This window comes from Cebidichthys violaceus, unplaced genomic scaffold (genome assembly GCF_023349555.1).
Source record: "Cebidichthys violaceus isolate CVI_PGR_0920_01 unplaced genomic scaffold, fCebVio1.0.p SCAF_2, whole genome shotgun sequence".
Classification (NCBI taxonomy): domain Eukaryota; kingdom Metazoa; phylum Chordata; class Actinopteri; order Perciformes; family Stichaeidae; genus Cebidichthys; species Cebidichthys violaceus.
Genome location: NW_027176372.1, coordinates 9564708 through 9703693, shown reverse-complemented (window position 1 = coordinate 9703693; position 138986 = coordinate 9564708). Strand labels below are relative to the sequence as shown.

The 138986-nt window shown below is 42.2% G+C and overlaps 14 protein-coding genes and 1 non-coding gene across 25 annotated transcripts in view; 9 read left to right on the top strand and 6 right to left on the bottom strand.

Annotated features, from left to right (window-relative positions):
• The window catches only part of gpc3 (glypican 3), a 95298-nt gene extending 88468 nt beyond the window's left edge, over positions 1–6830 (bottom strand). Inside the window, exon 1 of the mRNA XM_068714298.1 lies at positions 6408–6830. Coding sequence (XP_068570399.1) covers positions 6408–6564 — 157 coding nt within the window. The 5' untranslated portion in view covers positions 6565–6830. The remainder of the gene's footprint in view (positions 1–6407) is intronic.
• A 5531-nt stretch (positions 6831–12361) lies between these two features.
• Positions 12362–19161, bottom strand: cab39l1 (calcium binding protein 39, like 1). The gene is made up of 9 exons (XM_068714297.1): positions 18815–19161; positions 18099–18246; positions 17841–18005; positions 17529–17647; positions 16522–16690; positions 16373–16432; positions 16223–16288; positions 15948–16091; positions 12362–15714 (listed from the first exon to the last, which is right to left on the bottom strand). The coding sequence occupies exons 2-9, from the start codon at positions 18213–18215 to the stop codon at positions 15523–15525; spliced, it is 1032 nt and encodes a 343-aa protein (XP_068570398.1). The 5' UTR covers positions 18216–18246; positions 18815–19161; the 3' UTR covers positions 12362–15522.
• Positions 19162–20445: 1284 nt separating this feature from the next.
• Positions 20446–28043, top strand: phf6 (PHD finger protein 6). Of its 2 annotated transcripts, none has more exons than XM_068714296.1 (11): positions 20446–20581; positions 22549–22711; positions 23297–23364; positions 24557–24690; positions 24800–24846; positions 25076–25236; positions 25330–25473; positions 25568–25672; positions 25778–25911; positions 26627–26756; positions 27198–28043. In XM_068714296.1, the coding sequence occupies exons 2-10, from the start codon at positions 22621–22623 to the stop codon at positions 26754–26756; spliced, it is 1014 nt and encodes a 337-aa protein (XP_068570397.1). In that variant the 5' UTR covers positions 20446–20581; positions 22549–22620; the 3' UTR covers positions 27198–28043. The 2 variants fall into 2 exon arrangements, with proteins under 2 accessions (XP_068570397.1, XP_068570396.1); XM_068714295.1 differs by having other exon boundaries at positions 23263–23364.
• A 3622-nt stretch (positions 28044–31665) lies between these two features.
• hprt1 (hypoxanthine phosphoribosyltransferase 1) lies at positions 31666–37838 on the top strand. The gene is made up of 9 exons (XM_068714294.1): positions 31666–31879; positions 33546–33652; positions 34340–34523; positions 35316–35381; positions 35761–35778; positions 35862–35944; positions 36115–36161; positions 36326–36402; positions 36534–37838. Exons 1-9 carry the CDS (start codon positions 31853–31855, stop codon positions 36579–36581), a joined length of 657 nt encoding a protein of 218 aa, XP_068570395.1. The 5' UTR covers positions 31666–31852; the 3' UTR covers positions 36582–37838.
• A 685-nt stretch (positions 37839–38523) lies between these two features.
• On the top strand, positions 38524–44411 carry pabir2 (PABIR family member 2). Of its 2 annotated transcripts, none has more exons than XM_068714291.1 (10): positions 38524–39614; positions 39737–39815; positions 39910–39963; positions 40357–40400; positions 40519–40573; positions 40930–41031; positions 41443–41528; positions 41658–41722; positions 42290–42389; positions 42642–44411. In XM_068714291.1, exons 1-10 carry the CDS (start codon positions 39457–39459, stop codon positions 42778–42780), a joined length of 882 nt encoding a protein of 293 aa, XP_068570392.1. In that variant the 5' UTR covers positions 38524–39456; the 3' UTR covers positions 42781–44411. The 2 variants fall into 2 exon arrangements, with proteins under 2 accessions (XP_068570392.1, XP_068570393.1); XM_068714292.1 differs by having other exon boundaries at positions 41658–41727; positions 42298–42389.
• LOC137876045 (small nucleolar RNA U109) lies at positions 40669–40826 on the top strand. The gene has a single exon (XR_011103418.1). It is a non-coding gene; the product is annotated as a small nucleolar RNA U109 (small nucleolar RNA).
• A 150-nt stretch (positions 44412–44561) lies between the features above and the next one.
• Positions 44562–48979, bottom strand: mospd1 (motile sperm domain containing 1). Its single transcript, XM_068714293.1, has 6 exons — positions 48873–48979; positions 46653–46956; positions 46458–46533; positions 46091–46326; positions 45314–45475; positions 44562–45223 (listed from the first exon to the last, which is right to left on the bottom strand). Exons 2-6 carry the CDS (start codon positions 46807–46809, stop codon positions 45192–45194), a joined length of 663 nt encoding a protein of 220 aa, XP_068570394.1. The 5' UTR covers positions 46810–46956; positions 48873–48979; the 3' UTR covers positions 44562–45191.
• ints6l (integrator complex subunit 6 like) lies at positions 48922–64808 on the top strand. Of its 2 annotated transcripts, XM_068714289.1 has the most exons (19): positions 48922–49075; positions 50794–50879; positions 50999–51076; positions 53894–54043; positions 56342–56431; positions 56842–57025; positions 57145–57273; positions 57846–58009; positions 58594–58746; positions 58888–59020; positions 60842–60936; positions 61050–61160; positions 61393–61608; positions 61788–61914; positions 62305–62447; positions 62569–62800; positions 62918–63298; positions 63414–63507; positions 63694–64808. In XM_068714289.1, exons 1-19 carry the CDS (start codon positions 49012–49014, stop codon positions 63794–63796), a joined length of 2733 nt encoding a protein of 910 aa, XP_068570390.1. In that variant the 5' UTR covers positions 48922–49011; the 3' UTR covers positions 63797–64808. The 2 variants fall into 2 exon arrangements, with proteins under 2 accessions (XP_068570390.1, XP_068570391.1); XM_068714290.1 differs by lacking the exon at positions 48922–49075 and having other exon boundaries at positions 50610–50879.
• Positions 64809–65842: 1034 nt separating this feature from the next.
• Positions 65843–68137, bottom strand: mmgt1 (membrane magnesium transporter 1). Its single transcript, XM_068714288.1, has 4 exons — positions 68025–68137; positions 67619–67671; positions 67395–67498; positions 65843–66708 (listed from the first exon to the last, which is right to left on the bottom strand). The coding sequence occupies exons 1-4, from the start codon at positions 68101–68103 to the stop codon at positions 66552–66554; spliced, it is 393 nt and encodes a 130-aa protein (XP_068570389.1). The 5' UTR covers positions 68104–68137; the 3' UTR covers positions 65843–66551.
• A 228-nt stretch (positions 68138–68365) lies between these two features.
• pfdn6 (prefoldin subunit 6) lies at positions 68366–71676 on the top strand. The gene is made up of 4 exons (XM_068715362.1): positions 68366–68545; positions 68727–68797; positions 68927–69051; positions 71361–71676. Exons 1-4 carry the CDS (start codon positions 68482–68484, stop codon positions 71479–71481), a joined length of 381 nt encoding a protein of 126 aa, XP_068571463.1. The 5' UTR covers positions 68366–68481; the 3' UTR covers positions 71482–71676.
• A 2817-nt stretch (positions 71677–74493) lies between these two features.
• her5 (hairy-related 5) lies at positions 74494–75819 on the bottom strand. The gene is made up of 3 exons (XM_068715361.1): positions 75749–75819; positions 75546–75641; positions 74494–75434 (listed from the first exon to the last, which is right to left on the bottom strand). The coding sequence occupies exons 1-3, from the start codon at positions 75797–75799 to the stop codon at positions 74967–74969; spliced, it is 615 nt and encodes a 204-aa protein (XP_068571462.1). The 5' UTR covers positions 75800–75819; the 3' UTR covers positions 74494–74966.
• Positions 75820–78135: 2316 nt separating this feature from the next.
• Positions 78136–79537, top strand: LOC137875995 (transcription factor HES-7-like). The gene is made up of 4 exons (XM_068715520.1): positions 78136–78189; positions 78457–78552; positions 78663–78756; positions 78900–79537. The coding sequence occupies exons 1-4, from the start codon at positions 78136–78138 to the stop codon at positions 79535–79537; spliced, it is 882 nt and encodes a 293-aa protein (XP_068571621.1).
• Positions 79538–105547: 26010 nt separating this feature from the next.
• fgf20b (fibroblast growth factor 20b) lies at positions 105548–107111 on the bottom strand. The gene is made up of 3 exons (XM_068714286.1): positions 106829–107111; positions 106445–106548; positions 105548–106232 (listed from the first exon to the last, which is right to left on the bottom strand). Exons 1-3 carry the CDS (start codon positions 107109–107111, stop codon positions 105987–105989), a joined length of 633 nt encoding a protein of 210 aa, XP_068570387.1. The 3' UTR covers positions 105548–105986.
• micu3b (mitochondrial calcium uptake family, member 3b) lies at positions 107107–129525 on the top strand. 6 transcript variants are annotated; one of them, XM_068714274.1, is made up of 15 exons: positions 107107–107508; positions 109920–110067; positions 112259–112290; positions 112455–112533; positions 114707–114754; positions 114857–114939; positions 115022–115093; positions 116596–116637; positions 118714–118809; positions 119288–119373; positions 119572–119743; positions 121382–121490; positions 121693–121850; positions 122476–122544; positions 128433–129525. In XM_068714274.1, the coding sequence occupies exons 1-14, from the start codon at positions 107206–107208 to the stop codon at positions 122542–122544; spliced, it is 1497 nt and encodes a 498-aa protein (XP_068570375.1). In that variant the 5' UTR covers positions 107107–107205; the 3' UTR covers positions 128433–129525. The 6 variants fall into 6 exon arrangements, with proteins under 6 accessions (XP_068570375.1, XP_068570374.1, XP_068570380.1 ...); XM_068714273.1 differs by having other exon boundaries at positions 119285–119373; XM_068714276.1 differs by lacking the exon at positions 107107–107508 and adding an exon at positions 108003–108268.
• Positions 129526–131706: 2181 nt separating this feature from the next.
• Positions 131707–138986, top strand: part of zdhhc2 (zinc finger DHHC-type palmitoyltransferase 2) — a 9319-nt gene continuing 2039 nt past the window's right edge. For 2 of the 3 annotated variants that reach the window (XM_068714281.1, XM_068714280.1), the window contains exons 1-10: positions 131707–131864; positions 134630–134656; positions 134813–134907; positions 135576–135696; positions 135826–135895; positions 135994–136026; positions 136499–136619; positions 136757–136795; positions 136971–137103; positions 137704–137830. In XM_068714281.1, the coding sequence (XP_068570382.1) occupies positions 131738–131864; positions 134630–134656; positions 134813–134907; positions 135576–135696; positions 135826–135895; positions 135994–136026; positions 136499–136619; positions 136757–136795; positions 136971–137103; positions 137704–137830 (893 nt within the window). In that variant the 5' untranslated portion in view covers positions 131707–131737. The remainder of the gene's footprint in view (positions 131865–134629; positions 134657–134812; positions 134908–135575; positions 135697–135825; positions 135896–135993; positions 136027–136498; positions 136620–136756; positions 136796–136970; positions 137104–137703; positions 137831–138986) is intronic. The other variant, XM_068714283.1, reaches the window with a different exon arrangement.

Genomic DNA, 138986 nt, shown 5'->3' with positions numbered 1-138986 from the left:
CTCAGCAATATCAAACGACGAGTAGAGTTGTTTCAGCTCAGAGGAGGAAAAAAAGGGGGGAAAACTGTTCAGGATGTTGTTAGAATAAGTGACAGCTGGAGGTCCAGGGTTCGATTCCAGCCTTAGGGTTGTACGGATCTGAGGTTTTCACGGTACGATTAACCTTCTCAGAAAATATCACGGTTTCACGTTGTTATGGCCGTCCACACACTAAACGATAACTACAGTTAAGTTCTCTTTCTCTTCAACTCTGCGGTGATGTTTTCTTATTTATATCCATAATGTTATTAATATGCTTATCTTTATTTCTTCCTCTGGATGGCCCTTTACATTATTATTATAATTATTTTTAGTTTTTAAATTTAATTTTACATATATATCATAATTAAAGTATGATTAAAGATTAAAGATTATAGATTAAATTAAGAATTATAGCAACACTTTTGCATGGTAAATTAACAACTTAATGACAAATAAAAACACCAGCTTTTTAAAAAATGTCCCATGATTAATAAATTAACATATCATGTAGGTGCAGCCACACTGCTCCTGCCTACACCTTTAACTCTCCCGCACACTCACTTACTGTAGTTTCTTTTTTTTAAATACTGCACAGAAGCAAATGTACACGGTATGAACCCGCGGTATACCGTGATACCGTTACAACCCCTTGGAATCCTTCGTTACATGTCGTACTTCCCCTATTTCCAATCTCTACCTCTACAATGACCCTCCCCTCCAAAAAAAAAAGAAGTGGCAGCTGTCAACTCATACTTCTCTCCTATCTAGTGAGCCTGTGATGCTCCTCTCGTGAACCAGGTCAGCTGCTGCTGTCAGAGAGCCTCCACGTCCTCCGCTCACACGGCCGCTGACACTGACGGAGCCGCTCTCACACACTCACGTCCCGGGGTCAGCGCTCAAGCGCCTCTCGCTCATACACGACTATACCAGCCTCCATTCTACCTCCCGACACTCCAACCACCCACAGCAACAGCCGCAACAAAGACATGAGTGATACTCCTGCAGCACAATTGTGTTTTGAACATCTCCACCGTATAATGTTGTTGTTGTGTTTTTTTCCTGCCCTCGCTTCTTTTTGAATCATGTTGGCGGAAAGAAAAGAAACTTTAGTATTTTGGTGTTTTTGCCCCCTGGCACCACATGCAGCGTTATTAGAATTCTGCTCTGCCTTCCTGCGGACTTCTCTCTGAATCAGCCACCTCCACACCACACACACCATATCAATACAGGCTGCTGCACAGCTCCCCATCACACACACACACACACACACACACACACACACACAGATAAAACGTGATACTTCCACCAGCACAATCCCAGCAAGCCATCCTCAACATTGAAGTTCATCAATCTTCCATTGGCTGTTGGCCTCGACGAAGAACTTGTGTTTCGCATTTACTCGCCAAATCTTTTTCTCAGGCACAAAGTTCAGCAGATGTGACTGAAAACCCTTCAAGTTATTCTGTATCCATTAATGACAAAGATGCATTATGCATGACCGACAAAAAGGGGGACCAAAAAAAGTACCAAGTATGTGACAAGTGGCTGCATATTTCATGCTTTTGTAAAAAAAAAAAAAAAAAAAAAAGCTCATTAGGGCAAAAGTGGAAGAGCTGGGATTTATGAAAATGCAACCTAAAGTACAAGCCTGGCGCCATAACTCTGTCTCATTCAGGATGTTTGGTTTTAAATTATAAATATTGTTGAGAATGTTGAACGACGGGTTCAATGTCATCGCTGGATATAAAGGACGGCGTAAAATACTGGAAACACGCCTGGAAAGTTTAGTATGTGTCATATCTTTTTCTGGTGAAAAAACTAGGATGTAATTTATTCAGGAATAGAGTGCGATTTATCAGGTTTTAAGAGAATTAAGACACATTTTGCTACTTGCTAAGTGGATCTGCACACAGAAATCCTCTGAAAAACTGAACACATTAAGATGTGCAAGAATGAGTGAAAACAAGTGAATGTGATCATCGCTGATGATGTAATGTTTGGTAACGCAACTATTTCTGCATGCCCACTGAAAAACAATGCATCAATATTACATTATCCCAGTGGTTTAACAACCTATTCGGAAAGACCTTCATCTAATCTTTGATCATTTTCTTGCAAATTACTGGATAACTTTACCCTGAAAATGATACACAATTGATATACAAAAATTCACTTTTTGGTTAAACAGGTCACGACCGGTGACCGAGCACTGAAAAAAGGCTACAAAGGTTAAACCGTTGTTGTTCCACATTATTCCATCAATATGGGGCCAGTGTGAAGAGACTCCACTATTTTACTGTGCTAGGGCCCATTGGAAACATGCCTGTTCAGAACGGGCTAAATGTTTGTCCTGTGGTATTTCTGCTTGCAGCTTTCTGGAGAACCGCTCATACAAACAACCTCACGCTCAACACTGCTTCTTTGGGTCCTCAGCAAAAAACACCTGCTGTGACATAGTTGCATCACACACCCAAGAAAACACAGTCAGAAACACCAGAAAAATACAGTCTGGTTCACTGGAAAAAACACCAGAGGCAGACTTGAAAGTTCAGCAACGGAGACAACCTGGGCCTGTGGCCCCAACCAAAGGGCCTCAGATATAGATTCATTACGATGTATAGATATGAAAGATCTTGAATTATGTTATTATTCTACATCACTGTACGTCAAAATATCTTACAAAAGGCCCCCAAAAATATGTAACTCAACTGTACTTAGTTCAGAGTAAACATAGTAGTACATTTACCTGAGAGAGAAATGTTGCTGGTTACGTTGCAGATTCAGATTTGACCAACAAAATATAACAAATACAACTCATTATCATTCACTGAACTATCCAGCATCATGTTAGAATCAAAAGCTCCACCGTGAACAGGCTTTACATTCAAGTACATCGTGCTGATGATGCCCTCTTTCACTAGTGAAGTAAAAATGTGAATGCAATACTTTTACTGTGCACTATTCATAATTTTATTATTATTATATAATATACGAAATATACAATATACCAACATTCCCAGTCAGAGAAAAGGTAAATCACTAAATTCGCCCCTCAAAAACTCACCCAAGTAGCGGTTACTCGCGGTCAGAAAACAACGGTGAATACTTAGCAAGGAAGTTTCCAGAAGCCTGTATTGGTCGCTTGTTTTGACATAACCACATGCATATGAAGTAGAGCGTAGACTTCATTAGCAGAGGTATTGTACTGGAGGTAACCTTATTAGTGTTAGCATAAAAGTTCAAGTTAGCATCAAGTCATACACCCGGAAAATTAGCGTTACTCACAGGGAACAACACGCCCAAGTCCAGTGAAACACTCTGGTTCAATTCTGCTTCCTGATAGCTAACCGCTGCTGTCGACTGTGAAGAAGAGCTTTATCCAGCATCCATGTAATGTTATCTTCCTATATCCAGCAGCCATGTGACATTAGCAGGCTATACCTCCAGCACCCAGCAGCAAAAGGAAATGCTGTAAATGTAAGTCACGCTGCAGACGACACGCTGGACTTAAGGCTCCGAGCGTGACACCGTAATAGCTCGAGCCTCCGCAGGTGGCGCGCGAGCTACGAGTACGCACGAAGGTGTCAGTCTGCAGAGCGCTGAGGCTCCGCCCCCCGCTGTTAAGCTTGTTTATTCAAAGTTTAGTAATATCAAACGTCTTCGCGTGCGGAGATATGCGAAGGACACACCCACACGAGCCTACACAGACAGATGGCTTTATAGTGAGACGAAAAACTTCCTGTGGCACATTCAAGGCCACACTACGTCCTCTCTCGGGCCTCGCTTAATGTGCGATGTGGGGATGTTTTTTAAAAAGCCTAAACACTATCAAATTGATTTACATTTTAATGTCCAACCTATTTCTCCCTCACTGGCAGCACTTTGTTTTAGCATTAAGTCCTGAACTCACATCCCATTACATTTTACTACACTAGCTCCTATAAAGGGGGTCCTGTGAGGGTTTAGGAGGTCTGTATAATATAAGGAATTGTTGTATATCTGCACTATGTCAGCACATTGGGAATAAAAGGGAGAGGCAATTTATCTTCCTATATGTTTAAGTCTCCCTGTTCCTACACTGGTGCAGTAAGTCAACATCAATCATGTAACTACAGAACTTTGTGGCTCAATGGGACAAATGTTAAAACATCATATACGTTTGATTTCTTTTACATAAAGACAGTCTAATGGGCGTCCTATAATACCCCATGTGTTTTGTCGACATTGGCTTTCCTCCCTTTTTATTGCACTGCTGTTTGTGTCAAAATCAGCCATTTTTCCCCCTAAAATATTTTGTCCTTTTCTTCTAAATCCAGTAGTGTATCAAAGTGGTAACCACTCTTCTTCACTGCAAACTCCTTTGATGAAGAACGAAAAATGCAGAAAAAGATCCTAAAACATTTTAGCATAACAAATAAGGATATGTTACATGTTCTATATGTCATATGGGATATGCATGAACAAATATATATTCATCTTAATGAAGCTTTGAGACCCAGAACAGAAGTCATGCCTCATTTGTATTTCGCGGATTTAACACGTCATCCTTTCAAAATCACGTTTGTAAGCCAAGTTAGGAACAATCAGACAGTAAAATAAAGATTTATGTTTGTTGAGCTGGCTCTGCAGGATCCGAAACAGAAAAAAAGGGGCCAACGGGTTTTCGAATCAGTGTTCTACATCAATCTAAAAATCTGGCTCTGTGATTTGTTGCGTTACCATCGGACACTTGATAAAGCACTGTAGCAACCAGCTCACTTCATAAAACCAGCAATCACGCCGCAGCAGAGGAGCCGCGGGCATCTTGGGAACGTGTAAACCAAAGTAGCTCTTAAACCGGCGAGGATGAATTGTCCCTCGGCTGACTGGTGGATTGATTTCCAGTGTGAGTAATGGTTTGGAGCTGCCTGGTGCAGGCCGTCCAGCTCAGACTGAACCCCCAGTGAAGGTGCACAGCTGGGCTGCTGGGCCTCACATTTGTGTGTGTGTGTGTGTGTGTGGAGGGTAGGGGGGTTCAATATTTCTCCTGGCCTGCCACGATGACTCCGGCAAGATAAAACGTACGATGGTCTCGGCGGAGGGTGTGTGATTAAAGATTCATGCACGGAAAGATGTAGGGCGCAGTGGTTGGTGCCACGTGCACCCGCAGATAGGAGATTAGCACGGGATGGATTGAGCGTGACAAAACGCGCTGCAAAGTGCGTCGCACGTCTTTCCTTTTCCGTTCGATTTTAATCATGTTTGCGATTCATCACATCGCAGTGTTCACAGCGCACTTATTGCGTTATTTGGGCAAACCTCTTTGAAAATCAGGTGAGCGAGAATTGGATGCTTAGAAAAAAGAAAAGGCTGTTAACCTGGAGCCCTTGCACCCCGAGCGCTGACATGACACTACAAAACTCAATTAACATTTCCAGCTGGCTGATGATTCAGCCGCATGAGAGGGCTCTCTGGATCGGTATGCGTGCAACAGGCGGTGGTGTGCGGACGTGCTGTGTTCTGCAAAAAAAGGGGGTTCTATAGCTGTTAACCTTCATCCCGAAAAACACCTGAATTATTTCCCTTCCCCCGTCCTATCAGCTCAGTGTGTTTTTCCTCACGTCTTAAAAGTCAAGACACTTCCTTCCCTCCTCCGAGGCAGACTCGCTGACATTTGAGCTCCAGGGAACAGTAATTACCTCTTTGGATAACCGCTTATATTACAGATGTGTTTGCAGGGCGGTCACAATTCACATCACACTACTAATCTATAAATCCTGTGACAATGTGGATAAGGACCAGCTTGAGCACGGATTATTAATCAACTATCATAAAAGGAAGAGTGCTGATCATTTTTTTTAAATAGGTGCAGTCCATCCTCATCCTCATCTAAAGAACAGAAACCCTCAAACTTGGCAGAAGATTGATAACAAACAAACGCTGCCAACATCTGCTTCCAATTTCTAAAGCACCAAATCAAAGTTGGGTTACTTGGCTCCACGTTTGGATCGATACTGGAGCCAATCGATTCTGTAAGCTTGTTATTTAACAGTTAACTGGTGGTTTATATAATTCAACCTGCACTTTTAACAATATGCTTTACTGGCCAATAGATTTTCTTTCTTCTTTCTCTCTTTCGGGGCATGGTCGTTGAACGTTCAGCCGGCGGGATGGAGAGAGTGTGTGTATGGGTTGGCTCTCACTGAAGTCAGCAGTCGAGAGGACTGTGGTAACGGTGATGTCCTCCGAAACTCAACAGTGGAATTTAATTTGAGTAGAAAATCAATTTTTAACCTATAGAAGTGCACGCAATCTAAGGATGCAGTCACCACATATGCGCGCCGGCAAGTGCGTAAAAACACCCGCGGAGCCGCAACATGCACAAGCTTGAAGTTGATGACAGTTACCTGACACCGGGGTTTCGGGGACCCACTTGGAACCCGGATGCAGGGACTGGAACACCGTGCGCACCTCTTGGCAGGTCGGCACCTGTCCGCCGGGCAGGGGGAAGAGCTGGAGGAAGGCGCACAGGAAGAGCGCGCCGCGGACCGACGGACCGAGCATGGTACAGGATGAGCGGCGCTTCACGTGGAAACCGGGCGGAACGGAGCGACTAACGGTGTAGAGATTAAACTTCAACGCGCTCAAAAGTTACCGAAGCATCCCGCGTTGGCGCTGACGAGGTGAGGCTGCGGCTTCTGGCTCAGCATCCTCTCTCTCTCTCTCTCTCTCTCTCTCTCTCTCTCCACCGCCACCTCAACGGTCCGCGAGCTATACTCCGAAGCTGAGAACTTAAAGAGTCCCTCTTCACTCTCAGCTCTCTGCACAGATCGACGAGCCCCGGATACATGTGCGCGCTCCCACCCCCCACCCCCCATAAAGCGCGCGCCACAGCGTGAACCTGCGCGTATTGAGATCTCCCCTCTCGTGTAATAGTATAGTGATGCGAGCTGATACATTGGCTGCAGGAGTAGAGATAATAGGCGGGGGGGAGTAATGTGGTGCACGAGCTGTTAGATGAATGGCGGTGTGTGTGTGTGTGTGTGTGTGTGTGTGTGTGTGTGTGTGTGTGTGTGTGTGTGTGTGTGTGTGTGTGTGTTATAGGATGCATCCTGAGGCGCTTGAAGTGGAGAGGAGATTTTTTTCCAATAAATATGACACATAAGCGTCGGATATGATCTGAAAATTAGCTTTTATTGTTCAACCACATGGAGAAAAGGTGTACAGGAAGCACTCTGATATGTGTACAAACCGAGCAAAAGTGAACACCAACATCCTGCTCTTATCTTATATAATTACATAAATATCATTCAATCACATTACCTAATGGCATTCCATTTTACACCGCTTATTTCACCCTTCTCATCCTGAGTGGACATCTATACTTCCACTCAGCTCCTAAAAGAGCCAATACAGTTGAAATGGTGCCACCTAGTGTTCAGTCTGCACACGAGGCCAACATTTAGAGAGCTCATCCTCTCTGCGGATGGAACAGAGTTCACATTAAACCAGAGAAAAGCATATCCATCCTACACAACCTCCATGCTCCTTTACAGATTCTATCACATGTGTAGCTGTTCTCAACATCTGGCGGCTTGCAGATGGATACTGTGCAATTTCTTTTGATTTGGTCTAGTATTGAAATTGTGAAGTCATCCACCTGAAAACAACGAGACAAGCAGTAATGACAAAAAAAACAACAACCTTAATGTTAAGATGCCTGTAGAGTCGGACGTGACTGCAACAAGGAGGAGGAGGAGGAGGGGTAACAGCTGCTCTCTTGTGCCTGCAGTGAATACGATTTCTAGTCTTTCAAGTGGTCAAAGCTTGGAACAACAGAAAACAACAAGAACCTGCATCTCTTCCTTTTGGCTGTGGTTGTGAAAAACAGAGAGCTTTGCATGGATTTGCACAGCAGAGAGTGAAAGAAGCTGACAGCAAACCAGCAAAACTCGCCGTAAACCCACATGAGCTCCACCTGCAAGCGGGCTGATGTGTGCATGAGGGGAGGTGACCGGCAATACCTGAAGTGCACAAACTGCAGTAGATCCGTGTGCACTACCTGCACTGTGAGCACTTTGGGACTGCAAAGTCGTTCAGGGATCCTTCTACTGTGCTTTAAGCAGTGTATTAGAATGTAGTGTAAACACCTTATTTCTTATTCTTTGAGGTTTTTAAGATGAATCTGCTCCGTGCACCTTCCGTCTGTCCATGACCTGTGAAGGTTTATAGGATTAAAACTGCAAAAAAAACAAAAGAGGCTACCACATGTTGGCTCTAGTCCACCTCACAGAACTAAAACATATTAGACATAAAGCATTTCCACCCAGAGATACATTTGATTTCAGGGCAGTGGGGAATATCTGAGATCTTGAGAAAGAACGAACCCTCCAGCCAGAAGGAGCAACTAGGGCAGTAGATACTGAGCTACTTCACTAACTACACTAGATGCACCTTAGCTGGAGGACCATGAGCGTTAGAGGGGGGGTGGGGATTGATGTACTGGATTACTTCCAACTCCTCCAGGCAAGACGCTCCCAGTCTGGAGGCATCTGAAAACAGAACCAAAAATCAATTGATGGTGATGTAGACAAATATTGAACCCGATCCTACAGCTCAATGCAGCAGAATGAATACTTTGTTTGCAGCCATGTGATTACATTACAGTCATTTAGCTGTTATCCAAAGCGACTTACAATTCAGTATCTATCTACACACCGTAGGCACAGCTACGGGAGCAATTTTAGGGTTAAGTCTCAAGGACACATTGACATGAGACTAGGGGATCAAACCGCCGACCCTCTGATTGAAAGGCGGCCCTGCTCTCCACTTAGCCATGGTCACCCATGTGAGGCGGTTAGCTAAATTAAAACATGTACAAGCAGGGATGTTTTCTTCTACACACATCTTCAAGCATTACAAACCTTGAAAAGTCTTCAGTAAAATAATAAGATAAGAAATAATACATTGGTTTGCCCACAGACTGGATATGGGCACTTGATCCATCGCTACATCACTGAAAACTTCAGATATTAAAAATAAAAACGACAAATACCACCAAATATAAATAAGATTTAAAGGGGACACAAATTGGGAAGTCTAATTTAGATGTTGAATTATTTTAATGGTCTTAATCTGCAAAATAACCATTGACTTTAAATGTCAAATATATCTAGTGATGGAAATTTAGCATATTCCCTCTGAAATGTGGTAACTTTAAACTAAGCAGGCTATGTACAAGCACTTAAACCTTATACTTAAGTACTGGAGTAAATATATTTAGTTTACCTTCCACCATTAAAACAAATCTCACATCCCAGTTTAATAAGATCTTGAAACACTGTTGGAAATCACAGGCTGTTCAGACATAACGGTCAATGCAAAAGCACACACGTGGGGAGGGGGGGGGGGGGGGCATTTTAAAAAATAGGAGCAGAAAAAGTCACATTATAGCCCATAATGCAGCTTTTTCCCCCTAAGAGCTGCTATTGTCTTAAAGTGCAGACTGTGGGATGTAACCGAGCTACGGTGAGTTTTATACATGTGGTCCGAGCGCCTCTGTGTGCAGCTTTAACAAAGTGGCGCCAACAGCGCATTTGTGATGCGATGATGAAGCGCGTCAACTCAATTAAATAATGATCTCAAATCCGCATCCGCGTTTATTCAGTGACGTAACCGCTACACAAACAGCAGCTGGCGAGCGGCGGGTGGATGGATTTGTAACACTTTGCGGATTAATAAAACAGAGCCTTGATGAGCCCAACGTGCCAGAAGCGACGCCATAACAAAAGACTCGTGCGGAATCAACTTTTAGTCAACTAAAGTTATTGTGACTCCCAGAGAACACATTCAGTTTCAACATACGGGTTATTTAAAAGAAAAATGCATTATATACATTAAGAGTAGTGCACAACATTTTCTTTTCTTTAGCGAATCGGCAATCCGATATGGAGACATAGGCACAAAAAAAAAAATACTTTTCAGACTATTCAAACTTTTTTTAAACGAAAGCACCATAGAAGACCACGTGCGTTGATCTGTGTCGGAATAAAGAAACACAACTATTGACAGCCTACCTTTGCCTTGGAGGTTTATTCTATCGAGTGACTGCATTGCTGCCCATCCTGCAGGAAAACTCCCCCAATATTGCCACCACGTACCTTGCACCGCGCAGATGTTGTACCCTCCGCAGTCCTCTTTGCGCCAACAAAAAGTTCTGTCATGCATGAAATTGTGAGAGCATCTTTTCGTGTTGTTTTTCTCTTTGTGGGGGTGGAGAGAGGAACGCAGGAGACGCACTCGATGCGGATGTCGTCCTTATGAGAAAAAAAGAACCCCTCTCACAAACACGGTACCCTTCGGTTTTTTAGATATTTAAAAATGTAGACTTCATTTTTTTTTCTTCTGGCGCGCGGCGCCCCTCGGGAGAACTTTTCCCCCCCACACATGTTTGCAGACCGCACCGCGGAAAGTTTGTATTCACCCAGATCTAGCTCATCCATTCGGCGCTTTGCTGGTCAAAAGGAACCCGGGAGGCTTGTGACCCCGTAACCCCTGTAAAACCCTGCCCCCACGCAGTCTTCTGCTCCGTCTGCAGGAGCACGTCCCCTCCAACCATCCCGCCTCACGTGTACACAGATATCACTCAGTCATAATGTCTTTATTTGTGTGGTAGTTGCAACACAACAGTTTTAGATCGTTACGCTGAAAGATGCAGAGGCTTTCCAAAAAAAGAAGCATGGTGGCACTTCCTCCACTGTGGGAACATGGACGCAGCGTCGCCTCACTTGCCTTCTTCTCCGTTTGAACTTTAACCCACTTTCCCATACCGCGTGTTTCTCTGCGTCCATACGCTGTTATTGGCGCGGTTTAAAGGGGAAAGAAAAATAAACTGCAGCTGCCCATTTTTTGATCTTATTCTTTCCCCGAGTGTCTTCGATTCTCATGAAGAAGCGGTGATAGAAGAGGGGGGTTGATTACGGTCAGGACACTTTTGATCTGATTTGCAGGGAAATTCATTTTTAATTAATTTAAGGAAGATTTTTGCATTATGATTTTTAAATGTTACATTTAAAACAGAAACGTGTTCTGGTGGAGAAATAATGTTTTCTTTTGGTTTGAGTAAGGGATTATCATTGACCTCCACACAGACAATAGACTGGCTGCCCATTGAGCAGGCCTCATGTTGGAACCCTCCTGGTAGGGTGGAATGTGTCCCAGTGTTTTGAACTGGGCTTACAACTGGGAGGAGGGGTTATTTTTAGCAATATTCATTTGCATCACTGGATGAATACAAGATGTACGTGGTGACTGACTCAGTCCAGAGCGATATCCTGGAGATAAAAGCTACATTTCAATGGAAACAAACATCCCTCCGCTCATTGTTAATGTCATAGATCACAGAACATTTGAGTCTTGGTTTGAAACAAACTAAACCATATTGACGGACTTTGGAGATTCTTTTTAAGAATCGTCAACATCTTGCAGAGAAACTACAGGCCATAGTAGGTCCGCAGCTAACAATGATTTCCATCATCTGTTTATCTTTCGACTAGTGTTTGATTCATCATTTAAGTCTGTCTAAAATGCTGAAGAGAATTTCCAAGAGCTTGTTTGTTTTGTCCAACTAACTCAAAAGTGTTCATTAAGGGAACCTCTTATCTTAGACTGCTGTTACGTAGACTGTTTTTTTAAAAAAAGGTAAAGAATAACCTTCCACACTCAACAATATATAAAAACAGAAAACAGAAAAGCTGTATATATTGCTTTCAAAATGTTTTTGTTTTTTTTCTTTTGAAATCCTGTTGATCCACTAACCATTTCAGCACTACAGGCCATATATGTACCAAAGGAGTTTGAATAGCTTTCACAGTATCATTCCACTCAAAGCTGTGAGACGACATGCAGGAGACTCCAGTCAGTTTTACAGAGAGATTGCTTCCACTGTGTCTTGAGTGAAACTGCACAGAGATCAGCGACGGCATCTTCTACCTCGCTTCTCAAACATGAGGAATCTGCAGCAGGTACAGCAGGCCCGTCCCTGAAGAAATAAAATGGATTTCTCTGTAACTAACTTCTATTAAAATCTGGTTTTGTCAGCTCACTCCAAGCCGAATGGGTGATCTGGAAGATGAATAAAAACACAGCTTCTTCAATGTTAGAAATGTATACAGTTGTAAAAATGAACTGTAGAGTTGAATCCAATTAGAATGTGTCGCCCTAACAGAGGCAACACTGGGCACCATAATGAGAAGAGGCCTAATCAGGTACATTAAGTGAAAACACCTGTGTGGGTGGACCCAACCATGTTCAGGGTCTTCAAGCTGCCTGTGACCCCTAAACTGTTGACGCCACACACAAATAAATTTGCCATAAAGTTTTTATTTTTCATGAATGCTTTCACACTTTTATCCTTTATAAAGTTATGTACACATTATTCGCTCCCATGGTAAAATAAAGAGAATATCCAGAGTGTGGAAAGAGAAGGGTGGGGGAAAAGAAAGGAGAAAAAAAGAAGAAAAAAAGAAGGCAACAGAGTAAAAAAAGTAAAGCACAACAAATATTTAAACAGAGAACTCTAAATCATGAAAAATATATAGTACTGATCTTAAGGAATTTGTGTTGACGTCTACATAATATCGCCAGTGATTTATAAACTCATAATTAGAGGTAGGGTTATAGAAACATGAAATGCTCTGCTGGTACAACTAATACAACTGGGCCAATTGATGCCAACAGCGCCCCCTGATGGGACGACTGTGAACAGCACGGCATGACTGGGCTCAAGTTAAATCGTATGTGAAGGATATTAATATATAATTAATATATATATTAATTACTCTTGTGTAAATGGGGTGAGTCCGATGCATTGGTGTAGTTTTGAAAAAACTGGTTTTCACATTAAATAATTAAAGGAGTTGACTACAGACAGGATTTTTTTTTAAAGAAACTCAAACACACTTTCAGACAAACGTTCTCTCATAAACTGGTGACATGACGGTGCACTGTGTGCAGGACTTCAGTCTATTTGTGCATAATGTACCACATTCACAGCAGAGTCCCCAAATGTATGTATTGATCCGTAAAGGCCTGATGATAACCATGTGACTATCTGGTGCAGTGTACCAAATAGTGATAAAAAAAAAAGAAAGAAGCTAATAGCCACAACTGAGTGTACTCTACTATAACCTTAGAGCATAATGCGGTTGGTAACAGATGTGGATCTGAGAAATGAACTGGTGATGTGATGCGTGTGGGACTTGAAATGTACATCTTTACCCTTTTTCATATTGACTTTGGTTTTTTTTTTTTTAAAAAAAAAAAGAAAAAAAAGGTCCGGAATTTTCACATAATCATCATGATCCGTTAAATGTCTTTAAATAAGGCAACGTTCATTGCAAGGTAGCACACTGCAATTCATTATGAATTAACGTTTGTGTGGCACCACCCGATGAAATATTTCAGTTTAAAAATCTAGTTTTCCCATTGTGAAAACCAGTCCCCAGTCAGGTTTGAACATATACATATGTCAAGTTCCGGCATGCATTCAAACCACTGCTGTGTGTTTTAAACAGTCAAATAAAATAGATCTTGTCGAGGAAGGAAAGAGAAAGAGAACACAGCATTTGCAAACTCAAATTCCATGAGGTATATACTAGAAGACTGCGCGCGCGCACGCGCGCGCACGCGCGCGCACGCACGCGCACACACACACACACACACACACACACACACACACACACACACACACACACACACACACACACACACACACACACACACACACACACACACACACACACACACACACACACACACACACTATACCTTGAAATCCCTAATATGCCATTTCAGTGACAATGGCAGAAGTAAGGCAATTATTTATTTTTAAGAAATGTAGCTAATCAGCGATGCTTCAGTGCTTGTCAGCCAAAACAAACTGTTTTAAATAGGTGCGCGTGGATATTTAGACAACGCGTTGACATCTGATAGGATGTGCTTTCTGATGCATCAAAAGGAAATGTTAGTGTATTCTATTAAAATGCATTAGTATAATCAGACCAATATACTTTTTTTGTATTCTTTGGTGTTAAGAGTAAACAAATGCATGGATGAGAGTTATTGTTGACATGAGATCAAGGGGATCTTTAGTCAAATTAAATGTCCATTACCGACAGTCTGCCCAATTCAAATCCAGCGCAGCAGATGTTCAATACGAGTCCAATGAAAACCAAATGAGGGAACTTTATCAGGAAGAAGCACTTCCTGCTGACAGTTAGTATGGAGTCTCTTCGGCATGTCTGCTCCCTTTATATGACCCCTTGTGCTCTCATAATAGATTTACAGCGCAACATACTTTTTGATGCATCTTTGAAGGAAACACCTCCGCGTAAACTGCAATATCATTTCTAGCGTTATGCAGTGCTTATGCTGTTACGGAGAAATGCCTAATCTGGCATACGTTGAGTACTTTAAAACCCTGTTAATTCTTTGTTGGTTAAGTCATCGTTTCAAATGAATGCTTCCTATCTGTGCTCAGTGTGTGAGGATGCAATCAATTGGTATATCCTGGTTGTCCGTGTTAGCGGTGAGCGGATGGCTGGTACCCTGCAGCGTTATCTGATGCTTTGCTTCTATTTCAGTCACGTAAGCCTCGCTGAGCGTGGCCTAAAAAAAAAAAATAGAATCACAGCGCAACTAATTGATTCCTCTATGGTTTTGATTTCCCCTTCCTGTGCCAGCAAATGCATTGTCAAGTACAGCACTGCAGGATCATTTGTGACCTCTGTGACCTCACAACGCAACCAGAAGGCCGAACCGCCTATGCTTTAAATCACCAAAAATGACGATGTGCTGACCAGGCAAATATGATCCATGCGTCTCTCTGCCAAAGCTGTATTTCTGAAGATCATTTAAGTCCCTGTACAACACAACAGCTTTACAATAAGGCCATAAACCAAACCTATGCCATTAGTTAGACTAAACATTGTTCAGAGAGAAGAGTTACTGTTTTAAACTGTTTACCATGAAGATACATTAGAAAAATAATATATTCATATACTCCTCCTCAGCTTCTCTATCTCTAAAATATAGACACGTCTCTGAGAAAGACTTTCAAGAACACACGTTGGCTGTGAAGGTGGGGTGGGGGTGGGGGTGGGGGGGGTCATTTTAAGGGTCTCGGTCAGCAACAATGTATGTGGAAAGGTAACAGTTTAAGGTCCAACATTACAAGAACGGACTAAAATGCATTTCATCATCACCAAAGAAAAAGCACTATGGTTTAAATAACAGTTCTTGGCCCACTCAAGTTGCTGGATGGAAATCACCTCCACATCCAAACTAAAAAAAAACAAAAAAAAAACAGAAAGTGAAGGAAGTAATCTTTGCTTTTTTTCCTATATTTTGTAGTTAATATTAAATTTTAATGAAGCATGTCTTTTAGACTCTCTCTTAGCCCTCTGCAGCTCCGGCCACCACCTGCACGTCTACCACCTGATGGGAGCCGTCATCCCGGCCACCTTAAGCTTCCTCCGGTGCTGCGGGCCTCTTCAGGTCCCGGATCTGCTTTATCAGATAGTTCTTCTCATCGCAGAACTGCTCATCCTCCGATCTGTCGGTCTGAAAGTGGCCTAGGAACTCCACGAGCTTGGTCTGGTTCTTCAGCAGGATGTCCAGGACGGGCTGAGTCTTGTTGGGGTTTGCAACAAACACCTTTTTTTAATTTAAAAAAAAAAAAAAAAAGGGGGGGGGGGGGGGGGGGGGGAAGATGATTGGCAATTTGATAAATTTCATCCTGAAATGAGACCAAGACTCCTCTTAAATAAACACCGCTTTCAATATTTTACCAACTAATGTCGGCTGCATTTTTCAGGAGCATTTCACAGTACAACTGGACTGTTAAACAGGAAACAGTTACACTGATGATACGCGTTTTATGAGCAAACCTTGAACACATGGAACGCTTCAAACTGGATGTTTCGGCTGTTGTCTCTTAGCAAGTTCATCATCAGCTTCAGGTTCTCCGCCCGACTGATGTATTTTGTCATGACAGTGAAGTTGTGTCTGTCCAGCAGAAGTTCCCCGAGGAGCTGAAAAACAGTATGCAATTACAACAACGTCGCTTTTGTAAGACCTTGGGGTGAGCATGTCAGTAACACTTGAATCTGAAAGCTAAATTAAAAAAAGTGATTTGGATCGGCCAGAGCGGTGGAGCTTCTACCTTCAAAGACTGCCGCTTGGTGACGTAGTTCTCAGAATGCAGGAGCTTCTCGTATTCTGTAAACACCTGACGGACATTTTACAAGTGTATTAATAGGCACAGCAGAAGCATTCTTTTGATTAAAAGATCAAAACGACACAGGAGGCTCACCCTGTCATAATTGTTCTCCAGGAAGTCTGCACACATAATCTTGTGTCTTGTGAGGAGATCCTGAGAGGCAAAAGAAAAGACCGAAATATTAGAGACAAACTGTTGGTGTGAAGATGCTGGGAAAAGAAGAAGAAAACACGGCGCTGTACCTTGAACGAGGCGAACGCATCTGAGGCGATGTCAAAGGTCGACAGCTCCACGTAACCGAAGAAGCAGTAGAAGTCTTCAGAGAAGAGCACCGTTCGCGCCAAAGGCTCGTGACGCAGGCACTCTCTCAGCATCATTCCACAGTTCAGAGCCACTTCTGCACTCTCATATCTGCACAGGTTAACACATGGCATACCCAGGTCAAGCCATTAGCCTCATCAGAATTGAATATAGGCCACTTATAAAATAAATACTGTAGCTGTAACAAACAAAAACAGCAACAAAAAAAAATAAGTTTCTTTAAGGAAAATCCATGCTATTATGGCATTTAATTTGGATTTGTACTGATGAGCATTACACTTCCAGGTCTTATTTTCCATGGTGAGATAAGATAGCTGGCCAAATGGGGAAAATTAACCATGCAGCCAAAACGGGAACCTTTTAGCAGAAGAATCATCTTCAACATCAACGTTAAATGTCAGGTTTTGATGTCCATCTCCCACAATCAAAACTGGATGGTCTGCTTTAGAGACGTGACATTTTAGATCAAAGTTAAAAAAAAACAAGGCAAGTGGCAGAGATGGAATTTGATCCACCGACAGCGACTTCAACTGACCATAATGCAATGCAGCCGATAGACATGTTGCTCTTCGAGCAGGCAGGATGACTCGGTTTTTTTTCTTTCTTTTTTTTAGAGCTGTAAAACCAGCACTGCTATCACTCTCTTCATCAACATGCGCTACCCACAGGTGAATGCAACAAGTTCACGCTCGTTCCTCTGGGAGTTGTTGAAACACATAACGCGTAATGTGGAAACTCACGAGGCATGTTGAGGTAAAGGGATTTTTACCTACAAAGAAGAGGGTTTAAAAAGTGCCTTCAACTAAATTACAGTTTAAGAGTATCTACGGTTGGACTTGCCTTTAGTATATGTAATTGTACATATAAAGCACTCACATCAATCATGTGTCAAACACTGAGTTCCTGTAGCCTGAAAAGATGAACTTACCCTTTCAGCAGCATGAAGAGGATCCGTTGTTGTGTAGAGATGTATTCTACCGTGGGTGTGCGGCTGCCAATCTGACGTCTCACAATATTGCTGAACAAATGAACCACATCCTTCTTCCCCTGTAAAAGAAAAAAAGAAAAAAAAGGTGGTGAATGGCTGACTGGGTGCTGATGATGTGATGTTCGCTTTGGGCATCGATGTCCAAATCACGCATGTAGTGGGAGCGTCCCTGATCATTTGGTGTTGGCACAAAAAGGATCAATACTTTAAACACAAATTAAGTCATTGCAGAAATAAGTGCATGTTCCCCACCTCAAAATCAATCCTCTGCAGGTTCGCAATGAGAGCAACGAGGAGGTTGGTGTTGTACAGCTCTTGTGCAAGCTGGGCCACCGCTTCGGTTTGAGGCTCCTTGTCACCTGTTCCACTAAGCACCTCCTTCAGTGAGGCCAGGTTTTTGGACACCTCCTCTGCGACCTTTATTGTGGAAAAAGAGTTAATGACTGCGACTATCAGTTGGTGATGAGAATAAGAGGCACAAATTAAAGTATGAGACAGTCCAAAGCCGACCTTTTCACACTTTTTGCTGTCTGCAGCATCCATCTTTTCCATGTAGGCCACATTCTCCTTCAAACTCCTCACTATGTCACCTGGGCTCTTCTGAGACTTTCCAAAAGGAAAAGGCATGACTGGAGACTGGTAATCCGAGCCCAAATCTCTGGAGAAATAAAACACTGGTTTCAAATAACTATTATATGCAAGCAAGTCAACTTCCTGTACCTCTCTGCATCAGGAAATGGCTGAAAAAGCTCTCACCTGAAGGACGCAACGAAACAACTAACTTAATTTTACCGTCCGACTGAAAAAATCCACTCTCAACAGTGAAACTGTGGAGTTACAGTGTTAAAGACCATGACAGCACACGCAGCTAGCTAACCCTGCTAACCTTACATTAGTTTTCAAAGATAATGCGGGCAGAGTAGCGCTAAAGTAACTCTTTTACGATAGGTTTCCTCTTGGTTAGTAGTTTCTCAAAAGTTAGCATTAGCCTGCGCGAATAAAACGCGAACTTTCTAAACGAAACGAGGACATAACGGAGAACAAGACGGTAACAATGTCAACGTTACAGCAATGTTCAGCAGCGAAGTTGAGCTAGCTTGTGACCTAGTTAGCCGTAGCAAGAAACAAGAACAACTACCGTCCGTTGGTCAGTAGGCGGACAGTAACGTTACCGTGAAAAACATAACACACTGCTGAAACATTCAGTTAAAGCTGTCAAGACTCACCGAGTGAACTCTGGTTGTGAAGCTGAAGGAGGCTCGGTGGCTAAAGGTTAGCTATCGGGCTAGCAAGTTGTCCCCACTTTCTTTTCCACTGTAACGCTGTTACTTTGAATCGTCTGTAACGTTATCCGTGATCCGTGGCTGTAGCTGTCTAACGTATCCTAATTGTAGCTACAAGTTGCTCAAATGGACGACCTTCATAGCTGTGGTATTTCATATGAATCCCTCTACTCGTGACCGTCTGTCACCTCACTCGCTAGCTGCCTAGTAGTGAAGAGAGAGTTGCTGGGCTGGCCTGTCTGACAACTTCATTTCCCTGTTCTCTTCTGTTGAAACTCTCGTCCTCTCTTCATCCCGGGGACACTGGGCGGGTATGTTTTGCTTTACAAAATGACTGCCACTGCTGTTGTCCAATCACTTTAGCTGAGGCGAAGTCGTGGAAACTCCCTCTGCGTTGTAGGTACGTACGTTTCGGGGCTCACAAATGTCTCGTGGGATGGACAGATTAGAGAATACACCGGAAGCTCCTTCAGCCGGGCTGCCCTGTAACGATAAACAAGTGCACCTAAATTATCGTGAAAAGATAAGGTTTTCAGATTTTTTTTAAGTTTTGAGAGATACCATTTCATCTTATGTATGCATGGAATTTAACTTTTCTATTTTGTATTGTATCACCACTTTTAAAAGGCAAGACAATCTTTATACCTATTAGCATTAGGTTTATTAGTAGTCATTTTCTTATAAGGTCCTCAACATCATCCAGCATGTTTAGATCTTTTATACTCACAACTACGAGCATTTCTAGAAGGATAATGATGCTCTTCACTCAGAGCTGTCGATTTACACCTGGCCATATAGTGCAATGTCAAGTAAAATTGTGCTGCACTCTTTGTACAACTACCCGAGGCTTTTAAAACTGATCACAACCCTGTGAAATAAGCTGTTTTTAATGGTTCTTTTGATTGATCGTCTGGTTCAAATCATATCTCCATGGTAGAGTTAAAACTTTTGTTGCCAGTGGCTTCAGGGTGTTTCACAAGGATCAATCCTATGTCCTTATGAAATTACTCTTGATAATAACTATCACAATAAAATAATATTCATTATTAATTTTGGTACTGCAATATCTATATTCATGCTGTCACCATGCTGTCAATCCATGGCGGGATTTAACCTGCCAAGGGCCAAACCCATCTGCCTCATTAGGGGCAGATGGGCCCCTAATGACCACAACACCCACTCTGTATTGTGCACAAACATTCAAGTACAGATAACACAGAGAACTACATATATGGACTTTTTTTTAATGAATATGCAATAAATGAGCACAAAAATAAATAAGGACCATGAGATTAAATATTACATGGCAAGCACTTAACAATTTACAGTTTGTTTTGACAAACTTCAAATCGGACATAACACTTGTGTTTGTCAAAATCTCTGTTAAACCTGCATGAAACATGGCTATTGATACATCAATAATAAAGCCATTTCCACGAGGTATTTCTGTAAAGCACTTTCGTGTCCTTCACACTACGACCCCCTGCGTCTTTTCACGATTGAGACATCGCAACGTACGTTCGCCAACAATACTTTTATTTTGAAAGCCAAAGCCCGGAAGTGGCGCTGTCTCGAGCACCGTAGCTAGCTTGATGCTAGTGTGAAAAGCTCACGATCACTTCTGAAGGACGGAAAGAAACACACAGGCGCTGCTCGGAACACTTTTTCACCTTTCGCCACCGTCTCAGCGCTATAAGATTTAATTAGCAGGTAAGATGTGAGTGTGTATCAGCAGCAGGACGACAGCCGCGGTGTTTTGTGGCCTATTGTGGCTTCAGGCCGTATCGCTGGTACGAGCTGCTCTCTGTTCACAGGGATCCATCACGTATGGCGCTCTTTACTTCGAAACGGTTTGCGAAGACCCGCGCCTGTCATGACAATTTCCCCTCATTTAAAGGGCAATATTCGCTGTTTTTTTCGGGTTCCAGCGGAACATAATGTCGAAGTGTCATATTTTCCTACCAGCGACCTTTATTTCCCCACACGAGGAGGCCTTGGGGGAGATTTCGGGGCGTTGAGGTGTTTTGAAATGTGTTTTTCAGTTCTAGCTGAGTTAGTTTGGTGGAGAAAGCCACACACACACACACCCCCTTCGATTCAAAACTTTGCAGGAGAAATTTTGTGGCACTTTTCACGTTGCCCCTTGTTCTTGTCACAAATCGACCACGACACCGCCGTGTAATACAGGATCGTGTTACGAGAGTGTTTTCTGTGAAGAGCAGAGGTTGAAATAAGGGGTGTTTAGCTGTTATTTACGCGGACGGCATCGTGTGTTTGCGCGCTGGCTCCGCTGATGGAGCCGCCGCAGTGAAATCCCGGCCTTGCTATCGAGGCTGTAATGGCTCTATCAAGGCGTCGCAGCACACTGCTATTGTGCTTAAGAAGAAAAAAGAAACACCCACTTTCGTTTGTGGACTATTAAAGATTAAGTACACCTTCCTTTACTAATATTTAATACATCCGTAATACATTGTGGACACCATCAACACAGGCTATCTTTGCAAATGACAACACACATTCGGAGATTTGATCTCCTCGCCTACGTTCAACAATGCAGTGATGGATTTGCAATCGATCTTGCATCATTTTTAGAAAAATATTGTTTAACATACAATACAAAGGTTTAATAAAATGCAGCTGAATTGATGCAATACTAATATTCAAGTCATCCCAGCTCTTGGTGGTGTGTGTGTGTGTGTGTGTGTGTGTGTGTGTGTGTGTGTGTGTGTGTGTGTGTTACAACAGGCGTTACAGTCAAATATTGCATATTTCAACTGATTAATATTTCCTTAGCGAAGGGGATGTTTTCAGGTTGGGGCAGACGAGACAGACTAGAATATTGGAGCAGACTGTGCAGCAATAGAAGACGTGTTGCATCATTTGCAGAAAAACTACTCATTGGGGGGGTTTGCCTGTAATTAGAAGAAGCCCATATATGTGTACGGTAAACTGGTTTGTCTCTGATTTCCCTGAGCCTGTATCCTGTTTAGTCTGATTTATACTTGTTGGTAAAAACAAACACAGGATCTCACAGAATTCTGATATTGGTCAGTGGTTTCACCAGACACCAGCAGTAGTTTTAGTAGTCCCATTTACAGGCCATCAGAAACTCATCCTAGCGCAATGTAACCAAGATAAACTGGGATTTGACAAAAATCCCAGTTAATTTAAGTGTCGAGCTGTAGTCCTGTAACAAACGTGCGGTTCTCGTGTGCTGGGCAAGTGTTTGTGGGACAGAGGACTCGTCTTTGGTGACTCTCGTTGCTCTACTTTTGAGTTATTGGAGTAGTAGTTTAGCAGCTATAATGGCTCCCTACCATAGGGTTTTATTATTTCACAATACTCTCATTTAGTTTGTGAAAGAACTTGATTTTCCAGAATACAGGTCACTCTACAATAACTCAACCTACAAGGGATGTTTCTCCAATGTTAATCCCTAGTTATGAACACATTAATAACTGAATAATCAACTCAGAACTCTGTTGTCACGTTACCTACTGCTACCTCGTCATTCATTCTTATCTACGCTGCCGATGACTCCAATGACTGAGTGCATTTTACAATTGTTTTAACTGCTTTGATAATATCTATAAAAAAGGATCTACCAGCCCGTGTAATGTGAAGCTATCTTGTCATTCTCACTTTAACATATTTGTGTGTTTTTTTTCTTTCATCAGAGACTTGGTCAAACAAAGAAAGCCTTTCGTCATGTCGGGACAGAAGAAAGGAGCTGCAGCGCGGCTGCTTAAATGTGCCTTCTGCAGAACCAACCGGGACAAGGAGTGCGGGCAGCTGCTGCTGTCGGACAGCCAGAAGGTGGCAGCCCACCACAAGTGCATGGTGAGGAGAGCACGCCGCTCTCAACCTGTTGTAGCCTGTGCTCCTTCTAGACTAAGGCATGCTTACTTGCAACCATCACACTTAATGCAGCATAGTGAACAATTCAGCCCAAAAACTTTAGATTTTGTGTGTTTTTTTGCTGCTGTTTCACTTGTTTATAAGCCTGCTAAAGGTCTGCATTTCATAAAGCAAAAAAGGGAAACGGTTTAAAAACAGAAAGCTAAATTTGTCTAGCAGAAAGAAGTGATTTATTTCCTGTAAATTCTCTTGAAAGGCCCCAATGTGTCTTTTGTCCCCTGGGTGATCCTGACCTCCAGGTTGAGGAAACACTGCTCCACAGCCACATACCATTTTACATTTTTCGATAATTACATCACCGTGAAATCAGCTCAGATGCTGGTTGAAACACGTGACATCTATCGGTGTGGAAAATGGTTCATCAGCAGTGGTCATGGGGGAAATTAAAATGCAGATATTGCACTTCTCATCCTCCATAATAAAAGACTGCACAAACCAATTTACATTTTTCTGTTAATAAATGTCCCATGCAGCTTTTCTCCTCTGCCCTGGTCACATCTCACTCAGACAGCGAAAACATCGGAGGATTTTCCATTGAGGATGTGAAAAAGGAGATCAAGAGGGGAAATAAATTGGTAAGTGCCCGTCTCAGTTAGAATTTGTCATGTGGAAAGCATAAATGTATTTCAATTTAAATAATTTATGTTACTTGTTGATGTTAACAGCCCCACACATCCAAACCCTCTGCACATATGAGAATATGCAGTAGCTGCTTTATTGAATCTATAATAACTAATGATGATGATGATGCATGCGTGTTTTTATACACTTGAGCACATGGTACTCTAATGTGGATACCTGTCTGTCCTGTAAACACATAGTGTATGTGTGTGGATGTATACAGAACCTCTATTCACACAGAGGAGGTGTTGTTACTAGTTGGTAGCATTACAGCAGATCCCTCATGAATATCAGCGTTTTCCATCTAATGAAATCTAGAATTAGACATGTTTTGAAAGAACAGGTTGTGTCTCAATCTGACAAACTATGAGAAGATGACACGCTGCTCTTGAATGTGTTTTTTTTTTGTCTCTTTTTTTCATATATGTGAGTCTCATGCTGAAATGCAATTTAATCTAATTGGCAGCATGTCTAATTTAATTTGCATTTATATTGCAAATTAAATTAATATCACTGTCACACATTATTTTTGAGTTACTTTATTATAGTGGTTCTGGCTCTTGCTCATGCTATGATATTATATGAACACTATTCTGTCAAAGATTACCCATATATTGTAGTGGTAGTAGTGTTTATTTATACACGTATCTAAGCGTTATGTTTACGTTAATTCCAATTATGTATTTATTTTTATTTTCATCCACTACAACCTACATACACATGTTTTTTTTCTTATTGTAAAGTCTATCTTGAAGAGTGGTTTTTTTAGATGCTAACAAATGATAAATAATGATACATTTTGGTAATGTAGCAGTGTGTGAATTTAAGAATGTTCTAATTATATTTTACAGCCTTTTAATATGTAGCTTTCTCTGCCGTTTTATTCTATTTTTATATATATAAATTTTATGCCATCATTTTATCAAATTTACATATTTCCTTTCAGACATTGGTGTCTGAACATTGATGTCTGAAAGGAAATTGTTATTCAGACCTAAATCATCAAATCACGCTTCCCATCACTAATTGACAAAGCATATCACTAGTTGGCAGCCATTTTGAATGAATATCAAAGATTGTGGGAGTGCCTGTGCTTGGTTGTTTTTCTTTCTTAAAGATGTCGGTCTGTTTCCTTTTCCCCGTCAGATGTGTTCCTCGTGCCACCGGCCGGGTGCCACCATCGGCTGTGATGTGAAGACGTGCCGGAGGACGTATCACTATTACTGCGCTCTGAAAGACAAAGCCCAGATCAAAGAGAATCCATCGCAAGGGATTTACCTGTAAGTCGCTTCACCTTTGCTGCCGCACAAACCTACGGTAGACAAAAAAAGATGTTCCTCGTTCATTTTGGATTCAATTAAAATGCATTTGTTTTGCTCCCGAACATAGTGTTTACTGTCGCAAACACCGGGACGCCTCTCAGGAGGGCATTCAAGGTAAAGTATGAACATCTGTTTTATCATTAGGCTGCATGGGTGATTGGATTCATTTATCATTGTGTATCAAATTCTAATTCTACCGCAAAAGATGCTCACACAGCCATCGTCCCGACTGTCTGTTTAGTGCTTGACATTTAGTTTGATGAAGTCCTTGATGCGTTATTTGTCTCTAAACTTTAATGAACAGAAAAGTTTGTCCTAATCGTGACTGTCGGTTTGTCGTTAGATGAAGAGGGAGCGGTCGCCAGTGATTCAGACTCGTCTCCTCCACAAAGTAGGGGAAGAGGGCGGTTTGAGAAAGGCCGAGCCAAGGTTGGATCTCGTGGCCAATCGGAAGATGCCCGCTCCACTTCCTCTCAGGCTGCAGACGAGGAGAGCTCCTCCCACGTAAGGCGGCGGTGTCTGTTTGACTGGAACGGTGTGTTGTCTGTGTGCAACCTCTTGTCTTTATGAGCGCTGTTGTCTGTGTGTGTGTTCCAGCGGGACAGGTCACCTCTCCGGACCAGCGTGGGAGACGGCGGCCAGCGCTGCGGCTTCTGTCACGCTGGCGAGGAAGAGAACGAGACGAGGGGCATGCTTCACTCCGACAACTCCAAAAAAGTGGCTGCGCACTACAAGTGCATGGTAAGACTGTCGTGTGGGAGTGTCACTTTATACTGTGCGTGTGCATTCACAGTACCACCGCTTTTATCTCTCTGTCATCTGCGACCCCTCCCAGCTGTTTTCATCGGGGACGGTGCAGCTGACCACCACGTCACGGGCTGAATTTGGAAACTTTGACGTGAAAACGGTCATCCAGGAAATCAAGAGGGGGAAAAGAATGGTGGGAGGATTTGTGTGACTTCTAAACCGTCTAAAGATTTAAAAGAGTTTCAGAAAAACGGCTTATAATTTTTGACAAATTTTTTAAAAAAAATTGTTTTTCCAGAAATGCACGCTCTGCACTCAGCTGGGTGCCACCATTGGGTGTGAAATCAAGGCATGCGTGAAGACCTACCACTACCACTGCGGCCTGCAGGACAAAGCCAAGTACATTGAAAACATGGCGCGTGGCATCTACAAGTGAGCTCAACTAGCTTTCACTTCACAGCCAGATTTAGACTGTTTTATTGTATTACGTATTTTTTTACATGGAGATTTTCTCTGTATATTTACAGTAATTGCGACCACACGATAATTTGCACTCTGATGTTTTTCATATGATCATCGGGTTGCAAAAAGTCCTTGAAAGCCATTATTGTAAAGGTTGTTCACAAATGCCCTTCTGAATCTGATTCAAGCTTTTATTTTACACATGTGGAAATATGATAGATGTTTAACTTGTACACCTGAAGAAAACCGTAGACGTGTTCGTCCTCAACTGGATCACAACGCTGATTAATGCCATTTAGAGACTGCTTTTGTCAATTATATTTTCCTGTAAACAAAGTTTGTTTCGACACAGTGTTATTCAAGTGTATTGTGGAGGTCTGACAAACATGTTGGATGCATTATCTTCCTCATAAAACATTTGCAAAGCTAATTTTATTCATCATCAGAAGAATATTCTGAAACTAGCAGCAGGAATGTGTGTTGCCTTTAACTCTTAGTTCAAACCACATCAGACTTTCAAAGTGAGTGCTGGTTTTTGCATTTAACTAATCTTGGCTTGACTATCATTGTAATTTGATACTCACAAGCCCTAAAAGTGTGTGTGTGTGTGTGTGTGTGTGTGTGTGTGTGTGTGTGTGTGTGTGTGTGTGTGTGTGTGTGTGTGTGTGTGTGTGTGTGTAAAAAGACTATACTGCAAGAACCACAGTGGCAACGAGGAGAGGGATGAAGAAGACGAGGAACGAGAGAACCGCAGTAGACAGAGGGCAGCAAACAACCACGGAGAAACACCGTCAACACAAGTGAACGGCAACTAGGTGTGTTATTGGCGGTTGTTGCTGCTGCACACAAACTCTTTTTAACACATGAACGCACCTTTCATGTCAAACAGGAGGTGTCAGTGTTTTCCTACAGCAGCAATATCATGTGCCGTATGACCTTTTTATTATTTTTCAATATGATTCCCAATATCACTTTTCTATTTTAGTTTCTATCGGGCACTGGTGTCAGTATTACGTTTTATACACTTAATATTTGTAATACTTTTTTATTTTTATTGTCTTATTTTTAACCTTATTTTCTATTTTAGTAGAATTTGAGTTTTTACTATATTTACCTTACTCTCATTGCTATTCTATTTTGCACTGGTGTCAGTATTACTTATACTGACACCAGTATAGAACTCTCTTATTGTATTTTTACTCATTATCTTATTCTTTTTAACATTTCCTGTCATTTCATCGATGCCGTTCTTACAGGTCGGTCTGTTGGATGTGGCGTGGGGGCGAAACCAGAAGAACTCGAACACGAGGGACAGATATTTTTTTATACAAAATCATAGCCCGCACACAAAGTCGTGGTCTACGATCTCCCACGAGTCCTTTTTTTCTACACGGTTTCTCCCAGTAAACTGACACAATGTCCCAGAGTGCACCAGATGTCGTCTACACGTGAAACCCTGTTTGGACTCGACTGGAGGAGCCGCTTACAGACCGGTGGTGCTCTGCAGAGCACTGGACGGCTGCAGGACCACAAACAGCCTCGGCTACTCTTTTCCCAGGAGTCAGCGATGGGCTCAATTTCAAATACATGCGTTGTTTCCATGAGTAAAAGCTGATGGACTGATCTTCTGATTGTCACTCACTGCCAATGCCCCCCCTGCAGATTACATGACACACACTTGCTGAAACGGATGCATTCTGGCTCTTCCTTCGCTTCTAAAGGACTCACTTTTAAGAGGGGTCTGTTTGTTACTAGTCTCTCTAAGTTGTGCAGTTTGATTACCTTGTTTCTGTAATCACGTCTTAAGAATACTCTTTTCATGTTAGCCTTTCTTTCTTGATATGTAATATTTTGCTACTGTGTTATCATCATGAGTCATTTTTTTAATATCTGGATTTCAGACAGTCGCAATTACAAGTTTTGCCAGCATGCACTTGGATTTTCCCTCACTGTTCAAGGTGGCTTTTTTTTTAATTTAGCTACCAAAGGGCAATGTAGAGCTCTTTAGAGGTGTTGGCCTGACTTCGTTTTGATGTACTGTTACCTGTATCTCTACAAATGTACCCATGAATGATCGGAAATAGAAAAATATTTTTATTTTACACATTTACTGAGTGAGTCTTTTATTTTGAAAGTGCGTCTGCAGGGCACTCAAAACACAGAGCGGTACTCACGCCAGTGCCAGGATGTTAAAGGTGAAGACCTCTGGTGAGGTTTGAACAGTGAGGAATGTCACGCGAGCTGCAGTGTCGTAAAGTCAGAACTCTCCATTCACAGCAAGGCCTGACCTCCTGCTCCTGTTAAACTACTTTGTATGGAGGAATTTGAGCACTTAATTTATATAGATTGTCAAATGTAATGTAATAGGTCACCGTTAGGTCCACACTATATGTAGAAACCTTGATGTAGTATGCTGTTAGTAAAGGTGTTGACAGTGATTATAGGAAAGCCTCGATGTTGATGTAGTTTGTCAGAAGTCAAATCATGACAATGTCGGGCTGCTAAAACATTTATAGTCAAATCTGAGCTGAACCAGTTAGATTTTGAGGTAATTACATATATGGTAAACCTGCAGTTTTACCATTGTTACATTATTCTCTCTTAAAACACTGTCCATGTCTAGACTGTAATGACAGGCTCTGGTATTTAAAAGGAAAAAAATATACAGAATTTACCCTTTTTACTGTATTTTACAGCTCAGTTTTAATGCGTTATGCTCTGTTCCTATTCCATTCATACCAACTATAAAACTCAGAGACGTATGCACTGTTTTGTACTAAGGGTAATTATGTAATACATAAAACTCATCAGTTAAATTGCAAGTTTAGAGTGCCACTGCCCGTTATACTTAACTGTGAGAAAGTAAAAATGTATTTTCAAAGACATTCCAATTTCTCCAGCTAGACTAATTGATATTGTAATGAAAATCTCATTTCAACCCTCTTTTCTGCTCTCTGTCAAGAGGGTTATGTAACGCTATTGTTCAACCGCTTTTAAAAAGAATGTCTTTTGATTCCTCTGATCTGAACAATTAGACCCATTTCTTAGCTCCCATTTTAACTAAGGATTTAAAAAATAAAGCTTGTTGCAGATCTGCTGCTAGCTTTTACTCACGCAAACAATATCTTTGAGAAATTCCAATCAGGTTTTAGAAAAAAAACATTGTGCTGAAAATGTTCTTCTTCAGGTCCTGAATGACTTATTGCTGTCAGCTGATGTTGACCATACATCCATTCTTGTCCTCCTGGATCAGCGCTGCATTTGATGCTATACTGACCATAGTACCGTCTTGTGTGGGGTGGGTCTGATTCTCTTATCCATTTACATGCTCCACCGTATACCCAGAAATATCAGTTTCTGTTTTTATGCAGACAACACTCAGATCTAAGCTGTGACCCTGCAAAGAACCATCTGAACAACCAGCTTCATGACATACACAAGTGGATGTCACAGAACTTCCTGCAGCTGAATGCTGATAAGACATTTAAGACAATTAAGATATTAATCAACGGTCAAGATTGTGCAATCACCCATATATTAAACTATCTTGGATCACTGTCCCATTCAATAACTCAGCATTGCAGAAATCTCAGAATCTCAGTTTAGACAAACCTATTAAATCAGTGGTTTAATCCTGCTTTCATGATCTCAGAAGCATTTCAAGGATTAGACCATTTCTTTCTCCCAAAAATCTGGAAACCTCTGTCCACGTCCAGTATAGGCGATTATTAGATCATTGTAGCTCCTGTAATGGGAAAAATATATTCTTATATCATGAAATGTTTTAAAAGATGTACAACTGAGAGGGAAAGTGAGGAACACAAATACTGATAAAACACAGCAGTCCTATAGAAGTAGTTAATCAGTTTTATTGAACACAGTGTCTTGTTTCTCACGGCTGGTCACACACTCCCACTTCGGACAGAGGAAGTGAAGACACAGTGTCTGGCAAGTTGAAGACAGACCATAAAACCATCACTGATTCCCAGTAAACACACTTGGCATGTGTTTGGAAAAGAACAATAGCCAGGGCACGAGAACATCTACTCCTTGTCTATGTTTATCCCAGGGCGTGAACTCATGTGTGCATAAAATGGTTTGGTATCTTGTACGATGTTGAACTTTTCACCACAGACACTGACTGAGGTGGCTGTGGTGCATCTTTCCCTTGCAAGCAAAATAAAATAGAAGGGGACAACTTTGAATCATTTGAAGACTTTATTATTTTCTTTGAATTTGTAAACAAAACTCTTCTCCCGATTTATCATTAGAAGTTTTTCCAAAACACTCCTCACTCTCTGGCATCAGATTTTGTATACATGACGTAGGTGGATATGTACAGTATATGCATGTATACATGTCAGTTTACAATATGTTCACCAATATAAGAAGCAGCTTAGATTAATATTTCGCAGTAATATTACATGGAACAAAAAAGTGTGTGATCACAAGGTGACAGAGTCTTTGCAGCAGGGCTCCACCACTTTAGAATGACCTGCCTGATGAGATCAGGGCTCCAAACTGTCTCGTCTTTTAAAATTAAACTTTGTTTTAAAAGCATTTTCATTTATTTTATGTCCGTTTTACCCTCTGTGTTCACTGTATGTTCTTTGTGTTAAATGTTTTCTATTTTTTATTGTGAAGCACTTTCTAACTGTATTTTATAAGGTGCTATATAAATAAAGATTTGACTATAATCATTGTTATTAAAGTCTCAAAAAATACTTAGAGTTAGTGTATAGTATGGAACTGAGACTTAGCTAAGGACTGATCTCCTCTTCAGGTCGTGAGGGATTTATAGATCATATATATATCCTTAATATTAGAACAACTGGGGTAATACTGGCAGTAGTGGTACTCATATAAACATATGGTTTTGGTTCACAGCTTAGTTTTACAGTGTATGACTGCCCAAAGGTATAGTGGTCAGTGTATACCTGTATTATATGACGTTATAGGGAGTTACCATGACCAGGCAGCGCCAGAACAAGGACTATAGAAATAAGGATATCCAGATTTCCCCCTGTGCACACCCATCCTACTGCACTCACAGCATTCTAATCAGACACCCAAAAGACAAAGGTTTTTATATATGTTTTATCCAATCAATTGCTTGATCAGATTATGTTAACTAATCCCAACATGAAGGTCAAGATAGTATTTCAAAAGCAGTCTATATAATGCCAGCGATAAAATCGCTGATATATTTATTTTCTTGGCCCAAAAGTAATGAACTGTAAATACAGGCTACTAAATCTATACAGCTATCTTCCATCTAAATGCACGCCGCGTGCTCGTTTTTTGTAACAACAGAATGTTTCCTGTGTTGCATAAAAAGTAAATAATAAGGTAAACAGCAGTTTTATTCAGCAGTCCAAGGTTCATGACAATGAAGAGCCGAGTACACTTCACTTTTGTCAGGCTGGAGGCGGTTAATAAACTGCTTAATTAAACCCTCACCTGTACAACGACAGGAGAGACTGACAATAATGAGCAACATTTACTTAAAGCCTGTGTTGTTCCTTTTTAGCGGTTAGAATTTGGCAGCACGCTTCACAGCTCGAGCGCCTTTTACGCCAAACGCACGCACGCACACGCACACACACACACACACACACACACACACACACACACACACACACACACACACACACGCTACGGGGTGGGGGCTAACCCTGCGCATTCGATTTGCCCGCCGCGCGTCCGCGTCATCATGCACGCCGCAGCAGAGCTACAGTAGAGCCGCAGCCCGGAAAAGGACAGGAGCTTCTTGTTGCAGCGGAGCTAGCCACCTCCATGTGTGCGCTGTCACAAGGCTGAAGTGTCCGCGGAACTAACCTCAAGAGTACGTTTTGTGTCTCCTCTATTTGAAGACCACAGTAGACTACATACAGCGGGGACCGACGCGGATATGGCGACATCCAGCCCCTGTGTTGTGGTAAGTTACCCCCCCCCCCCAACCAGCAGAATGAAATGAGCGATAGAAGGTGGTCCCGGTAGGTTACAACCACTTTAAGCCCACCGGAATGAATAAACACGCTGTACGAGGGCAGCCACTGCGCTTGCTAAATATTGTACCCCGACCTTGTCGTTCGTTGTTAATTACCTAACTGTATGCCTCACCTTGGCAGCACGTTTTTAGCGTACGCTACATATCTGTATGTCCTATGTAGCGTCAGCGTGGCCTGCCCGCGGCCATGGAGACATCACAAACACGCGCTCCGTGCGCCCAGGCGTACGTGTCGCACGGGACGCGTTTGGACGCAATGTCCAAACTTGTGTTTGCGTTCAGGTTTTATTAGTATATTACACGATTGTACACAATTGTACCTAGAAAGCCAGAAACGCACGAGCTGCAAGCAAGGGGACGTGTCAACAGTTGGGAATGTAATATAATTTCCAATAAAACAATATGAATATTCACATACATAAATAAATATTGAAATTTGCAACAACAAAAAAAGAGGCACACTAAACACACAGTTTGGTGTCTTTTAAGCTTCAATAGGTGTGTAATAGGTGTGAAATCTAAAGTGCTCATCTGGAAAAGAGCGGTTTGGTTGTGTACACTGGTTGTTTTGTTTCTGTAAATGTATGTCATTTCAGTTTGAGTCGGAGCACAAGGTCCCCGGGAGATCCGTGTGCAATTTTGCAATACATAAGCTCACAAAAAGTGGACCAGCCACACCTGACCTGTATTGGAATTTAGAAAATAAGTAACCAATGCGCTCTACTTTCCAGCAATTTCCAGAGCCAGTGTGTTACTGTCATGGTGGCAGACCCACTCGCCGACACTGTAATGAAGCATTTTTGCTAAAGCGGCATCAAAAGGAAGTGGAAGATCCTGTTACAGTGGTGTCAAACATGTACTTTGCTTGCGCGAAGTTCAAGGAGGCCCCGTCCACTGACCTCAGATTAGTTCATAGGGTCGTTTTTAGTGTTTGACTTTACAACTTTCCTCACTGAATAACAGACAGCAAGTCCATGTCCAACAGTTGAAAACACTCCTTCAGATCATGTTTCCACGAGGACATCTGCTCGCTATCAGTCGTTATTTTGGAGGTGAAAGGCTGGAGCCCAAACAGATGGGCATGTTTTTTTTTCAAATGCTTTGCTCTAGTTAAACCACGTGTGATATGAGGACGGGCGCTTTGCGGTTCCAGTGTTTTAGTAAAGCGATGACAATTTGTCGACTTGGGAGAATCCAGACACCGGTATAGATACTGTGAGTGCGCTCTTGTCACTCCCATCAGTCCCACAGCACCTCCAGCTCTGCACCGGCTTCCCAGCTGTCACATGATACCAGTTATGTTGTCTGGGTTCATGTGGCATGCAGTTTGAGAATATTTGGTTAGTATTCACCACCGCTGACCACTGTCTGTTGCTCGCTAAGCTGTACAGAATCAAGCATTGTTCTCAGAGTGGGTGTTCAGTGGCAGAAAAAAGCATAGAGGTGGTAAAATGTACGAAGAGGGAGTCAGTGGGAAAGTAAGACCACCATTGACCTCACCCCCTTCCTCCCCCTGTATCAGATGAGTGTTTTCCATATTAGGTAATACCCCTGAGATTTTTTTTTAACCCCTTTGTCTCATGTTTTATTTCAGATCAGTGATGAGGAGCAGGGGTATGACCTGGACCTTTTCTGCATACCAAAGCACTACGCCACCGACCTGGAGAGGGTCTACATCCCACACGGACTCATCTTGGACAGGTGGGTCGCCATGTTTTTTAGCAGCTTGTAATAGGATAGTGAAAACAGGAGGAATTGTTCGGGGTCAACTAAAACTAGCGCGATATGCTCTAAATATGGTGATATGACACCAGATATCATCTTATATTTTGACTGTCGTCTTTCCCTGGTTGTAAACGTTGCATTACACTAAAGTGATGTAATGTTCTGAGCTCACCAGACTGTTCTAGCTGTTCTATTATCTGCCTTTACCCACTTAGTCATTATATCCACATTACAGATTATTGTAAATGACTCTTTTGTGAAAGCGCCAATTATATGGGGTTATCTAGTAAAAAATGTCTCCATATTGCCGAGCACTGACGTGGTGGGTTGTCTGAATGATTGGTTGACAACCCACTTAACACTAAACAAAGTCAGGCACCGTTTCATATTTTAAGGGATCATGTTTTTTCCAGTGGCTTGAAATCCTATTAATTTCCAAGACGTTTGCACTGCAGTGGAAGTATTTCATTGTTATACTTGGGAGTGCTGTAGAAATTATAACTATGCCTGCTGACACAAACAAAAAGGAAATGGGAACTACTGCTGAGTGTAGCAGAAAACTGAGCTGACCATCCTCTCTCTCTCTCTCTCTCTCTCTCTCTCTCTCTCTCTCTCTCTCTCTCTCCCCCTCTCTCTCCCTCCCTCCCTCCCACGTGACCCCAGGACAGAGAGACTGGCTAGAGAGATCATGAAGGAAATGGGGGGGCACCACATCGTGGCCCTCTGTGTGCTCAAAGGAGGCTACAAGTTCTTTGCAGACCTTCTGGACTACATCAAGGCCCTGAACAGGAACAGTGACCGCTCCATCCCAATGACAGTGGACTTCATCCGCCTCAAGAGCTACTGCGTAAATAAATCAGTCTTTCCTTTTTTGTATTTGTTTGGATCACTTTTGATGTTCTGTCTTTTTTTTATTGAAAAAAAAAAAAAGATACAATTTGTTTTGTTTTTAAAAGATCTACAAGTTTGTCCCGTATGTTTCACCACTGCCCCGCCGCTTTAGGAGACTAGCAGCAGGTCCTGAGTCTGAGACCACACCCACATAGGAGACAGGAAATGCTTACCGTTTCATACCATTGGCTCAGCTTGTTATGCGCCATCTTTTGTTTAGGAGCATCTCTGTGCTAGGTTACAACAACCAGGTTTCCCTCCAAATGTAGCGCAAATATGAACCGAATTGAACCGAGAGTGCAATGAGATGGCGTAATTGAGGAGGTGACTTTAGGAGGAGTCTCCTCATTGGTCCACACAGATCTGTTGTGTGTCCATATGAGTCACACACTTCATGTCTGTTTCCACTTTGTCACAGTTTATTTTCAGTGTCACTCCAACGTTTCCACCTCTGCCAAGCCTAAAAACTTCTTCCACTCAGGTTTTTGCACGCACAAATTGAAAATGTGTATAAAACAGGCCATTATAAAATGTCCTAGTGACATACAAAATGTGTTTTGGTGACAAACACTGAAACAATTTGTACATTTTGATGCATAACATAATATATAATAAGCAATACATTAAGCTTTTTTTCTTTTTCTTTTTCAATCAACCACCATGTTTGTTCCTTGATCCACTTTCTGCACCACTACAATATATACGTAATGTGAAGTCTAACATGTCCACTTCATTGTTGTCCTCTCAGAACGACCAGTCGACAGGAGAAATCAAAGTGATCGGTGGAGATGACCTGTCTACATTGACAGGCAAGGTAAGAAATATGGAGGGCAGCATGACTAAAACATTGTGATCAATATTTAAAATATTAATAATTATAACTTAAAATGAAATGAACTTGAAATGACAAACAAACTTTACTCCTCACTGTACGTTGCCACCATTTTAGACAAACTGAAATTTTATATTATCTGCTAATTATTAGCTGATTATTAGCTTTACAAACAAGTTAGTGGATTAGGATTTTGAAAAATTAAGGTGGTGATTAATAATGATGATTATTGTGCTACACTTGAGCAAACCCAATGCTTTCATGTAATGATTTAGAGACTAGTGTCCCGTGCACGCTGAGATGAAATGTATCCAGACCTCTGTTTCTCACTAATGTGATCCTTCTTTTCTTTTTTCCACAGAACGTCTTGATTGTGGAGGTACGTACCAATGTTGTCTTCTTTAGTAAAGTGGACGGCTTTGTATTCCGAGACTAATATGTTCTCTCATGCTGTGTTTTAAGGATATTATCGACACAGGGAAGACAATGAAGACGTTATTGCAACTCCTCAAACAGTACAATCCCAAAATGGTTAAAGTGGCAAGGTAATTTGAGCACACATACCTTGTGGAATCATGTGATGATGATAAACACAATGGTTTTCTGGCTGTTTCGTAACACATTGTGGTGGTTTTCACTGAAAGGCTGCCTCGGGCTGTTTCTTGTCGTAGCTTGCAGTGTTATGATTGATGATCAGCTTTGTTTCTGTCCCCAGTCTGCTGGTGAAGAGAACACCAAGAAGCGTCGGCTACCGACCCGACTGTGAGTTCAAGACAATGCATGTCTTTAGACTATTTGTGAAATGTATAGTTAGTGCAATCTACTGTATGTGTGCTTTTGAATGAGGCTCTGCATACCTTCATTTCAGAGTTGTGAGTTCCTCCCTACAAAGACAAGTAGTTGATTTATTCGCCCGTTTCTTTCAGTTGTTGGATTCGAGGTGCCCGACAAATTTGTGGTGGGATACGCTCTAGACTACAACGAGTACTTCAGAGATCTAAATGTAAGTATTTGAGATGGATGAAGAAACGTGATGAGTAAAGTAGCTCCTGACTCATGCCTATTAGAGTTTGTATAAACAGTTTGTACCTGTGTGTTAATACAATAGCACTCATTGGTCCTTTTCTGTTTCAGCATATCTGCGTCATCAGTGAGTCAGGGAAGGAGAAGTACAAGGCATGAAGAGCACTTCATCATGATTTTTAATGTTCGGTTATATCTCCCCCTTTCGCTGTCCATTTGATATTTTATCGCTTTATATTCGTGCCTGCTCGGGGTCCCTGAGGACACACTGCTGGAGTGATCACTCTGTTTTAGCAAACACACACACACACACACACACACACACACACACACACACACACACACACACACACACACACAGTAGATTCAACCTTTGAGAAAATTGATTGCCTTTTAGATGGAACCACATCTGGGTGAAACAGCATGGAGCCAAGCTTCACCTGAAATTCGTATAATGCTTCTATGCCCCCACACTGATTCATTCTTTTTTTTTTTTAAAGCAATGATATAATTTATTTAGAGCAACGCTGCTAGCGTTAAGGACAATATTGTGCCACATTGATTTGACAACCTCTCATGAAATGAAATATTTTTTTATTGTAATTCTACTTTTACCTTCAGCTATTAATAGCTGTTTAATGGGCACTCTTAAAGATGATTTTACATTTTCTTGACATCTGTTTGCGTATTTTGGGACAAAACACATTTCTGTGCTACCGTGGTGTGGCATAAGATGTTATTAAGATACATTGTGTTGAGAAGCAAAGCAAACGTTGGCTGCTGTCCCTAATTACACAGACAGACAATATGAAGAAGATGAAATATCCTCTTATTTATGAGTGTTAATGTAATCTTTGTCTTTTATGTTACACAAAGAAATTTGATGCATGAAGGCTTTGTTCACACAAAGATCTTACTTCCGCTGGAAAATATGTATAGTGTGCAGATGTGTAAATGTTCAATGGATACTTAAACTTAAGTTAAGTTATTCAATCATATTTAAAATACGTCATCTGTATTTACTTGTCATTGAATAAGAAACAATTTAAATAGCTGTTTTTGTTTCTACATTTCTAGATATAAAACATTCAATGATGCCATCACTGTAAACCAGTGTCAACTGAATTTGGCAATACCAGTCATTAAATGTTCACACGCCTCCTCTGACTACTGGATTTCCCTGCATGCTTTATGTACAATATAACATCACATACTTGTAACATTTAATCATCTGTGGCCAATCAATGTAGGGAATACTGTTGAATGCGGTGGTGATGCAGAAAAGATAAATTACTTTCCCCCAAAAACACTATTTAGTAATTTAGTATTTTTTATTTCTAGGAGCTAACAGAACTCCAGACTTTCTAAGATCAAAATGTTTTACAGTTGACTGAAATAAATACCTGCTGAACACCATTTTACTTTTTGAACAAATGGTGATTACAAAGCATATTTTCTCCCATTTTCATGTGTCTAACAATATGAGATTTGTTGAGAATGTTGTCAATTGTATTTTTTGACTATTTTATACTGATAGAGCATGGATGCTTTGCAAATCAAGAAAACTTGATTATGGAAATATCATTGTTTATTGATCATCTTATTTATGTTATTGATGAAAACACCAAACGTACTGGTCAATGCTTATTATATATGCTTTCATATGCTGGTTTTAATCAGATTCATATGCTTGTTGGCTGCTGGTTACACTAAACACTGGGTGTGTCAGTGCAGGCACTATACTTTTAATAGTCTGAGTAGAGTTAATGGGAAAAAATACATCTTGAAAAACTTCAAATGTGCCATGATAATAATTAGTATGAAGTTATTTGAGTCGGGTTGTCAATATGAACAGTTGTGTGATTGGCTGCTGTAAATAAACTATCTGCATCGGGCCTCCTGCGAGCGAAGCTGTGAGAAGACCAGGTAAAAACATTTGTTGGAGCTACATTTGTCAAGCTACTCGTGTGATGAAACATTGTACTACTGACAATTCAGATGGAGAGAATGTAAAAGTCTACTCGAGAACCAGATGCAGCTCTCCACATCCCGCCTGAGCATGCCGGCAAATGAAGCTGTTTCATTGGACGTCCTGCCAACGTTAAAAAGGGGCGTGAGGTCTGCTGCTAGCGGCTAACCTAGCTCCTGTGTGATCATCTGGAACCTGGTTCATTCTTGGCGGCGCCCTGCAGAAACGAAACAATGCTATTGTAGAGCAAGTCATATTCGCAATAGGCAAGATTTACTTATTTGAGCCCTAGAAGCTACCGGGCTGACGAACTGGAACATTTAGTTAGTAAAGCGTTGCCTCGGCCTCCTGTGGACATGGCATTATGGCTATCGGCGTTAATGCTAACTTAGCTAGTTAGCCTAGCAGGCTAGGTGGCTGGGTAGTTAGCTGCGAATGGAACAAGGTAGCGGGAAGCATAGCACAGCACTAGTTTACATTAGCTAGATGGTAGACTCGCGTTATGAGAATCTCTTTACTTACGTGGCTAGCCTCGTTAGACTAACGTTAACGTCATCCACGTTAGACTTGAGGCGAACATTGGCTTTGCATTTAAAGTAAGTAGCTCGTGAGTTTGGCTAACGATAGCTCATTTAACGCGCTAACATGCAGTGCTAGTTTAGCATAGTAGCGTCTCAGTCGTCACCCACTTCTGCCTTGCAACAGCAGGCTTAACAGGTCGGTAGCTAGCAGTTACCGGGCATTGTGCGGTATGTAGCCATGGCATGCTAACCATCCATCAGGAAAGTTTGTGACTGGTCATAACGTTACAGGCAACGTTTGCACAGACCAGTTCTGGCTGATGATATAGTCGTGGTATGAAACATTATAAAGATAGCGTTGTTCTGAGTACTAGCCAGAGTTAATTAGCTTCAACACAGGAGTCGTAGACCACAGGGCCTTGCCGATTGCAGTGAGTTAGCGACATTTCGTCGTATTGAGGATGTTTGTTCAAAACGTGTAAAGTTAGCAAAGTTTGGAGAGCAACAATGTAACGCCACTGAGCTGGTTAGCCATTTTGAGTTCATGAATTGGTGGCGGGCAGCTTTGGCTAGCAAAATGAACAATTCAGGAGTCTTGCCACAAGAAACGATGGAACTGGATCTGGAAATCCCATCTTCTCTAGTTCAGACCGACGGACACTTAAGACGATCCAACAGTGCACCCATGATAAATGGCTTGAGGTTTCTGCAACATTACTGCATAGTATTTCAGTGTTTGTCCTTATTCCACACACAATGAAGTAACTACAATTACAGTGACCTCTTACTGAGAAGACACATGGTTGGTCTGTTTGTCATTGCAGTGATAACTCCCAAGTGTTCCAGAGAGAAGTCCTGCGTAGCCGGAGAAATAGTACTACAGTTGTCAACAGGCCGAACATGGTACCAGACTTTTATCAAACACATGTTCACTCAAGTACTGCGTGTCTGAATCTGTATTGAATGTTCTCCTCTTCACGCGCGTCCTTCTTCGCAGGTCCCTTCATCACCTATTCGCGTCCCCAGCACCAGACTTCATCAGATAAAACAAGTAAGGAAGGGAGGCGTTTTGTTTTCAAAACGTTTTTGGAAGCGTTTCATGTTTAAAGGGAGCATGTCAGACCACTGTCTCCCTCTCGAGCCATAGGGAGTGATGGTGTCTTAAAAACATGCTAGAGGAACACTGTTTGGAGTCCACAGGGCCATCGATCTTAAAGAGTTGATCATTTGGTAGTATCGGACTCCTACAGATAAAATGGTGGCTCTGATGTAGTCCCCTGGCAGAACTAGGTTTCATGCAGCCCTGCTGCAATGGCGTGAGATAGAATAATGCCTAGTTCTTACATTTACTATCCGTTTGTAGAATATATATAATTCAGAAAAGCTCAGATGACTTGTTAAATCAAGACTGTGTAACCATTAAACCTCTCGTGTGCTCCTGCAGGAGGAGGGTGTAGACGTGATGAACAGGGAAACTGCTCATGAGCGGTAAGCTGTGTAGTGATGAATGAAGATTGCCGGATAAAGAGATTTTGTTTGAATTATTACTCGTGCTGTAGGGGAAATTCTAAGTCGCACCCACTTATTCCCTTTTGTTTTCACACAGGGAGGTCCAAGCCGCCATGCAAATGAGCCAGTCCTGGGAAGAAAGTCTCAGTCTGGTAAAGATTGACTCTTCATTACTCCCCCTCCCCCGACCAGTGTTGTTGCCGTGTTGTTGTGAAACCTTGAGAGTCGGTTCTGTTTTGCCTTCCCTCTGCATGTTTTTGGCCTCGAGCCATTGATGGCTGCCCCATCACAGTGGAGAGTGGACCAGTATAAACATGCTAGATTAACAGTGAAAACATTTGGAGTTAACAGGGCCACCAGTCTTTCAAGGTCAGGCTGAGTTGGTAGTATAATACTCCGACACTTTAATTTATTTTGTATGCGTTTCACGTCCTCACTATGTAGTACTGTAGAGATGTGACGTAAGATGACGTAGCCACCTGTTCGTTTGGTACTTGTGTGTTCTCAGAGTGACAATGATTTGGAGAAGTCTGCGTCTTCGTCTCCAAAGCGCATCGACTTTGTTCCTGTGTCTCCTGCACCGTCTCCGACCAGAGGGATTGGAAAAAAGGTACATCTGACCTCCGCATGGTTGCATGCACATAACCCGATTAGACTGAAGGACCAGATGAAGGAAGTGGTTGAAGCATTTTCATGGTTTGCGGTCACTTGATTCTCCTAACAACTTGCAATCAGAGCGATGAATGGGAGTCTGTGTGGCAGCCTGCAGGAAGCAATTTATCTGCAGCAGAAAAAACACAAATATTTCTTCCATTTGAGTTAAAAACTGTTCGTGCAAGCCACACCAGTGTTTTGTGCATAGTACCACTACATTGCATTTGATTTATTCGTTTTTTTTGCTGCGTATTTTTGTGGGAGGGAAAATATTTATAGAAGTTAATCAAAAGGTTGTCAAATAGGTTTTGCCTTTTTAGATATACGAACACAATAGGAACACTAATCTTTAATTTCTTGCAAGCAGCAGTGTTTCTCTCCGTCACTACAAATCCTAGTGAACAGCAATGGCCTAACACCCAGCCCAATCCCCAGCCCAACGCGACGCTTCAGGTGAGCAATGAGTCGTAACTCTAACGTACTGGTGTTACTTTAGTCTTGTTCTAAATAAATGTGTATACTGATTGGGGCTGAATTTCTAAATCTACTGGTTTGACAAAGTGTGTTTTCTGTGCTCTTTAGCCGACGGAGTCAAAGCCCGATCAACTGCATCAGAGCCAGCATACTTGGGCCAATGAAACGCAAAGGTGAGGTACCGCACAAAGCTTCACTGATGCTTTGAGAATGTTTTCTCTTAAATCATTTGATTGCCACCACAAGGGGCACTTCATTTATGGATAGAAGTGATCTGTTGTCGATTCAAGCTGTTATAATTCTGATTTAAGATTAAAGGCAATAGTCATATTGTAACTGGAGTTTTCTCTATGCAGAGAGTCACTACAGTATTGCAGCCAATTCTAAAGACAATAAAAATGTATACTTTTGTGTTCTTCATGAACTTCACTTGGCTTGATGTATGATGATGAAGTTCTTTTTAGGGATCTTCTTAAAACCTTAAACCCTAATATATAGTTATTCTGATATTGTATTCTAGCTAAGTGCTTTTCTTGGACCTAACTTGTAGTTTAATTGATTCTCTTTTGGGTCAAGTGATCACATTCAAAGTGTATTTAAAAAAAAAAAAAAATGTTTTAACTATTGGCGACTGCAGTGGCTCTCTGGTAATGAGCTGATATCTGTAATAAAACACTTTCATACTTTTTTTTTTTTTTTTGGGGAGCAAATCTCTAAATGTCAGAGTCCCTTTACCTCAGCAGGTGAGATGGAGACAGAGAGTCAGCCTAAGAGGCTCTTCCAGGGCACCACCACCATGCTGTCCTCTGACGTCTCCAACCTGTCAGAGCTCAGTTCCTGGTAAGACTCAGTGGATCATTCAAACGATGTCATGTTATGATGATCTGTACAAAAAATAAACACAACAAACTAACTTAAATATAGTTTTCAGGGCATTGACTCAAATTGGAGTGTGTTGCAGTTTAAAGTAATATTTAAATATCTAAAGGAAGAAAATGTTAAAATGAGATTTTCATTGGCTGTCTCCCCCACAGTGAAAGTATTGAAGTCTGAAGCCTTTAGTCTTACTGAACTTGCCTTTTTTCCTTTCAGCCACTCTCCAGATTTGCTGGACGGCAGCCTCAGCAGCATCGGATCCTCCACAGACTCGCCAGGCAAAATGGAGGGAGTGTCTCCTTCCTCGTCCAGCAATTCGCCCTTCGCTTCCCTCCAGGATCTGTCCCCAAAGTGAGCACGGCTTAGCGAGAGACACTGTAAAGGACTGGCTCCAAAAAAGCCTCTCTTTAGAGAACGTTTCCTACTCTGACCCTCCCCTCTCACCTCCGTGTTTGTGTCTGTGCGGCTGTTTTCATGGCTACATTTCGGAGGGTCTAGGTATGTTTGAATTGAGGGAACGAAAGCCATGGATGAGTTTGAGTGTGGAAGGCCTAGTGTTACTAGGAATCACTGAAGACACTGTGAGCACCAGCTGCTAGTAGAGGATCTTGGATGGTGCTTGGCTTCATAGTGATATTGCGTTCTATGCTTTTTGTCAGACCAGTTCCCCTCACTGGAGAGACATTGAGCACTGGACATAAAAAAGACAATTTGGATGTGTACATGTTCCCTGTTTTTGTGCAGGAGAATGTCAGTCCACAGGTCTTTTTGTACACAGTCTGCAGAGTTTGTAAGAAAATATTTAACTTATTGTTTTCCTGCTCTGTTTGTAATTATGTACATAATAACTGTGTCGGATGTCGTACATAGTTTTACGTTTGTGACCGGCTGTGAGGTGAATGTGTGCACAGGTCTTACACAGCAGAAGTTTTTTCTTTGTAAAGGAACAAACTACTTTGAGGTTACACCTGTGGGGATTTACTTACTGTTTAACTGTAAGAAGTGTGTTTTCAGAAGATTTTTCTTCATATTTTTACGATATAGGCGATTGACGGTGGGGATTTTTTTCCAGCTTGGCTTTCATGCCCCTTCTCCCTGTGACTCGCTGCAACTTCTAATGGCCTAGTATGAACGGCTCATGCACCTGCAGTTGAACGAGGATGAAAAGATGCTCATCGCTGTGCTCTCAACACTAAAGGTTCCTCTGTATCCTGTGTTTTTGTCAGGAGGTTTTTGTAGATAAGCAGAGTATACAAACTATTTTCTTTCTACTGGGGGAATGTTCTTATTTATGGAGGGGGAAAAAAAACAAGTTTATTATAAGAATCGGACAGCGATGATTTTCTAACCATTTCTGTTGTCGTTTACAACTCATCAGCTCAAGCAAAATGGCACCGTCGCATTGTGAGTGAAGAGACTGCTGTGGTTACTTTTATTCAAATGGCTTTTTGCACAGGATGCACAATCCTGTGATGTTTCAGCCCGTGTGTAAGCAGGGCAGAAGTGAAACTTGACTTTGTCGTAAAACATGATCCAAGAGTGCAGTATGTAGAGGTAAAGCCTGTACTGCTAATGTTGTGTTTTTGCACCTACATTTGCTTTCAGCTGTCAAGGCCCCAGTGTCCATATCCCCTGTGTAACTTATACATATGAACCTTTTCATGGCTCCGTAGCCTTTAATGTGTATGTAAAAAATGAAAGTGCGCCCTTTTAACTTAAAGAAAAGTGTGGCTGCAGTTATTTTTATTTTTTAACTGAATGTCTTTTTCCTCGATACAAATCAGAAAAAGCAGTCAGCCTGCCCTGCTGTAAAGATATTTGATATTTTCTGTCATCTTATGAAGTGTTCAGGGCATGAATTCAGCAAGTCTTCTACTGTGTGACTGCAATGGAAAGGCTGTAATCTGCCAAGCTGGCTCACAACTTGGCTGTGCTTGTCTTTTTGTGATTGCAGAAGTCAGGACTAAATAAATTATTTCTTTATTACGAGTGTGAAGCTGTTTTGAATGTTCCAAGGAGAATCTTTTCTTGTCCTTTTTTTTTTTTTAGCACTAAAACACACTACTGTACAATGTAGGATAGTGTCATTTCTAAACCTTAACCAACTTGTAAGGTACACAAAATAACTTGATCTCATTTTATACCAGACGGCTGTATTGGGCCTTTATTAAACGTTCGATGGAGCATTGATGTAGCGAACAAACCACTGTCTTCACAAGGTTTCTGCTTTGGTGACATGTGAAAGTATCTTAAAAACTCAACCAGATAAAGTGTCCACACATGCAAATAACTGCATTTAGTCCTCGGCGTCTACACTAAAAATGCTTTAAAGCATCAATATAATGATGGTTACAGGTCAATACCATAACAAAATGTTAATGGCTTTATATACACGTGTATAATGTTTGCATGTAGGTTCCTTCACACTCGAGTTAATTATAGTCTGGTACATAACTGCAATAGAAACACGGACACGGGGAGTATGAGCTCAAACAACATTGAATGGCCTCGTGTTTCCTCTCACCCTACCATTCTTTAGACCGACACACTGGAGGTCTCCTCCATTTGCGTCAGTTTAGTTTTGCGTCAAACACAAATACATGGATTTGAAAACAAGTATACTAAAATGTATTTTGCAGGGGGCGGTGCTAGCGGAGTAAGTACCACGTCCCTCCCGCCATCCGCTGTACTTGTTGAAGCGTAGCAGAGCCTCCGGTGTGAGGGTGTTCTCTCAGTCTTTAGATCATTTCCCGTCCTCTCAGCACTTCATGTGCGTAGGATGACCATCGTAAGAAGACCTAAAATTATAACGAGAAAACATTCTAGTTCACATCTCACTTATTTTTAAATAAACAAATTACGCAACCTCATTTCTTATTTTTGCTCACCGAGAACATAAGCAGCTACAAGTTTCTTGTTAATACTTAAGTGGAGGTAGACAGGCACAGTAAATTCTTGCTCCCCCAGGGTCGGGAGCATCAGGGCGGCCATACACACCAGCCCAAGCAGCACCGTCAGCAGGCTGGGGCCCCCAGCAGCAGGACGGCTCTCTGTTACACACACACACACACACACACACACACACACACACACACACACACACACACACACACACACACACACACACACACACACACACACACACACACACACACACACACACACACACACACACACACACACACACACACACACACACACACACACACACACACACACACACACACACGTTAACGAGCGGATTTAAAAAGGATGTAAACAAATCCCCTGAAAAGACCGGAATCATGAAGGCGTTAAGTTTGTAATATTTTGTGGCTCTGAGCCACGAAAGCACATTGGTTACTACTAGAGCTATGAATCTGTAATAATGGGACAGGAGTAAATGGTGTATTTGTTGGGACTATTTTCTGTCACAGATTTGGTTCACAAAATACATGGTAAACACCTACCTATCTTGCTGCAAGATCAAGTTTGATGGTGACCACAACCTGTGTTAGTCATACTATGTTTGTTTTTTTTAATACTACAGGAGAGTAGTCAGTTATGTTCACAGACCACAAAAAGCATTGTAAAGCACCATGTCCAGTAAAAAGTTCCTGAACTTGAGGTTTATAAGCATCTGGCTCCATCTAGTGGTAAAACCACACAACAGTCCTTCGCCCTACCTGTCGGACACGCAGCAGTCTGCTCGAAAAACTCGCTGACCGCAAACTGCTCTTTGAGTCGGCGCTCCTCATCTTGGGAGCGGGGGCTGGGCGGCTCCTGCGAGGCTGAGGGGCGGAGCGTGGCCGTCACCTCTTTGTGGCCCAGGGCTTTCCGCTGACTCTGCTCCGACACCTGCAGTCGGAACTTGTCGTACACCCCGTAGTGGCACGCGCGCACATCTCTGTGTCGGATTACTCTGTGTGGACATAAGAGAGTTAGATTGACACCTCGCACGGCCAGATGAGGAAAGTCGGCTGTACAAAACAAACCACCTGACTTCAAAACATCCGGTCAAATTTGCCCAAGAAACCTAAAAGTCAAACTCACATGTCGACACAGCACTGTGGCTTGACCGCTCCGGTGGCATCAACCACAGTGTATTTGTTTGGCGCTGTGCACAGCACTGATAAAGAGAAGGAAAAAAACAACACACTGGTTATCTACATTATCTGGTGTTTGGATCAAAAACAGTACAGCATACACAGAAACCCAAATGGCTTGTGTTTTACCCCGCACACTGACCTTTAAACTTGAGGGCGAACTCATAGGGGTTGTAGAGGGTGAGCACCTGCTTGTGAGACGTCTGCTCATCGGCGTAGAAGATGAGCTCAGTGGGGAACACGAACACGGGAAGACTTCCTTCCACCAGCTCAGGCTGTCGATGCTGCTGCTGCTGCATTGGCTCCAGCTGAGCTCTTCCCCTTCCCCGTCCACGGTCTGCCTGGGCCCCCCCACCCCTCTTGCCACGAGCTATCACGCTGTGTAAACTCCCTTCAGGTGGAAACGGCACTTCCCGCTCTCATCGCCTCAGGGCCATGACACGTTACTGTGAAGAGACACAGGTGAGGAATAATAAGAGGCCCTGGCATGCCACTTATTTACATTTTACATTTCATGAGGAAAGAATTTGTTATTCCATGTATGCATCCAGCAGTTACTTTGGAGTTTCTTTGCACCTGAATGTTTTGCATGTGACAAATACAATGAAGCTCATTTAATTCCAAGGATTCAACTACAGCCCAACTGATACTGAAGCCAATACTAACATTAATATTAAAGAGTTTAAAAAATGTAATCACTATAGGTTATATTAATGGTGCTAATGATGATTAACTATGTAATTCTGACACCGTTTTATAATCCACCTCAAATATGTAACCAATTCCACTGCCCTGGTAAAAAAAAAAAATAGGCTCAACAGCCCTTTAATTACCCAAGAACACTTAGCAAAACCAACATGTCAGTGAAGCAGCTTGTGCCCTTCTACCACTGATCTATGAAGTGTACTGACATGTTGTATTACAGTATGGTATGCCAACTGTTCAGGAGCAGACAAAAGAGCTCTCCAGAGAGTCATAAGCACAGCCCAGAAAATAATTGGACATCCCCCGCCCTCGCTTAAAGACATCTTCTGATCACGCTGCCTCCTCAGAGGCAGCAGCATTCTGGAGGATGCAACTCAACCCGATCTCTTCTCTCTGCTGCCATCTAGAAGGCGCTACAGGGGGTTTAAGGAACACACTTCCGGGCTCAAAAACTGTTTCTACCCAAGAGCCATCCTTGAACTGAACACCTCAAAAGTCTCCCACCACCACCAATATCAACACACACCCACACCACAGGACTAGAGCTGAAATAGCTAAAAATGAAGAAATGTACAATACCTGTATACCTGCTATGATATATCTATAAAGTGGAATAGTACTTGTATATGTCACTTTAAAATAAATTTACGTCACTTCCGTTATCTGTTGATAAAGCACTTCTACTGCATTTAAAAAAATATTTCATTGTTACTATGGCAGGTGCATGTGAGGAGTGCTAAATGTGTGTTGTACACTGTGTGCAATGACAATAAAGGCATTCAATTTATCTTCATCATTTATTGTTTCTTATTGAAGGGCATATACAGTGATAATTGTTACTAATAAATTTGTCAGAACTGTACACTTAATTGCTAACATATATTTCTTTAAACTAACTAAACTTTGAATGCAGGACCATTATGGGATATAGTCTATAAATTAAGTATTTGGATGTTCTTGTTGTTGTTTTCAGCCAAAGGAGTATAATTAAATAAGGGTTGAAGGCAGGCCGGATCAATTCATAGTTCATGGAACTTACTGAAGTTCAAAATGGCAAACATTAGAAAGTAAACTCCATGTGGCTGGTCACGTGCCCTGGTGTGTTTACATGGTTAGGGTAGAGCTCAAGGAACCAGTCTCGTGGTGTTGCAACACATGTTATACTCGATGTACACACTCAAAAAAAATCACGATTAATTAATTATATTTGTAGCAACATAGCTTTAACATCAGTCAGGTAGTTTTGTACCAACTATGCCGTCTTGGTATTCGTATTTGGATATGGTGTAAGCTAACATGTAAGCTACCTTAAACTGCAGTGTAATCATAGGTGACAACGTAATGAGGGCTTTTTTGCAAGTGTATTGGTTATATATTTAGCAACAGGGACATTTAGAAAAAAATCAACCATATCTTTGGTAACTCTCTAACATAATTCTACAGTTTGGCTGCATTTGTTTGCTCTGACACTGTAACAACACGTAGCTATGGTGTAATGCTAACGCTGTAACGTTACATAGCGTTAGCGTTAGCTAGCGTTAGCCGTTAGGAAACCCCCAGATGTTAGCTGATAGCCACTTAAACGTTGTTCGCTCGCAGTGTCATCGCAGAAAATAAAACACAGATGTTTCATGTCAAGACAGAACTGAGACTTTACCTTGTTGTCAGCACACGGGCTCGTATAACGCTAGTGCTACTACAGGGGCTGGTGCTTCTGTTCCCACCCTGTTGTTGTTTCTCTCCAGCTTTCTTTTCTTTGTCAATAATATACTGCAGACCTCGCAGTGCATGCTGGGATGGCGGAGGGCGAAATGCGTGCAAGACGTCAACAAAGCAGACGTAAAGTGCTCCAAACAAGGCGTAAGATGTTTGTAATAAGTTAATGTACGCGTATTAACGCCGTAAACAAATACAAATTCAGTTAGGCTGTATTATATAATACTTTTGAGGTATTAACTGATTTATAGGTATTGGTAATCATATAACTTAGCTAAAAATGTTGATCAAATATAGCTACTTTGGACTATATACTCAACTAGATTGAAGTGCATTTATTTCCTATGTGTTTCACCACGACGATCAAGAAGGGAGTTTATCAAGCTATTTCACCTTGCACAGACAGAGAAAAGTAAACGCCTTCAGATTTAGGTTGACGTTGAATCGTCTTTGCATGAAACAAATATCCGCCATCCAAACTGCTTTTCGGTGCAGCAAATACAAAAGAAAAGCAAATAAAATTGTTATATGTACAAACATTGTAAGCAGATAAACCTTTGTGGGAAAGATAAGGCCGTCATCTGGAGGTAGGCATTATGTCTGGGTTTGGACACTATGACTTTCCACTGACCTTTAAATCTATGAGGCATTTATTCTAACCTCTTTTAATACAAACGTCTCATCGTATAGTAAACTTACATTTTCATCGTCATTTGTACAATAATGGTAAGGTATTTGATTACGTGTTAAAAGGGCATATCAAGAAGACCCTTAATGTAACAGCGATGCTGCCCTCAAGTGCTGTCGGATTTATTACTCATCATGAGAGCACATGCGGATCGGGCGGTACCTTTTATGGTTTTAGAGGCTTGATTGTGTAAGCGACTTTTCCACTGCTGTATTTCCACTATTATATGGATTTAAGGGTCTATTTGAACATGCATATATGTGTATTTTCTATCTCTATTGACTTTTCTTTGTGTATCTAGTTTTTAACCTAAACGTGCATTTTCACTTTATTCTGCCATTGCAGCATATGCTGTTAGTATAACACTTGATTCAAAAACTTAAAAAAATGTCCAACTGAAATATGTTCTATACTTGGTGAGGACACGTAACTGCACGTGTTCTTGTTATGTTGTGTGAAGATTCGGAAGGATGCACCCTTTGAGGCGCCTTGAACGCAGCAAGAGAGAGAGACAATCAGAGAAAGAGAGAGAGAGAGCGTGTGTGTGTGTGTGTGTGTGTGTGTGTGTGTGTGTGTGTGTGTGTGTGTGTGTGTGTGTGTGTGTGAGGGAGGCGGGATGCGAGGGAATTGGCAAGAAATTTTGAGAAATTTCAGGTCTGTAAATATGATGTATGCAGCTACAACGTTATCACTTGTCTTAATTCAAGCCAGATAGGCTCCTTCGTAATAAGGAATACATATATTATTAAACACACCAGACGATGCTTTAGCATACCCGCTCGGTTAGCATACGTACAATTAAAACGTTAGGCTGATGCACTGAATACCATACACACGCCATCTCGACCTCGTTATATATTTATATATTGTACGGGGCGTGGTCAGTGGAGTCGGGCTCAGCCAATGGCGTCGCAGCGGAGGGAGCGGGGCGTTCCACTCGGTTAGGAGCAGAAGTTGAACAGCGCGAGCCGAGACAGAGCTCTAGAAAGGCAGATAGGGAGAGAGCAGAGGCAACGGCCCTCTTCTGGAGGGGGGGCTTATTATATCAAATATATACACACATGTGTGAACTGTCTGGCCGCACGATATAGGTCACATGTGGATAACAGTAATTTTAGAAAAGCATACAACTGCGGCTTTACATTTAAAATGCCTATTTTACTTTTCCTGTTAGACACGTCCGCCTCTATGAATCAGCGCACTTATTTGGGTACGACGTATCTGGACGTTGCTAAAGGCGCGGTTGAGGTCTTTATGAAGGTAAAGAATGATTTTACCCCGACTTTTTTCAGCAAGTATGCAGCTTTGGTGAGCTTAGGGTTCCTTGGGCAAGGTCGGTCGAAATTAATATATGTTGTTTTGGCTTTCTTTTTTGACAGCTGCGTGCCCGAGACCCGGCTAGTAGAGGCGACAGGTACATGCTAGTTACATTCGATGATCCACCATACGGAGTGAAGGTAATTAGCAACTGATACAATGTTTACATTTGACCAGTCGAACGTATTTTTCTGTCAGTGAGACTTTATTGTCCTTCTGGTTTGTAGTCAGTGTTGGGCGGCTTCCCGGTGGCGAAAAAACGGCAATTTTTTGCTCCAAATAACCGCAGACCCGGAGCTGCACTGCCTCCGACCATCCAGCGGACATTTTGCTTTTGTGTTGAGAAAAGTCTCGGGCGTTGAGATGGAGGCGGGGAGATTTATTATCGCCTCTGACGTCGCTCTTTTTTTGAAAGTACAATGTCTCGATTGGTCAAAGAGCCCGCCAATCATTGTCAACTCCTCCCCTCGCATCATCCATGCATTACCATTGGCCAGTCTGGGCTGAAAGTTGATCAGCCCTCTTCATCATTTTTATGTGAGTTCGCTGAAAGAAAATTATCATTATTCATATGATAATTATTTGTCATACCGATACTATGAGCATTATGGCCCAGAATACAAACACTGTAGTTGTCATACACATAGGCAACAAAACAAAAAAACTGTGAATCACTGCAATAATTTCAGGGGTTTCATGTCAGCAAAGTTATACCCTCCCATAATCAATTGACTTGTTTTATGACCTGCCACACATCTCTCTCAGAGCTTCTTAAGCCCAATAAAATACAATCCTTAGTACCCACACAAGTCCCTGATCTGCTTTAGTGGCTGGTCTGTTTCAGGAATCTCTTAACTTGCCTAACTCTGTCTACAAACACCACTCTACTACTCTCAACACAATATGCACAGCACTCACTCTACCCCATGTCATAAATGACGTGAAGACATATAGAATAGTGCTTACCTAATCTTTTTTGTTTTGTTTGTATGCCCCATGGCCAAATTACAAAATACCAGAGCTGGGCAATAATTGATGAAATCAATGCTTAGAAGATGAATACAGAGGTAGATGTCATAGAGTATTATGCAAATCAAAATATACTTGTAATGACTAGTTAATTCCATATTTTTAGTTTTTAATAATGCTGTGTATATAAAAAATATCAGTGCACTTTGCTGCTGTGCCCAAACAGCTGCAGCTTTTTTCCAACTAAATGATAGCTATTATAATATTTTACTCTCTTCATTTACATGCATCAGGAAATAACTTCTAATTATCATACAAGCAAGAAATAAATTAATACAACCTTTTATAACTTTTGATAGATGCGCAAAACCAAATTTAAGTGAAGGTACTTCCCTTTTATTTAATAGAATTCTAAACATTTATTATAATGCTTTTATTGCAATATATTTTAGTGTACTTTTGAGTTTTTTTCTTCTTTCAGCTCAGTCTTGCTTAGTGTTAATATTTAAAGCAGTGCAAGAAGCAAAGCTATCTGTCAGGCTACATGTGGCTCTTTATTGACCTCCAGAAGGACCATTTAGAGCTCAGTGCCCCAGCACTTAAAACATCATGGCACACTCTGTGTAGGACCGGGGTCATGACTAAATGTTATGAGTAGATTCCATTGCTGTCATTCAACTGATGCTTCCTACATTAACCTTACAGTTTTCGCCAAAGTCCAGATCGTTGCTTCACGCGTCCCACTGAAACAGTCTTGTGTATTTCCGCCAAATGATCCAAGAAGCGCTACTCCTTGTAGAGTCTACCCTCAACTCCTCTTCCTTCTGCTCTTCCTCTCTTTGTCTTCGTCGCCTTCTCCTTTGTTGTTTCTACCGGCTCTGTGCACCGAGGATTATGATGAAAGGACGAGGTTATCCTGAATGGGGCTACTCTGATTGCACAGTTACAGAGGCAATAAATTGTTGATGTAGAGCGGGAGAGAAGGAGGTTGTGCGAGAGGAAAATAGAAATATTCTGTCATCTGAATTATTGAGCGAAAGCTAAGCCTTACATTTTCACTGGCCTACATGAGAGTATATGTCTTGAGTTTTTACTTTTCTACTATGTATGTGGATGTGTGTTTCCACCTTTAGTTTTGCCTCGGCTGCTCAGTGATGCTGTTTGTTTGACCGTATGATATTTATCACTCTGAGCCTTTCCTAGAAACTCCACCAAAATTTGTGGTTTTGGAAGGATATCCCAGCCATGATAATCCAAAAATCCACCCACTGGCCTCATTCACAGAGCACACATGTAGACACTGGCGCTACTCTCTTACATCTCTCTCTCTCTCTCTCTCTCTCTCTCTCTCTCTCTCTCTCTCTCTCCCTCCCTATATGTGTCTTCGGCCTCTCCCCCTCCTTCTCCCGATAAAGGAAGTGGTAAGCTTGCAGGTCATCCTTAGATTAAGCATGAAGCCGCACAAGTAAGGCACTTGACCCCGGCTGGAGAAAAGTCTGAGACCAGTTCCACACCCACATCCCCTCCTGTGGGAGCATGTCTTCGTTACGGAGGACAGGCGGCAGTGGGAAGTGTATTTCTGGATGCTTGTCATGTTTGAAATTGGACTCTTTCTTAAAGCACCATCCAGCTCAAATGTTGGCCTGAATTTCAACAATATTATCTTCCACTCCCAGAGCTTGACATAAGCTGATCTCATTTTATGGTTACTTGTTATGTCATGTTGCACACAATCAACGGGTTGCTTGGATATATATATATATATATATATATATATATATACTCATTTCACCAATGATGGCAGTCGCATGCTCGACACAAATCACTCTGTGGCTGTCAGGGAACAAAAGTGTCTGTTGGGTTTTCCTTTGTAATTACATGGTATGGGTGTCCGTGGGTGTGGATCTATTTTGGATTGGCCTCCTCTGCTGCTCAGCTGAGTAGCTGTTTGCTGTGCAGTCCGTTGAGCACACTGATGTGTGTTTCAGGCCGGCTGGAAGGAGAACCACGCCACCTTCATGTGCGAGCTGAAGAACCTGCAGGCGTCTGGGCTGACTACGTTAGGTCACGCTCTCCGCACCGCCTTCGACCTGCTGAACCTCAACCGCCTCGTCTCAGGCATCGACAACTACGGACAGGTATTTTGACGCCAACATTCTTTATGCATTTCTCTTGCAGCAGTTGGTAATAAGTTAATCATTATCGGCTGCAGCGGCGTGTGGCTAGTGCTGTTTTCACATTAGTTAGTGTGTGTGTGTGTGTGTGTGTGTGTGTGTGTGTGTGTGTGTGCGTCATCGTGGCAAAATGTGCTCCTGGAGACACCGACTGTCAAAGGAACTACCTCAGAAGAGGGTTTGACTACTTTGTTAGTAGTTTACATGTCGGTCGGTCTGTGGACAGATAGCGTCTCAACCGTGCAAGATGCAGCCATGAATCTTCACAGGTGTGTAGTTGAGAACAAAATGAAGGCCAGGTTTGAAGTTGGTTGTGGTTTAGTTTAGTTTTAGTTTATTTATTTATGCACAATTTAAACAATAAAATTTAAATAAATAAACATAACACATAATATCACAGTGCAGGAAGAGGCAAAAAGCCAACTGGGCTTATTTGAAGCCTCCACCTATATAATATTAAAATGTTACAATGTTACAGGGAACATAAAATGAATATACAAAAGATATGACTAGGTAAAATATTTTTGAAAAGATGTTTTTACAAGATATGAAATAGGATAACAATATCAATACATTACAAACAACGAAAGAAAATGTAATTGTGTGTGCGTGTGAGAGTAAGCCTGGGCTTGTGTTTGTTCAGGGGATATTGGTTCATAGACCTGCATTAAGTAATAGTAATGCTACAAGTCCCTATGAGTGAAGCAACTATAAATATAATAACAAGAAAGACATGAACAATAATACATAAAAAGCAATTACAAAACAGCAATACAATTTTATTTAAACCACCTTTCGAAACATTGTATAGAGGAACATTTTTTTGTTAGGTGGGAAAAGTCATTCCATAATTTGGTTCTCCTAAATCTTATATTGTCCTCTGCTAGTAAGTCATTTAGGAGGATGAAGATGTGAAGATTGATGAGTTGAGTAAGCGTGAACCTGTGAATTGACTTTAAAGTATAGTAAAGTTTAAACGGGGGGGATAGTGGTGAAGAGGCCATTGGCCCCCCAACTTCACACCCGTGGCTCGATTTGGTGGGGCGACTGGTGTGATCCCATCGCTACATGGTCTCTTGTTTAAGCTGCTTTTCAAGCAAAGATACCAAATGTTGCCTTTTCACATTTCCTAACATTTTGTAGAACACATGTTTAATTGACTTAATTGAGAAAATACTTGGCAGATTACTCAATAATGAAAAAGATGATAGTCGCAGCCCTAATTTTAATCATTACGCACAATATTTACAATTCAATATTTACAATTCAATTCATACTTTGACTGTATACAAATTAGATGAATCTGCCTTTTTTACTTTTGCATTGATTGAAACATGTAACATACATATTTAACACCTGATACACAATGATTGAAAAGACAGTGACATGCCCCATTTAGTGGTGGATTTTTTGTTTTAAATTAATAATAGCGTTACACTGATCATCAAGAATATGTATTGGCTTTTTTTTTCGTTTTTGCCTCGTGGGATTTTTCAAACTGGATTAGAGACAAAATAGATTCCACAATACAACACTAGTCCTGATATACCAGCTAAGTGAGTGTAAAACAAGGCTTACACAGTATATGTGGACTTTCCCTGGATAAATGAAGGGTTTGATAATGATAGTAGCCAAGCGTTCAGCTGGCGTGTCTTTATTCCTTCACCTCGAGACACAGAGAAGAATATCGACATTTGATTGCAGCATAATTAATCCACTTCGTCGTCCTCGGTTAGCGTTGCGCTGTCATCAGCTCCTCACGCTGCGTTTCTGCAAACCCCTGCTCCAAGGCAGAGAAAGATTACTACGCTCCAAGTAGTGTCACAAGATGCGTGCGGCGGGTGTGTGTGAGTCTACTTAGGCATTCTGTGTGTGAATTAGTGAAGGCTGACCCCTACAGCACAGTGGTGGAGGCCTCCGTCCTCAACGAGGAACACAAGGACAGATGCATTCTGACACAAGGCAGAGATTACAAGCTGCAACAAACAGTTCATATTAGTATTCAGTGAGTTATCACAGGTGTGAAGCTAATACCATGCTAAATAATGTGTTTAAGTAGTCCTCTGGTCAAATAGTATACCTGTATTTTGCCTTTACTGTTAGCATGAGAGACAAGTTACGTTTTATGTTTTAGGAGATGGAAATCTTTTAGAACACACGGAACAGTGTGAGGAAAAGAAAGCAGACTACTGAGAATAAATGGGGGTCATTGTTTGCTTGGACTTGGATGTTAATTGCTAAATGTCCCTCTTTCCGTCTCAGGGCCGTAACCCCTTCTTCCTGGAGCCATCTGTGATCATCACTATCACTGATGGGAACAAGCTCACACACAGCTCTGGGGTGCCAGATGAGGTGAGAGCACAAAACAAATGGCTACTGTTGCTGCAAGTTGCTACTGGGTGGCTATGGCTAAGTGGAGAGCAGGGCCGCCTTTCAATCATAGGGTCGGAGGTTCGATCCCCGCTGCTCTTCTAGTGTCATGTCAATGTGTCTTTGAGCAAGATACTTAACCCCAAAATTGCTCCCGTAGCTGCGTCTACAGGAGCAATTTTGTAGATAGGCTGAATTGTTAGTCGCTTTGGATAAAAGCATCTGCTAAATGACTGTAATGTAATGCACTTTGTACTGTTTGTAGTAATGCGATCCTTTCAGACTGTGTGATGACAGGAACGGTAAGGTTTGGAAAACGGTGACCTGTGGCAGCTTTTACATATAAAACTCTCCCATCATGCTTTTCTTTCTTTGCCCTGTCTGTTGTGCAGCTGCACCTGCCTCTGAACTCTCCACTGGCAGGCAGTGAGCTGACCAAGGAGCCCTTCCGCTGGGACCAGCGTCTGTTTGCGTTGGTGCTGAGGCTGCCAGGAGCAGCAACGCCAGACACAGAGCAGCTGGGTAGCGTCCCCACGGACGAGTCTGCCATCACCCAGATGTGTGAAGTCACCGGAGGTTCATCTTTTTCTTACTTCGGGTCCAGTATTTTATTTTAAGAATCATTGCGCCCCTGCGCTCATAGTTCATTCTATTATACGAGATAATTGTGCCTCTGTTTTTTTTTTCTCTCTCAGGGCGATCGTACTGTGTGCGGACACAGAGAATGTTGAACCAGTGTCTGGAGTCTCTGGTCCAAAAGGTTCAAAGTGGTGTCGTCATTAACTTTGAGAAGACGGGGCCAGATCCGCCCCTGGTTGGGGACGGTGAGTGGCACACTGAATGGACACAAGACAACAACTCTACCACTGTGCAAATCCTGCCTTCACAATTGTTATGTACATGTATTACAAGAAATGTAGTAATTACATTTTGATTGTACCAAAAAAAACTCAAGAGCCCAGTCGAGTGAGTAAAACACGAGTTTCCGAGCACATTATCGCCACACATTTCATACAGTAGGTTTAAGCAAAGATACTGTGGGCAGTAAAACAGGTGAAAGCAGAAGAGACTCCTCTTATCTTGGCTCACCACAGTGCAGTTCTTCACTAAAAGGAGAACTGAGTGCATTTCTAGTCATAAAGGAGTGTGAGTGTCTGTGTAAAGAAATGTTCTGAGATAATTTGACTCACTCACAAAGATTCTAAGTTAAATGTATTTGTACACTAATACATGTTTTTTTAACAATATTTAATGAAATGATTAAAGTTTATTTGGGTCCGTGACTCAGGGTTTGTTTGACAGCGGTTGCTCTTGAATTCACAGTAATTTTTTGTGTTTGAAATCTGGTTGAGAAATGTGTTCTGCTGTGTATAATATATATATTTTTATTTTACAGAGAACTCAGTGGAGTCAAGTCGGCCTGTGTCATCCTTCAGCACACAGCCGTGGCACAGTTGCCACAAACTCATCTACGTGCGACCGAACCCAAAGACGGGGGTTCCAGTCGGGCATTGGCCCATTCCAGAGTCCTTCTGGCCAGACCAGAACTCTCCGAGCCTGGTGAGCAGAGAGGCTGAACCACATCTCAGCAACACCTTCGGTTAACTCATAAAGAACTGGTCGACACAAACTTTCTCTTTCACTTTTAACTATTTAACTATTTTATTTGTCTTTCTGTCTCTCTTTAAATTGTCGGTTTTACTTTTATGCCTCTGCTCTGGCGGTAGCTGTGGCTGGAGGCATCATTTTTTGGGGGTTGTGATATCTCAGTAGCGCCTTGACAGAATTTCTTCAAATTTGTCACAAACGTCCACTTATACTCGAGACTGAACTGATTTGAATTTGGTGGTCAAAAGTCACTGTGACCTCACAAAACAACTTTTTGGTCATAACTCAAGAATTCATCTGCTGATTATAACAATTTCACACAAATATCGGATAAAATTAAGTGATGGCATTTTGGACAAATAAACTGCAACGCTACTTGTTGGCGGAGGCATACAACCTAGTTCCTGTGTCCAACTACAAACTCATGCTGAGATCTCAACTATCTGTTGCTTTTTAAAGAAAACACCTCATGGGGGCATACCGCAGATACGAATGTCTAAAAAGCTTCTTCTATTATCTCCATCTCCTGCTCCCAGCCACCTCGCTCTGCACATCCCGTGGTGCGTTTCTCCTGTGTGGACTGTGAGCCCATGGTGATCGACAAGCTTCCCTTTGACAAGTATGAGCTGGAGCCATCTCCACTCACCCAGTACATTTTGGAAAGGAAGTCTCCACACATGTGCTGGCAGGTATGGGAGACATCAACTCTGTTGGCTTGTTTTCACCGTCTCTGTGACTTTTCTGAAAAACTTGGTTCCAGTAGTTGTGAATTGTAATGATTCCTGCAATGACTTTATAAGTGTCCTTATAATTGTCCTTGTTGTCTTCAGGTGTTTGTTAACAGCAGCGGGAAGCAAAATGACCTGGGACAGCCGTTTGGCTACCTTAAAGCCAGCACCACTCTGACCTGTGTCAACCTGTTCGTCATGCCTTACAACTACCCAGTGCTTCTTCCACTCCTCGGTAAGACATATTGGCAGTAACTCTTTCCTTTTAAAGTGGCCGAAAAAACTTCTGGGTCAGTATGTCAGAGCTAATATTATATTAAAAAAGCTTCTTCTGGGTCATTTTATCCTCTGCGATCTTTGCCCCCAATCATTTTTGGTTATAATCACAAGTAACAGGCCGATGCTGCGTTCAATTGATCTCATACATCTGAATTAGGAGCTGTGAACGACGTCACACACGTGTTGACTGCGTTCCAGCACAACAACTCGGAAAAAACTTAATAGGGTTTGCTTTAGCCAGGTTAGCTATTATTAGCAGTACCAGTTGAAAACAACTCATCATGGCGGTATTTTGCACATACAAACACTGTAGCAACATGTTCAAAGATAGGAGTTAAACAGTACCGCATGTAATGACTGATCTAATGAGACACAAGTCAGACAGAAGTGCCATTAAACAGCATATTACTACAGCAAAGTCATAAACAGTTCATCTTAAACAATTTCTTTAAAAAAACACATCTTGGAATCACAATAACAACAAAAAAAACAGGTGACCTTCAGGTTAGGGTCATGGAAAACTCCATATCTCTATAGCTAAGAGAAAATCAAAATTATATTTCTTCTGCGGTTTCTTTACCTTTTCCCGGCCAACATGTCTTTCATCCCTCTTTGTCATTTTGAACAGCTGGACTCGTTATGCCGTTCAAACAGAACTACAAAACAAATCACCAAAAAATAAAAGAGTTCATTGTAATGACAAGGGTGGTTTATGCCACACTTTAAAGCTAACTACTGGGAAGCTCACTCAAACATTATATTGTGGTGGGAAAAGGGCCCTGTCAATGATTCAAGTGACTGTCCAGCTCTGCCATTAGAGTGGCCTCTTTGTAGTAAGACATTACAGCAATAGTTTTGTCAGTAAGAATACTCTTAAAATACGGAAACAAATCAAATTACGCATAAAAGCTCCAAATACTAAATTGATGATCCAATATGTTAATCATTCCACCCTGGATTAAATGACTCAGTCCTCACAGACTGGAATATTCAGGGTATCAAAGACATAAGCACGTCATACCTTGCTCTGCGCTTTATGTCGTTTAAGCAGCTACAGAAAACATTTAATATATTAATTCCGAGACTATGGAAAGTGTTTCCATAAGGCCCTTGATAGTATCAATGACTTTGTGTATCAATGACTTTGCGTATCATGGGGGCAGTCTTTGACTTTTATAATTTTGTGCTGAAGACATTATAATGTCAACACAAATGTACTTCAGCAGAATTGAGAGGTCGAGTTTGGTGGAGAGATTGATAATGAGACTTGGTGGGGGAACTCCAGATACAATCTGATTTCAAACAATGCAACCCTTTACAAACAAAGACAGATTACACAAAATTCTCTCTGATGTGTAACACGTCTAAAGAGGCAGACGGGACATTGACACATTCTCTTTGGACATTGTGGAAAGTTATTGGTATTTAAATGTTTCTCTAAAACATTTGAGAAAGACTGGGAACCTAACCCACTTGTAGAAAACCTTTTCTACTCATGTGGAAGTCAGACTGCAAACCAACATATGATGTGTGGAGAATAGAGTGTATGAATGTGTTGCATTGAGAAAGGTTGTTCTCTCATAAGAAGAAGATTTAAATGTGTGTCCGAATTTGGAGCCGTGTACTAGAGTATCTCAAGGGTAGTGGACTGGAGTAGACTGATGGTGTGAATGTGTTCCCTCTATCGCTTAGTATATGTATTTTATTTTACTAGTTATGTTGAAGCTGATCGAGAATGCTAAAAATGTCTTCTCCCCCTTTCTTTGTCTCCTTCCAGATGATCTGTTCAAAGTGCACAAACTAAAACCAAACCTCAAGTGGCGACAGGCCTTCGAGATGTACCTGAAGGCAATGCCTCCATACTTCTTCATGGTAAAGCGATGCGTAATATGTCTCTCATGCTGCCTTTAGTAAAAGTTCAGTACAGAGATTATTTTTCTGCATGTGACTAACATCCCCAATTTCCTCTCGCAATCTCCTGACAGCCCTTGAAAAAGGCGTTGAGGATGATGGGGGCACCTAATCTTATTGCAGACACCATGGACTGTGGCCTGAGTTACAGCGTCATCTCTCACCTGAAGAAGCTCAGCCAGCAGGTGAAGACTTTGACACTGTCACCCAAAACCTTCCACTTTGTTCTATTATGTGGTAGAGGAGTTGTAGAATTAGTATACTATTTATATTAATACAAACATATCGGAGAGGTTTTTATTTTTTATAAATGCTAAAGTATGCAATAGTCATCTAAAAGACTTGATGATGAAAATGTATCCCAAAGTGCTTTGCGGGTCTGTGCTCTAAACAACATTCCTGTTTTGTTGATGTAAGGCAAAGATGGAATCGGACCGTCTCATCGTGTCTGTGGGGAAGAAGGCTCCACAAGAGCCTGGCATAAAGGTGAAGAACCACTCCAGCTCTCCCTCTCTGGCCCACCGGCAGGACTTCAAGCAGCTGCTGCAGGGAATCACCGGTGAGGGGCCCCTTCGCCTGGCAGACGTCAACTTCAAAGAGTTTGCTGGCTTCCAGATCGCCCTGCTCAACAAGGTAGGTTTCAGAAGCATGACGTACTTTGTGTGGGCGGAAAAGTTACAGGAAAAAAGGGCAATTTTCTGAGTGTTGTATCTGCAGAAAGGATGTTATTTTACAAAAAAAGAATATATATATATATACAGTATATGTATTTGGTAGGTTTTCTCTGACTAGATATGCTGATGTGTTCCCAGGATCTGAAACCACAAGCTTATCGGAATGCCTACGACATCCCAAGACGGAACCTTCTGGATCAACTCACCCGGATGCGCTCCAATTTGCTGCGGACGTCGCAAAAACTGATCCGAGGGCAAGACGAAGGTATAAAGTCCCACTGATGCGGGGAACCTCTAAAGAAAATGTGACGTTGGAAGTTATTTTAGTTTTTAATTGAATGCTATTGTTTTGCCCCCATTCTGATGACAGCAGCGCTCCAACGTCCTCATTTTTACAATTCAGTCATAGGTGATGCGGCAATGCAGTTATAAGAACAGCTCATACATATATACAGAAGAATATATCTCTTGATCTAAATTGTATTCAGCAGATCCAGTTAAAATTTGTTTTCAATGATTTGTCCAAAGACTGCACCGAGACTGAATAGTACTAACCCAATCCCCCCCAAAAAGCAATATGAAACATCTATAGGGCGTCCTGTGTAATTGTTCCAGTATTTTGTTAATACTAATAAGATTGTTCTGTGGTTGTTAGACTATCTGCACAGTATCCCAGTGGCTCAGATGGGAAACTATCAGGAATACCTCAAAATGATGCCGTCTCCTTTAAGAGAGATCGACCCTGACCAGCCTAAACGCCTGCACACGTTTGGGAATCCTTTCAAGCAGGATAAGAAGGTAAAAACACATCAGCACAAAATACAGCTCGATACATTTTACATACGCACAAAGTGGTTCTTAAAGAGACTTCGTCATTCAATAATCAGTCCCTTCATCCTTTAATATTGTGTTTTCTCAGGGGATGATGATCGATGAAGCAGATGAGTTCGTAGCAGGCCCTCAAAACAAGAAAAGAGGAAATTCCAACGATGCCAACTCGAGTACTACTATGAAGAGGAGACGAAGCATGTCCCCGTTACTGCGGCGGCTGCAGACTCCACCGGCGAACACCAACCACGTGGTGGCGGGAAAGAGTCCGGTAGGGGTTCAAGAGCAGCAGAACCTCCTCAAACCCATTCCACTGCACAAAGGTAAGATTGAGATGTACCTAGAACATGAGAGTGCATCTATGAGGAATTGCTTGAAAAATATTGCCCAAATGGCACCGAATATTAGCTTTAAATTGTTATTTTTCTCGCCCCCCTCAGAAGTGGATGGCAACAACGTGGAGGTCACTGAGAGCAACGGTGACGGGGTTCTTGAGCCGGAGTCGGGGGAGATCTGGCCCGCTGAGATGGACACTGTAGCAGAGAGTCCTTCTCCACTGAGCCTCGAGGAGAAGGCCGGGCTGGGAGAGGCAGATCCGGAAGAGGACATCGAAATGGTGGAGGAGAGAGTGGTGGAAGATAGTCTAGACGAGCAGACGCTGGAGGAGAAACACAACTGTGACCGGCTGAGTCCACTGAGCCAGCTAGAGGACCCTGACGCTGACCCTGCAGCGCTCGAGACCATATTCATAGCCCCGCTAGATGGGAGCCAAGCGGAGCTGAGGAGTCAGGTCATCAAGGAGGTCCGCAAACCTGGGCGAAGTGAGTCAGTGCAGCACATCACGTTACATTCACTGTTGTTCTAATCTGGCGACAGTAGTGTCACATTTTGACCATTCGACCGTCTCTTCATCTCTGTGTGGTTTTACTTCCTCAGACTATGAGGCAATACTCGGTCTCCTGCAGCAGGTGAAAGGTCCGGTTAATGTTCAAAGGTACTTCATCCAACATGCAATCAAAGAGGCTGTCAGGTAAGAAACAATGACTCATTTTATACTTCGAGGTATAGGTTAAGTGAAGAAGTTAAAGCATCGCAATAACCATGTCTCTGACACACATAAAGACTTTTTATTGTAGATTTAATGTCTTTAAAGCAGGTGTACAGCTTTCTCCCTTTATTCTCTGGTTCTGTCTAACCTCCTTTGCCTCTCTGACAGGTTCAAAAAGCGAGTACTGATCCAGCAGCTGGAGACGTCCCTCGCCGAGTTGGAGGAGAAGCAGGCGACGTCCTCACAGCTTCCCAATGACCATGGAAGTTAGTGGTCAAGATGGGTTTTGTCACTAGAAATGGGAATGAAGCTCCTATTTCGTGGACTGTTGGATTAAACACCATAAAAAAAAGGGGGGGGGTGAAATGCACTGACAGCAGACACTCCCACTGTCCCTGTGCTGTTACATCACATCCTGTTGGAGCCGGAGGGTAAGGGGTTCAACTGGAGGAGGGGCCTTCCGGACTGATCCACTGAGGATGAAGTGTAATCCTCTTCGTATTGACAGATGCCTTAAACATCCATATGGCTTTTGTCTGTACCGGCACATTGTTGAGTAGACACACACACACACTCACACACTCCGTTAGACAGATACACAATATGCTGTGTGCATGGGATGGACAGGCACATTCCTGTTATTGTTGTTCTTCTCGAGCAGACCTTTATTCAGCTGGTCTGAAAAGGGTTTGTAAGACTGCAACCAGTTCCTCAATATATATATGTATAAATATATATATGTATATATGTATAAATATATATATATGTATAAATATATATAAAATCTAGTCAATACAATAACTGATTATATATATCACCCAAGCATAATGTTTTGGACTAAACATGGATCATATCCATGAAATACTAATATCCTCTTTCCTACCATTATAGCAATAGAACATGAGTTCAGTGAATGCAGCCGTTGGTATCCATTTAGTTACTATGGATACATACTCCTCAAACCCAACACACACACACACACACAGTCTAGTAAATCATACTCCACAAACACTCCATTGATTCCCACAGTCACAACTTTATTGGGAGGAATTTGTGCATCTGTCCGGGCTCAGTCGACAGTCACCTGTCGTGGATTTTAACAGCTGGTAATCTGCCCTCTGCAGCTTTCTTTTTTTTTTTACAAAAAAAACAAGTTAGTGCTCCTCCTTTGTTTTCCTTGTTTTTTTTATGACAGATGTACACTACTTTTTAATGTTCATAAGGAATATAGATTATTTTTTATGAATTTATTTCAGAGTATATGAAATATTTTGAATGAAATGTTTAAAGTCAATTTTGTAAACTGTTAAATACATATATAAAACTGAAAGTTTTATGAACATACTTCTTTTTTACAAAACAAAAAATAAACCAGTTTGAATGGTAACTCCATCTGTGTGTCAGTGTGAATATTTCTACCTAGAGGTTACTTCTAATAGACTACAATGTCAAAATAGTCAGTTGAGCATTATGAGTGTCTGATTCTGAAATGCAATGACTCTGTGGTGCAGCTCAGCTTTACCTGTAGTAGTCCTCAACCTTTATGGCTTCTCACCTCTTTAAACAATCATGTCTGCTTGTGACCCGTCCAACAAAAGAGTGACTTTTTCAGAGGCCTGACTAGATCCAATTTTTTCTTTATTCATGAGAAGAAAAAAAAAAGCTAAAAGTTAAGACTAAGTATGAAAAACAAACATTTTGTATAGTACGTTTGTCTTCTGCCTTTCTATCTTGATAATCAAGCAACAATAAGAAGAAAACGGGTTTCCACAGTATTTAGCATCAAATAAAAATAAAAAAAACATGAATTTTCAGCTGTGATTTTATCAGATGGATCAATAAATCCAACAAAGATATTTTCTATTTGGACCTCATCTCTGATGCGAGGAGAAATGGAAATAAAACGCTTGCAGAAATGTAACAGTTAATTAAAACGTCTCGATTTGGTGCAGATCCCTGGAAAACAGGCAGACTAAAAAGCTCAGTTTCACTGCCACCTAGAGGCCAACATGAACAACTGATCAGGTGGAAATTTTTGTGACGCAACAGTCCAACAAGGTCTCTCTCTCACACACTCTCACACACACTCTCACACACACACACACACACACACACACACACACACACACACACACACACACACACCTTCCCTCTCATGGACAAAGGACTTTAATCTGTGACAGCATTAGGATTCGCACTCCCGTTTGTCTTTTAGCCCCTGCAGCTTGCAGCAGAGAGATTTGATCCCTTTTGTTTGGCTAAAGCAATATTCCAGTCTCTAATTATGAGACAAAGGCAAAAAATTGATTCTGACACCTTGTAAAATCAGTAAGCCTTTTATTAAATTAAAAACATCTGTTGAATCTTAACAAAATGGAAAATGAAGGAAAAAACAAACTTCACCCAAATGAATGTACCATTACTTTCTAGTTCGCCTTAATGTTCACAGTATCAGTGGAACGGCTGTCTTAACGTCTCCTGCATCTCACCGTGAGTTGATTTCCTGTGGCCTAAAGCAAACCTCTTTAATGCGTACAGGATTGACAGACGAGCCTGCATGCTTCCAGGAAATCATCAAGGAAATAAAGGGTCCTCAGTTCATACGACAAAACTCGTTTCGGTTCACAAAATTTTGGCCTGACAGTTGCCGAGGGCCGATGTGCGGTTGAAATAAAACTGTAACGAAACAGGTTGTTTTTATGCCCCTCATACAAAGGACAGCATCATCCCAATTCAGTTCAGAAGGGACAAAAAGGGCCGATGTCTCTGTATCTTAAGACTCCAAAGCGATTACATACTGTATATACAAACAAATCTGCTTGAAAAATTGAAGGGTTGGCACAGTCATTGTCGAATATTGTGGCGACCACTTTTATGGACCGAGATGCATGTTTGGACAGAGTGTTAGTTTATGTACAAATACAAATTAAAAGTAGAGGAAGGTGAATTCTCGCTTTGCCTCCTCTGTCTAACAAAAACAAATCTTATCTGACGTTAATGTCGTTACAGGCATGGGAAGGCCAGTCTCAGTGCAAATGCTCCAGCTTGCGTAGCCGTATGGGGTTGGGAACTGCTTGCTGGTTGCGTACAGAGGACGGCTCCTCCTCCGGCGTGCCGAATAGCACCCGACCCCGGTGGTTGAAAAGGTAAAAGGATGGGTGGTTCCTCAGTGTATCAAATGTTCTGGAAAAGAATAGAGAGGCACTGTACAAATATTGTTCTGCTTTTTAAGTTACGCATGTAGGACACCTACAGCAGCAGGTGCACTGTAACACATGGGGTCATACAGGACATTATATAATTCTAATGGCAGATCACATGTCTCTGCACACTGTGAGCTAAGGAAGTAAAACTTCAGGAATCTAAACTCTGACACACACCAACTGAAAACCTATTGATTCATTATCTTAGCATTGTGACCACATGCATTCTTGGTGGAAAAGTACGATATGATATTATCATTTTTCTATAGGCATGGGACTCATTTAAAAAAATGTATGTATATGATTTTGAGAGATAGAAAAAGATGATAAAATCTAAAACTTGCTAGTTAAACTATTTGGTCTTTACTTAAAGATATAAAATATGTGCAGATGTCTTATTGGTTTCCTGACATTTGTTGGAACGTTTCTTCAATGCACCCAGTACATTTTATTATTATTACATTATCTTTCCTGTGTAATGTGTCCACTATTTACATTATGTTTGAAGATGAACAAAAAGCAACTGCAACTTCGAGAGACATCTGTGGGAATTGACTCACGGTAATGTTACTTTATATGCATTTGAGGGATGAGCGTGCTTCCCCTGTGGCAGAGCACACAAACAAGCACGTTATCCAGGGAGGAAGGTGCTGCAGCACAACTCACTTGTTCTTGAGCTCTGAGGAGGCGTCCATGTCTTTGAACTCTCCAGCGATGTGAACGATCCCATAACAGGTCATCACAAACGATAACAACGTCTGTAATACAATCTGCAACAACAACAAAAAAAAGGAAAGATAATGATGAAAATAGCACAGAGACATCTTTGGGGGTTGTTGTGAAGGCAGGCTGGAATTAAAATGGACAGAATTATGATAAAAGTCACTCACATCAATTGGTAGTGTCTCGTTCTCCTTCTCTGTGAGTCGCATATATGATCGATCTAATGGAGGAAAACACACATTTTAGCCAGAAAATTAAAAACACCATTGCACTGTGGCAGAGATCGCTCCGCGGACGGCGGAGACCGCCTTTAATGTGTAGCGCTATGCTAGTGCTACGCTATGCTAAACGTTGGCGGTGAGATTTTAACATTAATTGCAGACGAAGATTTCAGTCTTTCATCCCTGCGACTGATTGTGAACGGGGCTAAGCTGCGCTAGCATCTGATTAGCTAGCCGCAGGACCGAAAGGCCCCACCTGCTGTTTTATCACCCTACCCGGTGACAGCGGAGCCCTCCTGAAATACATAAAGATGCCGAGAACCGTGATTTCTCTCCCTGCACTGAAACTTACGCTGTGCTGCTGAGAAAGCTGCATGAGCTAAGGCGAAAAGTCCGACGCCGACAATTCCTTTCCAAAACGACGAGGCCATCTTGATCCAGGGTGACGAGGAACCGTGTGCAGTGTCGTAAAACAATGTCGTAAACAGCCGCAACCATGACAGGGTCAAAAAAACATAATGAAATCCAAGAGAACAAATGTATATCAAATCAACGTTGGAGGGGAAATATATGCAATGTGAGTGGTTTTAATGTTTGCTTATTGATTTGTGCTTATGTATTTGTCATGAATGCAACCCTGAAGTAGTGAGAGCTTTTACTTTGAAGGTATCAGCTAACTTCCGGGTTAGCCACTGCCCTTTCCGGTTAGCTAACGCAGAGCTTTCATCTCATTCAACATTTAGATACTACACCTCATCTCTTCATAATATTTTTACGCGGTCTATAGTACTTTTTGACTAAACACAAATATGGCAGAGGCCATTCAAAAGAAGTTGAAAGCAGAAGTAGAAAAATATACTCAGATGCAGAAAGGTAGGTGCCAGCTAGCATTGCATGGTTTCTCATATCGTGCCATGTTGCAACGAGCTAGCTGACCATATTAGGACAGCTAGCTATGTGTTAAATCAACTTAGATAGATATTTCCTGTACGTTTAGACTATTATTGATGGTTGCAACACTCACATTATTTTCTAATACCCGTATTTTGCTTAGATGTTAGCAAGAGCATGTCAGCCAGACAGAAGCTGGAAACGCAACTGGCAGAGAACAACATTGTCAAAGAGGTAACTGGCCAATTTTCCCTTTAAAAGCTTATTTTTCGACTGGGGTCAGTGTTGTTAGCCCCTTCATTTCGTATATTGGGGTTTACAGTATTGTATATTTAATCTTTCTCTGTCTTTCTGTCTTTCCAGGAGCTTGACCTGCTGGACACCACAAACACAGTGTTTAAGCTTATCGGCCCAGTATTAGTGAAGCAAGACCTGGATGAGGCCAAAGCCACCGTCACCAAGAGGCTGGAGTACATCAACGGAGAGATGTGAGTCACTAAAGCTGTGGTCCACTCTGTAGTGGTCATGTCAGTAGTCCTACAGCATGCATATGTGCTGCATAGGTTGGACCAGAGCTGTAGTATGTAAATAAGTCCATATTCCATAAATCCAGTGTATGGAATATGGTACGTTGATGGGGGTTAAGTATGATTATTACTCAAGAAACCCTCCGTCCAAGTGTCGACAAAGTGCACATGCTGTGGTTATGTCCAAGAAGAGGAAAGATTTTCTCTGTAATACATTGGACCAGGGCTCACCACAGCTGATAGTAGTCACTGATTGAATATGATGTTGCACTGAGCTGCAGTTTATCGATCCTTGAATGTGACATTTAATCTGAATATATGGTTGAAGGTACTGTAGCCGCTGTCATAACTGATTCACAATAACTGACTCATTAAATTACATTATGTTTTCATGTCCTGAAGAGGCAATTATTGTGCAAATATACTGCAGCTTTGAATCATTATGAGGTTCTTCTCATTCAAGTGAATGTGTCCCAGCTGTGAAAAATACCAACAAGCCATACACACTCACCCTAAAATTGATGCTCACCTGCTCTATTCCGCTTCAGGTTTTGTGTCCCGATTCCACGGCATCTCTAGATTGAAATTGTGGCTGAGAAATGCAGCTTTCTTTTACCTAAATGTTGAGGAGACTTGTTCTCAGTCTATGCATGTTCCCGTTCTCTGTTACAAGCCATTAAAGGGAAATTTAATTTATATTGATATGTTTACCAATGATAGTCGTCCATCATGTTGAAGCAAAAACTCAACACGGTGACCTCAGCGGTCACGGTAAACCCAGTGGCATTAACACTTTATGCTTTATGACTTCACAAATGTCAACATGATTGTCAGTGTAAATAATATTATGGGTAAATATCAATGATTTTAAGAAAGAGATTCCTTCCCTAAATTAATGTCACACAGAAACATAAAATGTTGTGTCTTAATCTCGTAAATTTTACCTCCTAAATGCATATAGCTCAATGTGGATATTGGTGCTTAGCCGTGCTATGATGTTAATGCACATATAGAGGGCAGTGATGGGTTTGGTGGATGGACAGTTATCGACAACATTCTTGATGCAGTCTTCACTCTGCCCCTGTGATTACTGGAGCACTGTGAGTCCTTCTCTTTTGTGTGTGTGTTATCCCACAAAAGGAGAAAATGAGGAAAATCGTGGTGTTGAAATAACTTTATGATGTAGGGTGTAGTTTTTGGTGCCGTTTTAGTTTATCATATGTTATGAAAGTGTGTAATTCCCATCGCCTAGTCCCCTATGTTTCAGTTCTAATATTATTACCCATTATCGGTAATAATCTTCCTGGGGTCCACAGAAAGGACAAAACGTAATACATAGAAAACGTGCAAAACATGACGTGAAACAAACAGTTAAAAAATAGTTCAATCAGAATAATAAAGATAATAAAAATAGTACAGTCAGATACATAGTGCAGTCAAAGACTAGGATATATATTGTCGTAACCGACCACGTACACAGTGCATCTGTAATTTATACACATAAGGATCAGTAGACTACAAAAGCAATGGAAAACATCAAGTGGTTAATGGCCTGAGGTGCGCCTTCTTGAGGTCGGAGGTATCAAGTGACCTAAGCATTCCTTGTGTGATGGTTATGTCAGTTACATGTATATTGTAACTGACTGAAGACATTTTCAGGTGTCTGATTAAATACTATGTTTCTGAAAAACATGAGAAGGCTATAGTGGGGTTTAATTTCCACTGAGAACCATGACAGGCGAGAGTGCATATATGCATATATGCAACAGTAGCTGGCATACGCAGCTGCTGATTTGAAGAAGCCGCTGGCATGACTCTAACACCGTGGTATGGTGTAAGAGCGCAACGCCTGCCATGAAGACGTCTGGTTTGTTTTCAAATAAAAGGGAACTAACTTAACGGCCACATGGGAGTATTATAAGAGAAGGATCAGCGACATTTGCTCTGTAAGACAACTTTCTTTACACAGGCACAATTTCCAGAAATGGGACCGCACTCATATCTTGGATGAGAAGAGAAATGACTGAGCTGCACCAAGCCAGAGATTCTTACAATAGTTGTATATGTATATCTTTTTGTATAATGGATATATTTCTATATGTCCTTGGCACAAAAGTAGGATTAAATAACAACAAAAAGAAAACATTGGTATCGGTTATCGGCCAAATTGTGATGTTAAACATTAGTATTGGTGCATCCCTAGTTTCATTCCGTTGTTTAACTGAGTAAGAATATCTTCTTTTCTCTTTTTTTTTTTTGTCCTTCTACAGTCAACGGTATGAGACTCTCCTGAAAGACCTGGAAAAGAAATCCGAACAGCATCGAGAAGTCTTGTCCAGTTTACAGCAGGAGTATCAGAGAGCTCAGGGCCTGGCTGTTGGCAAAGTCTGACCAAGTGATCCGGCTGCATGCGCTCACACACACACACACACACACACACACACACACACACACACAGATAATTCATGATTTATTGTAGACCTTCAACATAAGGCTGAGAATACTGTGCCTGTATCTTATCAGTTATTTGTTTATTACAGTGACTCTTCCCGTGTTACTAATAAACGTGTTTTTCATGAAAGGTCATTCCTTTTTGTTTTCATTGTGTGAGCGGAGGTTTTCACAGAGCAGGCGTGCTGTGTGCTGCTGTCTGTTGGACATTGGCTTTAATTACCGGGGCAGGCCGGTGACCACCGGAGCAGATGTTGTCCAGTCTCGACCCGCCCCTCAGATCTTAGCAGCAAAAAAAAGCGCAGCGGTGCGGCATTGTTCCCTTTTAATGAATGCGCCTTTCCCCCCGCCGTCTACCACCAGCAGAGCAGTTCGGCAACATGAATAGTTAAATAGCCTTAAAAGTCTTCTACGGCCTATATGGAGTCAACGCTTTCCTTAGGAAAATGCTAACTCAGGGCAAACAGCAGAGATACCGCGCATGACTTTACATTTAGGGTTAAGTATCCCGCACATCAATGAACCTTTGCTCACTGACCAGCTGTAGGCTATACTATATGAACTATAGTTATAAAATTACGTATTGAGACGTTTCGGCTAACATGTAACCATTATGCGACGTCTGTGCATCCCACAAACACATGCGGGGTCTGGATACCACGTCCTGTTGAATGGATCACACATAGCGGAATCTGATGTAAATACATATGTTACATTTATGCAAAACAAAATATGGATATTCTGAATTTAAAGTTACTTTTCTGGGCTGCAACGGAGGTTTAAATTGTAGGGCATAATGTTTGTTTTTCGTGTTTAATCATATACCTTTGTGCACACAATGCGCTGCAGAAACACAAGCTTGCATTAATACTGTATGTCTTATAGCCTGAATTGAATTTGGGCTAGAAATTCCTGACGACACACAAATGCGCAATCATAATAACACTGCTTCAGAAAAAAAGAAGCTGTTTTTGTCCACGGAGCCTGACACCCCTGGCGCGTGGGTGGCAGCAAACCGATTAACACCTGGAGGTGTGGCGCGTTTATAACATCCAGACTTCAGCTGTAAAGCTGGCCGACACGTGGCAGCTGGTACAGACTATATATATATATATATATATATATATATATATATATATATATATAGTTATATAGTTATATATATATATATATATATATATATATAGTTATATATATATAGTTATATTATAGTTATAGTATATAGTATATATATAGTTACTCACGTTCTGACTGCAACTTGAATAGCTCTGTCCCAAGAATGACGCTTAAACAGATAATCCAAATATATAAACTTTAAAGAACTCTTACTACAAAAAATATCATAGAGAACTGAGGGCTCGTTATGCGAACTGCAATCGTAAAATGGTTTGTTGATGAGGCCAAAAGGTGATTTATTATCACTCTGCCTTTCTTGTGTTCGCGCTGATGTGGCAAAAACCAACAGCTGATTGAAACATTTAGCAGTGTTGTGATTTCTCAGGCGACAGTCTGTTGAAACGGGCAAAAGTTTCAATATAAGTTTACGGTATTTTAGAAATACGTTTCCGTGTGCTTTTTGTCTTATGTAAACAAAGTAGAGGCCTTTAAGTTGATACATCCTCGCTGGACTAATCCTTCTCTATTTTACACTGACAATAGATTCATTTAATCTTCATTTAGACAGATGCCTTCCAGATGAAAGCCTAATCTGATTCCAACTTTAATCGATTTACTTAGTCCTGCGGCCTTTTCTTGGGGGGGGGGGTAAACTCAAACTCAAAAGCGCACAAAGGCGCATCCTGTCCAGAGACCAGCACCGTTGATAAAAGATGTCTTCAAACAGCAGTGGAAGGAATGTGTGTATCCACTAGTGGGACCAACCGGAGGGTCACAAGATGGTGAATGGGTTTGTTTACCTCGTCCGAAAAATATAGACCCACATCTAAAGAAAATATTCAAATGAAACATTTAAGTAGAAGCGATTAAAAGTAATTGAAGGGTCAGAAGCCAAAGGGGTTACATGTCCCTTAAGTTTATATCAAGTACAGCCTCTTTGCTCCCTGCAGAATACAAGCTATTTGAGTTAAAATGCATGATTTAATTTGAACGTAAATGCCTTCACAATCATGCTGATCTGATGGTGAACAATTTTCGATCCCTTCAAGTGTTCATTGATGTGTTGATGAGCGGGAGCCCGTTGCCTCTAGTGCAGTCGTTCAGATGTAGAAAAGCACCCTGTCCACACCCTGCAGCATCCAGACAGATTCAGCCAATCTACAAATCCAGTCTCAAATTCTAAAACACATTGGCCACACCAGCCCAGTTTTCCCACTGATACTATTGCACGTGTGTGTTTTTGTTGTGGTTATTAAGATCGAAATGTCGTTTATCAGGAATGGGTTCACCCCCCCCTCTCTCCTCCAATCATCACAGACAGCTGCTGTCTCTGCCCCTTTAGTGGCTCTCCCAACACGAACAGTGTAATTCTGCACATGATAATTTGAGTAGGCGGCAGAAAAACAGCTGAACACTGGTCAGCCAAAAGGAGATGAACTTAAATTATACTGTTTGTTTTGTCTATCACTTATAATTGACCCAACACTGCGTACCAAATAGCCAAAACGTCTCGTTTGCATATTGTGTTGATAGATAGATTCAGTAAATGGTTCACAGTAAACTGGATATACTATATAATTGTTAATGAGTCTGGTCACAACATTTCTGGTAGGGTTTGGGCGGCTAAAGTGGATTATGTAAATTGGGTGCCTCCACATTGCATTCACCTAGAGCAGTCTGGCTGCTGAACAGTGTGTGAACGACCACTCTCCTTTGCTTTTCTACATTTGAAAAAACTGCACTTAAGTTCATAGAAGCATCGGTGTCCCCCGCTATCAACATTTCAATAGACGAACGCGTCATAACGGCTGTGCAGCCTGGATGAAGTACGTGTTAACAGTCCTGTGGATGTCCCCCTTCTATTGAAGGCTGCAACTGCAAAGACTGCTCAAGTACAAGCTGTTCACACAGCAGATAGGCCACTCGAATGATCAGGAAATTGTGCTTTTTATTTGAAATTGGAACTGAGATTCAGCAAGCACAATCAGAATAAATTCAGGTCACAATGCGCATTTTACGCACGCGCCTGTCTTCATGTTGCAGCAAAAAAAAAAAAAAATAGCATTCTGCTGACACCACCGCATAAAGAAAAAAAAAAACACTTATATACAAATCATAGCAAAAAAGGAAAAATGCGCGTGCAAAACAGCAAATCCTAAATAAAAAACACCACATGGAAGTGGAGAAGTTTTCACGGAAAATATATTCACTGTAGGCTGTACAACAGTCAGGCTGTACAACAGAATACATATTTACAGTCTGTTTGCGTCCTACAGTACATTTCTAAAATGATCTAAAAATGTGTGCCGTCACTGAGGCCAGGGCCTCCACACAGGGTCGGTGATGTGCGTGCAGGCTGCCGTGGAGGAGAGCAGCTCCCTGGTGTCACAGTGGAGGCCAGTCCTTTGGGTGAGGTACGGGTGAGAGATCCCTCCCTGGCAATGGTGGTGGGTCAGATGCTGAGGAGACAGAGCGGCCTGTGCCATGTGGATGTGTCCGGGAGACGAAGGGTTTGTCTGGGGCTCGGGACGCGCAAGAGAAGCCTGAACCGCGTCCTCCTTGGTGCCCTCCAACTCCTGGCTCTTGCTGGCTACGAAGTGGCTGACCCTCAGCAGACAGGACCTCATGCCGTCATGGAAGCTGTGCTGGCGGGCGGATTTCTGTGTCTGCCCCCGGGACGTGGACCGGGGATCCTTCGCGTCCCCCTTCTCCCTCTTCAGGTAATTGACCACACTCTCCAGGATCTCTGCCTTTTCCACCTTCGGATTTCTCAGCTTCTAAAAGGAGAAGAGTACTCTCACTAAATATAGGAAGTATAGACTTAAAAATATCAAAACAATTTTGTATCAGATATCAAACTGAAATAAAAGCATGGCGCACAGACGTACCTCATTGTGGGTGCTGTCCAGCATCAGAAGTCGCAATGTATCCAGACTTTGGTTGATCCGCTCCCGTCTGCGTTTCTCCATCAGAGGTTTAGGGACCTTGGGGTTGAAAAGTAAAAAATCACAATTACAACCCGGAAGAACATTTTAGATGATTTTTGGAAAACTCATAAATTCAGTACAGGAGTCAGAACGCAGCATCTTACCCTCCTCATGCTCCTCGGTAGGTGAGACTCTGGTGAAGTTACAGTTTTCATGATAGGAGTTGACTCGTGTCCGTCTGTCCTTACAGTGATTCCCAAAAAACGGCACAAGTTGTGTCCTCGTTGCAATGTGTTGATATCTTGGCAGATAGCCCCGCCCCCTGTGGGACGCGCCCCTCACCTTTACTGAGTAGCACGCGGCAATGACGCTGAAGGGAATTTTAATTTATTTCAATCTAATCCTCTTCTTTTCACTTCTCTTCACTTCCGAGCTGAGCTGGAAGTGTAGATTAAAATAAAGGGAGCGTGCCGTGTGGTCTTTCATGGGTCACAGTAATCCCAAACCATAAAACACTTAAACTTAAAGTTAGTGGTTTGATCGAGTCATTCCTAAAGTAGATTCATTCTGATGTAATTGTGATGAAGACAGAAACATTCTCCCTTGAACTGCTTTGTGCATATAATGACTGTCTAATAGGCTTATACTGCTAAAACATATGAATGCACGTTTGAATGCACTATTTGCACGTTTCATCAAATCACAGGCCAAAATAAACACAATGTCAAATTAAAGTAAAATCTCGCTACTATAGTTCTATGACATAATGAAATATAGATGGTGAAGCCATTTCTGCTCATTGATTTGAAATCATCCTAACATATCTCTAAATAGGACCTGGCCTGGTGTTGTAGAGACAAATTGTCCGATTCACACCTTAAACGCTTGTGTTGTGTGAAGGAGCCGTGTTTGTCTTTAGACTGATCCCACTTCTCGTTTGACTCCTGACTGAAGCCAATGTTCACAGTTTAAAAAAAAAAGATTTCGGACTGAAGTTTGGGCTGACTGGGCTTTGAGTTTTGTGTTTTTTGGGGGGTAGCTTTCTCAGCACTGCATTTATGGTCAGCCTGATCCCCATAATAGGCTTGAGTGTGGAGATAACACTGGGATGATCGGATCACGGGGATCTCGTAGATTAAGTGGCTTTTCAGAGGCAACGACACTTCCGTTTCAAATCAAAGAGAGGGCGATTAGTAACGGCTCAGAGATCACGGTTGGTAACTATGGAAGAGAGGAACTCAAGGAAACTCACTTTAAAGCACTTAAAAAAAAAAAAAAAATGATCACAATTTCCATTATAGCTAGTAGTTGCATTTGTTCCCCCTACAGGAGTATGATGATGAAGAGGAAACACATATTTAATTTGTTTAAGCCACGTGGACCCGCCCCATAAATAAGCCCCATAACGTGCTCGCCTGAGCCTGTGATGGAAACTAATTAGTGAAAACGCGCCCTTTGGTTTGCAGAGAAACGGACCGTTGACTTCTAATATCGTGACTCGTCGGGTGTGTCGGACACACTGACAAAAGAGTTCAAATCAAACGTGGCTGGGAAGACGAAGCCAACAGCTGCTTTAATTTTTTTTTAAAGGAGGGATCTTGTGTGAAGTCCAAACATCGGGTATCGTGCTGACCCGAGGCCGCGCACACTTAACACTCAGGTGTAATAATCATCCTCGCACTTCGTCGCATCAGCGGACACACGTGACCTGTTCCCCTTTTGCCACTGCGGTACCTCGAGCTTTTGGTTTATCAGTTAAATAGTTTATTTTATTTGATGTGCTTAACTGTAAATGCGTAAATCGGAGATTCTTGCATTCGCGTAAACATGTGTGATTTGTTATGGGTTGTGTAAATTAATCCACTTCTTCATTGTGACCAACGCTGCTCTCATTTGGTCTCTTTCAGCACTTATTCAACGTGTGGATGTCTCACACATCATAAAAAGTCCTCATGGCTGCCCACTTTCTCACTTCATTTCTGTTCCCACGAGAAAAAAAAGGTTCCCATCGTCTCACTTCTGGGAGGCGTTATAGGTAATCAGAGAGCTCAGAATACATTTGGCCTAATGAAATCAATAAATGCTGTATGAGACGATGGCCATCCAAAATCATCAGATACAGTTTCAATGTCCACTTCTAACGTCTGAAATGTTCTTAGACAACAGAAATATTGTGCTTAACCTTTCACGAGTGATGTAGGTTGATAAACTATAAAACAAGGCTGCCTTTTGGTCTGATGATGTCATCACTTGTAAAGATCCGCTATTGGTCATTGGTAATATTGTTGCCTTTAATATGTTGTATAAGTTATTTCAGATAAATCTCACAAACTGATCACTGTTTGAAATGAATAGTATCGATTGAGTGAATTTATTCACGGCACATAGTAAAGTTAGTACAGACCATTTTCAGACCGGCCAAGTGTCGTCACTCACACTTGTCAGCCAATCAGAGGCCGCATGAGCTCTACTTATAATGGCCCTCAGGGGGCAGGAGGCCGTTTTCACTGCTGCAGACTCCAGTCAGGACATTTGGACCAAAGACTACAACATGACCAGGAAACTACAAAGCCCACTTCTGGAGGATGGCAAGAGTAGAAAAAGGGTAAGAACTTAATTATAATAGCCACGTTCTGTTAAGGTATCCATTACAAAGGCTATTTAAGACGTATAGCTTTGTTAATGTTGATTAATCATTTAATAATCCTTTTTAGAGCAGTGCTAAGCCATTAATAAGAACAATTTTTTAGTTTGCCATGTTTAAGAATTAACAGTATTACTGCAGGCGTGCTAACCAACAAGGTTCTTTTTCCACAACCTGGCAACCCAAGTTGTTCTAATGATATCTGACAACAACTTCACGTGTCTCCAGGTTCTCAAACCAGTGGTGGAAAAGAAGAGAAGAGACCGAATAAATCAAAGTCTGGCCGAACTGAGAAGTTTGCTGTTGAGTCACACGTCTGATCCAGTGAGTCATGTTAAACAAAATCCCATCCAGCCTCTCTGCGTGTTTAAGGGGAATCATAACCTTACAATGATGAAATGTATCCCCCCCCCTTGCACTGTTATCACCCACAGCGGCTTCAGAATCCTAAAATAGAGAAAGCAGAGATTCTTGACTTGGCTGTCGAATATGTTCAGAAGTGGACAGATGGGAGGAAACTGAGAAAGGGTTAGTCAAACAAAATAGATCTTTAACTCCTTTTAACTTATTACATTTTTGATAAAAATCTCCTTTTTTTACTGCAGCAAATCAATGTTTTAATCTTCCACCCCTGTTTTATCCCTCACCCTGGTGCCTTTTCTTTGCTGCAGACTCTACTGACTGCCACATGAAGACTCATGCTCCTGTGGTAAGCCTTCATCGCTCAGAGTCCAACGCTCCCACTCTCTTCACCATCGAGAGTGCAGGTTTCCAGCAGTGCGTGGCCCAGCTGACCAGCTACATGCACAAAATAACCCCAGCGCAGAGAACAAGCCTCGTGGAGGGGCTGAGACATCACACAGAGAGCCAGCAGCCAAACAATACTAGAGTGACGGACACTGAGATGACCAAAGGACCAGATGGAATGTCTGATGTAATTTACACATCAGAGAGGAAAGAGGAGTCTCTTAAGTTTCCATCTCACTCCCCATTTCAGCCCCTCTCTTGTTCCACACCGTTCCACGACTACCTGTCCCCTCCTCCCTCCCCCTGGTTCTCCCCTTCTTTCTCCGCTTATGCCACCTCTCCTCCTTTCCCGTCATTTGCCTCTCACTTCCCGTTCCCACCCAGCCTGTCACCTCTATCCACCAACACCTCCTTCCTCAGTTTCTCGCCCACAGCCTCTCACTCTGGCCCCCCTGCCCTCCACTGCCCCCCTCTCCTCACACTGAGATCCCCTCCACACCCTGCACTGAGGGAGGGGTCAGCACCAAACTCTTCTTCGACCATGTGGAGGCCTTGGTTTTGATGGAGTGGATCAGAGACTAATGAACTGAGAACAGCAGAGCCACCTAGTGGGAACTAGCTGTGATCATTGGCTGTGGAGAGGAGGAAAAACTCTCCATGCTGGAAATGTATAGTGTACATATTATTCAAATTTCCTATATTTTGTATTTTTCTTCTAAATAAAATTTGTGCTGAAGCTAATGAGTCTCAGTTTGTATGTTTATAGTCCACAGCTGCCTTTATCAAATACACATGTGAGTCTGTGGTAATAGCAACGGTATGTCCGTGTGAAACTTTAACTTTTCTTGGAACCAAATAATCACAGGCCAAACAAGTGTTTACAGTTTAGTAATCAGGCAATACTATTGTTTCAGATAATATATGTTTGGTGTGTTTAATATCTTTAACCCTCCAGTTATGTTGCGGGTCAAATTGACCCGTTTCAAAGTTTGAAAATCTAAAAAAAATATTTGAAAGTACTTTTTCTATATGAAACTTCTTCTGCTTGCCTTAATTAGTGTAATCAATGTTAAAAAATAAATGGTTCATATCATGTATTTGCAATCCCCCCCTGCAGGTTTATATTACAAAGATGATGTTCGGATCAATTTGACCCGGCAGTGAAAATGGAGGCTATAAGGGGTCAGAAGTGTCAAGTTTAGACCATTTATTTCTTTGAAAATGTAAGACAAAGTATTTCTTCCTCTCTCCCACCATGTTTCACTCCATTTCACACACACACACACACACACACACACACACACACACACACACACACACACACACACACACACACACACACACACACACACACACACACACACACCATATTTCATCCCAATCTCACACGCACACACACTCTTTCTGACTACCCCACCTGTGTGAGAAATACAGACACTATTTTGACTCTGGAGCACATCCTTGATCACGACAGTGAAATAGAGGAGGATGTGTCTGAAGATGAAGACCATCTTGAGGTCAATTCAGATTATAATAGTACTGATTATGAACCATCAAATGAGGAAACTGATATACCTCCTCCTCCAAGTGAAACATTTGTGTCAAAAATTGTGAAATACAGTGGTCATCCTCACCCAATACACATCAGCCAAGACTGTTTGCCGAAAATATTATAAAGACAAAATGTATTTGAACAAAGCACACCGTGACGACATGCCACTCGTGTGCTGTGTAGACACAGCTACACAGAGACACACACAGACACACACACACACACACACACACACACACACACACACACCCCTTGTTCATTGTGCTCATCTCTTGTTAAATTTTGTAAAAGTCTGTTTCTTAACACTATAAATAAACATAAATAGATTTTACTTTCAATACAAATCCTTATGACTCATTTGGCTTGATTTTGAGCGAGCGGGTCAATATGACCCTGAACAGCAGAGGTGTCTTATCTTTATTTATCTACATCACCCCATGAGAAAAATGTTTCAAAATGTAAAAAAAAATTTGAAAAAAATATATGTTATGGTAGACTAATGCAATTTATATCTAGGTTTTTCCAAAGTATCTAAAAAATTATTTGAACATGTATGTTTCATGAAAACGAGTGGGTTATCCTAATTGAACTATGATCTATGGAGGGGTGAATAACTCCATTCCACTAATTACTAATTGAATTGTTAGTAATGGTGTTAGTGATGAGGTACAAACTATATTTATTAGGATTTTTTGGTTTCTGACCACTTTTGGATGATTAAATATGCACCGGGTGAAATTGACCCAGGAACATCATTGCTGTACATGAGAAACAAACATAACAGGGGGACGGTAACAGGCCTTCAACCCATCAACTTAAGTTTCCACTTGTCAAAAAGTGATTGCAGCTCCTAAAAGATGTCTCAAAATGACATGATTTTGTTCATGAGTTATTTGACCGATTATATAATTAAAATGTCATAAAAAATACCATAGTATATAGTATGACAAAAAAAATCATGATATAGTATGACATAAAATGTCACAAACAAATCATAGTATAATATGCCATAAAAAGCAATAAAAAAAGTCATAGTATATTATGTAATTAAAAGGCATATTATTGTGTGCAATAAAAATGTCATAAAAACATATCATATATTAATTACCTGTCTTAAGTCTTTTCGCCTCATATCTTTCACTTCAACACTTTTGGAGGAGTTATATATAAGATGCATTCATATATATGAGTCTCTAACTGTCCTGTGCTGCATCCCTAACCCAACTCACCCAAGTCCTGTTCCACTGACTCTGGGCCAGCTGATGACGTTCTGTCGGCTGACCTTATGAGGGCGCTGTTGAAAGGAAAGGGGTCACACATCCACTTCCTTTCAATTACTCTCATCTTAAACAAATTCCTCTGGGCTTTATCATTTCCCTCTTTAAATAATGAATCTAGTGCTAAATGATCAGTTGTCTACAGTTTTTTTAAGTCATTTATCACGGACCATTTTTAATATTGTCTGGTTTCTTGTAAAATGTGAAGATTTGCTGCGTTTGCTGTTTTGTCATTGGAAATCCTTTTTTTTCTTTAACTTTTCTGCTTGGGCAAATTTGTAGATGTCACCTTGGGCGAGTTGGAACTTTGATGGGCATTTTCAATATTTTCTGACAAATTAAAGACTGAATGATTAATCAGTTAATTGAAAAAGTAGTCGGCGGATCAATTGCTTAGTTGTTGATTGCAGCCATAGATTAAAATGGCTGCTGTGATCACTACTAATCTACCTGTCTCCGATTTGCAGTGTTCCCCACCTCTTCCCGAAGAAGGCGACATTCTCCGAAATCTGGGCATCGATTGACCCAAAGCCCCAGCAGACTAGACAACGAGGAGCCGGAGGAGAAGATTCAGAAGGCACTGGAGAACTTCCCGTACAGAGAGAGGCAGGAGGGGTCAACCTGAAACAAGCTTTCCAGGAGGAGGGGCTGGGATACAACCCAAGCCGTGATACCTGCAGAGGTGAGGCCACGAGGCCAGGAGATTTGTGTTTCATGAGCCAATGTTTTGAGATATCTGTCTGAGATTTGTGTTAGACCACGAATATTTTTAGGCAAGTATAACAATTGTAAAGCTGTAATACCTATCTACTAAAAATGTTTTGTAGCACTGTTGAAACATTTTGTGTTAGGGCTGATTATTTAAAAATAAGCGTGTGCATGAATTATTTTTTGTATGCAGAGCTTTTTATACTTCCTCATTTCTGAAATTCTTAGTGACATGGCAGCCATCGATGAGCCAGCCCTGCAAACCCAGTTGACAGACGATGCGGTGGACAGTGGCGATGCACCCAAAACACTCTGGAGACCACCCAGATGTACCAGAACACCAGGGCCTTTGTTGTGGCACCCCATTAGTTACTGTATATATGTTGAGTTTAATTATGTGTATACACAGTTAATGTTTTTGAAATATTCATTTGTCTTAATGTTTTTTTTTTTTTTTTTAAATCAATCATTTAATGTTTTTTATATTGTTTTTATGTGTTCATCAGCAACAAAAAGAACAGGAAAATAAATAAATCAATGTATTTAACAAAACAACTTTATTTGAATTTATTTACAACTATTTACATTATTTTTCTATAATTTTCTCCAGTAGAGAAAAGAGCCTGTTCATATTTTCCCTACTCTCCTTCGCTCTTCTCTCCTCTGCAACCTCATGTCCTCTCTCATGAGCTCCATCAGCTCATCTTTCTGCTCTTGCTTTCTCTTTCTCGGCTGGCTTGGCCCTGGCTGACTTTCCTCCTTTTCCTTTTCTTCTTCTTCCTTCATACTTCTTCCTGAGTCGTTCTCCCCCCTCAGTTTAATGAACTGAGCCGTTTGCTCCTGGCTCCCTGTAACAAAACAAAATGTTGAGTTAGTTTTGATTCACACCACAAAACAGAATTAGCAAAATACTCAAATTCAGTTTATTTGTGTAGTTAATCTTAGCGGTTTTTTTTTTAACGTTACCGGACTTAGTGATATTTCAGGTTCACAACCGGTCTACCTGAGCTCCTGTTAGTCCGTTAATGGACGTAATATGAAGTAACATTTATCTGTAAAATTGTCACAATCTCAGTAAGATATTAGTCAACCTCTGAGGGTAGAAAGTGAAGTTAATTTCCAAGGCTAACTACGGTCGGATGCAAGCAGACGAGCTGCAGCTAACGTTACTACCTTTAACAAACGTGATGTTATAAGCTACCGGTAATAGAAGAGAAGCTGCCGGTTAGTTAGCTAGTCAGCTAGCTTGTAAGCTACGAACGTCACGTAACTTAACCGACCATTTTAACAAACATGTGATGTTATAAGATCGTTTATTTTGTTTTAACATTGGTATCGGTGATATTCGAATGAGTTAAAACCCAATACTTACATTTAAAAGTTAATCCTGCCGCTTCTTCAGCTCCCGCATCAATCGCCGCCGTGTTGGTTCAAATAAAATCTTCATCGGCACGCAATGCATCTCGGGATATGCTGGGCCGCGAAGGATACATCAGATGTGTCCTCCAAATCTGTTTTTTTTAACATTGACCTATCTGTAGCCAATCAGATGTCAGCCTCATTTTCAACCAATCACATAAACGCAGCTCCCCCCTCCCCTCCCCACGAGGCTGCCAGCTGTGTTCACACCGAACGCAGGGCGAATTATTCTTGTGATGAGATTACATACAAAGTCTTTGCACAGACGCGATGAGACTGCAGTGACGCGAATTTTGCGCGGCGCGTTTGGAGCGACGCGTTGGAGCGGGGCGTTTGAGGCGACGCGTTTGGGGCGACGCGTTTGAGGCGACGCGTTTGGAGCGACGCGTTTGAGGCGACGCGTTTGGAGCGACGCGTTTGGGGCGGCGCGTTTGGCGCGATGTTCCTCCTGTCATCACTGACGTGCTGTTGTTGTTGAATCAGGAAGTACAAACTGTACAATCTGTGTTCACCCAGAGCTCTACGCAGGGACGTGCGGTCAGGGTGTGATGATGAAATGTAAAAAACAATTAATGCTAAAATAAAATAAATATTAATATTTCTCTACTGATCTGCGCTATAAATGTAATTTCTGTATTATTCCAAACATTCTTATAATCAAAATCTCTGAATTAGCGCATGTCCTGTTCAAACAAAGAGGAGACAGTGAGGTGAGGCAGTGACGAGCTGTTCCTCACCTCAGACTGTGAATCCCTCACTAACTGGGTTGAGCGCGTGCCTTTTGCTGTCTCATTCCTGCACACACTGTAATATTTGTAGACACTTTTATTATATGTCCTTTCTTTCCATATAATAGGTACTGTATTTCAAGTCTGTGTAGAACATATTTAGTGTTGCTGATCTGACATTAAGGGGAAGCAAACACTACTCTGCCTCAATGAAGGGTGCGCGAGAGCTCAAGGCTCGGGTTTATCGCGTCAATTAACACAGAGCAGATCGACCCAGGCAGGAAGTCAGACACCGATAAGGGCTAGAGCATCTGGTAAGTTTTCAAAATAAAAGCGTCAGCTTTAACTTGGTTTAACTTTTTCAAGAGTATGAATCTAAAATGCAGAAAAGAGAGAAGCATTATCTCAATCGAACCTCAACGATACTACCGATAACGTCGGCGTGTGTGTGTATATATATATATATATATATATATATATATATATATATATATATATATATTGCGACGTCTTCGGGCAGTAGAAGCCACACTGTCAAAATTTCTTGCGAAATTTTCTAGTTATTTATTTTTATTCTGTATTCTTAACTGCACTCATAATCAGTCTTTGTGTGTAACTTGTAGTAAAATGTTCACTGTGAGCCCCAGCTGTGAAATTATTAGCAAAGGCAGTGATAAACTAAATCTAATTGCCACCCATGGTGGCAGATACTAGCTATGTCCCAATTCAGCGGCTGCATCCTTCGGAGGCTGCATTTGTAGACCGGTTGCGTCACAGCAGCTGGGACTAGCTGTCCCATTTCGAAGACTCCTTCAAATGCAGCTGACGAATGCAGCCTTCAGCCCCCAGATTCGGAGGACACAACTGATGGATCCTTCGCGGCCCACCATATCCCAAGATGCATTGCGTGCCGATGAAGATTTTATTTTAATGCATCCGACCATAGTTAGCCTTGGGAAGTAACTTTTACTGCCTTCACTTTCAAACCTCAGAGGTTGACTAATATTTGACAGAGCTTGTGACGATTTTACAGATGATTTATATTTCATATTATGTCCATAAACAGACCAACAGGAGCTCAGGTAGACCGGTTGTGAACCTGAAATATCACTTTAAGTCCGGTAACGTTACACACGTTGAGATTAATTACACGGATAAACTGAATTTGAGTATTTTGCTCCTTTTTGTTCTGTGGTGTGAAAAAAAACTAATTATACATTTAGTTTACAGGGAGCCAGGAGCAAACGGCTCAGTTCATCAAGCTGAGGGGGGAGAACGATGGCCTCCTCACCAGGGACAAACATTCAGCAGCCATAGCTTGGAATTAAGACATTAGTCCTTTTGTAATATCTCCATTTGACCATCTTGTACTTAAGGTTACAGTTACATTAACTCTCATCCTATATAAAGCCTTTACTAATAAGACAACCAAGAGAGGACAATACACTTCTGATTTGTTATTGTTGTTGTCATAGAGAGGACAGCTGTGACTGTCACCTTTTTCTTTTATTTATTTAAACCCACAATAAGACATCCATGTAAATGATTTCTGTGTGAATTTATGTATATTCTGCTGTGTAAAATGTGTCAATCTTGACAACCTTTGCATCCTTGTGTTAACATTAACGGTTTCTCTTTTCATCATCTCTTATTGCGGGGGTCCCTCAGGAAGCCCTCTGTAGATCATCTCATTTCGGAGACCGCTCGGTCCAACTTTCGCGGTCCTCAAAGGACGCGGCCGACGTGGACCGCGAAGGCTCGGTCCTCCGAAGGATGCAGCCGCTGGATTGGGACACTGAGTGTGAAATTAGTTGAGAGGTCAGGAAGATGTTTAGCTTCTGACCAACAGAGGGCAGCATTGACAAAGTTGAGTCTTGCAGCATCGTTGTTATTTGGGCTCAATAGAGGATGTCGTTGAGCTATCCCATTAGTGATAAGCCCAAAATGTATGATTATCATTCTTCTTCCTTTATCTCTCAATGCTCAACCCAATCTTTATCCAATGATCAAATCCTTGATACAAGCTCTGAACATTTTCAGCAGGGAGGCACCGGCAGGTTGGCTTTAGTTAACAGAATTCATCACATGATAGAACATGTCTTTGGATAATGGTTATCTTCCCCCCCTCTTTACTCCTCTGTGCACTGAAGAATCTCTTTCTATGCCATTAGTTATGAGGTGGCCATTGTTTCTTGTCAGAAAAATGAGAGAGCAGGCACATCACTGGAAGCTTGATTCACCTCACTGTCTCCCTGTGCGTTTTGATCATTCTGCACAGACATATGAGAGCAGAGAAGGTTGCTCACGCTGGAGAGGACGATTGCTGCGGCAAGGCACATAATTAATAGGTTAAGAGATCACCCCTTGGAGTGACCTGACAATGGTTGAAAACTCCTTGACGTTTTCTCAGGACATGCTGATTAGAGCTGATCCTGTTACCCTCTTTAATCACTGTTTTTGTTTGCCATGAATGCACCCATGCATTCCTGATTTGGAGAAAGCTCGAGACATTGTGCTGTGGAGATGTCACGGGTTTGTCATGGCCTGTGGAGAATCTACCTTTGTGTAGGTGCATTTAAACAATTGAAAAACCCTTAAAAGCATACACACAGACAGCAGGAGTGCACAGGACAGGTGCTCTTCAGATCTCTCTCTTCAGTCTATCTATCTGTCTGTCTGTCTGTCTGTCTGTCTGTCTATCTGTCTGTCTGTCTGTCTGTCTGTCTGTCTGTCTATCTATCTATCTATCTATCTATCTATCTATCTATCTATCTATCTATCTATCTAATGGTGCTAGTTAGTTAGCAAACAGTTGCGATCGCCATTTCCGGTGAGTGCACAAGAGCCGTGTTCTATTTGAAACAACCCTACCCTGACGAAATTCACATACTATGCAAGTATTCTTGAATAACTTAAACTAAATACTTCGGCTGTGTGACAATCCCCTAATACATCTAAATTGCTGGTCTCCTTTCCTCATTCCACAGGTCTTAACCAGTTTGTGTTTAAGTCCAATAGCAGAGGGTTATCTTACACGGGGCAGAACTAGCTTCTCTTGCCAACATTTACATAAGTGCACAGATCTGAGACCATTTAAGAATAATTAAGACACTTTAACCTACTTCCATATTAAGAAAGCTGCCTTGGATTACATTGCAATTCAAGGACAATTGTTCCCATTCAGTGTGATGCCTTATGTTTGCGAAGCAAAAGGCAATTATTTAGATTCATGTGCAGTAGTATATGTAAAAATCACGAATAACATTATGTACACTGTCCTTAATAACTTGTAATGTGTCAAAAGTGAATAACCAGATGATAAACCATTCAATATTTTTAAATGACTGTGGACTCTTTTAGAGTTGAGTCAGTTTGTTTCACTAAGCCTAATTTTGGACAGTCCATGGACGCAGTGATTTCTATGAGTCAGATTTAAGGACGGCTGCAGACTCAGTCAGCATCCCTAGTAAAGGAGGACTCCTCACTCAGATCGCATGTCAATACTCAAGAATGTAGATCTGTCACTACCCACAACTAAATATAATTTTTCCTCCCTTTCATTTCTCTCTCTTTCCCTCTCTTTGCGAGGCTCTTTGAAGTAATAGTGAAAGGATCCCAGACTGTAGCAAATTACCTGAGGACTGAAACATTTTTGACATAAGTCCTGAGAGACGGGGCGAGCCACTTTTCCTGGCGGCTCCTTTGCCATTTTTAATCTGGGGCTGAGGGAGACAGCAGCGCTGACAGAATGATGGGACAGCTGGACATGCTTCCAAGCCAGCAGCAACGGGCAAAAGTAAAGCCAAGAGAAGGGCCACTGCAGTCATCTCACCACGGAGCCAACAACTCAGGACAGCAGACAGAGGCAGGATGGAGAATGGCAAGTGTGCACAAAGGACATCCACCTCCTCCGTCTTGACTGAACAGCTGGATTTTCCAGTCATGGAGGATAGAACTGTAAATTCCATATGTCAAACCCCCCCAACATGTATTGTTTTGGTCTTATTTTGGGTACAACGTTCCATAGCTTTATGACAATTCATTGCAGAGAATGAATGTACACATAGCACTGTCCATACCCAAATATCTCAATAACAATTGGAGAGATTGTCATTACATTTTGTACAGACATTTGTGGTCCCCAGGGGATGAATCCTTCTAACCTTGGTGATCTACTGACTTTTAATCTAGTGCAATCATTAAGTCAAAATGTCCATCGGTCCAAAAGATTTTTGAACAAAGACCTGCAAAGCTAATGACATTCCTATCAGCCTCAGCTGTACCTTAGTTTTGGTGCTAATTAGCGTATGTTAACATGCTAATAAGTTAAGGTGTTTACATGGTAAACATTATGCTAAACATCAGCATGCTTGCATACTGACAACAGTATTTAGTTCAAAGCACCACTGTGCTAAGTACAGGCTCACAGAGCTGCTAGCACCGCTGTAGGCTCTTATGCCACGCCTGAAATTTGCATACTGCTACTTCTGTACTTGCACTTAATATTTTGAGTGCACAAGTGAGTTCACACTGACAAGTATGGCACAATGCAGTGCACTGTGAGTAACTGAATGCCATCATCATTGTTTATTGGGTTCATTTAGCAGTCTGTAATGATTTGGTACCTCAAACGATTACCAAATGTCCCCCCGGGGATGAATAAAGTATCTATCTATCTATCTATCTATCTATCTGTCTATCTATCTATCTATCTATCTATCTATCTATCTATCTATCTATCTATCTATCTATCTATCTATCTATCTGTCTATCTGTCTGTCTGTCTATCTGTCTGTCTATCTATCTATCTATCTATCTATCTATCTATCTATCTATCTATCTATCTATCTATCTATCTGTCTGTCTGTCTGTCTGTCTGTCTGTCTGTCTGTGTATCTATCTGTCTGTCTGTCTATCTGTCTGTGTATCTATCTGTCTGTCTGTCTATCTGTCTCTCTGTCTGTCTGTCTGTCTGTCTGTCTGTCTATCTATCTAATGGTGCTAGTTAGTTAGCAAACAGTTGCGATCGTCATTTCCGGTGAGTGCACAAGAGCCGTGTTCTATTTGAAACAACCCTACCCTGACGAAATTCACATACTATGCGAGTACATAGTGTACAGTGTACTACATGAAAGTGTACTAAAGGGTGTATCCAAATTGAGACTTAATCTAGTTTCTAGGATGGCCAACTCTCTCTCTACCAAATAAGGTACAAAAGGTTGCTTTTTAACAGTTGCATGTTGCCACAGCGGTGTGGGTATGAATCCCCAAGTTTACTTTTTCCATGGATATATTTTGCTACTCTTGAGTCCTTTGTGCTTTTGCACAACAAGAGAGTCCTTACCGAAACTGTTTGCCATTGCAGGAATTGGCACATTTACGCTATACCTACAACTGATGCGCATAAGGGAGCCCGTGATTGGATGACAGTTGATCTCACTCGTGTTGGGATCAGCATATAATCTGCTACTGCTATTTACTATCAGATGACCTAGAAAGCCGGCAGGTGATCAGAGCAGAGTAGTAGCCAATATGGAACAAGGGAGGTCTCGTGTGGGACAAACCAATTTAGCCCAGTATACGGGATGTCCTGGCTAATATGGGACAGTTGGCAGCCCAACTTGTTTCGAAAATATTTGTGTTTATTGCTTCACCTCTGAAATTCACTAATTACAGTAATGTATTATTTATTGTTTGTTTAGCTTAAAATGTAAATTAACCTAAGTTTTCAGGAAATAGCTGTGCACAGCTAATATCCCTGCACATACCCCCATAAAACCACAGTATGTTTTTACACTTCATTTTTGTACAGATTATACAATCAAGATTTAATGTTTTAATTACTGAGCTTTAGAGATGCTGGTACACCAATTTTGTTACCATTAGACTTATTGATCTTCCCAGGTAAATCTCAGCAAGAAAGTTAATACGTGTATTTCCCAAAATATCAAACTTTTGCTTTAAGATTTAAAATCAAGTTTCAGTGACTCAGATGTTTGACTTCAAACAAAGAAAAGAACAGGAAATGAGAGGTCATTAAATTCAGCTCTTTGGTGGACAAAGACATCGGAACATCCCAAAATCTCTCCAGGAGCTTGATTGTCTCGGCAAACATGCTTAAAGCAGACAGGAAGTAACTTGAGCCAAACAGGAGGGAATCAAATCAGACATCGCTAGCTTGCTTTTCAGGGCAGGACAATTATATTTGACATAAGGCGCTTTTGACTCATGCATCAGTGCTCTCCACTTTCATGGGCTGCTATCACATTGGTCCAGTGGTTTGCCTTTCTTCCTCTCAATTTTACAAAGTCATTTTGCTGGAGATGATGAACAATGGCTGCCTTTTCAGAGATTGTATAACCTTTTCTTCCTGAGGGACCCTGCTGCAATCAAGTATGCAAGAGTGTCCAAATTGTAATCTTTCCTGCACTGCTTAGAGATATCTTTCGATTCAAAGTGCAATTAATTGTCAGCGTGATCTCACTTGAAATCGGGTCTCTATTGGCTTCACCGCGTTGCCACATTTCTTTGCCAATTTGTTAACTTGGGGTTTTACAGAAAAGTATCAAGAATCAAGCCTTGCCTGCATGTCTGCCAGTGCCTTCCTGTGTTTTGTGTTTGGGCTCTGGAGCTGTCTACCTTGTGTCTGGGAACATGCATCCTCCTCAGCCTTTGTGACCCTGTCTTCCCTCCCCCCTTGGGTGGGCTGTGACCTTGCTAGCCTGCAGCTACCGCAGGTTACAAACTCTCACCCTGCAACGCTTGTAATCCCCGGGATGTACTTCAGTACACTTTATGCTCTTTGCCCCTTTCTAAAATTCGGTAAGAACTTCACAGGTCACAGGTCATGGTACCAAACAGAAGCTGCAGACAAAAATAGCAACTGATACATAGGTCATCTAAAAATACTAGCTCCTGTCCATTCTCATTTAGAGAATACTTTGTTTCCCCGGCAACCTTTTTGGAACTTTTGACATTTTGTCCTGGTGTCACCAGAAAGGAGTGGGAGGCCGTTTTTGTTCGCAAAAAAGAGGCTAGATGATGAAGATGTTTTTTTTTCTTCCTCGTATGTAACCTCATACTGCTGAGAAAATGTCAGAGTGCAGGAGAGAGAGTGTGTGGACATCAGATTCTCCGGGCCCTTAAGGGGCCCCCTGCACTGACGAATAGAGCAGTCTGTACTTATCTCTAACATGTAAGAATTCCACAGGGGACTGCAGCGTCTGAAGCCAGGATTTTCAACAATGTAGAGCACACTTGAGAAAGGTCTAAAATTAGTCTCATTTTCAGTTTTGTTTTGATTTGTATTATGGTTTAATTTACAGTAGTTGTGCCATATTTATAATTGAAGTGGAGATAAAGGGTGCGATAAAAAATAACAGGTACCTTGATGCACATTTCCCAAATGGTTCTAAAATTACCACCACAGGACAAATCTATGATCAGAAACTTGTGTTCTTTTAGAATAGACTAAGTAGGAACAAACATCTCAAGCCAGCATTCAAAATATTTATAGACTTCTCACTCGCACATTACGAGCTTGGAAACATTGCTTTTTTATTAAGGCGTCACAAGCTGACACCTGGCAGCGCTGGTGCAGATGGGCAGAGTCTGCTCTCTTCTTGGGAAGTTGGGGTTTCCCGCTGCGGCTCCATGCAGGAACAAGCACTGAACAAGAGCTACAATAAAATAGGAAATTACATACCTTCACTGCCAAATACCTGCACTCTTCTCTGTGCTGGTAGTCATTATTAACAGCACTGTGAAGGTTTCAGTAGTGGAACAGTGACTGACCAGATAGCACTGATGCTTTATGGATGGCAAACCAATGACTTTCCCTAAACATCAGCACACTAAACTAAACATGGTAGAATGCCATCCAAACAGAACTTGCTTGTACTGTAAACTAAGTACCTTTCCAACAGAAAAATGGCATCCCAAAATATGAGTGCAGATCATGTTATAGAAACACATTTTACAGTGTTTTGGCTGACTTGGAAATTCAGGCAGAGGATGCGGCTGCATGAGCCATGCGAGAGGATATGGACCCTCGGGGCGCACAATGCATCCTGGGTCATGTAGGCACTGCCAGCACGGTTCTGTGAGCGAGAACACTCACTGAGGAATTTATTGATTCAATTGACTACAAATACAACACTGATTGCACATCTACATTCACGGTTGCAGAATTTCTCTTTGACATCAGCATTTTAGAATTGTCTCTGTGAGCATGTTAGCAGCTAGCCCAAAGCACCACTGCCTAAGTACAGTCTCAGAGAAATTTGCACAGCAGGTGTGGATATCAAATATATTTTTTGAGAGATGAGGATTTTCAGGTTTGTCTTTATCAATCATACTGGCTCCTTGTACCACTCTCAAGGAAGGCCTCTCTCACGTTTCCCTAACTGTGGCTGATAGGTATCTAGTGACGTCTGGAAACATCATCACAGCACATGCTAAGCAGACAGAGAGAGGCGAACTGAGCTTCATCTCAGTTTGTTACGCGTCAGCGATTTGCTGACACTGATGTGTCAACTGCTGAAATGTTGGTGTGCCTCTCATAATATTTTTTTAGTGGTGCGTGTTTGTGTTATTGTTGTTTTTCATTTATCAAGGAGATATGCACACCAGAAAATGCAACAGCGTGTGGATGTTTCCTCTCAGATCCCGTTCCCATCCTCAAATGCACCCTCTTCCAGCTTTAGGGACATTGAAGAGATGAGCACGCTATCTCCTCCTGAGAAGTGTTGCGTGAGACGATGTGTGTGTAGTTTATCAGAGCTTTTCTTCTCTCTCTTTTCATCCAGCTCCCCATTTGTAAGTCCTTCATAAAACATAGATGCCTCCTCTTGAATAAGACTAGACTTATCTCTCGTTCAGACTCCCTCCTCTATTTTCACTGTGGTCTAAATGCGTGGACCACCAACCTCCCATCTGCCTGAAGGACTAAAGACGGGGAGATATGATGAAACAGATCAGATTCTGCTCAGAGCTACGGGACCTGGTGGTACTTTGTCTGGCCCATCTAGATCGCTCTGATAGGGTGTCACGATAAGTAACATGAAAGTACCCTGTCATCAGCATTTTTTTCTCTTCCTCTTTTCTTCCCTACAACATCACAGCAGGGTGAAGCCTCTATGAAGCAGATAACAGACAATACTCTTACATGTTACTGCTTTTCAGACGTAAAATAGATTTCAAAAAGGCTGTGCAGATGCCTGCTCCCTTAAATGATCTGCCTCTTTGGCTCTTGGTATCCATCATAACCATGCACTGGTGCATATTCTCCATTAATGGTCCTTTGACGGCTCATAGCTCGAGGGTATCAGTAATGTTTTATTGTTCATCTGATTTCAGCTGATTCCAGGAGGCCCTGAGTTGCTGTGCCAGGCTGGAGCTCAGGGCCTCCCAGGCTGTGATTTGTGAGCTGCAGTGAGGTCCTGAGCTGCAGTGCCAGCTGATTTACACTCTCCATCTTCACCCTTAAAACAGCATTTCTTCAAAGTTGGCTAATCTAACTTCATCTGATGGCCTCACTGTCAGATGGAGGGGCTCGTTTTGTGTTATTTTTAACATGAGTGCTGCGGTTCCTTTTGATAAATCATTCTTTTGTCTTATAGCTAATAAGTCGTACCTCTACCTACCATGAGAGTACCTGTCTCTGAGATTTGGCAACCTCCCTGATAATGGAAGTGAATGACATTTTGTTTGTGGTTCTTACGGCATTAAAACAGATCTCACTGTCAACAGTTTTCATTGAAACTACTTTGCACAAAATATATATTTCAAAGTATCTGGGACATTGTTTCTGAAAAAACACATTGCTGATGAAACTTTTTCCAAGGCTGTGAGCACCTTGAGTTAAAGTCTGCTTACCTATAATGTGGGGGAGCCAGAAATCTCAGACATTAATATCTCACAACCTGGGTCAATGATTTAGCACGTTTCCTCAAGTACTGTAGTTCAAACTGCAATAATCAATAGTATTGTTTCAACAGTGGATCAAATGACTGTGTGTAATGTAAAAGTGATGAACCCACAAACAATTATGGGGAACCTCAGAAACCCACTGAACACTACCTGCCAAGCACCAACACAACAGACAGACAAAGTTAGCGACTAGCTGGTGAACAAAAAACACACTCCAATGTTGCTCGTGTCAGCTGGACGTGGAAACAGTTTGCTAGCGATACAGCTACATGAGGTGATAATATGTCAACCCTGTTGCGCTGCCCCCAAGTGACCAAAAAATATAAGATAATACATTTTGAGGTACTACTACTTTATACTTTTACTCTAATTCGGAAATCGAATTTTCACTTTTTAGTCCACTCCATACATCTTAGGTTACTTGTGATTTAAGATTTTACATACAAAAAATACAATCACATATATGGTGCATCGTTATGGAACTCATCAAGGGGCCATTTCTGCACAATGAATACATAACAGACAATATTTAAACGTATGTGGATAATATTACAGTAAATATTGATAATTTTAGCTTGTAATGGACAATTTTTGCACTGTGGTAGTGCTCCTTAAGTTGAGCGTTTGAATACTTCTTCTGCCACTGACTTAATTAAACCAAAGACATCTGCATGGCTAGATACCACAAGAGGGATGTGAGCATTTCTTTTCTTTTTTATTGTAATTTGTGTGTATTGACCTTTCAACATTTTTCTGTTCAGGTGTACCAACCATGATGGATAAAAGAGCACATTATTCACTTCTCAGTGCAGCCACCACTCACCGTCCTAGAGAACCTGGCACAAAAGTTCCCCTTTGGCTGCACCTTCACTATCATTAAAAACAACCTCTGTTCCACACATAAACGTCACCATGAAAATAAACTATTTCAACGACAAAGTCAGAACTCTGGTGTCTGCAGTGCTTGTGTTTTACTTTAATAAATGTATGTGCATGCTTACTATCGTGATAACATTTCCAGTTCTTAGGATGACAGCTTGCTTGTTGACACAGCAGAAGTTGAATGAATGTGTAACGTCTGCCGCTCCGCAGACATGTGAACTCGCTCCTATCAATGCTGTTATGATTACACTCTGCATCTTTCTGGGTCAGACCAAAGAAATGAGGTGGTCCCTGTGAAAATAAACATTAAACAGCGAGATGTGTTACACGCGATTGTAAAACATCCACCAATGACAACATAAACCCTCACCTATCTTCCTTCAGGGCTCAGGATTGTAACTGCTATTGTGATTGGTCACCACAGGTGAGGCATGTTGAGGAAACGGCATGCCTTTCTCCTCCCAGAAAACTGTCTTTGTTTGCCTCTGACAGGGGGAATGTGTGGTTAAGCATCGATGTGGCACTTTGAGCGCTTGAAATGAGTCCCCTGTATTTTCCTAATGTGCACAGAGAGGCACTTTGATCCTCCCGAGCAGCAGGGTGTCAACTATCTGAGAGAACCTCGTCCCGGCTTATTTCTCTTAAAAGGTAACTTCAATTCATTTTTCAACCATGCAGGTAAGCTGGTTGTGTTTGCTGTCTGTTCGGCCGCATGAGTCCAAGACAGAGGCTGAAAAAGTTAAATATTTGATGCAATATTTTACTTCTGAATCCTAAACTTCTCTCTTTTTTTCACAATCAAATAATGCCATGTGTTTCTTTGTCCCAACAAACGTTTCTGGTTTCATAAAACGGAGACCGGACCTACCTGGTTGGCAACAGGTTTACGATCACCTTGCAGATAAGTTTGAATTCAATAAAAAATACACACCTGGCTTAGTGAAGGAGCAGAGCCAACCAGACAGAAGGAAAGCAAACATTATTGTGGGAATAGAAATGGTCCTCGACTCAAACACTGGAACATTTGAACAACTCCCGAAACTATCCTGCCGGGTCTCGAGGCTTTGAAGTCTAATTTCTGCCCACTGAAGCAAACAATACTGACATCTTCTTGGTCGAGGTATGGGAAATGAACTTGGGAAGCACAGGTGAAACTCTAGACAGCTTGAATATGATATTTCCTGTGTGTTCAGCTACTCTATTCTTGTCCAGATCTGTGTGATGATTAGTTACTGGGACGTGGAGAGGTATGCATGAGCAGGAGGAAGAGGAGGAGAAGGCCAAAGTGTCTTCGAACCCCCCCCCCCCCCATCCAAAGACTGCTAATCTATGTATTCTTGTTGTTTACTGGACTGTGAAGATTTTTCAAATATTCTCGAGGATCACTTTTACCTTTATGTAGACTTCTCTACAGCACATCACCATTATGATTCCTCTCAGGAGGCTAAGCTAGCTGGCGCATAACTTCTCAGATGGAATTCACTTTCATAAACTCACATTTGCAGATTTTTTTCCCTGAAATGTGGTTCGACATTCAATTCAGTTTTGTCTCTCAAAATCATGCTCTTTTTCATGCAAATGCCCACTCCATTCAATAGACCTATCTGATTTTTAGCCAGCTAGTGGCACGCCATATGGCAATGTCTGTAGGTTCACCACTTTGGTTCAGACTGAAATATCTCCACAACTATTGAACAGATTGCTGATAATCACTTTGGTGGTCTTCATTTAGCGCTTCCGTCAGGGTCAACATGAGCATGCACGCTGGTCAACATATAAGCATGCACAATGATCTTAGCATGTAGCACTGTTGTGCCTCAGTACAACCTCACAGAGTAGCTTGACTGAGGATTCTTTGTCTATATTACTTCTTACATTGCTTAGCATTTGGGACTAAAGTTGCTCTCAACTATGCGCTTGTATTTACTCAAACAGTGACAAACTTTTAATAGCCATAAAAGCGGCCTAAAAACTGTGTTAACTACATTATAAGAGCGACACTGCATGCTTATACGAATTAACACTAATAAAATAAAAAATATGTGTCCACAAGTTTCCTTTGAAGGGTGTATATTCTTCCAGTCTTGCTCAACTCTTGCAGCGTATCACCTTCTGCAGCTTTTGGCACTGGTTTTTCATGTTGTCTTTAATATTGGGGGAAATGCAGGCTTTTGAAAATAAAGGCCTGTTGGAGGCGTAACTGATTAACCTCTGAATCTCTGATAATCTGGGAGAAAAAGCAGGATGTTTGGAGTGATTTTAATTGATATGGATGGATCTATAAGAAGTCCTCTACGGACTTTGTTTGTGCTATCTACTCGTGTGCGTTGCCTCTGTAGTGGAGTGATGTGTCTTTCCTGGCCAGGGGATTTCCTTCTTCCAGAAGCACTCAAGGTTATTATTGTGGAGGAGGATCTGAGCTCTGCAGAAACGCCTGTTTGAAGTTCCCCACAACATTTTGCACTGCTAACACTCCCAGAGATCACAGCGAGAGCAGCCACAGCAGTGAGCTCATTCCCTAAAGAGTCAATCATATCTTCTCTTTTCATTTGATGAAAGTATATTTAAATGTGTTACAAGGTTAAAATCATCATGATAGCTGTGTAAACTGTCTGAATCCATTTTCCACCTTGTACATGATCACACACATACTTAATGTGTATGTGATTACGGATTGAATGCAGAGGTTTGAGCATAACAGATTACTCTATTGAGTCACATTGATTCCTCTGAAGTGGTTGTCTGCGTTGACTCAGACTTCTTTCTCTTCTCCAAAACAACCGGGACTCAAGCGGCACTCTTGGATCACTCGTGCCTCTTAACTCGCCGGGGCTTGTTCATGGTTAGCCCTGTGATTAATACAATGTAACTATGTGAGAGTCACAGATTAATGTACTGTATGGCAAAGCCCTGTTTAAACTCTGCGCAACAATCTTGTCAAAGAGATGTCCTGTTCACAATTACTAGACTTAGCAGAAAGAAAAAAATGTAAGTTTGTTTGACTGCCCCACTGGCTAGCCAATCTCTGCAGCTCTGCACTGCACTAACATGGCGGTTACAGCTGATAACGTCATCCTGACCGACAGTGTTGTCAAGGTAGCATAACGCTCACCCTCCGGCTACCCCCCACACTGTTAGCTCCGTCTGCCCTGTTGTAGTTGTTTGTGCTGTTTGTGCTTTTAGCATGGTTAACTGCTAGCCACTGGCTCGGCCTTCACCATGTTGAAAGCTGTGTGGAGGCAATCCCTCAATCATAGATACACTCTGAATTTGGAACTGAGTACTATCAATATGAAAAACAGAAATATTGAGTAAACAGCAGTATTGGATCGTTGAGATGATTGTGGTATGTGGATACAAATTACCTTGCATGTCATTATTTAAAAATATGGAGTACAACCTGCGACATGCTGTTGACCGCAACTACTAAAGCTGGATTTTAATATCTGATATGCATTAGTATGACTTCGGCTCTCTGTGGGGAGAATGTTTTTGGGCCACAGAGAATATTTTTGTTGCAGTATAGCAGTTGGCCACTGAGATAAATTGGCAGCAAAGCTACGTTGCTGCACCTTACGCAGCACTAATAGAGTTATTATGAATCCCACTGCTTTTCTTGGCAAGACAGGCCCTGCGTAGCATTCAAGCGCTGGGATTTGCCAGGAATTCATGCTGGCCGAGGTACCGGTAGCCTGATTTGTTCAAGTCCTATGCCCAGTCCAACGAGCTATCCAGACCCTATACTCAAGGTCAACACACCAACATTTCAGCATAAAACATTATTGGTTTGACTTCAGCCTTGTCCCACATTAAGCTGCTCTCAAGCAGAAAAACAATTAAAACAAGGCCTATTTGTCTTAGATATTGATCTCTATTGATCTCCTGCAGACACTACTACTAATTTGTTTTGTGCACAGTGCACACACTGAGACACACTAAAACTATTAAATGAACGACTTATTTGAAAAGCCAAATCAGTTTTGGCATCTATCTTTAATGTTCCACGTGCATCAGATCTGTGGCAAACAGCTTAATCCTGCAGCCTCGGAGCCTCTCTGCAGGATTAAGCTGTCAATCAAGCTGTGGAAAAAATGTCCTAAGTGTTTCTGTTATTGCCTTAAATTAAGCAGTTGCTGTTTTGAATGAGAGGATAACAAACAACATCCTTTCGAGCCTGTAAGAATGTTCTGTGGTCACAGCCAGGAGTAATTAGTGGTATTCTGCAGGTTTCTGGACGTTGGCCAGTACCTGGCATTTCATCTGCCACTGTGAGCTAAACGTATATTGGGTTCAAATAAGCTGAAATGGGCAATAGACGTGCAAGGTTTCACCGGTGAATTCTTCTCGCGTATCGTTTTTCCCTCCCATGTCTTTAAGTCGCTCGCTCTAAGCCCTCTTTTCTCTCTTTCTCCCCTTGTTTTGTTATTTTACCTGGAGGTGCAGGTGTGAAAGGGTGAGGCCGTGGAAAAACATTCGATTCCGTAAGCTTGTCATGAAGGAATCCATTGACTGACCTCTGCATCTTGGCACACAATGACAAATGGGTTTGCAATTTTCCGCCTGACTGAGGGGCAACAAAGCACATTTCCACTTTCACTGGTAGGCAGTGAGAGTACAGTCTTCCTCTATCGTGCTCTTCAACCAGGCAGTGAGCATTACACATAGCTGGACTCTTTACTTTGGCTGCTTGCAGCTCTCATGGTCAAAATAGACAATTACACTCGGTATGATCTATCAGGACACACTGACTTCACACAGTGAGGTAATCTGTTGATGAAGAAAGGAAAGACTTGTTTTTCTTGCATCATTTTTTTCAGGACAACTCCTTAATTGAGAGAATCTTTTATCCTTCATGTAAAACATACTACAAAGTTTCTTTCTTTTTCTTTTTGCATCACTGATTTGACATCATCTTTAAGATTTGAATTAATATATTTTGCCTATTTATTGGTTTTTAGGTGCATTAGTTATGATAAGTATTTGTGAATTGATCAATTTGCATATATTTTTATTTCATATTTAATAACTAAACGTGGGCTACAGAGCTGCATTCATATTGTGTTAGTGGTAGCACGGCTTTCATTTGTTGTCTGCTTCAAGTGACTTTTGTCTCTTTTGTTATTTATTCACATGGGCAGGGGCTATCAACTGGTTTCTTATCAATAAAACAATTGAATCGAACCTTTATTGTGACATGGTGTCATCTCATCTTTTCTATGTACACGTGTAAAAATGTGTTTCTGCTGTGTGGACCCCAGGAACAACATCTCCTGCATGTCTTCTGCATGCAACATTGGGATCCTAAAACACAGACTTAAATTAAATGGTTAATGGGCATGTTTTTCATTATGCGTTTTCCAAATTCCTTTTGTTTTTTTTATCATATTTCAAATTTGTTTAGCACATAAATTATGGTGTCTATTTGTGTTTTATAAAGCCAATATATGAGATGCTAATATGTAAATACGTCTGTCATCTCCCCATAATAACGTTTTCAGCTTCTTCTTTTTTTCAATTATGCACAAGTGATTATTATATCCATTAAGTGTTAATACCTTTCAACCCTGAAAAACCTCATATGTCAAAGTATTGTCTAGCTGCACACCGTTTATGTTGCACTTCCCTGTGGGATACATCCATCTTGTTTATGAGTATGCTGCATCGCTAACGACGGCTGGTAATTCCACGCTGTTTTCACTGCTGATTGAATTGCTTCCAAAGCCTACAAGAATGTTTAAAGTAGAAGCTATGGAAATGAACCAATTGACCTTTTTTTCTGACCCTAAAGATCTCCACGCCCTGTGGGAGCAGAAACTGTCAGGCGGCACCAGAGTCGGGAAATCAAAGGGATCTATGCAGTTATTAGAGACCTACTGCCACTCCTCCAGCATGGCCCCCACATATGTAAGAATATCAAACTAATTATAGAACATGTTGGATGATTTTATGGTCTTTCTTGACTTGATTGCTACCAAAATATAACCAGTGAACTAAAAAAGAGATTTGTGTGTGTGTTGTTTGTGCCCTGACGGAGCAGTCCGGCTGAGCAGCCCAGCAGGGCGTTTATGTCCTGTAGGGATAACCTGTCATGGTGCTGAGAGCCTAATTGATGCCTCATGCTTTTCAGGGGGCAATTATAGCACCCAAATGTCAAGACCTAATTTGTGACTCTGTAATGTGGACACATGGGCCAGAGGAAGGGGTGACATGGCTGCTCCGGAGGGACTCACATTGGTTTGGTCAGCAGATGTGAGGGGTTCCGGGAGGGGGGGGCGACATAATGTGTTGGGTTCTTTTTTGGAAGATAAATGATTTTTGCAATGTAGACAATGCTTCTTTCTTTTTTGTGTATATTTACTTGGTTTCCCTTCATCAGTGTTAAAAAAAACAACCAAAAAACCTCCAGCATTCAAAGTTTTAATATTTGTACTGTCAGCAAATGCAGTGACCTATCAAAAGTAAAAATACTCATTATGCAAAGGGCCTTTCAGATATATATATATAATATATAATATTGTTATATCAACAATGGATCAAATGACTATGTATAATGTAGTCTCACACAGCCAGACAGCTCCACAGCGCTGTGTCAGTGCTAAAGAAAGCCCAAAAAGTTCCACACATTATCATTCTGCTATAGTGGGAAAAAACACTCTGGCTTCTTTGTATTTAACTGAACCAATCACAATCGTCTTTGGTGGCGCTAAACATTCATCATTAAATTCCAGAACATCAAAGTTACTAGGAACTGTACTGTCATGTTAAACTAGCACAAAAGGCAAAACCTTAAGTGCAATACCCCTTAAGTAGTACTTAAGTAGCATAAATATACGCTTTTTCAACCAGAGTATGATATTTTTGTGACCAAACACACTTCCTGTGGTTAGTGTTTCAATAAATTGAATATAGATAAGAAGATACAATATAAATGTTTTCTTGTTTTATTGACCAAGAACTTCTCAGTTAGATAGAAAATATACCTCAATTTAAAACAAAACACTGTCAAAAACCTGTTATGTAATGTATCACAGTAGACTTCTATAACTTCAGTCATGTTCCATTTACCACCTGTCTTAGTGTGCTGTATTAGATGCTTCAGATGCCTCCTGCAGATACTGTGTGGTCAGATCCCTTTAGTTAAACAAAATGTCAGTCAGTCTCTGGCAGGGCCTGCAAACGCACCGCGGTGTTCTTCACTATGTGTGCTTTGTTAGTACTGAGAGACTAAACTCTGCAGAAATGACAGTTCCCCTTCTTTTTTCTTCTTCTTTTTGTTCCCCACAACACCTATACATTGCTGTTTTCTACTAACGTCTCCATGGGGATGCAAACAGAGGAGCATATTTTCCACTGGAGCTGACAGCTTGCGATGCGGAGTGTCAGTAAATCAGGTATGCTGCTCTAATTGCCGCTTGCGGAAGGCCGACCGCAATCCTCTCAGCTATGACACTAAAAATGATTGAGCTCAATCGGAGTACAATGCAGCGAGTGTGGAAGACGTTTTTGTTTCCGGGGCCGCAAAGCTGATATTGAATGATATTTGGGACCCCTGGCTGCAGGTTTGACCAGAAGGCCTCTCTCTCTCTCTCTGGACTCAGATGAAAGCCCAAAAGTATCAAGTGGATAACGCTATACTTACACTTCTGCTGTAATCCCTATAAACACACATGCAGCTCATAATTTGTGCGCACAGCAATTTACTAAGGAATAAACAAACAACAAAGAGCCTGAAATCAATAGTTGCAGGATTCAAATGACACAAAGCTGCAGAGAACCATCCCTGCGCAAACACACTCTTAGAAGTGGCCTTGGCTTTGGAGCAACAGGTGAGCTTCTCGGCAACTCCCCTGTCTTCCCCAACGCAGCCTTCTAAATATAGAAATTATGCTCTCTGATAATTGGGGGCAGACAACAAAGCCGGCTATATTTCCACCCTCCTCCTCCTCCTCCTCCTCCTGCTGCTGCTGCTGCTAAGTCATATCCCCAGCTGACAAACAGCAGGCCTGAGATCAGAGTGTGAGAGCTTGAGTGCTGAGGGAACACCTGCGCTGTCTGACTGGACGGCGAGGATAGACACAGAAGATCACTGACTTCCACACCTGCCCGTGGACCCATGCCATACACACACATACACACACACACACACATACACACACGCACACACGCACACACACTTGATTGGGTTTCCTCAAGAGCCCTTTAAGGCCGCCGCTGAGGAGGTGATGAAAGTCAGGGAGCGTCCGTTAAGCGTGTGAGACGGCCCTCCAGAGTGGGTGCGGATGAGGGGTTTAAGTGTTTTCAGCGTGTAGCCGCAGACCACCTGGAGGAAGGAGGAGTAGGGGGAACAAAAGCATCTGTCTCAGGGCCAGGTAGACTCCAAAGACATCGGTTAAACAAGTGCCAAGGAGCACTTCTGGGCGTCAGGTATCACAAGTCAGGATTTCCAGCGTGTTTGGAGGGATGACCTTCAACACGTCAAAAGGGGGGCAGATAGATTTGCACAAGGTCCGCTTTTTATGGGCACAACAAGGGGTGATGGCAAAGTGCCCTGCACTGAGACTTACGAGACACAAAGCTGCTGGAAAAAGTCATGGACAAACTATTGCAGCAACACGCTTTCTCTAGCTCGGCAAGATGGGATGGGACAGGAATGAAGCGCGCCCCGGTCCATCAGTTTCACGCTTGTTAACTTTTCTAGGAAGCTAAAGAAAGACGAGCGAGTGACAGCATCTTTCCAAAAACAAGCACCAGACTCCTCTTTCATGTTGAAATAGGCTTGCGTGTGTTCACCCGGTGGGGGGTGTCCACGAGCACGCAGCTTATAATACACTCCGGGGGTGCTGTCATTAATCGACGACAGAAGTGCGTTGATGTTCCAGGGCGTGCAGGTGGGAAAGTCCCACAGTATCACACTGCAGACAGGAGAGAGTTGGCAGCCGGGTTGGCTCCCCGCATGGAGACACCCCCACTGGCTCGCCATCACACACACACGCTGAGATCACAGGCCGAGCTTTCATGCTTCGACACAGCCCCCCCCCCCCCAGCCGTGGAGGAAACAGATATGCAACAGTGGCTTTTTCAGAAAATAATAATTCAGCTGATTTGTACTGCCTCATTCCAACTACAACATACTTTTTGTTGCTCTTTTGTTGTTGGGACAGTAAAACAATCTTACATCTTTAGCGCAAAGAAACATAAGCTATGAGAATAAGTCGTGCACGTCTTGTTTTATAAAACATTTAAACAAGTCTATCATCCTCAAGCAGAGGTCACGTAATCCTTATCGCTCTGACCTCCACACAACGTTGCCGTGCCCGAGCTAAAGGTCGGATTTTATTTGGCCCTGATCGTGTTGTTGCATGGTCTCTACATTCAGAGGATTCTGGACGGAGGCTTTGAAGTTTTACGTGTGCATCAATTCTACGACCCCTCTCTCGGCATAATGGTGTCCATAAAGAAAGACAACATTGGTCTCGTAAGCGGGTTTATATGTTTAAACTCTGAAAGACCAAGGCAACCGATAAAGTCAACTTTTCAAATTATTGCTTTGTTAAAAGTACAAATGTGGGTTCTTTAAATAAACATTGGTTATACATTCATCTCTGATCATATAGGCTGACACAAAATAAAGCATTTTGATCACATTTTGAGCAATTTATTGTTTGTGTTGTCAGTTTGTTGACTTCAGATTCCTCCTGTAACACAAGTGACAGTAGTTTGGTGCGAATTAATATGCCATCATAACAAAGATTCTTTAAAAATTGATTCACAGTTGCCATATTTCAATAAAATAGATTCCTCAGATCTTTTCCAAATGTTGCCAGTATGTTTCATTTTTTTGGACATATTACAGTTTATCACTAGCTGAGTTTTGAGTAAAAGACATAATGGTACAGTGTCTCAGTCTTTATATAATCAATACAGTTTCTAGTGTTTTTTCTATATTGGATGTATCTAACTGTAAAAAATATATTCTCAAATAAATAAATATAAAACATAAATATATGTATCTAGAATGAATAAATAAATTGTTACATCTTTTCAAACAGGTCTGGACACAGGTAAGAAAACCAAAAGACTGAATTCCTTCAAAGTCGTTCTGAACAAACTGCAGCTTTCTGACACAATACCCAAATTAAAAGTACCATTTGAGTACAGCAGTAAAGATTCCCATGGACTCAGGTGACATCCCCATCTGACCAGAGGAGATGCTCCCTGATCGCTCAGCTCCGTCTCCCATTCCTCTCCTATTCCACGCGGATACTTTTTAGATTCGTCTGAAACAAACAGCCCCCTCATGCCGAGCGTGCAGACATTCTAGCCCGTCTTCCTGGCTGCTGAGAGATGGCCCATGCATTCCTGCAAGAGGCCCCGGTGCCTTTATCCCTGCAGGTCGGGGCTGCTGTCCGCCAGCCTGCACGGGCCACGTCCCCGCCCGCGTCCCTCATCTCGTCTCTGCTCCCTGCCCGCAAGGGCTTAAGCAGCTATTCCTGAACTGGACCGGGCCTCCAGGTCTCAGCTGTGTCCCAGGATATCCCTGTACAGCTCTGGCACACGGTCGGGGTCCACAGGCCTGGGCAAGAAGTGTGTAAATTTCTGGTGCCGCCTGGATTTAGTCCCGTCCCTTGGTGTCCCGTCTTTGTTCAACGCCACAAAATAACGTGTCCCTTTGTCTCCGTGTTTGTAGAGGTTGGAGGAGTATGTGTTGTACCAGTTCTCCTCAAACTGCTCCTTGAAGACACACTCGGCTGTGAGTTTCTCCTGAAAACAAAAGGGCACAACATTAAAATTAGCCCTGACTTGTGATGCAGAGCCAGAAAAAACATATTTAAGACACATTTAATTATTTTTTCAAAATGTATCTTCTTGAAAGTCAAATTCTCAAAATATGAGAACTGAATAAGAGCCTTGTTGGTTATCATCATGTGGTCAAAAATTAGGATTTGGGCGACATGAGCAAAGCTGGTACTTACAGAGCCATACAGCTCTCCTTTGTCGTTCATCCCCAGATAGAGTCCACTGTCCACACCTCTAATGCTTATCAACCCAACAGCAAGGCTTATAAATTCCAAAATACCTGGAGAAGACAAACAGTTGTTCGGTACAGACTTTGACAAAGATGAAAGAATATTAATAAAATATATTAAAACAATTCAATTAATTCTATTGACACATACTATACATTTCATGTTTTAAAATTAACAGAATATAACATTTTAATTTTCATCATTCTTGTTCACTCTTTCATTGTTGCTGATTCTTTCGACAATTACTTTATTATAAAAGTTGGCCACTTTCTATATATTGCTTCATATTTTATATATCTAAATACATGAAAAGTACGCCTCGGTGTTTACCGTAACGACTGTGGTCCTTCCTCGTCCCTTGCACCGTGCCGTCCGGAAGTATTTCCAGATGAAACCCAGTTCTGCAGTATAACTGTCTCCTCCTGAGGATCCCTTTGAGGTGCGTTAAGTCCGCCGCGGTGCTCCGGGAGAGCCTGTCCCCAGATATGAGGTGCTCCCCGAGAAGCGTCGGACTGTCCCCGAGTGGGGTCAGGAGGAAATGGGACCCGACCTGCGCGACACCATCGATGCCGTGCAAGACGCCTCCAACTTCCCCCAAAACAGCAGCAGCCATCGCGTTAAAAGCTCGGCGGCTAAAGTTCAGCGAGGAGGTCCGGAGGGAGCGCTCTTGAGTAGTGGACTACCTGGTTGCCACTGTCACTTATTGCATGTTTACTTCCACCTTACTTAGCGCGTGTACCAGTTTGCACACGCGGACGCGCGGATTTCTCTCCCCTGACATGAAACGCTCGCCACTGTTGCCTGCACCGATTTCTCCTCTCTCTTTTTCTTGTTTTCTTATTTTACCGCTGCGTCTTCATCAGCTGGGGGTCGGGTGGGCTCCAGTTGCTGCTCAGATAGCCCTCACGTTGCATACCTGTTCGCGGCGTGCTGCCTCGGTGGAGCCGTGGAGGACGGACCCGGCAGGAGAGGACTCAGTAGTTAAGTGCGGAATAAACGCTGCAGTGAAGGTAAAAAGCAGCTCCTGGAGGGCTTTTGCGCTTAAAGTGGCAAGGGGTGGCGAGGCAGGTGCAAAACCACAGGACTAGTAATGGGCGGGGCTGTCACAGTCCAGACGTGCCCTGGCAAGGATTTTTTTTCCTTCTCCCGGGGCATAAAATAAGAGAAACATGGGGAGAGAGAGAGAGTTGCTGGTGGGGCTGTGGTGAACTGAGCACCTGCATCACTTTAAATTAAAATAAAACATGTACACACAAAACTACATGACACTTTAAATCAAGTAGGTCAATGTGTGTGTTTCTATGCTTGTGCGACGATTTCAACATTTCCTTCACTCTCACGAATGTGACGCCCCGTAATCCCAGAGCGACTTGAAATACCCACGGCATGTCTCGCGAGCTCGGAGCAGCAAGCGGCTCGAGCTGCTCTGCTCTTTGCTGTGTGTGTGTGAGTGAGTGTGTGTGTGTGTGTGTGTGTGTGTTCAGTTACGACACCTCAGTGTAAACAGTCATGGCTGCCCTGCGCAGGCTTATCCCTCTGCTCACAAACAGTTTAAGAGCAGGGACGCTCGCGGCTCGGGGACAACAAACGTCCTCGAGGGCGACTAAAGCACTGAAAGTTGTCGCGGTTGGAACGTGCGTCACCGCCGCGGCCGGAGCTGCCTATTATTATCACTGCTGCTCGCTCTCCGGTAGACGCTCCGGGTTGAAGAGCCATGTCGAGGCTCGACTCTTGCATCTGGCGCTGCCATCAGTTTCTGCCACCGATAAGGTACAGTGGGACATTTGTCAAGCCGCGCGGCTTTATAGTGAGAACGTTCAGCTCACGTGGCCTGTACTGTGGTGAGAAACGCTTCATTTTTAATTTGCTATATATTTTTTTCATCTTAATATTACAGTAACGAACGGAGCATGTGCATTTCCAAATAGAGATCATATCGTGCACGTGAAAACTACAATAACGCTAATGTGTCGCCAACATAAGGAGCTGTCCCCGACCTTTGGTGCTGAAATGGCAAAAACGGTCAGAGGCGGTTCTTAGATCACGTGACCTAATTGCTGCCATAACTGAACGTTTTGTCTGCCTTTTCTGAATACATGTGCATAATTAGTATTTACTATAAGAAAATTTAAATTAAGACACAATATATGTTATATCGATGTATACATTATACTGTATTTAAATTTTTTAGGGGCTGGACAAAATAACAACTGTGTAATGTAGTGCAATACAATATTGGCCATATCGGTGGTGCTGTTGCTGGTGCTGGATTTAAAATGCTCCTGTTACACTACCCCATCCCAAATTACAGTGGTACATATATATATATATATATATATATATATACAGTATATAGATGCACACAGTGCATTAGTTAAATAATCTATCAATAAGCAACTTTTTGGATAAAAGTCGTTCTTTTCTGTGTTTGATGTCATTGTAAAAAATAAACAAGTTGTTTTTGGCACAACATCACCTACTTCCAATTAAATTAATTAATACAAAAAATATTATGGATTAATCAGAAATAAAAAATAACCATTAGCTGCCGACCTGGATACCAGGAAATATGGGCATATTTTCTTGTGAAATGTGTTACCCGATCAGTTGATTATTCAAAGTGTTGTTGATACATTTTCTTTCAATTGATTCATCAATTACTTAACTAATCATTCTAACACTACTTTGCAGGTTTTGCATCATTATAATAATCATTTGCCCTCTATTAGATGTTACAAGATACAATGTGTATCTGCTCCTTGATAGCCTACACACCAGCTCCAGCAAGTATCTTCAGCTCAGACATGTGCTGACCTTGTTGACAGGATTTTAATAGATCATAGGGGACACAACAAACAAGTAAAGCTGGTCTGGTTTGCACACCTCTACCAGAAGATTCCTTGTTTTGTATTTTTGTGTGGGTTGGAGAGAGGACCGCTCGACTGGTGGCCACAGGCTGCAGGAATCCATGGACACAGGAAACTGGACACTGGGGCTTGGCAGAGGGGCTGACATCTGATGAGAGGTGGGGGTGGTTAGAGGGGCTTTAATGGTTAAGCAGAGGGGGGCACACATTCCCTGGGTGTTTGCTCTGTGCCCAGTGGACCTGGCACTTTGCCACGTGACAGAGAGATCCACTCTGTCTTCACCAATCCAGCCTTCTGATCTGGCTGGGTTTGAACAGTTGTAGGGACATTATCTGGTGCACGGGGATGACAAATATGGCTGACATAACATGCGCCCCATTACTGAATTAAAGCACGGGCCTCTTTGTTGTTCCATGTGAGCGAGGCTTTCCGTGACAAGAAGAGCTGCCGTGGATTTCATCAAATGCATCTTTCAGACGGTGTTGATACGATTTTAAATATTTCCTGATGGTGTATGCGTGTGTGTGTGTGTGTGTGTGTGTGTGTTTTTGCAGGCCCGGACCTATGCTCTGGACGATGGAGATGTTTACATGTCGCCTTATGAAAACAGATTCCGCCTCTTCAGTTCGGTGGAGTACGAGGGCCAGCTCTACATGACGCCACTCAGCTTCATAGAGTCCGTCACTATGAATGAACCCAAGAGTGAGTGCACTCCTATTACTCAACTCCTTCACACAATACTAAACATCCTCTGGAGGAAGGGAGGAATCATTACTGATGTTCGGGCTTAACAATTTTATCAATTAATCTATTGACAGAAGATTGATTAACAACAGATTTGACAATCAATTCATTGTACTAAAATGTGAGGGTTTGCTTGTTTTCTCTCTTTTGTTGTTGTAAATTGAATGTTTTTGTGACTTTGTACCGGTGATCTGACATAAACAACTTGATAACGTCAACATGGGCTATCTGAGGGATATTATTATATTATTATATTTTCGGGAGTTAATAGCTATATTTAGACCCTGATTTCTCTTGTTGCAACAAAAGTTCTTGAGTTCCTAAGAAGGTTCCTGGAAAAGTTCCTGCGTTGAACCAGGCCAATTCAGTTTGTCTAAAAAGGCAGAGGACACAGTCTCTGATGTGATTATGCTCCTTTTTTTTTCTTCCTTAAAGTGCTATCATCAATCGTTTTGTAAGGAAAGGGGGCAGTTTCCTTCATGAAGACTGCCAGTGTGCTGCACTGCAGATGCTACACTGCCTTTGTAAATCCACCGCATTTGTCAGCAACCATTTGCTTAATTACACCTCCATCAAGTCATCAGATAAACCCCCTTTATCCTCCAATTACATGAGATCGAAAAATAAAAAAGTCCTTGTGTTTTTCTCCTGGAACATTACTTGTTGCTGAAGGCCTGTGAAGTGTCATCATCAGACAATAAGTTGCAGCTTGCAGAGCCTCAGTCATAACACCTGCATAAAGATAGGCATCTTTCCCAGCAACCCCACTTTTATGGCTCATTTATGTGGCAACAAACTCGCAGAGACCCAGAGAGACCAAACAACTGAGCATGGATGTCATAAATGTAACGATAAGACATTCGCATCACTGCGATTGATTATGGTGTGAGCCGTGTGTGTGTGGCCTGCTGTCAAGTTTTGGACATGTCTTCACTGGCATCTAATGAGGGCGGTAAATAAGGGGCACTAATGTGTTAGCATGCCATTGTTCTCTAATGTGTTGCAAAATAGCCGTCATGGTGTTTTATGGTTATACTGTGGCCGTAAAAAGAGATGTGTTTCTGAGAGGATGGTGGAGTTCTGGCCATTTAGAAGTGAACCATTAGAGTCAAAACCTAAAGTGCTGTCATGTAAATTATTCATATCAGATCCATGAGGCATGTTTTTATGAAACAATAAGTGAAATGAACAAATACATGCTCCCATTGAGGACAAAAGCTCACAAACTGCTCAGAGCAAGCCATCACTTGGCAATCATAATCCCAGCTTTTAACGCAGGCTCTAAAATGTGTCAGTGGGGGGTTATTGTCACTGTTATCGATGCAGTTTCCCGAACAGTTTTTCTTTTTTTCCCTTTTTACAACACCTCCATCTTATCTTCTGCTTTATTGACCATTGGAATGCGTTCAGGGAGACGTCTGTCCACATAAACACCCGTTTTCACTTTTGTTTCCCGGTTCTATATTCTCAATATAGAATTCACCGTTGAAATATGTTAGTGTAAGTCACCAGTGGTATTCAGACCATTTACTTCAGTAAAAGTTCTTTTACCACACTGTACTAATACTCAACTAAAGTAAAGGTTTGGCCTCAAGTAACTCAAGTAAAAGTATTATCAGATTATTGAAATTGCAGCATCAAAGACTTCTTTAGTAAAATGTTCCCTGTCTGGATTAATATTACGGCTGCATGTGTGTTGTATTTTACTGCTGTAAATGTTTTAACTCTTTATAAACTGTTAGCTAGTTTACTCTACAGATATGCATCATATTCTATAAGATCATCATTTTGTTTGTGTGAGAACCACATTTCTCTAAAAAGTCAACTTTTCATGAGGCGTTTTAAAGAGTTTATTTTCTCAACCCATAGAGGGTCATCAGTTTATCAGAAGAAAACTAAACATTTAGTTTTTGTTTTCACTGGACAGGAAAGGTATGAAAAATTGTGATCTGAAATGAAACTAAAGCTGTCAGACAAATGTAGAAGAGTAGAAAATGTACAATATTTGCCTCTGAGATGTAGTGCAGTAGAAGTATAAAGGTGCATAAAAAGTAAATACTAAAATAAATCACAAGTACCTTAAAATTTTAAATAAATGTACTGTAAAAATCTGACAGCATGCACTAACTGTGAACCTTGTTTCGTTTAGGTAGGAGAGGATGGAAGTCCCTCACAAAAAAGGCGAGTTGTTCTGTCATCAAAGCACTTGTTGCTGTTTTACAGAATCTCTTCATCTGTGTAAAACCTCTGTAATTACGGTAATGCCAACAAACATCGCATTACGTTGTGATTACTCAGGATTTAGAAATGAATGAGTGATTTGGGATTTTCTTCTATTCTGTCAGGACTTAGAGAAGATGCTGGCTGATACCCCGCCTGTTTGGAAAGGATCATCCAATTTGTTCAGAAATCTTCGTGAACGAGGTGAAGTAACCCGCTCCATCTGCTACAGCTCGACACAAGCACCCATTGACTTTAAGCATTTCCCCTTTATGCTTTTATTTTTTTAAAGGCCTTGCACAGACTGTGCTCTAGTGGTGCGTGTCAACCTCGTATATATTCCAGAGCAGTGAGTGTGTTGTAAATACTATCTTATCTCTCCATCGCTCCGGTAACATGTTGTAGATATATTCTGAGGTAACCTCTGCTGGGAATGGTCCATTGATTATATGCATAATGATCCTTTCTCGAATAAAACATGTGATAAGTAAGAGGTTTCCTGGAAGAAACTATGTAATTTGGTACTAATTATTGGGAAAGTGAAAGAAGTTGTTCATTTATTTTCGAACGTTTTATATACAGTATACATTGTATTTTAGTGTGACTGTAACAGGCATCTTTGAATGTTAAGCTGATCTGTTAAAAGAAGGCAATTCATAGGAATAATTAATTCAAGAACTTCTCTATTTTCTCTATAATTTATAACAAATTGCAATGTTTTATTTAGGAGATTGGAAAATATTCTAAACATATGGATTTAAAATGGTGACAATTACACTTGAGTAAAGTTTACACATTTTGCATCACAATGAAGACTGTTAGAGCTGAAACTATCAGATCTGAATCATTTATTCAATTAGTCGATCGACAGAAAACTATTTGGCACCCAATGCACCTGGAGAATCTCATTTTACTTCAAGCTTGTGAAATATGACTGCACTCTTCGTCTGCAAACTCTGATTCTTAGCATTAAAGAAAATTAAGTTGCTAGTGTGAGTGAAGTTCTTTTTAAATTTTCCCACCTGGGCCTGCACACTCCCGCTCAGTATGCCATACGAGCCAGTGGAGCATCAGATCTCACTGTTCTGCTCTCTCCTCTGTTGCTTTAGCTAAGTGCCAATGCTGGGATTTGGGGCTTTTAATCCTGCTGTTAAACGCTGCGGCTTTGTCAGGAGGGAAAAAAGGACTGGATTGATCTGCGAACAAAGCGTCGCTTTGGAGAATGAGGGAGCCGTTTGAACCCGACTATGTCGAGACATGTCCCACCGGCCACCCCCCTGATCACCATGGACATTATGAAGCCTAAGAATGGCATTGGATTACATCTCCGGGACTGCCACTCTGTATGAAGTGTTGCTGTGGAATTCTTTGTATTGTCTAACAACATCTACTTGAGCTCAGAGGCTGAGCTGCAGGGAGGAGGAGGAGGGGTGGGCTCCCTCCAGGAGAGTGAAGGTGTGTGGTATTGGTGAAACATGGCTGGAATCTTAAAAGTTTTTTTCTCTCTCTCTCCTCTCTCAACCCATTTAAGCTTTCAAAGGCTTTGAAGCCAGAGATCTGTTGTCATTATAAGGCCGTACCTGCCAAACAGAGAGAGCATTAAACTTTGTCTAATGGCATGCATCACTAATTCTCTTTTCACACCTCAGTTTGAACACGTGTTTCACTTGCCTTTACCGACACTCATTAACAGCCTAGAGACCCAAGAAAAAATGACATCTTTGTTTGCTAGTTTAGTCCCCCCCCCCCCCCCCTGCAGCAAACCCCCCGTACCTGAATTCTTTTCCCATAACACCCAGAGCAGTCACCCAGAACTATCTGCGCTCGATTCTCTATCTTCCCGAGCAAACAAAAGCTTGGGAATGCTTTCAGAGTCAGAGGGGAGAAGCCTCCTGAGTCGGCCGAGATGTCTCCTGACACTCACTCTTCTCTTCTCCGTGTCACACAACAAAGGGAGCTGAAGGACGCGACACAAAAACCTGAATCGGCCATTCCCAATCAGTGACAGATCACTTGAGAATGTATTACACCTTGTTACCTGAACGGGATCAGAAGCCGTGGGCCTTAAATTTGTTTGGGTTTGTGTCCAGATAGGTCAGCTCAGTTGTAAAGCCTGTGTTTGTGTGAGGGGGAACACCAAGCATGAGGTAAAAGGCACCTTTTAAGATGTTATCAGTGAGGGCGAGAGGATTACTCTTGTCTTAAGGCGTGCACTGTTTCTTTGGATGGCTTATTCATCTCGGGCACATGACTTTGAACATCTGTAAACACCGTCAGCTTACAGGTTAATGCCATCGGATGCCATCTTGTGTGGAAAAGAGGTCATTTTAGCTTTTGTTTGTCAGCTTGACAATTTTTTTGTTCTTTTTTTCCCCAGGTGTCATCAGCTACACAGAGTATCTCTTCCTGCTCTGCATTTTAACAAGCAAGTATATATTTTAACTGACTCAAGGAGAACTACCTTGAAACGTATTTAGAGACTAAAAAGGTGACGATCCATTGTAATTCCTTTTCCTTTTGATTTCAGAGCCCCATGCAGGTTTCAGGATTGCTTTCAACATGTTTGATGCAGATGGGAATGAAATGGTGGACAAAAGGGAGTTCTTGGTGGTGCGAGCCTCATTGATATTCAGATATGATGTAATGCATTTGATCCATCATGTCACAAAATAAATTATGATCTTTTCACCAGCTAGAGGAAATTTTCCGGAAGAAAAAGGTCAGAAAGGAGGTTGCCGAAGACCCGCAAAGATTTGACCTGCAGGTATGTGTTGCTGTTTTTAAATGCCTCAACATTTTTACGTACAAACAACAGATCAACACGGCCCTCAGCAATGCAGAATGTGAAAGGGGTTCCTGGTCATTATGAACCCACAGAGGATTATTGCTAACTTTGCAGTTCCCCTCATTGTTTTGTTTTTTTCAGTTGCCTGCAAATTTCATTCTCAATCAAACAACAAAAAAAACTCCACTGCACACTACTTGTCCAGCACGAAATACCAGATAAAGTTAGCAGCTAGCAGCTAGCCAGCCAATGGGCAGATATTGGTGTAGACTGAGTTGGTGTAGACTAGAACAGTGCCAAAAAAAGAGTGGATATTGGACTTATATTTGTAAGGTGGAAGAAATACAACTCTAAATCAATGCTTATGTTGCTCAGCATCAGAAGTGCAAACGACTAACTGTTTGCTAACACTTTATGTGTTGGCCCTATTCATATATAAAAAAAACAAAAAACTATTAATTTAAATATATTATAATAAATATTATCACTGTATAAAGTTGATATAGCTAACATGTTTGCAAACGGTTGCCTATTTACACATCAAGCGGACACAGGGCAAATCATTCCCTTGGACTTATGTTTCTGCCAGCTGTCCAATATTCAGTCTCCTTCTAGCTCTGTTTGAGTCAACACCAACTCCTGAGGGAAATATCTGCCTCTTTAGCTAAATACTACGCCATGTTCACCAGCTAGTTGCTGACTTTGTCTGTCTGCCATTTGGTACTGGGCACCAGGTAGTGAACAGTGGGTTTATCAGAGCTTTAAAACAGTAAAGTTTCGGGCCGGCAATCCAAACAGTAAGCTGAAAGAAGCTAGAATGCTCCGTAGAGCTAACAGGGACTACAGAGTCAGGTGATTCTCTTTGGGTTTTACTACGAGTGACACCTTTCATATTACACGCAGTCCTTTTACCAATTATTAATTTAATTTAATTTAATAAAAAGATCAGTGCAGCTTGACATTGATCTGAATCTTAAATTTGAACCAATGTCTAACACGACAGGGCTTTGAGTTCCTAGAGAGGACTCAGGCTGCACAGAGGTGAATGTGGTCATACAGGGTAAAACATGTCTGAGGCTTTCATCTCTTTAGGGCCGTCTTGTGCCACATGCAGGTGGATGTAAACAGGCAGAGCTGAACAGAGCGATAAGAGCGACTCTTTGAGGTCTTATCGCACAAACACAACATGGAGGAGCTTACTCTGCCGGGACAAACGTTAGCATCTCTGGACGGTCTTGCATTAATCTGAAGCCCGTATAACACATCAAACAGATCATTAGAATGGGTACTCTAGATTTGGAAACATAATGATGCTTTTGCAAGAAGACAAAGTTGAGGGCAATGTCACGTCAAATAAATTTGACGGCTATGACTTGAAAAAAATCAATTGATGGCTTCAGAACTAATTTCCAACCATCTTCCTGTTCTAAAATACGCTGTGAATTATAAATGAATCTTCTCTCTGCTCGTTTTTATTTCAGAGCCTGCAGCTGTACGGTCAACGCACATCCCAGCCGCACAGTGTATGTATTGTTCTCTCTCCCTGAAGGAAAATGGAACCGTTCTGCTTGTTGCATGCATTTTTGGCATGCGCTCCCTCCAAAGCTGAAATCTATTTTGCGCACAGAAAATAGCCGCATGTGTGTCTGTTAACAGAAGATAACCTCATTCGCAGGATTTAAAATACACCACTGTATACTTCAGCATTATCTGACATTGTCTTTGTGTGTGGTTAGAGAAGGTGACATGTACTCGCCTTTTGTCAGCATTGGGCGAGAGATTCCACCTTAAAAAAGCTTTTACCTGAAGGCTGACAACATTTTGCCTGGACCCCCATGTTTTATTTTTACAGTTTCTTGAAGAGTGGTATTTGGACTCAGGTTACCTTTTGTGATGGCTTTGACCATGAAGATGCCAGTCAGAGAGGAGAACTGTGAAAAGCACTAAACACACACACACACACATACAGACGAACCCACAAACTAACAGAGGGACGAACCCGTCTGTTTGAAGATTTTACCTCTAGGTGTGTCTTTTTTGTTTTGATTTCTTCTGTTGTACTGTAGGTATCTTTGCAGCAAAAAGTTCAAAAGTCAAATATTTTCAAAAACACGGGCTTTCCCCGAGTATGTTCTAATTACAAGTGCTTCAGGATCTTTTCATGGGATGAGTTGAGTAACAGCGCAGTGCATTAAAGAGTTGTTCCGTAATTAGCTGTGGGATCACGTTGTAAATCTCTCTCTCTCTCTCTCTGTCTCTCTCTCTCTCTCTGTCTCTCTCCCTCTCTCTCTCTCTCTCTCTCTCTCTCTCTCTCTCTCTCTCTATCTCTGTCTCTCTCTCTCTCTCTCTCTCTCTCTCTCTCTCTCTGTCTCTCTCTCTCTCTATCTCTGTCTCTCTCTCTCTCTCTCTCTCTATCTCTCTCTCTCTCTCTCTCTCTCTCTCTGGGGAAAAGCGACGAGGTGCAGAAGAAAAGCTGTTTAATCAGCTGGCTCACATTCACCCTCAGGCTTGAGAGATGAAAAAAAAAAGTTGATAAGAGAAATAAATATTGTGAAATGAAGCAAGCCATACTTATGAACACGTGTTGACGCCAGCTGGCTGTTTCTGGTTGGCTGTGTGCTGATGCCATTTTTGAATGAGGTGATGTCGAGACTTGAAACATAGAGAATAATGAAATGACGGGGTGAAAAAATAGAATGAGAGCGAGAGGCAACAATGTGGTTCTGTTTATGACTGGGAGTTGGAAATCCAATTTTTTTTCTTAACTACTCAAGACAGATTCCCTGTGATCGTTTCATTGCACATGACACCAATTACAAGAACATTGTTGTTGAAGGTGGTGCCTCAGTGTAGCTGTAGTTAAAGTTGTCCCACAGCAGGTGGGACAGTGAAAACTGTGATAATGATAATGATTGGTTAATCAGAGATTGGGAGCCTGACCTCATAGGGAAAAATATACTTTTTTTGTTGCAGACATCTATTCTCTAAATGAACATATATGAACAATATTTACTGAGGTAATAAATAAAGTGAGAAGTTGGGTCATTTTCTCATAGACTTCTATAAAATGGCACTTATTTTTGCAACCAGAGTAGTCGCCCCCTGATGGCCATTAGAGGGAATGCAAGTATAAGGCACTTCAGCATCGGCTTCATTTTTCAGAACCGGAGGTTGCCGGCTGCCCTGAACCTATCTCACAAGACAACGATGTCTGATAACTTGCATTTACCTCTCAGCTTAACATCAAATGATGACAACCTGGCATGAATCACCCTTCGGCTCTCACGCCTTGCATGCTTTGGACATGTGTTAGCTGTGTTGGCTCAACGTCCTGCCAAGAGGCTGCATGCATGGCTGCAGAGCAGGCCCACGTCAGGGCCGATGGGCCTCTCAGATACACCGCCGACAGCCCCAGTCTGTTTCTGCCCGTCTGTCTCTGATGTTTTTTTTTGTTTGTTTTTATCTGACTTTTCATCTTCTTTCCAGTCTGTGCATCTCTGTCTTCCTGCCTGCCTCAGTGCTGTCCACGTTTGTCCGTCCATCTTCCTTCTCCAGATGTGTTTTGTCTTCTAACAGCTGTGCTTCAACTGCTGCCACAGGTTCTTGAAAAAGACAGTCAGCATGTGGAGGCCCGCGGCATGTGGGATGTTCTCAGACGTGGCACAAGTCAAGTTCTGTTTTCTGATCTCTCCGAGGTAGCCATGCCCTCATTACTTTGGTTATACAGTCAATACTGTGAACCAGGTTATGATTGTCCGTACTGCAGGTTCCATGTTAGCACTGTGGATTTATTTATTTAGTCTTCTTGTTAGCAAGAGTAAATACTGACTAATATTTCCCCTGTAGCATGTTTGATGAATCTTTTGCATGGCACGTGTTTGTATCGTGCAGAAATGAGAAATGCTGGCCCACTGTTTGGTTTCAGGTACGGTGAAAAATTAACCATTAACTCTTATTCGACAGCAGAATCTGGGTATGGCCATTAACTAACATCTTTGCTTCAAGCTTTCAGTGTGGTTAGATTAAGTCATTGTTAATGTTTACCTGGTGTTTTCATGATACACTCAGTTAGAAAAGAGCTCATTCTGGCAGCTCAGATTGGGATTTTGTGCAAATTTACTCTACTTAAAGCTATGATTAGTTTTAATTAAGTCCTTTCCCCTCTGTTAGCAGGTGGATGAAAAGACAGAGACAACGCTGCTGGTGCACTTCTTTGGGAAAAAAGGCAAAGCTGAATTGAAATTTGAAGATTTTTACGAGTGAGTAGAAAACCACTTTGTTCGCTCTGTAATTAATCAATATGTCCTCGAGAAAATGATTATCTCACAGTGTAATAAGGCCATTAATCATTTCCATACCTCCGACGGCTAAACCGTGCGACTATGTTAAGTGTTCCTTTGTGCATGTGAGTTTGTGGTGGTGGCGTTACCTGTCAGCGGTCCGTCTCGCTCCTCCAGGTTCATGGACAACCTGCAGACAGAGCTGCTCGAGATAGAGTTCCTCTCCTACTGCAAGGGCCTGCCCACCATCAGTGAGGAAGACTTTGCTCGGATCCTCCTTCGCTACACCAACGTGGACGACGTCAGCGAGTATCTGGAGAACGTGCGCCACGGCTTGCCAGACGAAAAGGTGCGCCATTTTTTCCCCTTGTGATTTCTCATCACGTGTTACCTCTGACATGTGATGACACTGACATGCTGAAACAGATGGTTCTTCCTTCTTGACCACATATTGAAAGGATAAAAAAAACATTTTTCAATTACAATTTGTGGTTTTAAGGGAATTCATTGTTGGAGCTAATTGATGAACAACAGTGAAGCGTCTCCCGCTACAGTTCAGATTGACTCCAGATACAGTCAGCCAGTCAGTAGGCTAAAGGCATTGTGCAGGCACGATGGTACCACACCTGACACCCTCATTGTGACGACAACCCTTGAGGACGTCACTGCGCCCGCACACGAAATGTAGGGCCGAGCAATGAGGAGAGAATCAAATATCACTATATTTTTGACCAAATACCTCCATACCAATATTGCGACAATATTATAGGGTTGATTATCGGTGCTATTACAAAATATTTAAACAATGAGATTTTTATGATAAATAATCATCAAGAATGTGGACATAATGACTAAGCGGGTAATGGGAAAATAGTAACAGCTAGAACAGTCTAATTTCAGAGATTTACATCACTTTAATGTAATGCAGCCTGTAAAGCCCTGAAAAGACTTTACGATATTCAAAATCAAAGCCCTAGTTCCATGACAAAATAACAAACAACTGTTTTTAAATTGCGGTTTTTGTACAGTTTAAACCATCTAAATATAATTTGTTAAATGTATGTTACCTTCTCATCTCATTCCCAGACAGAAAGAGATGAAGTGTTTTTCGCAAAATGTTGAACTATTCCTTTAAATGAATTAGTTCCCTTTCACAGATTTGCACTCTGGTGTTCTGTGTGAGTGTGAGACGATTTATTTCTTTTGGTACCGCCCGCTGAATTGGCTGTTGAGTGAAACATCCTCATTTTAAGCTTTAATTTGTTTTTCCTCTTGGCGCGCTGAAAAGACGGCGGCAGCTCCTCAGCCACCTCGAGTAGCCTGTTGCTAGATCTCCATTGACGATCAAGTGGGTCTCGTCGTAAGGGGCTAAGAGATATTTTATGGCCCTCGCCTTGTTAAAACAGCAAAGCGACACAGATTAGTCATTACTTCGTTTGTTCGGCCGTGTGTGCTGCCTGTTTGGCGAGGCCCCCGGCAAGAGAAGGAACTAGTAGCTGCGGGACGGTTGAGTGGAGATCAATGGACTCAGTGTTTGAGTCATCAGCCAAGCCTGAGATGTTTGGGGATTCATCACTTTTGTTGTTTTTGTTTATTCAAGTATCAGGTTAATCTGCCTTAGAAAAGTCTGCAAATGGGCCTGACCTCTTCCCAAAAGCTACAATCCTTCCCCTCCTCCCCCCAGCCGCTGACAGCTCAGCGTGTCCATACTGCACAGGGGAAAATCCAGCAATGTATACTCTGTCTGTTTGGGTGTGTTATCTATCTGCTGGCTTCAAGGTCCCACACACACTAAAGGATTCCCCCCGCAGGATGAAAGGAAGCAGATGATGTGCTGTGTGAATCGTAGCGCTGTCCTTTGCTGGAGTGTTGACACACGCAGCCGCTCGCTTTGTGCGGCACTTCATCATTTTCTCGTGTTGCAATTCGCAAGCTTTGTGTTTCGCGAATAAAAAGGCGTTGTTTTGTTGTCGTCATCTCTTCGCAGGGAATCACCTTTGAGGAGTTCAGGTCCTTCTTCCAGTTCCTAAACAACCTGGAGGATTTCACCATTGCCATGCAAATGTACAACTTCGCCAACCGCTCCGTTGGTCAAGGTGAAGAGTCACAGTTTGTAGTCACGTAATGGCGGCACAATGCTTTTTTTTCTGTAGTAAGTCAATCAAATGAGGCAAACAAACCATCCAGGTGACCCACACTCTTTATGATTTTGTCTCAAGCTAAAGTAATGTAAATATTGGTATCACACATCGGTAATGAAGACTACTCCCCGATTAACTGTTTTTCTTCCCTCCCCAGAGGAGTTTACCCGCGCCGTCTACGTGGCCACGGGCATCAAGCTGAGCCGCCACTTGGTCAACACGGTCTTCAAGATCTTTGACGAGGACCGCGACGATAAGCTGAGCCACAAGGAGTTCATCGGCGTCATGAAGGAGCGGCTGCACCGCCGCGGCGGGGTGAGACGGCAGAGGCCATTTATTGCTCTTTTATGACTCTGGAGGTGACAGAGGTGTCGGTGTCTGGACTCCACAGCAGCACTGGCTGATGCGAATGATACCAGCATTGTTGGTCTTTGTGAGCTACTTCTTAACGTCAAAAAAAGGGGACCACAAAGAGCTCAGAGACGGACACATGGATGCAAAGACAAGTCAGATTTAACAGGGTGAAGGACAAATAGGACAAATGTGGGTTGTGTTGAGCTCAGTTTATTTTCAGAACAGAGTACTTAGGCAGCTATTAGCATCACAAACACCACCCCTCCTGTTTAATTACAGGTCTGAATAAGTGCTAATTATGTCTCTTTTTTCTTTAGGTGTTGGTAGACTTAAGTTCCTCCACACCACAATGTCTAAATTACACTCCTGCCACTTTTTATTACTGAAACACATCTCACCTTTGGGTTGGCGACGAGTGATTTTTGTGAAATTATACTGCCATCTAGTGGGACACCATGATATTGACCCTCTAATAGTATTCTTCTCTCTTTCTCTCTCTCTCTCTCTCTCTCTCTCTCTCTCACACACACACACACACACACACACACACACACACACACACACACACACACACACACTCTCATAGGGCGTCAGAGTGGAGGAGAAGTTCACCTCTTTTAAGTCCTGCATGAGGAAGCAGCTCTCAGGCAAATAGGTAAAGTATGTTCTCATCCTGTCAGCATTTTTTTTTTAACGGGGCAAAAATAAACAATGCTTAGTGTGAGGTTGACTAATGCAACATGATTTGGGTTTCTAAACTGTTCCGTAACAGCATTTCCCAGGCACAGTATCCAAGTCAGTCTTTTCAGATGTTATTTTCGAAAGGTCCACACTCTGCTCGCCCGAAGCATTGAGTTACACTGTATTATTAACGCCTGATCAACTGCCACCAGATACCAGCTTAGGTCTGCACACAAGCAGTGAGCAGTGCACTTTAAAGCTGCGTGTATAAATGTTTCAAAGGAAATGCACCTCCTGGGAGAGGTGGGAGAGGGCTTGATAATCTCAGGAGAGGACTTGATCTGGATGTTTTTTCAATCAGTTTTGAGAATTTTGAGAGAAAATACAAAAAATGCTACCATTTTGCATCATTATTTGTTTTATTTAAATATATGAAAGTGCAGTGAACAATTAATATTTCACTTCGGTAGTATTCACATTTTCTGACATGACTGTGACCTTGCTGGCAGATATAGGGAGACAGAGAGAGAGAGACAGACGGAGTCAGAAAGACAGAGAGACAGAGAATAACAAGAACAACGTCAACAAGGAGCGTCACAGTCCTGAGAGAGACAAGGACTCTTCCTCACCTCTGTACCTTAAATACATTTTCTTAAACTGTTTTAATCATATCTATAATAGTCCTATATATATAATCTTCATCTGAACAATTCCACAAATTCACACCACAAACTGAAATACACATTTTTGTGTTGTTCTCTGTCTGAGAACATTTTCTGTATGATGTCAAGAAGTAAAGTGTTTCTTGGTACATATTTTGCACAGGTTTACATTTTACAAGATCCATGAACTTCAAAGCATGTGACTAAAAACAGCGTGTTAGTGTGCTCGGGTCGACAGTGATGTGAGGTGAGATATTCAACGATCACAACTATAACTGTTTATCGATATACAACAACGCGAACACAATTAAGTCTGTTAACTTACAATGAACAAATCAAATGCAAAAAAAATAGGTATACAACAACAAGCACGTAACAAACATTTTCGCAGTCCAAATCACAGTCACCACAGAAAGAATCGGAGGGTTTACAAAACACTGTAACACTGACTGGTTACAGTTTATGCGCCCACCTACCTTACTGTGGAAACAGGAATACACAACTCTCGCTGTCTAGCAGCTGCTCGGCCGTAGCAGGCCAGAGGAACACGGCACATGACAGAAGTCACATACTTTCAACGTTAATAACTTACAATATTATATACTTATACTTACAATGCTTGAAGAGCGCTACTTATTCCTATTTATTTATTATTTATCTAAGCATGTTATACTGTGTCTGGCATCAGTTGTGATTTATTTGTTATATTAGTATACTTGGGCTATGCATCTTCTACAGTAGGTCCATAATACATTCATAATAATATTCCAACTCAAACATTATAGGGTGCACTATTGGCTGCACTGCACACTGAATACATCGCAGTTCGTGACAGGTTGTTGTTTCAGGACCATGGACAGCGCTGTTTCTCGCGCGTAGGGGATTTGTGCGCCACAAACAACATGCCGTAACAGTTGTTTCTACGCGCCTACCTCTGCTGATCTGAAAGAATCATTCATGAATTCAAAATATATATATATCGGTCTGCTTCTACGTTCTTATGCAGGTGCTCTGATTAATAAATGTATTTTATTTAATTTTTTACAGTAGCCTTATGTTGTTGTTCTTACAGGCTGCAATGTGGAGTTGCCGGACATAACAATTGTCTGTGGCTACTAGCACCAGTAGCCCGCATATGAGAAGTTTAGGAACATCGTACATTGTAGCATCTACCAATCTATGGTCATGAAAAATAATAGCGCTGCACCGAAAAGTTAGAAGCTTTATTCATAATGTTGGCTTTCGAATATTAAATACATATTGATAAGTAACAGAAATATTGTGTTCAATAGTCCAACTTCTATCTAAAACAGGCATTAAGTGAACGATGCGGCACCCAGCCTTAAAAAATATCACTTAATAGTTAAGTTTAGCTACAGTGTTTATTCCACAAATATTTTCCATCACAAAATTACTGAGGGTTTGGTTATGTTTCTGTGTTGCGTTCAGTCAACAACAGTTAAAACACAGGTCATTCAGCATGAAGCCAAACATAAACTTATAAAAAGTACACTTCCTCACCAATCTGTAGGTCTTGGTCACTTGTAGATAAAATCCATCTGTCGATCATTCCAGGTGAACACTTTGTTAAACTCGTCCTAAAGGGCCTTCACTGTATTTAGACTCTGGCTCTCAATTGACAGAATAACAAAGGCCGAGAGCCGTGCTTGTCCAGTGCCCTTCCGACATGTCTGTATCCGTATCAAGGTAGAAAACATTCGCTCCACCGCGGCTGTGCTGGCTGGTATTGTCTGCAATAGCTGCAGCAACTTTGTTGCTTCTTGAACTGTGTCTTCTAAGTCATTTAAAAGGGCAAGGAGCTGTGAGAGCGATTAGTCCCTTACTACAAACGGGGACATCCGTTTGACAGCAGTAACTTAAATCCAGCAGCCATCCTTAATGTTTCTCCGTCCCAATAGTCAGGATTGTCATCCATGACCGTAAACACGTAGATACAGTCACTGACTGGTAGCACCACCACATAGCCAACATTTTTTTTACCGGTCTGTTTGAAAATGTCGTACACGTTTCTGTCCCTTTTTGTAGGTTGATTGAGGTCGCCATGATTTCTTTTTTTTGCTCTGAAAATCCAATTCGGTTTAATTGATCAGTTATGATCTGCGGGAGCCATGATGACACTTGACGTTTATGGCGTTTTACGTTAGCTACGATGAATGTGCTCTGACAAAGTGAAGTTCAAATCCAACCGTGCGCATTTCCAGTGTAGATTCTGGTTTTTCATATGGAACGAAGAGCATTGCAGGCATATTTACGTAAAAAGACAATAAGAGTTATGCTTTTTTTACATAAAAAATACAGGAGCTAAGTATGCATTCGTAACAACTTGGCATTCACAACGAATGGCCATTAAAAACCCTGTTTTCCTCCCGGTCATTTTCATATTCTATAACGCAACTGCTACATTTCTCATTATAACGTCTGAACGGTCTCCATCACACTTCATACGGCCCTGTCTCACCTGGAGCACCATAACACATACGTCAGGATGCTCTTCATTGACTTTAGTTCTGCCTTCAACACCATCATCTCCCATAAACTGGTGCATAAACTCAAAAACCTTGGGCTTTCTACATCACTCTGTCCATGGATTCTGGACTTTCTCTCAAACAGACCACAGAATGTCAGGATAGGGAACCTGACATCGACAACCACCATCCTGAACACTGGTGTACCTCAGGGTTGTGTGCTCAGCCCGGCCCTCTTCACCCTCTTCATTCAGGACTGCTCCTCCACCTATTCCTCCAACACAATAGTGAAGTTTGCCGACGACACTACTGTAGTGGGACTCATCTCCAACAATGACGAGACACACTACAGACAGGAGGTCCAACATCGGGCTGAGTGGTGCGAGTCCAGCGCGACCTGAAGGTGAAGATCAGGGAGTGCAAAAACTCCTACAGGAGGAAGCTGGAGGCCAAACTCCAGCAGAACAACGGGAATGAAGCAGATTACTGGCTTCAAGGTTGGAGGGAGACAACCAGGGCCCTGGAGAGGGCCAACAAGCTAAACTGTTTCTTCAATAGGTTTAGCTCACAGCCCTCATCTGTCTCCTCCACACACCACACCTCACAAACACCTCTGCTGCCTCCCCCCCTCCCCCCTCTGTCCCCCCCTGGTGAGCTGCATGGACACAGAGCCCTCAACATCAAAGGGCTCTTCCACCACCGACACCATGACCCCCCCCCCCCCCCCCCCCCCCCCCGACTGGCCAGGTTAGAAGACAGCTGGAGAGACTCCACCAAGGAAAGGCTGCGGGACCTGATGGCATCAGCCCCAGGGTCCTGAAGACCTGCGCCATCCAGCTGTCTGATGTCCTACAACACCTCTACAACCTGAGCCTGAAGCAGGAGGAAGTCCCGGTGCTGTGGAAGACGTTGTGCCTGGTTCCTGTACCAAAAAAGCCGACACCATCTGGCCTCAATGACTACCGACCAGTCGCCCTCACATCCCATGTGATGAAGGTGCTGGAGAGGCTGGTCTTGGCCCATCTTCGACCGCAGGTGAAATCGTCACTGGACCCTCTGCAATTTGCATACCAGCCTAATGTGGGAGTGGACGACGCCATCATCTACTTGTTGCAGTGAGCTCAGTCGCACCTGGATGGAACCGGTGGCTCTGTGAGAATCACTTTCTTTGATTTCTCCAGTGCATTTAACACCATCAAACCAGTGCTGCTGAGTGAGAGCTGCGGGTGGTGGGGGTTAACGCATCCACCGTTTCCTGCATCACTGACTTCCTCACAGGCAGACCACAGTTTGTCTCCCCTCCTGTTCGTACACCACTGACTTCCAGTACAACTCAGGGTCATGCCATCTGCAGAAGTTCTCTGATGACTCTGCAGTGGTCGGGTGTATAAGGGACGGACGGGAGGAGGAGTACAGGGCAGTAGTGGATGACTTTGTGGAGTGGGCCGGTAGAAATCACCTGCTTCTGAACATGGCCAAGACCAGAGAGATGGTGGTCGACTTCGGGAGGAGGACGACGGCTCCACAGCCGCTGAGAGTTCTGGGAGAGGACGTGGACATGGTGGAGGAGTACAAGTACCTGGGTGTCTCCATTGACAACAGACTGAACTGGAAGACCAACATCAATGCTGTGTACAAGAAGGGGATGAGTGGCTGGCCTGCCACCTGGTCTTCTGGTAAACTTCTACAGAAGTGTGATTGAAAGCATCCTCTGTCAGTGCTTTACTGTGTGGTATGCCAGCTGCACAGCAGAGAACCGGAGGGACCTGGCCCGGGTGGTTAGAACAGCACAGAGGATTGTGGGAGTTACCCTCCCCCACCTGGACACTGTGTGTGCTGGCCACCTCCAGCAGAAGGCCTCACACACCCGGGTCACTCTCTGTTTGTTCCACTGCCATCAGGAAGAAGATACAGGAGTATCAAAACCCGGACTAACAGGCTGAGGAACAGCTTTTTCCTGAGCGGTTTCCTCCTTCACCCCCCTCACCACCCCACCCAGCTCAAGAAACAAAAATAGGCAATAACACGACACTTTAACAAAGCACCTTTTTCACTTTAAAGCCATTGATGCCTGTGTTTTATCTTTTATATATTTATTTAATGTCTTGTGTTTTAAATCAGAAATGTCTTGTCTTAATGTTTTTATACATTTTACCTTGTTGCTGCTGTACTGACTGATGAGTTGCCAACTTAATTTCGTTGTATCTTTTTATAATGACAATAAACATCCTTATCCTTATATCCTTATCCATTATTGTTAGAAAGCGTGATTTACAACGGGGCACTTGCCTACCTGGACCGATGATTGTTTTACACAAATCTACATATGTAAATCTACATGTGTGCTGGCATTACGTCCCATGTTATTCTTTGAATTAAAGTAGAAGTGAAATGTGTAGATATGTGGGAGAACTATTGCTCCTTGATGCTTGTATGCTTGTAAGCTGTGGTCACTGCAGAGGACCCAGATTTGTTTCTGCACACTTGCACAACTGCTGCTGCACCACATGACGGTTTGATCAAGAGGTGTACTGGTTTCTGCTTCTCTGTAGTCGAATGTATTCTTGTTTCTCAGTATCTAATACATAAAAAAAGAATTGACTGCTGTTCTGTTGTGAGAACGAGATGATCCACAGTGGCGACACAGTGTGTTTACATGGACAGAGTGTCACACTGGACTTGTATTTACCGTTCTTCCTCTGTTCTGTCACCAGGTGGAAATCCCATCATCAGCGCCTGTCTTAACTGGACGAGCGGTGCCTCCTCTTTGCTCCCTACCGGGGACAGAAGGGTTAATGCATGCTGCAGCATCTTATTGCACTATGTTAGAAGCTTTTAAATAAACAGGAAGTGGTCAGCCTAATGGGAAACTGTTGCAAGTGGTGAAGCAAACTTAAGAGTTGCAGGAGTCTAATTTGAAGTAATCAGTTTGTCTAACAGCTTTTTGCTTGCCCAGAAGATATTTAACTATTTATTGATTGTAAATATGTTGATCAGTGATCGATTGTTAACACTGATTTTATTTATTTAACTTAAAGTCCAATGTTGTCTTATCACTGCTCTTCCAGTGTGTGTTGTTCAGTTTGAATCTCCGTTTGTCCCGAGCTCCATTCGGTACGGTGGCGGCAGCATTGCTCACATACTTCGCCCTCCCACTGGCTCTGCAGCCCCCTGCACAGATCAGTTCAGGACAGCACCTCCCCTCCTCCCTGTCCTCCTCCTCCTCCTCCTCCTCCTCCTCCTCCTCCTCTTCTCTCTCTGCAGCTAAAATCCTCCAGGATCCCCCAGAGCCGCAGCAGGCTTGAACAAAGTCATTCAGTTTGTGGCGTTTTCACTGTTTAACTACAGGCAGCTACCAGTGTTAATTATTTCTTAGCTGATAAAAGAAAAGTGCTATTTTCTTGCCACTGGCAGAGATGACCTCTTTATAAATAAATATGCAAAGAATTAAAGCCATGTTTGTTCCACTCTTGGGGACACTCAGCTTAAATTAGTTTTGGAGCAATTCATTGAAATTACCTTCCCTTTATGCTCTCTGAGAAAGAGTTTACACTTCATCTTCTTTATAGAAATCCTCACTTGTACTACAGTACAGTGCAGTATGTGAATTCTTGATGACCTTTGTTTCCTGGTGTAATGTTTGCTTTGGGTGGAGCTATTTACTGAAACAAGATATCAACATGTTACATGCTGTAACATGAACCAGATTAGTCAGTCTACCTCTTGAAGAGTTTTTGGAAACTTCTCACCGTGTGTCGTTCTTTTAAACCAGGCCTCGGCTGTTACACCGATTCATTTATAATGACATGGTACAATAAATATAATATAAAACATTTAGTGGTTTTGTGCTCTTTCTCACACACAAACACACATATGCCAAACAGCTACTAAGCTGTGAACTGATCACACCGTTCTCACCAGGCGAACGGCCGTCAACCTACCCTTCTTTGTAGCGACTGATAGCAGGAGCACAGAAGAATAAATTAATCGTTTTATTCTAAACCTGAAGGCGAATCATTAACAGTATTAATCATCAGGAACCTGAGGCTGTGTGGTTGTACGGAACTCTAATCAGGGACTTTTTTTTAATCTTTAAATGATTCATTCAGCAGGGTAATAATTTGCAGTCTCACACTCTAATCCTGAACTTCTTGAAGTAAGATCAACGAGGTCCTTCAAAAATGTAAAAGATCCCTGAGATATAATGGAAAGTTTAATTTCAATGTTCATCTATTAACTCTGAGCAATTTAATCTTTTCCGGCCTGTTTAGTAGGATCCTAGTTCTCTAAATGATCCAACAGTACCTTGGGGTTTTATTGGCGAAGTTTTGTGACATCACCTACCCCTATGTTGTAGTAGTTTCAGGCACTATTGCCCAGGTTTCCCTTTCTCCTCAGTATGACCTGGTTTCACATAAACAAAAACATCCTCTGAGTCTAAAGGTACTCAAACAAATTCAGCATTGAGCGTCCATAGGTTGTGGGACTTTTGGGCATTTCAGTTGAAAAGACACTGGATTCTACAATTCCTATAATAAAGCTCAATAGTGTCTTTCACCTCACCCACAACAGAGACACCAGTCGGAGAGTAGACGTAGACACAGAGGACAGTTCATGTTGTTGGACTGATTGACAACAATGCAGATGAATCTTCACAATATGCATGAGTAATGAACATCCACTGAATGTTCCTGTAAGACAGAATTAAAAATATGCAAAGAACGTCACAAATAATGTCAGCCAGGTTTAAATACTAAACACCTCGTCAATGTCACAGAGACTGCATCCCTTATTTCAAGTTATTACTCAATATGACATAAATGTAATGTGGACAGCGATGGCTAATAATAATAGGAAACGTACAACACTCCCTGCCTGGTAAATCCCCCACTAATGATGTGTGTTTGTGTGTGTGTGTGTGTGTGTGTGTGTGTGTAGTTTTTGAACATTATATTTATATAAACCATATTTTTTACACATTAATGAGCCATCTGTTCTAACTGTAAGACCGAGATGTGCATATTGTTAGTTTGCTGCAGCGTGTCACCCACCCACGAAATTGGCAACAAATGGAAAACCATAACTTAATTTTTTTCTTCTCATATTCAAACAGCATTCATGGAAATGTTTTATTAAAGAACTTAATATGTGAAATGTGAAACAGAGTGCAGCACTGCAGGTGGGCTTTTACAGCTTACAGTACTGCAGGGTTGCAGGCCATTTCGCAGGTGCAGTTGGGCGTGAGGCAGCAGAAGCAGGTGGATCTTGCAGACCTCAACCTCCACTATCAGGTAATGACAAAACACAATATGTTACCTTGACCTCTGACACAAGCAAACCACACAACAGTAGTCAGACCGACACTAGTTTACTAGTAATGTGGTGTAATATAAGGGGATAGAACAATAAGGAATGTTTGAAAAAACACTTCTCACTTTGAAATAAATACAAACATTTTATCTTCTTCTTTGACATACACCTGAGCTGTCGTTCAAAACAACCCGTGATCCCCTACAATCATGTCGCGCGTGCCTCTACGTGTGCGTGCGTGTGCGTTTTTTTGTGTGAACAGACCGCCGTTTCCACACTCGCGAGTATGAACTTATTGAACCCATCTGCTCGCGGTGGTTAAAAAAAAAAAAAAAAATGTGCCAGGCTTGCAGCATCCCGCGGACGTCATGGCAACCTGTGGGGAGGCAGCAGGGGCGGCGCAGACTCTGTGCGCGTGTGTGCATGTGTGGACTGTCTGATGGCGTGTTGTCGTCGGTACTAGAGATCTGAGCAGGACGATCAGAGGGGAGCAGTGCAGCAGCAGAAGCGACGGCAGCGGCGGCAGGCTGGTGGGATGTTGCGTCGGAGCTGCCGATTAGGCTGATCAGAGCCGGAGCACACGATGCAGTGACAGTCTACAGGAAGACACAGGCGCTCACACACACGCGCGCTCACACACAGAGGGAGAGGGAGGGAGGGAGGGAGAGTAACACACGGATGCGCACGAGAAATGATCTTCTCCTAGACTATGGCACCGTCGGGCTCGCGTAGTATCAAGAAGGGCTGTCAGAGAGTTTTGTACTGGATCCCGGTCCTCTTCATCGCCCTCATAGTGGCGTGGTCATACTACGCCTATGTGTTGCAGCTTTGCATAGGTAAGAGACCAGCTGTCTGGGTAGTATGAGGGGTGTGTGTGTGTGTGGGGGGAATTCCTCTGACTGGTGTGTGTGTGTGTGTGTGTGTGTGTGTGTTTTTGGTGATGGGTTGGGGAGACATTTGTGCTTAAGCAGTTTGTGGTCCAGGCTGATTTTTTTTGGGATGCAGAAGCTTGTTGTTTATGCAGTGTGTGGACAGTGTGTCAGTCACATGACCACAACAGTTCAAGCAGGAATTTTCAGGCATATTGTTACAAGGATGTGATGGTGACGAGTCTTTGCTTGAAAAAACTCAAGTTCAGTATCTTTATCCCACAGACAGAATTGGAAATATTTTGGACAACCTGCTCTTACTGTGAAGAAGCTGCTGCACAGAATAGGATCAGGTCCATGAGACTCATTATCTGTAGTCCAACACTACCACTCTATCAGCACTATCTTAAAGACTTACTGTAAGAGCTTTGGGCTCATGTCGTTGCCGAGCTTCATTATCTGAATTGATATCCTCCACCACAACACCGCCAGCATTATCTTTTGGCAAGAAGTCTGACGGTAATGGCTTTGGAGTCAGGCCTGCCTGCTTCCTTTCTCGCTCCCTGCGGCTGCCGAGCGTCGGATGGTGCGGCTACAGACAGCGAGTCTTCTCCGTGAACGGTGAACACAGAGTTGACCTGGATAGTGAGTAATGGTTTTTTGGATGTCTCAGAGGACTCTCAGCAGCCTACTCATGTGCTCCATTTGGCAGCTTGTCAGACCACTAGGGAAGCAGATCTCCTCTGTCCAAAAAAAAAGGGGGATGAAATGGAGACGGTTTAATGAGCTCAAACAGAGGAAAACACAGGGAGGGAGGGGTTGTTCCTCGGTCTGATCTTCTCCAAACAGAGCCAGGCATGCTATCCAGCTTTAACAGAAAGGGTACACCTCTATGGTCGTCTTTCTACCTGATCACTGAGACTCAATGAGAATCATGATGCCACGAGCCTGGGTTCACCAGTAGGGGCCCCTCCTGAAATTGGTTGGCCACTCTTGGTGCCCCCCCACTACCAGAGTCAGAAGGTGATCGTTGTTGGCTTGTTGGCACCGTGAATGGATTACTGAACGAGCTTGATGTCAAACAACCACAAAGAGACACAAAACGACCACAGAGAGATACAAGATGACCACAAAGCGATGCAAACCACTAGGAGAAAGTCTTGCAGTCTTGCTGCATTGTAGGAGTGGTTGGGGTCTAATCTTTTCATAATCCATCCATGGCTGTAGGCTATTTGGAGCTACTATAATAAACAACAGCTGTTTATTGATATTATTTCACACTAGTATATCCAAAGTTGTTTATTTGGCTTTAATTAATTGCGATGAATAAACAATGTAGCTATTAATAATAATATACAGTTTATTACTGCCAAGAACCAACGCATCCCCCCTCTTTAAAACCGTGTCCCCCCCCCCCCCCCCCCCCCCAAACGCTTCTCAACCCGCCCCTGCTCACCAGAGAGGGCAGCCAGCTTCTGACCCAGGACGAATGTCTTCTAGAGTTACAGGACGCCATGTGTTTGTTATGAGCTATTGAGTCATCCTTCAGCACTGCAGGGCGTCAGAAAAGCAAAGTCACCGTTTCATCATCAGGCTGGTTTTTTTTTTTTAACCGTCTTGTTTTTGCATCCAGCAGAACAAGAGCGACATTGTGATGCACACACGTCACATGGGGCGGACGGATGAAAACAGCAGCAGCGGGGCAGGACGGCGGTCGCTCGGGGGCCAGCGTGTGCTCCGCAGACACACACAGAGACAGTTGTGTGAAAGTCTCGTCAGCTGATAGCTCCAGTTGGGCGGCTGAGTTAATCCCATTGTCTGGTTTACATAATTCACCCCGAGCGACCTGCGGCTGACCCACTTTCTTTTAAAGCACCGAACGTCAGCTTTTGAACAGTTGGTCCTTTTTTCTCCAAGGTTGTAAAAAATGTGAAATCAGGTGGTCGATGACTTCGCCCGTGCATCGTGGGAAGATTGAACTCTTTGTAGCAAAAATGCAAAGAGGAGAAGAGACAGAGAGGACTACAGTGGCTGTAACGCTCTCATAGACACATTGATATACATCCCTGCTCATGCTCTTAATCACACATACACGTTATGCTTCTCTCTCAGACTCTGGGGCTTTCAAAGCTGGCAAGGTGGCATGCACATGGTTTTTGGCTGCATGCCTTGATCCTGCATCTTGGCTCACCTTTCCTCGGTTTCTGCTTTGTGCATACATATGTGTGTGTGTGTGTGTGTGTGTGTGTGTGTTGCTTCCCAGGCTAACTGCTGAAGATGGATGATTCACTATGCTCAGCTAATCATTGCTTAGACATTGGGACAAATATAAAACAGTGTCAGCTAATATCTACCAACAGGTTTTTACTTGTCTCTTTTTTATGTTTGAGTCCAGATCTTTGTGTGTGTGTGTGTGTGTGTGTGTGTGTGTGTGTGTGTGCAGGATGCTCCTGTAGTTTATCAATGCTTTATGATAATGCACAGTAATGCCTATCAATGAGTCGAACTGAGAGTGTGCTGTACATTGAGTTTGTGACTGGTGTGGTATTAAGGATTTCCAGATTCAGCACTCTTCAGTTCTGCTAAGGTGCATGTGTGGATTTGGTGCCCGTGTGGACGATCTAAAAAGACAAATGAAACTTGAGTTTTCCCCATGTTGACCGACACATCATGGGTGTTAAGTGCTTTGCCGTCTTTAACCTGACTGCGTATTCTTGTTTTTCTTTCTTCAGAGTCTATCGAGCACACAGGAGAGAAGGGTAAGTGTTTCGTAGTGCTGTTTGACATCGAGAGGAATCACAAGCGTCTTCAGCTGGTTATTAATATTCAATGACGCTGCAAACTGTGAGTAAATGGTTAAGTGCACCCTACTCATGATGGATGATGACAGCTTGTTTCTGTTTCTCTGCCTCCAGTGATCTACTTGCTGGTGTATCATGTCATCTTCATCATGTTTGTGTGGGCATACTGGCAGACCATCTTCACCAGGCCCATGAACCCCCTGAAGGAGGTGAGTGTGTCTGTCTGCGACGCAGCGTTTCTTTCTTAGGTTTTTTACATCGGGGAGGATGAGGCATAGCAGGGAAGTGCAGATGTAGGTTACTGCCTCCCCGTGTGATTGAATGCTGCATTTAGACTAATAATACGTTCCAGTGAAAGTGCCTGGAGCTGCACAGTAATGGCTCTGATCCTGACCACAGCACATGCATCTGAGAGAGGACACTCAGAGAAATGCCCCCTTTGCATTTCGGCTTTAACCGAGGCGTACAATCGCCTCATATGAAAGCTTCTCCTCACGAGATGTCATCGTCGGATCACTTGAGGTTTCGAGATAGTGATAAAAGTTATACTTCACACGTGCTGCGCTGTTTTGTCATCGCCAGAGTTATTTCTGTTTCCAGTGTTCAATCACAAACCGTCGAAGTGGCTGAAAGTAAAATCTCAGCGCTGTGCTGCTTTGCCTGCTGGGGCAGACAGAACCAAAACAAATGGAAGATACAGAAATTTGCTGCCTACTGAGAGCTGCGGCTTCACAGCGACAGACATCACTGCATTACTGAAACTAACACGGCTTGTAGACAAATGATTTGACTCAGTCAGGAAGCCACTACCTGCAGATTGAGCTTTCGATATATCACGGTTGTTGTTTGTCTTTCCCTCTGCGTCTTCCCTTCACAGTTTCACCTGTCCTACTCTGACAAAGAGCTGCTGGAGCGTGAAGACCGGGGGGAGTCTCAGCAGGAGATCTTGAGGAGGATAGCCAGGGATCTGCCCATCTACACCCGCACCAACTCTGGAGGTAATATCACAGCACACACAAGAGCAGCTCTCAGGCTCGTTTTCACCCCCGTCACATCGTCAAGTCTGTGGTCAAGTGTTGGAGCTGCTGTTTGAGGGCCGTGTGATTGAATTGGCTGTGTCTCCCCAGCAATCCGTTTCTGTGACCGCTGCCAGCTGCTGAAGCCTGATCGATGTCACCATTGTTCAGTCTGTGATAAGTAAGGCTCTCTATAGAGAACAGACCACACCATGCATTGAATTCTGGCAGGCAGAGTAAGATTCAATTACACTGACGTCTGACCCTGCTGTGTTACAGATGCATCCTGAAGATGGATCACCACTGCCCATGGTACGTAGTGGAATAGGGGTTTTAAACAGTGTGAGTGCACAGCACTCACACAGTGAGTGTGAGTGCTGTGCACGTGCACAGCATCGTTTTTTGCGTCTGAATGCATCGTGCCATAGGGCTCATAAAGCAATAGGATCTCTCCTGGTGTCCAAAACTGGTCCCTGATTGGCTGAGAATACCAGGTCCTCTGATAATTCACATGAATAGAACATGCTGATTGAGAGTTTTCTTGTAAAGATCTGCCAAACATTTGTGATGCATTTAACTGTTTTTCAGCCCAAAACAGGTTAGAAAATGGGTCATTTTTTTAAATGGCCTGGAATAGTTGTGTGCACAAACACCCAACACATCTCCGATATTTACTGCTCTTATGCTCAAATGTTTGAAATAATCTCCTCACCTCTTGTATCTCTGCGTTTAGTAAATATTTGAACGTACTAATGACGACACTCCCACACTGACCTTGTCACAGGGTGAACAACTGCGTGGGATTCTCCAACTACAAGTTTTTCATGCTGTTCTTGGCGTATTCACTGCTCTACTGCCTTTTTATAACTGCTACAGATCTTCAGTACTTCGTTAAGTTTTGGCTGGTAAGTACGGCTTGACCAGCAGAACATGAATCATTAATTATATTGTGTGGGGTTTTTTGGGGGGTAGCACTAAATATATCCAATTAAAAATCTTAATGGACATTCGAAAACATTCTGTGGTATCTTTTTTTCACAAGGCTGGAGGTAGAGCACATTTCCGTCTGAGGGAATACCTGGTATGAATCAACCAACTGCTGTAGTTAGTGGCACTGGGATAGAAACTGCTTAATAAGCTCCCATAGAACTCTAGAGCAGAAATCTCTTAGATCCCGCTCAATCTCAGAGTGTCATGGTGTCCACTCTGTTTTCAGTTGTGTTGAATGTCTGGTTGCTGTCCCCCCCCCCCCTCAGAACGGCCTCCCAGACACTCAGGCCAAGTTCCACATCCTGTTCCTCTTCTTCTCGGCCTCCATGTTCTCAGTCAGCCTGGCTTCACTTTTAATCTATCACTGCTGGCTCGTCTGCAAGAACAGATCCACCCTCGGTAGGTGGCGTACACTTCATGTATGTGTGTGTTCTGTTTGTGGATGCAGTGATTACACATCCTCCGTTGTACAGCTGCTGGGTGCATATAGTCTCAGTCTGCTACCAGTGTCGTCTTCGCTCTAACGATAAAGGCTGCTTCGTTGCATTTTTCCCACCATCAGTCACCGCCGGCCTCATCAGCGCAGTGATTTGATGAGCCGCTCTGGGCCGTTATCAGACGGAGCAGTTTCTCATTATGCGTGCACAGTGGCACACTTTGTCCGCGCGTCGCAGAGAGTGGATTATCCATAGGAGTATGTTACAGTGTAATGCAAAGACACAAGGCTCAGAGTGGTAAGCAGCTTAGTAACAGACACTGCTAGGAAGAGAAGTCACACATGGCGGCACAGTCTCAGATCTGCTTCTCCTGTGCAACAAAGACACTTTTCATTCAGAGTTGTTCCACTGACGCGGCCGTGCAGCGGGAGTCGTTCATGTGCTGTGTGAATGATCTCCAGCTAATAGTCTGAATAATAGATTATATAAAGACGGAGTGGGAGGGCTGCATTTATTCATCTTCCTCTTCACTGACTCTTCTTCTCCACGTGTGTCCTCTCAGAGGCTGTGCGTGCTCCGGTGTTCCGCCACGGCACCGATAAGAGCGGTTTCAGTCTGGGCTTCAGTAAGAACTTCCGCCAGGTCTTTGGGGATGAAGTTAAATACTGGCCTATTCCTGTTTTCTCCGGGTAAGTTCTTATGGGCATTTGTCAAAGGCATTCAAAAGAAAATGTCTGCAAAGACTCAATGAGGGCAAACTAAAGAGAATCAGATAACACAAGTCTATGTGTTAATTATTTAGGACTTTCCCACGTCAGCTTGGTTGACAGTTTAGGAGCGCCGATCACCTGTCATTTTGAGTCTAGACTGAAGGACGAGTAGGTCAGAGACTTCAGGTTCTGTTTCAAGAACCACAACTCAGTGCAACTGCTGTGCGGCTCTGACTAAAGATGAGATCAGTAAAGCTTATAGGTTATATATCATATGTTAAAATCTAATGCTGAAGTGTTTTAAAGCCTCAATTGCATCTTTAACTAGAAAGGTGCACTCATTAGAGTGCAGATCTCCGCCAGCTGTGTCTGCATCGACCACTGCTGTATTGTGTGATTGAATGAATACAACCCACAATTGGCCAACCCCCCATCTAGACACTATTGGATTGTGAAGCGTCATAAAACACACTTAATTTAAACTCAAAAACAAGCGGTGATGTATGCAGACAATTGACTCCAAGTCATTGTATCAGACTCGTCATATGTCAATCTTGCCAAAAACAAAATTAAACTTACCAAGCTGTATACCTGCGTAGCAGCGGCTGAGTTGAGGAGAGTGTCCTGGTTGCTCCGTTAGCTGTTAGCCAAACACATCGCAAACTATTAACCCCATGCTGAAGGCGCAGAGTAGCGGCTGAGGGTCGGTGATGTACTCAGCTGTGTTAGGAGTAGTGAGTGAGGAGTCAGCAGGCAGGATCGCATGATCCTCCTAGCAGAGATAACTATAAAACTGCCAATCAGCATCAATATTCACAGCAAAGGTCCACATATTTTTCACAAAATTCTTCTGTAGTTCAAACAATCTTACTCAGGATGTCTGAGAAGTCCTGAATGAATGAAGTCACTCAGGGATTAGAGAGCGCTGTCACTTAGTTTGAAACAAAATGGTTCAAAAGAGGGTTTAAGTCCCCGAGGAGACAAGCAAGCATCGGCTTCAGTAAACAACAACATCACCACAGCAGTGAATCCATGCAGAAGCTCCAGCTTTGCAAATATTAGTAATTCATGCTGACAGAATGAATTTTATTATGAATATACGGCTTTCTGGCAATCACAGTTTGATTATTAAAAC

Excerpts from the sequence above, each read along its gene's own strand:
- mmgt1 (XM_068714288.1), bottom strand. The coding sequence starts at position 68,103 with ATGGCCTCGTCGTTTTGGAAAGGAATTGTCGGCGTCGGACTTTTCGCC. Across the intron at positions 67,499-67,618 it reads ACGAGACACTACCAATTGAT|ATTGTATTACAGACGTTGTT; the intron begins GTGAGTGACTTT and ends TTGTTGTTGCAG. Across the intron at positions 66,709-67,394 it reads TCCTCAGAGCTCAAGAACAA|AACATTTGATACACTGAGGA; the intron begins GTGAGTTGTGCT and ends ATTCTTTTCCAG.
- mospd1 (XM_068714293.1), bottom strand. The coding sequence starts at position 46,809 with ATGCAGCAGCAGCAGCATCGACAGCCTGAGCTGGTGGAAGGAAGTCTT. Across the intron at positions 45,476-46,090 it reads GACTGCTGCGTGTCCGACAG|AGAGCCGTCCTGCTGCTGGG; the intron begins GTAGGGCGAAGG and ends TGTGTGTAACAG. Across the intron at positions 45,224-45,313 it reads TGTAGCTGCTTATGTTCTCG|GTCTTCTTACGATGGTCATC; the intron begins GTGAGCAAAAAT and ends TTATAATTTTAG.
- phf6 (XM_068714295.1), top strand. The coding sequence starts at position 22,580 with ATGTCGGGACAGAAGAAAGGAGCTGCAGCGCGGCTGCTTAAATGTGCC. Across the intron at positions 25,237-25,329 it reads ACGAGGAGAGCTCCTCCCAC|CGGGACAGGTCACCTCTCCG; the intron begins GTAAGGCGGCGG and ends TGTGTGTTCCAG. Across the intron at positions 25,474-25,567 it reads CTGCGCACTACAAGTGCATG|CTGTTTTCATCGGGGACGGT; the intron begins GTAAGACTGTCG and ends GACCCCTCCCAG.
- pfdn6 (XM_068715362.1), top strand. The coding sequence starts at position 68,482 with ATGGCAGAGGCCATTCAAAAGAAGTTGAAAGCAGAAGTAGAAAAATAT. Across the intron at positions 68,546-68,726 it reads ATATACTCAGATGCAGAAAG|ATGTTAGCAAGAGCATGTCA; the intron begins GTAGGTGCCAGC and ends TATTTTGCTTAG. Across the intron at positions 69,052-71,360 it reads GAGTACATCAACGGAGAGAT|TCAACGGTATGAGACTCTCC; the intron begins GTGAGTCACTAA and ends GTCCTTCTACAG.
- her5 (XM_068715361.1), bottom strand. The coding sequence starts at position 75,799 with ATGAAAACTGTAACTTCACCAGAGTCTCACCTACCGAGGAGCATGAGG. Across the intron at positions 75,642-75,748 it reads TACCGAGGAGCATGAGGAGG|GTCCCTAAACCTCTGATGGA; the intron begins GTAAGATGCTGC and ends TTCAACCCCAAG. Across the intron at positions 75,435-75,545 it reads TGGACAGCACCCACAATGAG|AAGCTGAGAAATCCGAAGGT; the intron begins GTACGTCTGTGC and ends TTCTCCTTTTAG.
- cab39l1 (XM_068714297.1), bottom strand. The coding sequence starts at position 18,215 with ATGCCTTTTCCTTTTGGAAAGTCTCAGAAGAGCCCAGGTGACATAGTG. Across the intron at positions 17,648-17,840 it reads TGCAGAGGATTGATTTTGAG|GGGAAGAAGGATGTGGTTCA; the intron begins GTGGGGAACATG and ends TTTCTTTTACAG. Across the intron at positions 16,092-16,222 it reads CCAAGCGGCAGTCTTTGAAG|CTCCTCGGGGAACTTCTGCT; the intron begins GTAGAAGCTCCA and ends ACTGTTTTTCAG.
- LOC137875995 (XM_068715520.1), top strand. The coding sequence starts at position 78,136 with ATGACCAGGAAACTACAAAGCCCACTTCTGGAGGATGGCAAGAGTAGA. Across the intron at positions 78,190-78,456 it reads ATGGCAAGAGTAGAAAAAGG|GTTCTCAAACCAGTGGTGGA; the intron begins GTAAGAACTTAA and ends ACGTGTCTCCAG. Across the intron at positions 78,553-78,662 it reads TGAGTCACACGTCTGATCCA|CGGCTTCAGAATCCTAAAAT; the intron begins GTGAGTCATGTT and ends TATCACCCACAG.
- hprt1 (XM_068714294.1), top strand. The coding sequence starts at position 31,853 with ATGGCGACATCCAGCCCCTGTGTTGTG. Across the intron at positions 31,880-33,545 it reads CATCCAGCCCCTGTGTTGTG|ATCAGTGATGAGGAGCAGGG; the intron begins GTAAGTTACCCC and ends GTTTTATTTCAG. Across the intron at positions 35,945-36,114 it reads AAAATGGTTAAAGTGGCAAG|TCTGCTGGTGAAGAGAACAC; the intron begins GTAATTTGAGCA and ends TTCTGTCCCCAG.
- fgf20b (XM_068714286.1), bottom strand. The coding sequence starts at position 107,111 with ATGGCTGCTGCTGTTTTGGGGGAAGTTGGAGGCGTCTTGCACGGCATC. Across the intron at positions 106,549-106,828 it reads GAAGGACCACAGTCGTTACG|GTATTTTGGAATTTATAAGC; the intron begins GTAAACACCGAG and ends TGTCTTCTCCAG. Across the intron at positions 106,233-106,444 it reads AAGGAGAGCTGTATGGCTCT|GAGAAACTCACAGCCGAGTG; the intron begins GTAAGTACCAGC and ends TTTTGTTTTCAG.
- micu3b (XM_068714273.1), top strand. The coding sequence starts at position 107,206 with ATGTTTACTTCCACCTTACTTAGCGCGTGTACCAGTTTGCACACGCGG. Across the intron at positions 112,534-114,706 it reads CAGAAATCTTCGTGAACGAG|GTGTCATCAGCTACACAGAG; the intron begins GTGAAGTAACCC and ends TTTTTTCCCCAG. Across the intron at positions 114,755-114,856 it reads CCTGCTCTGCATTTTAACAA|AGCCCCATGCAGGTTTCAGG; the intron begins GCAAGTATATAT and ends TTTTGATTTCAG.
- ints6l (XM_068714289.1), top strand. The coding sequence starts at position 49,012 with ATGGCGGAGGGCGAAATGCGTGCAAGACGTCAACAAAGCAGACGTAAA. Across the intron at positions 49,076-50,793 it reads TAAAGTGCTCCAAACAAGGC|ACACGTCCGCCTCTATGAAT; the intron begins GTAAGATGTTTG and ends TTTTCCTGTTAG. Across the intron at positions 51,077-53,893 it reads ATCCACCATACGGAGTGAAG|GCCGGCTGGAAGGAGAACCA; the intron begins GTAATTAGCAAC and ends TGTGTGTTTCAG.
- pabir2 (XM_068714291.1), top strand. The coding sequence starts at position 39,457 with ATGAATTGGTGGCGGGCAGCTTTGGCTAGCAAAATGAACAATTCAGGA. Across the intron at positions 40,401-40,518 it reads AGGGAAACTGCTCATGAGCG|GGAGGTCCAAGCCGCCATGC; the intron begins GTAAGCTGTGTA and ends GTTTTCACACAG. Across the intron at positions 41,723-42,289 it reads TGGGCCAATGAAACGCAAAG|CAGGTGAGATGGAGACAGAG; the intron begins GTGAGGTACCGC and ends CCTTTACCTCAG.